We start from the raw sequence: 144,179 nt of genomic DNA on the forward strand, positions 1-144,179 counted from the left end.
GCTGGTTTGGAATCTTGCATTGTTGTTGTTTTTTTTTTTTTACTTTTAAGTTTTTTTGTTTTGTTGTTAACCATCAAAAAGAAGACACAAAGCATCAAAAACGGTTGATAATATAAGTGTAGGACATACATCTGAGGTATATCTGTTCATTTTGATTGCCAATATACAATATACAGCACAAAAATCTTCCTTTTTCATCACATTGGATTTGAAATGACACAATTAAAAAAAACTTTTAGGTTTAATTCAATGGATTGTGCAAAAAATTATATGAAATGTTTAGGAATTGCAGCTATTTTTCGACAGTGCTTCTTCAGAGGCTCAAAAGTAATTGGACAAATGATCTCAAAAGCTATTTGATGGGATCCACAGTCTATTCCTTCTTTAATCCATTATTAGTTAAACAAGTAAAAGGTGTGGCATTTGCATTTGGAAGCTGTTGCTGTGAACCCACAACATACAATCAAAGGAGCGCTCAATGGAAGTGAAACAGACCAGATCATTACGCTGAAAAAGAGAGGAAATCTATCAGAGAAATAACAGAGATGTTAGGAGTAGCCAAATCCACAGCTTGGTACATTCTGGTAAAAAACTCAGAAATGTGAACAGTGAGAACAGCAGTGTATGATCGCAGAATCCTTTTAATGGTGAAGAAAAAAGTAAAGAACACTCTACAGGAAGCAAGTGTATCAGTATCTAAGTCAAGGTGCGAATCATTAATAGAAAGTCCAGATTAGACTTTGCCAAAAACATCAGAAAATGAAACCAGTCCAGTTATGGAACAGCATTCTTTGGACAGATGAACCTAAGATCAACCTGTAGAGGAATGATGGAAGGAAAAAAGTACACCGCATCCTCTGTAAAACATGCTGGTGGTATGGGTGTGAATGGACTTTTTTTTTGTGTTTATTTATATTGTAACAGAAGCAGAAGGATGAATTCTGAAGTGTACAGGGATTTACTTTCTGCTCAGATTTAGCTCATTTGTCCATTCACTTTAAAATCCCTGAAATGAGGAGGCTTTGTAGAGAAATGGCTGCAATTCTTCAACACTTTATTGGGTATTTTTGTTCAACTCCTTGAATTAAACCCAAATATTTCTGTACCAAACTATAGGACCTAGCCAAGAACAGTTTAGTACAGGGGTGGGTAATTAATTTTCCCAAGGGGCCACATGATAACCAACAAACTTGTCTCCATTTGGCTTAATATTAATTTTAGTTCTTTAAAATGCAGTAACAATATGTTTTTATTAGCTGTTACTGGTAAGTGTAGATATTGTAATTAGGCAATAAAATATGAATGTGAATTATCTCATTATATTCTAATAAGATTATTATCATTATTTTTTCTGTAAATATGTTTATTGACAATCAATAATCTTCAGTAAAGGTTGACAATTGGAAAACATAACGGTACATTTTTGTTATTTTTAGAACAAACAGAAAGAACAAGAATACCAACCCCAACCCTCTCTCTGTATACAATATATACAGTTAAATTAAAGCTGACATTAACATTTACATAAATGGCCATTAAAAGTAAAATATAAAAGGTGCAAACATACCAATAAAAAATACCACAAATCAGACTTGCAAGTCCAATTGTGTTAGAATATCCAAAAAGAGAGACCATGTCAGGTTAAACTCCATTAATTACCCATGCACTGAATGAAAGCACAGTATGACAACAGTTTGAATTTGTCTGTGTTTGGTAGATACCAGCTCATGTGGAGTTTAGGTCTAATTACCATTTTATTTTAAAACATTTCTCATAGGCTGGCTATGAAGTTATCGCTAACAGATTTATAGACACAAGAAGTAAGATGTTTAGTAGACATGTTTGGGATCCAACAAACACTTTTTAAGTAAAGTTTCCTCTGGTTTTGTGTTTGGCTTCTGATCCAGTGCCTGATCTGTAAATATTTAGTAAAGTGATCATGTCTGTGTAAACCATAGAACTCTGATAGTTCACTGAATTTGGCGAATACAAAGGTCACCGATTCATCTAATGCCTTTCCTGACCCAAGTTTGTAATATATATTATCGCTATTTTTAATATATATTTATTTATTTATTTATTGAGAGTAATCTAGTTTATGTTGGGCTTGAACATGTGCAGTACAGTCTGGTTCAGTTTGTGAGGTGGCTGTGTGAAGGGAGAGTTATCGAAAGCCAAAGGGCCTAATGTGGCCCACGAGCCGTACAATGCCCATTTCTGGTTTTGGGAGAACCTTGTTTTTAAAAGTCTTAAACCTTTGTACTTTTGTCTTTATAATACATTACCCAAACACTATTATTGTTGATCTTTAATTTAAGGGCGAAAAATAATGGGTGTGGCTCTTAATTAAGTCAAGTAGTTTTATTAAGTAGTTTTATTGTCAATACTGCATATGTACAGGACATACAGTGAATTGAAATTATGTTACTCTCCTTCTCAATTTTACAGCAGGTACAGATAATAGATATAATAAAAGAAAGAATGGGAGACACTATGTGTACAATACAGCAGGGACACAAATAGACAAGGACACAATAGACATACAGGTGCTGGTCAACGAATTAGAATAATTTGAAATAGTGCAATCATGAAATTCTTTGAATGCATTTTTTGTACAGAAAGCAAATCAGGTGTTCACCGCACCTGTCCTACTCGTTAGACTAATCACAGAACTCGTTACCTGGAAAAAAATTTGCTCAGCTGAGCTTTCCAAAAGGCCCATTTAGGCCATTTAACTGTGACACTGTTGTTTTATTGAATTAGAATAATGGAGAAACCGTTTCATTGAATTAGAATAATTTTTATTATAATTACAATCATCACTTTCTCAGTATTTTGTGGCTGCCCCCTTGGCTTGTATGACTGCCTGAAGTCTCTGCGGCATCGATTTGACCAGCTTGTCGCAAGTTTCCGCACTCACAGCTTCCCAGGCAGTGGCGATGTTCTGCTTCAGTTGGTCCAGCGTAGTAGGCTTTCTGTCGCGAATTTTCCGCTTGACGATGGCCCAAAGGTTTTCAATGACATTGAGGTCAGGCGAGTTGGCCGGCCATGCCAAAACTTCAAGCTGTTTTTTAGTGAACCAATCTTTGGTCGACTTTGCCGCATGAGCCGGTGCAAGATCCTGTTGAAATATGAAGTCTTCTTCGCCGAACTGTTCCTCAACAGTCGGAATCAGGAACGTTTCCAGAACATCTTGATATACGGCAGCATTGACAGTCTTCTTGAGGAAGCAGAGTTTCCCTACACCTCGAGCGGACATGCATCCCCAGACCATAACGCTCTGGGGAAACTTGACGGATCTTTTCCCGCACTCGTGGTTGTAGGTTTCGCCACCACGACGCCAGACACGAGGACCTTGGTCACCGAAGGAGATGCAGAAGCGTGATTCGTCACTGAAGACCACTTTCTGCCAGTCTTCAGCAGTCCACTCGCCGTGTTCTTTGGCCCACTTCAGCCGTTTCTCCATTTGTTTCTTGTTCAGCATCGGTTTTACTGCTGGAACGCGAGATTTGAAGCCGAGTTCGCGCAGACGACGGTAAGTGGTTGATCTGGAGACGTCAGCGCCGGTCTGCTTGTTCCACAAGTCGGTGAGCTCGGAAGTGGACTTGAACCGGTTGCTGACTGCGATCTTTCTCAGCTGCTTGTTGTCGCGAGCAGAAGTTTTTCGGACGCCGGAACAGTTGGTGCGCTTGCTGCAGTTTTTCTTGAGAGCTTTGCAGACGGAAGACTGGCTGATGCCGAGCTGCTCAGCAATTTTAGTTTGGGTCAAGCCTTGTTGGCGAAGGGCTTGAATTTGAGCCACTATTCCGGTTGAGAGGTCGCGCTGCTTACCCATGATTGATTTTACAACTTAGAAATTCTACTCAACCCTGACTTTATACTGCACAGTGAACACTCTTCACAGAAAACAAAAATTCGAGCATTTATTCTAATTCAATGAAACGGTTTCTCCATTATTCTAATTCAATAAAACAACAGTGTCACAGTTAAATGGCCTAAATGGGCCTTTTGGAAAGCTCAGCTGATTCCAATTTTCCAGGTAACGAGTTCTGTGATTAGTCTAACGAGTAGGACAGGTGCGGTGAACACCTGATTTGCTTTCTGCACAAAAAATGCATTCAAAGAATTTCATGATTGCACTATTTCAAATTATTCTAATTCGTTGACCAGCACCTGTACATGAGACAGAAACAAGGTGCAGTAGTGGTGGGGGAGAAATAGATATATAAATATAAGTAAAAAAAAATAAGATATATAATCTAAAAGAGTGGGAGACACTACAATACAACAAGACACAATTAACATAAGTAAGACGAAAAACAATAGTGCAATATTGATGGTGATTGAGATGGAATGACAGTATAAATAGAACCCGTATAACAGTAGTGCAAATAAGGTATATAACTTAAGGCTATATACCTTATTTAATTAATCATTATACCTTATTTAATTAACCATTAAATAAGTGTAAAGCCATTAAATAGGGCTAGCAATAAACATATAAAAATAACAATACCATTAATAACCTCACTATACAAGGTTTATGGCTGCAGATATGACAAGCTGAAATTCAGTGATGACTCAAAGATGCTAGTATACAGCCAAGTGCTCTGTCAAAGAAGTCACCCTTTTCCAGAACTGAGGATGAGCAATGTTCTTGGTGCTGTCCCGCAGAAAAGGCAGCCGATGCTCAGTGACTGATGGGTTTCCGTGATGGTGGACTGTGCGCCGTGCACAGATAAAGCACGCATGCTGTGCCGGGCAGGTGTCAGGGAGAGTTTGCAAATGCAGCCACCTAGCGTGGGCTGAGCACACAGAGTCCATTGACTGCACATTTCCAGCAGCCATGCACTGTAGCTTACAGCACACAGTGTAGGAGTCAAAGGCCAGTATTTAGATGCAAATGCAGCAAGCCATTAATCTCCCCACAGACTGTGATTAGCCTGATTTTATCACAGGTATTGTAAAGATGGACGAGAGTTACATACAGGGCACTCCGAACTAACAAGGGAACGGAAACCAATGTGATAGGGAAATATAGGCAAAACGCTATATTAATATGGAAATAGCCTATGAATGGGGGAGGAATCCAATACAGGTAATAGTTACTGAATGTGTCATCAATATGTACTGAAGGCGTGTGATTTTGACAGGAGTCAAAAGTTCAGTAACACTAGAGACAGAACAGAATGTTTACAAGAATATACCTGTATTCTACATTTGTTTGGCAACTTTGAAAACAAATATAATACACTTGGTCACAAAAACACATTAATAAAAATAAAAATCTTCTAAAAATTTGTCACTATCTGACACTGTACAGTTTAAAACAGTAACATTTATTAATGTACCACCTTTTATTTTTATTAATCATATACAGTACCTAAAAAGAGGGGATTTATGTATAGCATCAGATTTAGCGATTTAAGTGCAAGGAAGTGATTTAAGAGATCATTACGATTTTTTTTTTTTCGGCTGTAATAAATTCTTTCTCTCTCCCTCATAGATGGATGTAGAAATGTGTGATATTATAGAGGAAGTCATTGCAGAACACTAGAACACATTCCTCTGCGCATTCTTCAACCACAGGAAATGTTCTCATCCCTCCAAATTCATCTCATATTCCAGCACTCTCTCCTATACCAAAACTACTTAAAGGATCAAAAAGACTTGGCAACATTAGTTTGGCTTATGAAGAGATCAAGTTAGAGAAGACGTTTATAAATGCTCAATGTGGTGAAATACTTTAAATATTTTTAAACTGGACTCTAACGTTACACTATGGTGCTGTCACATGGTTTGAATCCCAGATCATGCTGCTTGCCATCAGCAGCTAGAGTCCAAGAAATAACAATTTGCCTTTCTCTCTCCCCATATTACTCCTAGATTGGGCATGTATTACTGTTGAAAAAAATAAGAGACCACTAAAAAGAAGAAGTTTCTTTGATTTTACCAAATTGAAAACCTCTGGAATATAATCTAGAGGAAAATGGATGATCACAAGACATCAAACCAAACTCAACTGCTTGAGTTTTTGCACCAGGAGTGGCATAAAGTTATCCAAAAGCAGTGTGTAAGACCATGCCAAGATGCATGAAAACTATGAATATAAACCAGGATTATTTCACCAAAATTTCTGAAGATGTATCTGTTTATAACAGATTATACCAAAAGACAGGTGTTTCTTGTCTAAAATTACAAGAACATTTCATGTTGTTCTTGGTTAGCAGTGGTTTTCATCATGCTGTTCTGCACATATCCCTTTGTTGCCCATTGTTTTTCTGAGGGATTCTAATGGCGTTATAAATGCTGACCTTAGCTGAGGCCAGAGAGTCCTTAGTACTTTTTTGTTATTTTTGGGTACTTTCTCAGTTCCTAGAAGACTGAGAAAATATTTAAAAGCCCAGTGGTGTCTACACATGGAACAATTTGTTGGGCCCTAAAAAAATATATTTTTTTGTCAAAATTGCATAGTTTTTTTTTTTTGGTCACATTTTAGATTTCTATTTTTTTTAGCTGTTTGCTCCCTACAGATTTATTTTTTATCATACTTACATTTTCAGATTAACAATTTAAACGGCAGACAAATATAATCAGAGTACATATAAAAAGCAGTTTTTAAATGACAACTTCATTTATTAAAGGAAAAAAAATCTATTTAAACCCTTCCAGGTCCTATGTGGTTGTGCCACCCTCGGCAGGAACTGCAATCAAGCATTTGTGATTCTGGTTGTGGTTAGTGTAAATAAACACAGCTTTTAAAAAAAATGTGGTTAATCACAGTTCATTTATGGGCGCCAATTACTTTTTCACATAGGGCCAGGTTGATGTAGATTGCTTTTTTCCCTTAACAAATGAAATCATCATTTAAAACTGCGTTTTTATATTTACTCTGATACTAAAGTTTATTGATAATGATGATAATTAAAAAAATGGAAGTATGGCAAAAAAGAAAAAACAAAAGAATTTTTTAAGAAATTTGTAAAATATTTTTTTAACAGCACTGAATATGTTCAGTGCTGTATTGAATGACTGGGCTGAGATACATAGACCCTCACAGATACACAGTGCCTTTATTATCCGTTTTCAAGAAAAATCCTGCACTTATTTAGGGGTATTGGAGTAACTCATGTTAGTTTTCACTCTGTGTGTTCTATGTTTATATCTGAATTCCAACTTTATTTCTCAATTCCGTTATTCCGTACGTGTTTTATGCATTGCGTAAATCATAGTGACCAATGTCAGTTTATTCATTTGGCTTTGCTTATACTGATGTCAGGTTACCAGGAACAATAGACAATTACAATTTAGACTGATATGGACAATGTACTTTGCGCTACATATACAGAAGTAATGCGCTATACAGATATAGTGTCCCTCAGTGTGGGGTCGAGCCAGTTTCTTTTCTAATGCAGCATACCAAGCATTTCAGCATGGAATTGTAGAGGTTCCAAATGTCCTGCAAAAATTCTTACCATGCAGCTTAAATATTCTCACGCAGTTTCTGCAGATTTTGTGAGAGGGGTTTAGCGTTGACCATCTGGACATGTGATGTGTGTCCACGAACAATTGAACTTGGCGCTGACCATTGTGCTTCCTCACAGATTCATTGGTTTGGCCTGACCAAGACAAAAGTGGGATTTGTCACTGACAGTCCATAATATTTTGGCACAGCACTGTTGCAGTCTTTGGCGATGTTAACATGGTGTTAAGGGCAGTCATTGTAATGGTCCGCATGCATGCAGTCCTGCGTTTCGTGCAGCCATCTGCCAATGGTGCTGGCAGTAACAGGATGACTCATTGGGAGACATCGCTGCTTGCTTAATGCTCTCATTCGTGACTATTTTGTCACTTACTTACTTTCTGTAGTTTGTGGAGGGTAGGGGCTTCTTCTATCCACTGGTACACTACTAATACCATCTTGCTTATCGGAACCCCACTATGCAACTACTTTCATTGTCACCCAACAGCTTAAATTGCTTTTCTAAGGCATACTTCGCTTTTAAATGCTACAAAACATAGAACAGCACAATTCTGAACAAAAAAATGTGCAATGAATGAAATGAAGCAATATGTGTTTTTAAATGTCTTTTAAATATATTCATAATAAAACCTGTATGAATATGCGACCCAAAATCAGTCTAGCACATCAGTGTAACAGCGCATGGCTGCGTCTTGCTGAACGCTGGTGGTGGGGGAGCCGCCGTGAAGGCATTTGATCCTTCCTTCTCAGTAGCGTGTCTCAGTACCTTCCTTTCTTAAGAGCCTTATTTATCTTTAATTATGACCTCCTGTAGCCTCCCTGCTTGTCTCTGCACATTCAGCCCTGTTCTGCTCGCTGTACGCCGTCTAGCAGCCTAATCATCCCCCCATCCTCCCCCTCAGCGCGCCACAGCTCAGCCTTTTATAAATAGACTGCACCATACAACTGCTGGGATGCTGTCTTCACTGATGTGATGTGAGGTATGGGTAGCTTCCTGCAGCTCTGCAGCTCCACACATACAAGATTAACGTGCTGTGGGTCTTTTTCCTTCACTTTAGACCCTTCCTCTGAACACTGAGACAAAATGAACACTGAAAGAAGAGAAGAGATGCAGGCTAACAGTGAGAAATGTAACTTTTAAAGCTTTATGCCACCTGTGCTGTTGCATAATGTGTGAGACAGATGCTGAGAGGCCAAACGACAGCTCTAATATTCTGGCCAATATCTCCTGTGTGGCTTCCTAAAAGAGAACATCTCCACAGCTATTTAGAACCCCAGCCAGCTCATTGCATCTCCGTCCAAAAATGTTTTTTTTTCTTTTTTCTAAAAACAGCATGTGTCCAATTCAGCAGCAGAACATCATGGAGGATCGTTCCAAGAATAAGGACCAAACAGCACAAGAAAATATGATAGTCCCCAGTCAGTCCGGTTCGGGGGCAGCACCTCCAGCACCATCACACTGAACACGGGGGCCCCCCAGGGCAGTGTCCTGAGTCCTCTGCTGTTCACCCTGCTGACTCATGACTGTGCTGCAAAACACAGTTCTAACAGCTTTATCAAGTTCGCCGATGATACAACCGTGCTGGGTCTCATCACCAAAGGCGACGAGTCAGCATACAGAGAGGAGGTGCAGCGGCTGACAGACTGGTGTACAGTCAACAACCTTCACCTGAATGTGGACAAGACAAAGGAAATGGTTGTTGACCTCAGGAGAGCACAACACACCCACTCTCCACTCAACATCGACGGGTCCTCTGTGGAGATTGTTAAGAGCACCAAGTTCCTTGGTGTCCACTTAGCAGATAACCTCACCTGGACCCTGAACACCAGCTCTACAGCCAAGAAAGCCCAGCAGCGTCTCCCTCCACCCATCCTCACACTCTTCTATAGAGGGACCATTGAGAGCATCCTAAGCAGCTGCATCACTGCCTGGTTTGGGACCTGCACCGTCTCTGACCGCAAGACCCTCCAGCGTATTGTGAGGACAGCTGAGAGGATCATCGGCGTCTCTCTCCCCTCCATCACGGACATTTACACCACCCGCAGCATCCGCAAAGCAACCAGCATTGTGAATGACCCCACTCATCCCTCACACGAACTGTTCTCCCTCCTGCCTTCGGGAAGAAGGTACCGCAGCATCCGGTCCAGCACGACCAGATTCTGCAACAGCTTCTACCCCCAAGCCATCAGACTCCTTAACTGCAGAGACTGAACTTATGTTTTTTCTGTACATGCACACACACTCTTACCCCACTTACCCCAGAAAATGGAAAGCACTAAAAACCCTACTACCTCTCTGGACTCTATTGCACACTGTGTAATAGAGTAATTACTACCTCACCTGGTCTTTTTTGCACACTGCAAAATTTGCACACTGTCTTGTTATTTATTATTCTTTGTTTGTATTGTGTTGTATTGTCTGTCTGCACTTTTGTACTGTTGCACTATTGTTCTGTCTACACTGTGTTTATGGGCACCATGGTCCTTGGAGGAACGTTGTTTCGTTTCACTGTGTACTCTGTATATAGCTGAAATGACAATAAAAACCACTTTGACTTTGACTCTTTTCCCTCTTAATAAAATCTTCACTGTTTTAATTAATGAAATTTCTAATTGGCTGCTATAAAATGTACCTCATTAAAAAAAAACAACAACAAAAAAAAAAAACGAGGCACTCTTAATTGGATCTAAACATCTGTAGTCCTACCAGGTGTTCATATAAATTCATAATGAAAGTTAAATGAACTGTGTTTTAGGAAATTTTAAAAACAGTACATTCAAAATATGGGTTGTTCTTACAGCTTATTTTCCATAAATTGACCGTCTTAATTTATGTCCATGCTGACCAGCCAACAGTTATGGGATAGCAGTATGTAAATTGTAAATTGTAAAGTGTTGTTGCCTCAAGCTTACCCCTGTGTAAGCGGTGTCAGAGGCACACTGCTGCTGCTGCAGCTGAGCCAATCAGCTCTGAGGGTGGAGTCAGCAAAATTCAAGGGGTTTAGTGCTCCTGAGGTGACGAAACTCAGTGATGTGAGTCCGGATGGGACTACAATTACCGGAGGACCACGGAGTTCAGCAAAAAAACATTTTTGGGATAAACTACTTGGAATACTTTAGTACTTCCACTTAAGTGATTCCTGTCTCCTGTATAATTACGGCATACAGTCACCCGAAAAAGTTACATCCCTTTACCGTATTTAAGCTAATCAACGTTTAATCTTTATTTTAACAGTGTTTAGGGATGAAGGTATTATGTATAAACAAATGAAATAAAAAAATATTATAAAAATCATTTGCGAAACATCATTAAAAGTAGATAAATATAGGGCACTCCCACAGTTACTACCACTTAAAAGGTCTTAAAATAGAATCACCTGCAGATGACAAGAACATTATTAGAAGAGTGTTTTAAAGCAGTCTGTCTTATTTTAACCTCAGACATTTTGTTGAATTTGATCTTGATTGTGTTGAAGTGAGTGGATCACTGTGAACATATCCAAAGAGCTCTCTGAGACCATCAAAAAGAAGCATGTAAATGCAGAGGAGTCAGCAAATGGGTTTAAAAAGGACTTTTTGTTGTCCAACTGAAACAACTAACAACTTTCTTTATAACCATCTACTAGTCAATGTGAAATAATAGTAGATGGTTATAGATGCTTTTATATATATATATATATATATATATATATATATATATACACACATATATATATATATATATCGTTTAGTTAAGGTTATTTCAGCTAAAGGGGCAAATAACAGCTTTTAGGGTAGAGCCTAACTTGTCCTAACTTTTTTTTATTATTATTCATTACATTTTACAGCTTTTACTTGATTTTTCCAGTTTTATTTGTTTAGTTATACACACTCCATTAATCAGTATTTTTCAAATTAAGCCCAGATGTCCATATGAGTAAATATGTTTAAATGTCAAGTGTCTGAACACCTAGTGATGCCCAACACCAGGAGGGTGAAGACTTACACATGCCTCCTCTGATAAATGTTAATGAACTTTTTCACATGACTGTATGTGTTTGTTTCCTGTAAATGAATTACTTATTTTGATTACATGTCATTTTAGAGTGGTGTTCAATATTTAGCTTAATACAGTGTGTATATACACCAATAATCTATCACATTAAAACCACTGACAGGTTGAATAATAGCAATTATTGTTGCAGTGGTACATGTAAGTGTTGGGATATATTAAGTAAGAATCAGAACCGCTTCAGATCACCTCAAAAACAGCAGGTTTTGTATGCTGTTCCGAGTGTGCAGTACTCAGTACCTACCAAAAATCCTCCAAGGAAGGACATCCAGTAAATTGGTGATCCAGGATCATGGGTGCCCTAATGTCACTGATGTAGGGGGCAAAGGCTAGTCCCACAGAAGAGCTACGGTAGTGCAAATATCTAAAAATGTTGTCAGAAATGCTCATTAACATTTTACCAGATGATCTTCAACATTGCTTAGAAATGTGACAAAGACAAGTTCTGTAATTCCTTGTGCACCTTTATTGGTTCAGAAATTATAGGTATCTGTGACAAATTCGGAAGGCTTTTGATCCACCCAACCCCACAGCTGTTACCCAACTTCACCGTCACCCTGTCCAGTTTCTTTAATTCAAGTCGTCAGAACGTAACAGAAAAGTACTAAACAAAAGTGTAAAGAATAAAAATTGCAATAAAAATTACTTGAGAAAAACTAAAGTAAACAAAAAACTTTAAACATATTTCATATTATCACATTGTAATAAATATGGACCATAGATTTCTTACCTGTACAGACATAATTCCATATCTTTTTTTCTATATAAAAAATATGACTTCAGTGCAATTTGTCGCAAACCTCTCTAAATCTCTCCTTCAGCTCTGTCTTCAGTACAAACTGCTTTTTCTTTTACCCTGACGTAAGAAAAAACAAACAAACAAACAAACAAAATCAAACAAACAAATGATTACGCCTCCCAAATTTGCAAACACCAACTCCACCAAAACACAGAACAAATTATATATTAATAACATAATTCACAGCCTTTCATCTTTGTCTATACTTCAAGCGGTAAATTCTGACAGAAAAGGCACACGTAACTATATTTTGAGTAATACTGAACAAGGGACAAGATATTGGAATTACTCTTGGTTTAAGTATTCACCTTGGTCATTTATAAATTTATTCATAATCATAGTTAATTTTAAACATGTACATGTTGAAACAGATACCTTAAGATTGATTGTATGTCAGTAAAGATACAGGTGGGACAGAAGTGATAGATTTACAGAAACATTGTTTTGTTCAAACAAAAAAAGTGCATCTTATTACAATCTTGAATTTTGCAAAAACAAACATTTACCAAGTTACCAACAGTATTGAAAAGTTGTATAAAAAAACAAGAGCATTACAAAAACAAAAGGAACATTAGTAATAGTAGCAATCAAGAGCATTTTTTTTTAAACATTGAGCACAAAGGCTATTAAGTGCTGTCTGGTTTGCTATCCGGGCTCTGAGCCGGATAAGCAGATTTTTCTCCTGCAGTCTCCTCCGTTTTTGAGTCATGCCTTTTGGATGGGCCTTCTTTAGGAGCGTCCGGCTCTGAAAGCGGTTTAGTTCTGTGTGAACTGGCCTGAACTTCCTTCCCAGCAAAGCCGGGGCTCTTCTTGGTGCTTTTACCCTTATCTTGGCCGACTTCTTGAGATGTCTGATGGACAATGGCACGGGTCTTAGAGGGACGTGAGCTGCCGTGTAGCTTTCTGTCTTTTTCCCTCGACTCCCCGTGGCCGTGTTGTGGAGATGATTTGGCTAATGTGGAGCTGCTTGCAGGAACTTCCAGCCCTGCTGGCCTGGCTTCCCTCCCCAGGCTCTGCGTCTCACTAACTGCCAGAGTGCTTTGCTGGCTTGTTTCAGGGTGGGAGCTCCATGATGGGACCTGCCTGCTCAGGGAGAAAAGGAAATCCTCTTTGGGAGATGTGGGTGATGGGGTGGAGGATGAACTTCGCTCCAGTTTGGGACAAGTCCTGGGCCTAAGCCGCACCATTTGGATTCCTCCGATAGGGATCATATGGTAAGGCATGCGGGCTTGGTCCTGGGAGTGTAAGGGAAGGTGGCTGAACATGCGGTCCATAGTTCTTGGGGTGACTGGGAGGTGGGGAGCAGGATCAGTGTGAGAGAGACGGAGGGCTGGGGGTAACAGGCTGGGATGCGGTGAGCTCAGCCTCTGTGGAGCCTGTGAGGCACCTGGAGTAGCTGGAGTACCGGGTCTCTCCTGCAGGGGGAGACATGGTAATACAATCAGAATTCACCACAGATATGAGCACATCTGTCTTGTCTTTGAGTAGAGTGGACCTGATTTTTGTCCAAATTGCACCCAGTGCTGACACACATCTTGTATAATTGCTTTAGAAAAGCACAGCAAAGTGAAATGCCAGAAAACAGCTTAAATGGTAACCAAAAAGACAGAAAATGTTTAGAGAATAAGTTTTTTTCCATGTGACGCACAATAATTAAACACTAACAGTCAAACTTTTAGAACACTCCTATTGATTAGTAGTCCAATAGCAGTGTTGCATGGCCCAGACAAGCTGTTTTTTTATTTCATCTTTTTCTTAGCAATGACTTTATTACTGCATGTTTCCTGTAAGACCTCTAACTCTTCTATTCACTGCTGAAGCTTAGATTAATACTTTTAATAGTTACAGTTAACTGTGTTTCTGTCTTTTTTTGTAGTGTTTTGTAAAACCTGAAGTAGACAACGCAACAAAATAATCTGCACCAGCACTGCTTTACTTAAGACGAAGGCTATGGGAATTTTCATAAAAAAAAAAAAAAAAAAAATCAAAGCTTATTTTATTTCCATTGCTACGGACCAACTACAGCCCTTTTGTATACAACATACATTTTGGACTATTTCAGATTATTCACTAAACCTGAAGAGCTTTAGCGGAAATTTATAATAAAGCCAGAGTGCAGTCAGTACTGTTGAGAGTACTAGTACTTTTGACAGGTAGTGTATAATCATTTAATTTTACTTGAAAACACACACGCATACGCAGAGGAAGGTGTCCCATGAAAGCTTAAGGATAGTGTACTAACCTGCACAATATGCATGTGGATCCTCCTACCCAGATACCACAAGTCATAATCATTACCACTCACTGTGCTTTCCACCATAGATGGTAAAGCCTTCTATGACATAATCCTGGAAATATTAAATGCCTGCACAACCTCAGAAACTGTTGAGCTGGCATGTGTTTAACCTCACTCACAACTTACACAGGCATGGGTGTTCCCAAGCCATCACCTAAAGTAACTTACATTTTTTAGATTAACGAATATATTTTTATTTCAGTAAATATAAAAATAAATATTTAAATGGTAATATAATTTAATAATGAAAAAATCTATTCCAACCCAGCCCTATGTGAAAACGTATTTGCCCTCTAAATTCAATAACTTGTTTGTGTCACCCTTGGTGGCAACAACTGCAATCAAGCATTAGCAATAACTGAAAATGAGCCTTTCCCATCTCTGTGGAGGAATGTTGTCACTCTTCTGTATAGAATTGTTTTAATTTAGCCACATTAGAGGGTTTTCCAGCATGAACAGCCTGTTTAAGATCATGACGGGTTGGTGTGGATTCTTTACGATTTATGTACAAAACCTGACATGAAATGAGAAACAGGTAAAACTGGAACAGATCAGACCCACCTGTTGGCTCTCTCTGGCCTGAGTGCTGGAGTCCCAGTGGAACTGTGCAGGGGAGCTGTGGGGTCTGTGCTGGGGTCTGAGCGGCGTGGGTGAGAAGGGGGCTCTCGAGCTCCTGTAGCGGGCAGGAGAAAGTGGCCGGAGAGGAGAGAGAGGTCTGACGGGAGAGGCTTGGATAGGAGAAGGACCTCTTTCCGGGGAGGGAGAGAGATGTCGACTCGGTGAGGACAGTTCCAGCCTGGGAGACAGACTCCTGAGAGGTGAGCCTTCACTTGCAGGAGAGAAAGCTCTGGGAGAAAGCTCCCAGCCTTTGCGGGAAAACAGTGCCCTCTTGCTGCCTGGCGATGAGACACTTCCGCTGCTCCATGGACGGCACGGAGAAGGATGTTCTTCTCTATCTGGAGCGGCAGGTGTGGGCGGATCAGCTTGTGAGCCCTGACCACTGTCTGAGTGACGGGTGTCTGTAGAGCAGGACGATGGATCTTCTCGGGAAGAGACTTCATCATCATCTTCCTCCTCATTGTCATCCTCTTCATCATCATCTTCAGAGTCTTCAGCCTCAGAGAACTGGTGCTCGTCCTGATCTTCTGACTCACATACTTGCTCCTCACTGGTCCCTGGTGAACAGAAAACATTAAAACTGAAGATAAAATTCTTGAGACGGCATGTTCTGCTCCAGTGTACTGTACATTTTGTACAAACCATAAGGCGAGTTATATATAAGGTATAAGACATTTACATAAAATATATTTATTATTTACTTTATTACCACCAAGCCTGGGCAGTCAGTGTACATATTCAGATCTTAACTGAAAACTCAAGCAAATGTGCTCTCATAATTGAATCGAGCTTCATCCATTCACAAACTATATTTAAAGCCTGCTGAATGGAGTGTGCTTGAATGAAGTGTCCTTGGCACTCTTTGGTCTGGCAGAGAGAAAGCGACCGGCAGCTTTCATTCCCGGCTCTATATACAGACTACAATCTGAAACTGGAGGCCAGATCAGAATGTTTCTCGTTAAAGCAAAACCGTCCATTTCCACCGGCCCTCACAAACCTGAGAGCACAGAGCACAGGTGCCGGAAAAAAACAGCACTCAAACATTCATGAACGTCTGCAGCGCATTCATGATTTCCAAGGTAAAAAGGTTTGGACTAAAAGTACCAAACACTGAAGTTATGGTTATATAAATGTACCATTCAGCTACACTTCCTCTAAATCACAAAAAATGATATTTTTTCAAGGCTAATGCAAATGGAATAACTCCGTATGCATATTTAAACATTCTGATACAACCATAGACAATTTTTTCAATTACTTACTAAAATTATTATCTAAAAACTAATGTTATTAGTTATTCTAAAATGATTATGCATGTTTGCTTGATTAAAATAATTGAACCAAAATAACAAAACAAAATAAATTCTCCTCATACTTCAATATTTTCTTTAACCATCTACTTTTAAAAACATTTTATTCTGCAACACAAATAGCTTACTGGCAACAGGTAAAGTGGGAACCTCTGAAAATATGTGAAATATTTACCATATCAATAATCTTTAGTTTCAATATATTTGCCTAAACATTAGACTCAAAATTTAAAATAATTATAACTTGAAATTAAGTCATCACTAGGGTAATATGTCCTTTTTTTCCCTTCCCATTTTCTCCCCAATTTACACAAACATTTATCGAAATCATTTATTAGGACTCCCCCTATAACTAGTGATGCCCCAACACCAGGAGGGTGAAGACTTGCACACGCCTCCTCTGAGGATACATGTGAAGTCACTCACCGCCTATTTTCTAATCATTGCAGAGTAGATAGGGCACTCGAATACAGCGCAGCAACTCGCTTCCTATGCATCAGGTCACAGACGCCTTGTTTTGATCGACATCACCCTTTGGAGTCATGTGGGGAGTGAGCGCCATCTTCCCACCCAGAGAGAACAAGGCCAATTGTGCTCTCTCAGGGCTCCAGTGGCCGATGGTAAGCTGATCATAATGGCAGCGCTTAGCCCGCTGGACCACTCAGAGCCCCAGAGTAATATTGTACTTAAGGTAGTCTTAACTGGTTGTTTCCTGTATTTTAACAGACTATTTATATTATGGTAGTGTGCAGCTCTCAGCCATGTTATGCAAATTAACATACTGTATTTCTGTAATTGATGTCCTTTATATTGGCAGTGTATTATTGTGTCTCAGCATCTTACCTGCTTCCTCAGCCTCCAGCTCATCTATGGATGATTCGGACACTCCCATTTCCTGGCATTTCTTCCCATGTGCCTTCGACTTCATATGTTTGGTGAGGTTTCCTAACAGAAAGATATATAGTCACTGATGTATCCGTTACTACGGGTTCTTTATTCATATTAATTTTGCTCTGTTCTAATTTCACATAAGGGTTTGTGACTAGTGTGTGGTGTGCTGTGTACTAGTACAAGTCACTATAAGTTTAAAACTGACAAGACTTACCTTTGGTTTTGAAGGCAAAGTTGCAGTGCTTACAGACGTAGGGGCGGATATCTGTGTGAGTGCGGATGTGTTTCTTCAGCATGCTGGGCTTTTTGCAGCGGATCCCGCACTCACCACACACATACTTCCCCCGCCCCCTCCCCCTCACATAGACGTACTCCTCATTCGACTTGAACCTGGAGAGAAAGCATAATAATCGGATTTAATCAACATCATCACATCAGTGCTCATTGACAAGCACCACTTGAGCACCATTTAAATTTTTTCCACTAACAGAATAGGGCAGGGTGGCCCATCACTCCCCCCAATTTCCTGCATTCACCCTCCAGCTGCCAGCAAGGGGAAAATCCATGCTTTGTCCATGGTTTGGATGGCCATGCCAATAAAAACAGAAGTAAAGAGCAAAGCCTGGTCCTTTAATACACAAAAAAAGTATATGTTTGTTAAGAATATCCTCCCCCTATGAAAAATTAATTAATTTAAAAATTCAGAAATTTACAATGGCTTAAAACATAAGAATTTAAGCACATAAATATTGTGTATTATACTATTATTCCTTTTTTTTTTTTTTTTTTTTTTTACTTCTCACATTTTTGTAACAAGGCCCATGTCATAATACCAAACAACAGTACATAGAAAACAATACCCATGAGAACATTTTAACAATCAGTGTTACTATGTTACAATGTTATTCCACAAGCAAGGGCTTTCTTCAGGACACTTCGTTTTAAACTTAGAATGAAAACATTTATTTCATAATAAAAACAGTACTGTATTGATGGAAGGAGTACTGTTTGCATTATTGAATAAGGTCACAATAACAAAAGACGCTGGAAGAAGAGGTGCCAAGAGGAGTGTGCAATATTTACCTGAGCGCAGGAAAGACAGAAAAAGTGGTTGAGCAAGAGAAACACAAAATAAGAAAGGCAAAGTGTGACCACTTTTTCTTTGTGTTGTTAATTTTCTCTGCCAAAAAAAAGAGTGAGAGTAAGCAGGGAAAACAGTGCAGAGATGCTGAGATAAGCAGGCACTGATAGATGCGAGAAACTGTGGAGAGGAAATGGAGTGAAAGAGAGCACAAAGAGAGAGTGATGTGATTAGGGAATGTGTGGGTGTATGATTGAAGAATTGTGTACGCAAAATGGAGGCTGTAAGATAGACAAAAGAAAGCTGCAGACGAGTGCGTTTCTACCTCTGTGTTAGCACCTATAACAGTATTGAAAAGCTGCCATTAACAGACCAGTTTGAGAGATATACTTTACCATCAGCAAAGCATTTATTGCTTCATTTCAGACTGATAAGCTTGCAGATGGGTAAGACAAAAGACCATCCCAGTTTTTATCTTTCTATTAAATTGCTATATCTGTTTATCCATTAGTTTGCTCATCTATCCATCTTTCCATCCTTCTATCCAAGAAAAGACAATTATATTAACTATACCTGCCTTTAACCCATACGTGCAGTAAACACACAAAGCACACTAGTGAGCACACACACACACACAGTGATGCAGTGGCCACATGTTTGGGCAGGTTGGTGGGCAGCCATTGCTGCAGCACCCAGGACCCAAGAGTTGCAGCTTGCCAAACCCAGGTAACAAACACACAAACCTGTCATCAATAGCTGTTGAGCCACCACTGCCTCCCTTCATCTTGTCATCTACAGTACCTGATTTTTGGCTTTTGCCTAAGTGACTGATATGACTGTATATTTACACTGATCACTGAAGACAACTAAAGTGAAAAACCCTGATTATTTCTACAGTGACGTCTGTTGGTGTACACTGCCTGGCCAAAAAAAAATTCGCCATCTGGATTTAACTAAGCATCTGGTGCTATCTGGTGTTGCTAGAGTTGTTCAGGTCTGGGTTCAGCAACAGTATGTACTCAAAAAATGAGGTCAGCTGACTACATGAATATACAGCTTTTACCTCACTCCCTGAAAAAAAAAACAGCTTGAAGCTGTTTTTTTTTGTCTGTTTAATTTCTGCTGTCAAGCTAGAGCTGCTAAATGATATTTTATTGTTTCCTTTTAAGTAATGGAATTAAATTGATTCTGATTCTGATACTGAATGACCAGGTTAATCAATGGATTTTTTTCTTCACTTCCAAGATGACAATGACAGGATTTATGGGGCTGGAATTGTCAAAGAGTGGTTCAGGGAGCATGAGATCATTATTTTCACAGTCCAGACCCTAACCCAATTGAGAATCTTTGGCATGTGCTGGGGAAGGCTTTGTGCAGTGGTCAGACTCTACCATCATCAATGCAAGATCTTGGTAAAATTAATGAAACACTGAATTGAAATACATTTTTTGGTTGGTGTCAGTGTGTATTAGCCACCAAGTGAACAGTCAGTACTTAAGTTAATGTCTTGGAACCAGGACAAATTGGCAAGCATAAAGATCTGAAACACTTTTGCAAAAGCCAAACTGGTTTCTGGTATGCAGTGGTGAGTACCAATCAAGAACTGTTCAAGAAAGGACCACCTCACAATTTACAGGATTAAAATATCTGCTGTTAATGTCCTTGTTTCAGATACTATGGGACAATTTCATGTCGAGTTCATGTCCCAAATGGTCAGCTCTTTTGTAATGGCACAAGTGGGACCTGCTCAATATTAACATTATGGCTGACTGGTGTACAGTGCAATCATAAAGAATTTACTTTAAGGAATCCACTGAATAAAAAAGGCAACAGTAACAGACAAATTGATCACAGAGTGGATTTGTCTGCTCCGTAGTTTTTTTTTATCACCCTGAATGCTTCTGGCACTTATATATTATATATATAAACGTATGGGGACATCTGCTCAATCATTATTTCTGAAATAACATCAAAGGTAATACATTATTTGTCTTGCATTTGTTGGAGTAACTTACTCTAGGAAAGGTTTTCCGCAAGACAGTTTTGAAGCAGAAGTATTCAACTCATTCCAAAAGTGGAGCACCATCATTCTAGATAACACAGTTCCATTGCTTCACAGTGTAATGATAGGATCTTTAGAACCTTTTAGTCCACGCCTGACATTAGTCATGTTGCCATTAGGTTCAGGGATCAGACAAGTGTGTACGCTGATTTGCACATCTTTGTCGGCAATGGTTACAAATTAATTGAACAAATAACGTGCCCCGGATTATAGCAAAAAAGCTGTGATAAATAATTTGAGTACCTGGGATATATAAGAATAATTTTACAAAAATTCTGAAACATACCCTCCCTCAAAGATGCAAATTCGGGGTGGCTCACTCTGCTTGGAGGTGGTGGGAGCCTCCTCTGTACCTTTCTCCTCTTTTTCCGCTCTCTTAGTCACAGGCTCTTCTTTCGCTTTGTCAGTTGTGTTGGGTGGTTTGGCACATACCTACATTTAACACAGACACAGACAATAGCACACCATGACGTATCTATACACGAACACCTACATGTAGTAACAGTAAAATCACATTAATAAATTACTTATTATGGATGAAAGATGGTGTAGAACAGAGTTTGTCAGAATAAATTACAATGACATTTACCTCTGATACCATGGGCTTCTCGTCGCTAGCAGGGACCAGCTTCTCCGTTGTCAGAGGTGGAGCTGTGGCCATGGTATACATCTCGGAGCTATACGTTTGCTTAGAGCACAGCAGTGAAAGTACCGTTTTGGTGGACAGGCCAGGCAGATTGGGGTTATACATGCTGACACTCCAGGACGAATAAACTGATGTTTGTGGATTTCTGTGAGCAGATGGATTGGGCTTGGTGTAATTCAGGTAGCACCAGCTCACCGACGTGGTGGTGTGAAGGCTGGGGTACAAGGGGTCTCTAGATCTCTCTGTAATCTCAACTGCTGATGGACTTTTGTGGCCTTCTTCTTTCTTTTCCTCTTTTTTAAAAGGTCCAGCTGCCATTTGGACAAGCTCAAGTGTGTTGACCATAGATTCTTGCAACTCTTCTGTTTTCTGTCCTTCTTTCTCTTGTTCTTTTTTCCATTTTAGCCCTGCTGTTGTCGTTTCCTTTTCTGTTCCTTGACCCCTGTCCAGAGATTTCCCACCTCTTTTACCATCACCATCATCATCATCATCATCTTTCCTCTTTTCTTCTTGTTCATCTACCTCTTCGTCTTCTTCTTTGACTCGTTTCTGGTGACGCTGTGCCTCTAAGGTGAGTTCAAGACTACCTGCTGGAGAAAGCATCCGTTTACTTCCCCCAGCAACAAGTGGTCCAGAGCTTTCATCGGATGCGCTTTCTGATCCAAATTCCAGAGGCAGGGACATGGGTATAGAAGTCTTCAGATCAGGACTGGGGAGCCTAAGGTAGGATCGTTGAAGTTTGCTGCTCTCCAGCTTTCCCATAATGACCATTGCTGTGCAGCAGATTGGCTGCTGAGGCCGTGTTGTTTCTAAAATCTGGGAGATGGTTGTGTACATGGCACTAGCATATGTAGGAATATGAGTCTGTAAACGCACAGGCACCACAAGTGACACCACTGGTGTGAGCTGCTCAAGGCATGTCGCAATGATGGGGCGAGGTTTTTGGTGTGCGACAAGCTGGTGATATGAGGGACCATGTACAGTGGAAGGAGATGACCTAGACTCCCTGACAGGTGGACCTGAAGGGACCTGGATGGCTAGGCCACTGCTAGTTGGGTACTGCAAGGGAAGCAACGTAGGGTAGGGCTGAAGCGGAAGGACAAAGCGCTCTGCTAAATGGATCTGTCTTGGATGAAGTTGAGATGGTCCAGCATGTATAAGAGCCTGTTGAAACATATGACTGGAAATAACTTCAGATATGGTTGTTGTGACTGGCAGGAATCTTGTCAGATGCCGAGGAGTAAAAGTATCCGAGCCTGTCAGGGGGTAAACTGTCGTTGAAAAAGGAAGAGGGGGTTGGAAAAGCTGCAAAGTTTTGCCCAGAGTCTCTGGGTTAAGACTAGAAATGTTGCTCGTTCTGTGGTCACCAACTGAGAGGGCAGGATAGCCAGGATAGGACTGGCACACGACTGGAATATTTTGCAAACCAGAAGAAGTTTCCTCCTGCTCAGGCTTCCCAAGAGTTGCATGCTTCACCAAGAGACATTTTCGCCTCTCCTTCCAAGATGTAGAAGTAGGTTTTGGTGACAAGGATCCATAGTCAAATGACTTACTTCGAGTCTCCACTATTTGCTCAGGATATGGAGGACTTGCAGGAGCCTGTTCTGAAGCAGAGCGACGCATTTCCCTTTGAGATTGATGATGTTGATAAGAACCCGGTACAGTCAGCATGTGGGACCCTTGAGAACTCCACATACCAGTCTGCATCTCAGATTCAGGCTTCCCTGGTTCATCAAAAGAAGCAGATCGGCTAGAGGTGTGGGAAACATTACTCTCTTGGCTTGGGCTGCGTGGTAGAGAGGTCGATTCAAAGCTAGATTCACCTGATGACTGGGTAGCCTCTGCCAAACGCAGTCGTTTTTTCTTTGGTGGCAGTTTCTCGGCAGGAAGCTGTGCCAGAGTTTGACTACGCTGAGGCCACTGGAACTCTTCCTTCTCTAATTCTTTGGGGATGCATGTACTTGCTGGAGGTGAGACCATTTCAGTATCTGGTTCCTCTGTCACCAGGATCTCTGGCACTTGAATGTTGGGCTGTCGAACTAACCTGGATGTAGAAGTTTGTTTTGGCTCCTGCGATTGTTCATGTTCAAGTTCTGATTCCTGACTCTCCATGGACATGCTTTCCTGCTTTTCAAATGAGCTGGTATGCTGGATTACAGAGATTTCTTTATATGGCCCCATTTTCTCTGGCTCAGTTTTTGAAATAGGCCCTGAGAAGCCTTCAAAATCACTTTTAGTTGCCATCATTGATGCTGCCGGCTGGATGTTAAAGGACACAGCAGCTGGCCCTGGACTGGGAGGATCCTCTTCAAGACTTTCTTCTTTTCTTCGTTTTCGCACTGCCATTGCCATTGCCTTGAACTTATAGTGCATCATTTGTGGCCGATTTTCTCGTACAGGACTACCTTCCTTCTCACTTTGCTGCTCGTGTGAAGGCTTAATCATACAGAAAACTCTGTGAGCTGCATAACTATCCTGTTTCTTTAAGAAAGTTCCACAAATATCACACTTCCACCCTGTTTCAGTCAGAGATGAAGAAGAAGGACCAGCTTCTGCTACAAGGTCAGCTCCCATTGGCATCTCAATGGCTGGTTGGCGTCGTAACATTCGATGAGGATGGCCGACTCTCATTTCAGCTGCTGCAGCCTGCTGCTCGTCAAAAGAGTGGCTGAGGCGAAAGCCGTGTGAAGATGTGCTAGGTGGGGCATCTTGGCCACCACAGGACGGCACTGAATGACTTCTCAAAAAAACAGCGGTGGAACACTCACTGACATGTGTGTCTTCCACTAACTGAGGATGCTGCCTTTCAGCTGCAAGATTACTGAGAACAATTTGTCCAGTACTGCCACTAGGGCCTGGCACGTCTCCCTTTGGATCAAAAACGCAAGGATCTTTGGGTGAAGAAAACTTGGGGGACTCAATGCTACTTCTTCTGGAAAGAGAAGAACGCCTTGGTTTGACACTGTCAATTTCACTTGTGTCAACTACTGCTTCATTTATAGTGATCAATTTTGTAATGTGTTCAATTACTTGTGTCTTAGGCACATTGAAAGGAATGGATTTTTCCTCTTGACCCAAAGATGAAGAGGTTGATGATAACTGTATTTGTTGGTTTGAAATTCTCTGTTGTTGACCCAATCTTCCATACTTTCCCAAAATAATTTCAGCATAAGATTTAGCATTGGCATTAGGAGGACTCACTTGAGAGAGCTCAGCACTCCCATAGCTTGAGAAGTAGCCAGATTCAGTGCTGCCTTTACTGCCAGGACCCAGTGAGGATGATGGTGTCTCATCTGGTGAGGCCATGGGGCCTCTTTTTCTCTCACTGAGTCGCATGGCTAACCTCTGTTTAACTGCTTGTGAGTCTTCTGTTCTTGGTCCTTCTTCAGAGAATGACAGTTCAACCTTGGAGCTTTTCCTCAGAGCTGGCCTGTCTTGAGAGGTAGATGGCCGACGCCGACCAGTCTCATCCTCAGAATCTGTGCTTTCGGCTTCTGTTGCTTCCTCTTGCTCATCTCCAACTGTTCCACTCTCAACTCCACTAAAACTGTGCTCTTCGCGGCTAGATGCCAGGCCTGCTTTTATTCGATGGGCGTGTGATTTACGATGTTTGTACAGGTTACTTTTAGTTTTGAATGAGAAGCCACAGGGGACACATGGATACGGTCTCTCTCCTGTATGTGAGCGGATGTGTTTTTGGAGGACACTTGGCTTTGCACATGGCCGGCCACAGTATGGGCACACATACTTCCCTGGTTTTTGGGGCTTACGTTCCCGTCTAGATGCGGTACCACCTTCCTGTACTTCCTGACTGGTCTGAGATGGAGTCCTGTGAACACGAGACACCTGGGTAGTGGGGTCAAGAGAGGATGATGAGTAGCTGCCTCTAGAGGGACCTGGGACATCTGGAAGTTGCCAGGAGGATTCCCGTACCTGAGACTGCTGTTGCTGCTGTCTTTGGAGCATATCACTACGTTTTGGCTGTCTGTATTGTTGGCGGCCATGGGATCCATGGATCGGCTGTGAGGTAGCCTGTTCTTGTGGCTGAGGCAACCCAGCCCTACGTAAAGGTTCAGACAGAGGCTGCTGTTGTCCATCAGACCGCTCCCCATCGGCCGGCCGGCTATGCTCTGCCTCCATAGAATGTGGGGAGGAGGCCTTATGAGTGCACTGGGAATGCTTCTATGAGCACTAGTCCCCTTAACATCATTGCCTTAGCCACAAGGCCCCATGGATGTACCTGGGCACAGAAACATCTTGAATAAAAATGGCTGGGGACTCTTGTGAAATATGTACAAAAAACTCTAAAGGATTATTTCTGATTCATGCCAAAATCTATCCTCCTTTTCTCCCATCCAGAATTACTCTTGGCAGAGTTCAGCATTGTGTCACTCCTTTGGATCAAGTTCTGGCAATGAAGCTTGGCACAGGAAAGCACAAAATGTTTTTGAGTTACTTTCTGCACAGATATGAGTTTTCAAACCTTTCTTTTTCTGTTCCCTCAGGGTTTTACAAGCCAGCACTTTGATGATCCTGCAAAAAAAAAACAAGACTATTTAGGCATTGCTTTACCATAGCCTTTGCTGAATGAGGTTATATTCAAAATTTGTGTTGATTACTGTTTACGTCTCACATCTACGTACATCTACAGCATAATTTCAGTAGCCAGACTGTAAATGTAACCTAAATGAGAACTGTTTATTCAATATTGTTATGAAAAACCCGAATTTGGCCCAGCAATTGTACTGTCTAGACAGAAAAAGTGGCATGTATTACTTTAAAGGTATATATGTATGTATGAGGCACTGCCATCCATAGCACTGGCACTGGTTTTCCTCATTCTCAGTCTTTTATAAACAACAGCAGCCCATTTATGCAATGCACATTGTCTCTTTGTGTTATTGTGCCTTATAATGACTGTAAAATAAGATTTAATTCTTCTGCAAATATGGCAATGTTTAATCTGAGCTCGTTTCTGGAAATTGTCCCTGTAGCGAACTTGCACTCAATCTTCTTATTACTGTGTAGTATTTAGGTGCCTTAAGGTTCAATCTAAACTCATTCTCTAGTTCTTTATTTTTTTATTTGAATTTTGTTGTTGATTTTGTTTTCTGTAATAAGAGAGAGAACTGATTATTTTCTGTTCAGGCATGTGTCTAACCCCCTTTTGACCTATGATTTATTATTAGGGTACATCTTTATCTATCTGGTTACAAAGATAATCCACCCTAGGCCTGTCATGATAGATCATATATTGTCCCAGAGACAATAAAGATAAAAAATAGCCTATTTCTAAGACAGAAATGTAGTTTAAGTCACTGACATAGGTATTCAAATATATTAATATGAATATGTAAATAAATATATAAATATCTCAGCTAAAATACACTCAAGTAAACACAATAGACAGTATTAGGGTCGGCAAAATGTTTATATAATGATGATTAGTCGATAATGTAACAGATCTGGATTTTTTAAAACATGCATCACAGTTCTCTTAAATCATCCCTTAAACATCTCAATTAAGTCATTATTTCAGATATTAACAATTAATCTTTAACCTCAACATTGGCAGTTTCTAACTTTTGTTTATAGTGAGCAGTAGGAGTGATTGTGATCACATAGATAGATACATATTTAGACCATATACAGTGCCCTCCATAATTATTGGCACCCCTGGTTAAGATGTGTTCTTTAGCTTCTCATAAATTGAGTTTTGTTCAAAATAATATAGGACCACGATGGGAAAAAAAGTAAAGTCCAACCTTTAACTCAAGTAAATTTTAAGGGGGAAATAAAATCCCTGACTAAGAAATAATTATTCTTCATAAAATCACCTGTTCCACAATTATTGGCACCCCTAACAATTCTTAGGAAATAAATTTAATAAAAGTATTTCTGTCACTTCTACAGTAGTTTACGAAGTTGATCAGAGTATGTAGGAACATTTAATTAGTAATTCACAACTTCCTGTTTCCCTGGGGTATAAATATGATGTGACACAGAGGCCATTTATCTTCAACATGGGAAAGACAAAGGAACATACCATTCAAGTGAGGCAGATGTGTGTTGACCTTCACAAGTCAGGCAATGGCTAAAGAAAATCGCTACTCGCCTACACCTGTCCATATCTACTGTCAGAGGAATTATTAAGAAGTTTAAAACAACTGGAACAGTGGTAAACAAGCCTGGACGAGGACGCAAGTTTATTTTGCCACCACGCACAGTGAGGAGGATGATAAGAGAAATAAAAAGTTCTCCAAAGCTCACTGTTACAGAATTGCAACAAATGGTAGCTTCTTGGGGTCACAAAGTCTCCAAAACAACCATCAGGCGCTATCTACATGCCAACAAGCTGTTTGGGAGGCATGCACGGAAGAAACCATTTCTCACTCACAATCATAAACGCAAACGTTTGGAGTTTGCTAAGCGGTACTATGACTTCAACTGGGACCGTGTGCTTTGGTCAGATGAAACAAAGATAGAGCTTTTTGGCAACAAATGCTCTAAGTGGGTCTGGCGTAACACAAGAGCTGAGTATGCAGAAAAGCACCTCATGCCCACTGTGAAATACGGCGGGGGATCAGTGATGCTGTGGGCCTGTTTCTCTTCTAAAGGCCCTGGGAACCTTGTTAGGGTGCATGGCATCAAGAATGCTCTAAAATACCAGGACATTTTAAAACAAAATCTGGTGGCTTCTGCCCGAAAGCTGAAGATGGGTCGTCACTGGGTCTTTCAGCAAGATAATGACCCTAAACATGTGGCCAAATCTACACAGAAATGGTTCACCGCACACAGAATCAAGCTCCTCCCATGGCCATCTCAGTCCCCAGACCTCAACCCCATTGAAAACCTGTGGGGTGAGCTGAAGAGGAGAGTGCAGAGGAGAGGACCCAGGTCGTTGGATGATTTAGAGAGAATGTGCAAAGAGGAATGGTCAAAGATCCCTCTTTCTGTATTCTCCCATCTTGTGAAACATTACAGGAGAAGATTAGGTGCTGTTTTGTTGGCAAAAGGGGGTTGTACAAAGTATTAACATCAGGGGTGCTAATAATTGTGGCACACATGATTTGATGTTAAATAATTATTTCTTAATGTGGGATTTTTTTCCTACTGAATAAATTCACTTGAGTTAAAGGTTGTATTTTACTCTTTTTTTCCATCGTGGTCCTATATTATTTTGAACAAAACTCAATTTATGAGAAGCTAAAGAACACATCTTAACCAGGGGTGCCAATAATTATGGAGGGCACTGTAAGTAAGTAAGGCAAAATTGGAATCTGCCCATTGGAGTATTGTCCAATAGGTGGTGTTGTGGATCTGAGACAATGAGTCTTAATTTCTTTTAAGGTACGCTGGAAGTCATAAAGCTATTTCATATCCCATCTGAGTACCTACGACTGCTTATAATTGTGGATTACATCAGGGGTGTCCAATCTTATCAGCGAAAGGCCAGTGTGCCTGCTGGTTTTCATTCTGATCAACCAGCAGCACAACTGATTCTGCTTGTTTAATTAATTGGTAAACCTTCAAACAATATTGTAACATTGGTTACACCCCTGGGTGACACATTAGTAGCCTGCATGATATCACCAAAAGTTATATTACCATATATTTCTTCATTTTAATTTATACAATATTATTTTGAAAACTGCAAACAGGAAACTAAAGACCCACATTGGATGTCTGTACTGACAAAATTCTACTAAATGAATCTGCCAATGCATGTAATGCACCCTATAATAAACAACAGTCAGTGACAGAAGCTTGAAATATCAGAAATGTGCTTCAAATCCCATCACCATTACTGAAACACTTACCATTGTCATATATATTGATATTTGTTTATTGTCCAGCCCAACGTGGCTGTTAGGATGTTCATCATATTCCAGCACCCTCTTTTCAGTCAGATCCATTTAGGTTTGTGTTGAGCTGTACTAGAATAAGGCTGATAAGACTCATTTTCTTTGTGAATCCGGAAAATTATTCAATATTCAAATAACTTAAGTAAACAGGTCTGACACAGCTAGCTGCATCCGAGGCTGGTGCAAGAGCTCCACAGTGACGAGACTTTTTAATGAGGCATCGCTTTCATTTCCCATATGTCTGCAAACAACACTGCAAACTTCCTTCATAGATAGAGAAAGAAGAACTGCGGAGGCAAAAAAAATAAAAAAAGTAAATAACTTTGAATTGAGTGAGTATGCTCTCATTTGGCATATGTTAAGTGATGCACAACAATTTAATGAGCTTCTTCAGAGTATAAGTACACTCTTAAAAATACAAGGTGCTGCTAATGGTTCTGTAATCAATGAAATAGAAGAACCAATACCGGTAAAAGATCATTTTTAAGATTCGTTTCCAATTTAAAGGTTCTTTACACACAAACCTCTTCTACAAATGGTTTGGTTAGAAGAAAAAAGAAAATCCTTAAAAAAAATTTATTTGTTTCTATATTAGAAAACTAAAATATGCTTCATTAAGACTTACATTTCTCTATTCATGAACAATAAAATATGTAATAATTGTAAGGAAAAATAGATTTCTCCCAAATGGGAAAAGGGTTGGTATTTAGTTATTTGCCAATAGATACCAAATTATTTATTTGGAAACTACAAGAAAACTAAGTCACTAAAGCAGTTTTAAAGCAGATTGCTAGTCCTAATGTGCTGAAGAAATCATCTACACCTCAGTATGTATCAGTATACACTATACACTGACATGCCAGAAATCACGGGAGAGCAGTGTGCAAATTGATCATAAGGTGTTATCTCGGGATGGCTTGAGAGTGCTGGCCATATCTGTACAAGCTGTTAGTAGGGCTGCAGCGATTAGTCGATATAATCGACAATGTTGATTATTGAAACTAATCGAAAAAAATAATCACCAGATTAATTGACTACCAATAGAATCATTAGGGCAGTCCTAGTTATAAGTGTGCACGTGGCAAGGCAACATGAATTATAACGCCATGTGAGCGAGGTCTGATAGTGGGTGCCGAATGGAGGGGACATTGCATTTCTGAAGTTGTGCAGGCATTCAACATTCTTTGAGCCACAGTCTACTGGTGTACCGGGAAAATGGCGTAGAAGGCATTACCACCCACAGTGGCCAGATCAGTGGTTGGTAATGATTGTGGCATGTGGCATCTGCCTAGAATTGTCCTTGCGAGCAGACAAGCAACTCTAGCAGAAATCACATGCAGCCTTGCTTAGCTTCCGTAGGACATGGCAAAAGTCATAGGACTAGCTCCTAGTGGCAAGTCAGAGTATGTTTAAGAATATACATTTAAGAAATGCTTTAAATTCCTCCTTGTCAAACAATATTTCACATACTGTATTTAGCAAGCACTGTTCACTATCTGCTCTATAATGATCAGTCCTTAACAGTGTCTCTCCCCTTGGTGGTGTACTTTTATATCTTTTTCCCTGAGGCAACTTCATATAGAAGAACTGCATGCAGAGATATGAGTAAGTAGTCTCCCACACCTGCAGGGAACATTTTCAGTTTAGCAAGCTGCAAGTATTATATGACAGGATGGGTTGTGTTCACAAAAGGCCAGAAAATTGGTAATTATATGTGGCTGCAGAGACAGGAGAAAATGGCTGTGTGAGTGTTTGAGTGAGTGAGAGTGAGAGAGAGATAGATATTACTCTTGCTGCTGTAATGGATGTCTGTAAATGCACCCATGATCAGTGTAGGACTTAATGATCTCGGACACGGTATTGATGAAACCTTTAAACAGGGTGATTACGGGAGTTTAGGAAGGGGCAAAACAGCCTGTGAATTATTCAAAGCACTAGACTGACTGCACAGGGCAGGGAAACCCAGCATTCGGGCACTTCCACTGAGCAGGCTTCCCTATAGTTTACACACAGTCTAGCCAGAATTGTGTGAACACCCCCTTGTTTTTACACTCGTTGCTCATTTGTCAGCTTTTTGTAGCAGCACTCAAGCTCTGTAATTACTGACTATAGTCCTTCTGTTTATCTAATCAATTTATAATCCTCCTTTCTGTTAAAATACAGACAATACATCTGTGATTCCTGGTGATAGTGATAGGCTTCACAATACAATATTATCACGATATATTGCCCTTGATGCATTGCTGGTGATATTACAATACTGTGAATCCTTAATACTTCATGCTATCTGTGTGTTACTGAAGAGGATATGATACTCCTAAAAAAGCAAATACTTTATTTATTGGTGTACTGTTTTTGTATTGTTCTGTATTTACAGAATTTGTCTCTAGTAAGTCAAATCATTGTGTTTAAAAAAAATATATTGATATCTGACACCACATATCGATAATGTATTTCAGACAAAAATGATCCTGCATATCCTAAATATTAAGATATCAAAATTTTGTTCCACCCCTATTCAGTAACTAACATGCAAACAAAAGCAAACTGGCCGAGTTGTTCCAAAATGTATACCCAATAATTCAAGAAAGCGACCCTGAAGAAGAAAATCACAATGTTGGACATTTTGTTCTTTTGAACAACTGATCCTCCTGTGTGAAAAAGTGATTCCTTCCAAAGCCTAGTTACACCTCCCTTAGCAGCACTAATTGCCACCAAACACTCTCAGTAGTTGTTTATTAATATCTTACAATTCCTCTGAGGAATTCTGGCCCACTCCTACTTGCAGATCCGCTTCAGTGCAGTGACATTTGTAGACCTTTAAGCATTAAAGTGCTTCAGACACATTTTCAGACACAGCATTTTGAAAGGTTGTAGGCCATGACTTTGATTGACCATTCCAAAAGTTTAAGTGTCTTATTGTTTTAACTTTTTCATTAAGTAAACTTTGTTGGAGTGCTAAGAGTCGACTTTTTTGCACAGGCAGGTGACTTGACATTATCTTGGAGAATTCTTTAATACATATTCTCCAGAACGTGGCAAAGAACCACATTTCAGAGTCACATTCCATTACAAAGAGTGTAGCTAACGCAGTTTAATTGAATAAACATCACTAAACTCTGAATAGTGGGCAGTGTTTTTATTGTAGTTTTTAGGATTTTTCACTACTGACACATTTTGACTAAAATTATCTGTTTTGAGATAAATACTGTATCATTAAAATGTTCTTAAATATAGTGATTAAATATTTTTACAGGCTGAATATAAATGCTTGTCTCAAATATATTCCAGAACACAGAAGAATCATCTTAGCATTGCGTTTTAGACAGATACAACTCATAAATTAACGAGATACTTCTGGCCAACATGAATCCCATTATATCTGGGGAAAAAAAAAAAAAAAACTTACACCATTTTTCAAAATAGAAACTAAACCAACTGTGAATTATGGTGGTGGGATAATGAGATGGTTTTCAGTACTGCATTAGAACCTGGGCATCGTGCTACCACTGATAGAGTACTCTAAATTATTCTCTGTATTACATAATTATTAAATGATGTGTAAAGGTCATCTGGCTTTGATTTGAAGCTGCAGTTGAAGTGCAGTTGGGTCATACAACAAGACAATGATCCAAAGTACACTCGTAAATCAACATCACAGTGGTTGAAACAAATTTTATTTTTAAATAACCTAGTCAAACACCTATATTCTACTTAAATGCTACACAGGACCTGAAACCCAGGTCACAGGGAAACAGATCATCTAATATCTACAATATCAGTCAGCTGAAACACTTGTGCAAAGAGTGGGCCAAAACTCCTCTGTGATGTTATGGGACATTAATTAACTACTACAGAAAGTTGACGTTATTGTTGCTGGGGCGCAAAGCAACCACATATCATAAGGAAAAGGCAATCACGCTTACAGAGGGAAACTGGGTTTTAATATATTTTCTTAATAAATACATACATAAAATATCCAGCCCAATATTGTGTTTTTGCTCCCTCAGGGCCTCTCTTAAGCATTATTAGATTTCGATTTGGAATGTTTATAAGGTCTATGATGTTTCAGATGTAATGTAATTCAGTTTTTATACTACACTGTTTTAAAGTTTAAAATGAACCAACACTGCACAAAATAGAATTTAATGCACAATATGGACAAAAGTATTGGGACACCCTCTAATTTATTGTATTCTGAAATGAATAGTATATACAAAAAAAGAGTTGATACTACTTCTGAGATGGCGCAGATAGTTTTGAGTTTATCTGCTCCAGAGAATCCTATTCTATAGTGTATAGATAACACCTCCCTAAACAGAATATACCAGCTGTGTGTGTGTGTGTGCGTGTGTGTGTGTGAAATGGCTGCAACTTAAAACTGAATGCATTCCTTAAAACAGGTGTCCAAAAACATTTGGACTAACATAAAAAAAAAAAAAAAAACATGGACATGCTACTAGTTTCTTTATAACTATTTGCATGACCTATGGATGCTACAGAACACTGCACTTGCTAGGGCTGCAGAATATTGAAAAAAAATATTGCAAATGTTTTTCAACAATATATATTGCAATATAATACAATGCAAGGCCCATGATGTCAACAGCCCACCCCCAGCGTGCTCTCTCACGTTGGGACCGATCAAGAGCTGAATCAGTGCTGAGCAAAACCCAAGGAAAACAGCAAAACAACAGTAATAAGGGCGTTTTTTTTCCAGCTGGAAATATCTGTGCAAATCTGTGGTCTCACAGTGGACTCTGGACTGAGGTGCACTGCTTTCGAAACGTGCGTTTACCAGCATGTGCCCAACCATGTGGATGGAGGCCATGCGGTTCCCTCGTGTTCACTCCTGCCCCCTGTGTAGGAGGTGTTATCTATACACTGCGCACATTGCGATGATGATGCTTAAATGATATATCATGCAGCCCTAGCACTGACCTGTGGGATATGCATGTAGGATTTCACTTTTCACTGAAAGTGGATGTAATTTCTGTGTCACTTGTCTCTTTGCACGAACAATTCTAGCTAGATGTCACCAGTCACCAAGCAAGTACATTTTAGATACAGGAATGTTAAATGCCAACACAACTTCTATCTAGCACCCACTAACACGCCCCCTTAAACTCCCACAATTCATGTCACATTGCTATAAGCAAGTTGGTTAGTGTTCAAACTCAATCACAAAATATAATCTAAAACTTATAATCACTACATGATGAATAAGCACTGTAAAGAGGGTTCTTTTAAGAAAGAGGTATGTGATGCCTCTTTTAGTCTTATAGTGACTACAAGCATGTGATAACATACTGTATGTAGAACAAGTGCCAATTCGGTTGTCATTCCAAGCAGATATTCACAGATTTCTTTTTCAGTAGGAATGTAAGAAAATATTGACATTGTATCACAACAATAATATTGTATGGCAATACTGTATTTATTTCTAAAAAAATTTTTTTAAAGTGGGTCATTAGTTGCCAACTAGATAGCAGTGCTGTTGTGTCATTAAAATCCCACGTTCTGAGTGCATAAAAAGTCAACCTTTTTTTTACTTAGATTTTTAAAATATAACAGAAAAATGTTATGGTATAAAAAAACACTAACATTTGGTTTAAACTGAACTTTATTGTGATGTACTGAATCGTAACCCTTGAATTGTGATATGTATCGTATTGCCTAACATGATGCCTTCTAGTCTTTATGTGACTGCTAGTGTGTCAAATCAAATAAAAAGTAAATTTTATATCCAGCTGTTTATAACTGATGTCACAAAGCAGCTTTATAGAAGTATAACCGCAGGACAGAGAATCAGACAAAACATTGAACATACAACACAGAACCCCCAGTGAGCAACAGAGGCTCAGAGCTGGAGGAGGAAGAAACCTTGGGAGGAACCAAGGCTTACATTTACCTTGTACTATCACATGTACCAGTCTGATAACATATGCAGAACAAAGGGGTAATTCCTGTTTATTGCTATTCCAAGCAGATATAAAAACCTTTCCTATAGTTTGTTGCTGTTTGTTTCCAGGTGAGCTGATCTTGGGAGGCAGAGCCTTGAAGTATGAATGTCAGATCATCCATGTGAAATAAAGCAGCAAGCAATCATTTAAATTGGACAATAGGAAAAAAGTGAGTAATACAGTTCAAATGTTTATTTTGTCACATATTCTGACTAATATGTCCTTTTGACCATCTTTTATTTTTACTTTTCTGGAACAAAAGCCCGAGGACGATTTTATAAAATCAGTGTTACACAAAGAGGAACGAGAGATAAAGGGATGAAACTGGCGGTGTCTGCTGGAGGAAAAAAAATAAACTGTACTGTCTCTCTTCCCGTTTTCACTCCTGGCAACCTGGCGGCGGTTCCCATAGAGACGGGCCTACAGCTAGCCATGGCAGATGGAGGGTGAGCTGGAGGTCTAAATTTGTCCCCCAGCAAACTCAGAGAGTGCAGCAGCACGCTGGCAGCAGGAAGTAGGGGAACAGGCTGACCTCGGCACGCGAGTGCCACTGCCTCACGACCCTCGCGCCCCTCACTGAGTGTCCAACATGTTCGTCAAAAACAAACCGGAGGGAAGCTTGCTGCTGCCCCGCCGCACCGGCAGACCCCTCTGAATGCCACGCTGCAGGATCACAGGCACACCTCGCACCCCGTCTGTACTGGCAGCTACATAAACGTGATCACAAAAAAACATGCATGGAAAGACATCACAGCCCTGCAGGACTGAACTGAGAACGGCCAACGGCCGGAATGAGCAGCAAGGCTAAATCTTCCAGCAGGACATGAGCTTTGGGTTTTAGCCCAAATTTATCATGCTCACGTTATACACGCACACTCCTGCTATGTACAAAAGTTTGTGGACACACATACACACACATGCACCTCAAAGAAGGCTTTAGAATGCACAGTTCTCTCAGAATATTATAGATTTTTCTTTCTTTCTTTTGCTGACCACACTGACCATACAGGAGCACTTCGTAGTTCCAGAATTAGTTTGTAGTCCTTCTGTTCCTCTGGTTACTTTATTATCCTCCTTTCACCCTGTTCCTCAAATGGTCAGGACCCACAGGATAGGTAGGTGTGGATCAGACACAGCAGTCAAGAAGGTGGTCATAATGATCTGACTGGACTGTGTTGATGTTTAAACATTACAGAGAAGGTCTGATTGTTCTGAGAAGTTAATAAGAGTTAATATACTAATCTTAGATGACTTCTTCTGAATCATAATGACCACTCCAACTACCATTCCATTACAAAAGTAAAGGATGGAGCTCAGGCTTCTCCAATAAAGTTCAATGCTGTAAGCTGTTAGCAACAGGTGCACTTTAAAGAATCTAAATGAACTAATGAAAGTGGTGTACAAAAATATTTTAACATGTTGAGAATTTACACAGATCAGTTATTACATTAGCCCACCTTCCTAATTCTGTGATGCCACAACAGATCTGATCATTTAATGAATTGATCACATGAATAGCATCAATTGAGGCTTTTTCTTCAATGTGTTTTTGCTGCAAATCAGCACAACAGCAACATTTCAGGTGCATAGGATGATTTACTTTGGGTGGCTTGATTAATGAAAGTATAACAAATGTAAACACAATTGATATATTTTACTATACGTCTTCTCATTAATCATGGTAGGTCAACCATGTGACCTGTTTTCAGGTTGTACAGGCTTAATTGTACAATCTCTCTCACTTGCTAAATACAGGCTTAATTGACACCGATTGTCTGATTAAACATCATCTTCAGCACCCTCCCTGATCCACACTGATCATACGAAGTAACCCATATATCTCTCTAACACACTATCAAACAAAGGTATAGTATTACATCTCATAGCTGCTCTCAAAACAAGGACCTCACACTGATGTTCACAGAACACACCCTACTGTTGGCTGGTGTATACTATCTCTGTGAAGAATCTATGTATGAAGCTATAGATGGAACATAAACATTAGGAATAAACCACTTAACACATCCCGTGGAACTGATCCATTCACTGAAGCCAATGCCCACACTGTGCAGCTAAAAGCAGCTACATGCTGGTATTCTATGCTTTGTAATTAATGATTAGAGTGATCTACAGATATGATAAACACATCATGGCAAAGAGCAGGACTATCTGACTAATGTAACAGGGCCCTCAACTTGTCTTCAAATGATAAGTGGATTGATTACTCACTACTCACTAATTACTCACTAATTTCCAGAAATCATAAAGCACAGCTCATCAAAACATCCAAAAATCTGTTGTTTAATAGGTTTTTAAGCAACAGAGAAAGGCGGCAGTTGTGAACTGTTTGGTTAAAAGATTGTGCCTGTAATGGACGACAGCCAAAGTGAGAAATGGGGTACATGTCGTCTTACAAGTAGAATCAAAAAGGGACACTTCAAATTTCAGAATCGAAGTCCAACCGTAGTATTAGATAATATTAGGAACTTATAATAAGCATTGATATAAGTGTTATATAAGTATCGGAAATTTAAAAAGTTGAATCTGTATATCACTTTCAATCTAGGCAGATTTCAATGTGCAGATTCATGGTAGAAGAGTCTGCAAAATACATTATATCTCCACTGTGCCATTATAAAAATCTGGAAATGGTCAAAATGGCAAAAAAAGTGGTCATAAATAAAATCTAGGACAGGAAGTTCACCTTGAGTCAAAGCTATCCCGCATCTCTAAGACTGCTAGAGAAAAATGAGTGACTCTTCTCTTTCACCAGGTTGCGAGCGTTTCTTTATCTGAGTAGTTACTCCCACTATGAGCAATGGATCTCAACAGACCTCTCCTTATTCACTCTTATCTAAAATAGGTTTGGGATGCACTGTGCAAGTTCCAAAAGCAATACAGTAGAAAACACGGAAGATGAAACATACCTTGGTGTAACCCAGGTCTTAAATGGGTCACAAAGACAGATAAATTAGATAACTGCAGAAAGTAAATAATGAATATATATTTTTATTATTTCTTTAATTATTCTGAAACAGTATAAATTAATTAATAGAAAAAAAAGAAAACTCCCAAACAGTGTTTAAAATGAAAAGGAAATCGTTTTTATTTATTTTAGATAATAAATGAAATAAAACTTTTAGGCGCTAAACAGCAGCCAATCAGTTCTTCAGATGATCCAAGGTGCTAAACAGCAGCCAATCATAATAATCCTCTAAGAGACAGAGGCGGAGCCTGTTGGTTAGTGGACGTCAATCCCTGGCTGTTTTACCCAGAAAGTTCTGCGGGAGGAGAAGAGACAGGTCATGCAAGAAGTTCTCTGCTTAAAGTATTAAAAAAAAATACTAGAAAACGCTAGAATTCAGCGTTGTGGTTAGTGAGTAAATCACTACCAAGCTGACCGCTGTTAGAGTTGAGGCTGCAGAGTGGAGAAAGGGGGAAAGTCTCACTTATTGTGCCTCGTGAAACTTTGCCAGTTACACACTCCGGTAATCTCCAGGTGGAGGTAGAACCTGGTGTCCATGTGCCCTGGGGTGGTGTGTGAAAACCTTGGATAGGATTCGGTGAGTTTAGAGTATATTTAAACATGTTTTCTGACCAAATTGCCGAATAAATAGAGGAATAAAATAGCGCTAATTAGCCTAGCGGCTAACGCGTTTTGTTATGCTAAGCTAGCCCATTGAATCTAGCCTGTGATAAGCTAATGCTAAGCTAATTTAGCCTACGCTAAGCTAATGTGTTGAATTTAGCTTATTAAGCTTATGCTAAGCTAACCCTCGTGTATATATTTCAAGCCTGAGGCTATGCTAACGCTATTGGTTAAGGTGTGAGATGAGTTTATCCACTTATAAATGTAATTTTATGGAACGGTGGAGATTTATTAAGCTGTATTTTGGATGTTTAAGACCTGTTTTGAATGTGATACTGTTAAAAGTAATGTTTTTTACTGAGTTCGGTTATGTAAGTGTATTTAAAAAAAAAGTTAAGAGTTATGTGAAACTCAGACACTGTTTTATGTAAACAGGCCAGTTTTTTTGTTGGGTGAAATGGATTGGAAATGGATCTTCCCGAACACTCCTCGTGTCGTTCAGCTGCACACGGCCGGTGCAGTGCGCGGTGCTAGGATGGCGAGCCAAGCCCGAGGACCCAAGTGACTTCATTACACTTCATTCACATTTTCAAACACTTGATAGTGAACATTAAAGAAAATTTGTGGACTTTAAGATTATTTGAGTAAAAAGGACACTTTTATTTTATTTTATTTTTTTTTGAAAGAAAGGACACTCTACAAAGATACTGAAAAGGGTTAAATTTTAATTGGTTGGATTACTGTTATTTGATTTTGATAATTTCTAAGTGGTTTTGATATTCATTTATTGTTTTTGCTACAGAGAATTGTTATTTTTTTATTTCTGGTTGTTTGTTAAAGGGTATACTATTGGTGTAAAATAACCTAGAGGTTTAATTGGGTAACAGTAATTATAATAATACTTACCTTTAATCAATAATCCATTAGACCTAGAAGAAAGAAATAATTAATTAGTTATAAAATACCTATAAATAGATTAAAATAATAAAATAATACTTACCTTAAACTGCATAAATACCTCTAAAATAGAGAACACAGGTGATTAGAGAAATAATAGTAATTAATATAATATTAAATATACAATACTGAAATACAAAGGGTATACTTACCATTTTCATTGTTGACCAAGGTTATTGAAGGGTGAATTCTTTTGGAAACTGAGTAACTGAATTGTTTTTTATTTATTTATTTACAGAATTTATTTTGTTACATTGTTTTATTTACCTACTGGCATTGATATTTTAATACACTTTATTGCTGCACAAATTCTGGTCTCATTTCTTCCATGTGTATTGCTCCTAGAGCGAACCTAACTGGTCCTAGAACTATCCTAATTATTTTATCAAGTAACACTCATTGTAGTGGTTGTGTAATTGGGTCTATATATCTGTGGTGCTACATTGTGGAACAGTGCTGGCCAAGTGCTGTGCAATATAAGCCCTATGTGGACACAGATCTCCTACTTTAGAATTCAGGCAGGGAGAATAAGTCTTCTAAATTACGGGCAGTGTGAGTTTCATTCATTTATTCTGAGAAACAAGTGGAGCTGCTTTCACTGCCAGGCCGCCCACAGCAACTTTCAGCACGGCCCCGTCAATCACCTGCTCCCTGGCTCTCGGAGAGCGACACCAGAGAGGAAGAATCCGCCCACACCAGGAAGTGAATGAAACGGAGCCGCCGCCAGTGAGAGTGTGTGTGAATCAGACACCCCGCTGCACCCTAACAAACGCACAGACCCGCCCCCTCAGCCGCCGCCGAGAGCTTTGATAAGATTAGTCATCCTCCAGCAGTGTTTCGGAGACTCTTTAATTTCTCATTACAGTCACCTCTCTGCTTTCTCCTTGTTTAACCTTTCAGAAACAAAACGGCGTTAATGAGGACCTCTCTCTCTTTCTGCCCCTCTCACTCGCACCACCCCTGCCCAGGTGGACTGTGATTCACACAGAACGACGGGGACATTAAGGTCACTAAAATTCACAACAGGTTTATAGAGTCTTAGGAAGTTAACTGAAGACATATGTATGTAATAATGAAGACAAGGACATATGTATGTAATACCTTCTGTATGTATATGTATTCACTTTATCTTTTCTCCAAAACATTAGTTAATTGTAATTTTATTTGTACTGAATTCTAAAATAATCATCTAACTTCTATTATTTACAAAAACTTTACTAAGCAAAGCAAACACTGTTTATATAAATGATATACTACTTTACTTTTTTTGCGTGAAAACCCTACATTTTTCCTAATCTAAAAGTTGAAGGTAAATATATGTGCACAAAACATTCTTAATATTTGAATCACCTACAAATGACAAACGATAATCTCATTTTTATGATTGGCTACTTTGGCCAGCTATCATTTTTTAACCAAAACGGTAAAATGTCTATATTCCACAAACTGTCAACTAGAGCTGTAATTATTTTGCTATGACACACAAAGTAAGCATCTATTTGTCATGTAACACAAGTTCACGAGTTCACCTGTGTAATACACACTGACTCACACACTGCATACAAACACTGTCACCTCCCCATCCACCCCAACCCAACGTAAACACAATTACTAAGGCAAAACAGCTAAACAGAAACCTTAGTGTCTCCTCCTTTTAAACACATACAGTAAAGTACTCACAGTAAAAGCGTCCTATAATCCTACAGTCTGTGGTGGCTGTCCAAACAGAAGAGCACAGAGAACAGGAGAGATAGCGGCAGCGAGGTCGCTCCTCCAGCCAAGCCCGCCTGCTCCTCACAGCTACAGCATGAATGAGAGCCACCACGAGAAAGAGCGGATATGAATGTTTGTGTTTGAGTGGGTGTACTTCTGTGAAGTACGAGAGTGGGGAAGGAGGAGAGTGAGAGAGCGAGAGAGAGAGAGAAAGAGAAATGAAACACAGAAGATGAGTGAATGGGAGATGAACACTGTGAAAGGTGAAAGTGGAAGGGAGAATAATCAAAAATGATTCTTCCCATCTACACCTACAATTTACAATTCCCCTTACAAACTGCCAGCAAAGAAATACAATCATCATCATCAACGATAATGATTATGATCATAATGATGATCAAATCACTGTATAAGGGAACATTCAGTTCAAATTCTACAATAATATTAGAGCAGTATGATTCTAACACCCTTCTCCTCTAAAGCTGCTAAGGAAGAGGACATGTGTTTTGCTTTAGCAGAGGGTGATTCGCAGACTCGCATTCTAGACGTAACTTTCTGGTCAGCTCACTGCCGTTGTCTTAACTCCTGCTGCTCCAAACAAAAGACCAGGCTTATATATTTGGACGATGACATCATGACAAGCTGTGCTTGGCCAGACCGCTAAGGGTCGGGCTCTACAATGTGGGCCAACTCCTAAATGTGTGTCTGTCTGTGTGTTTGTACGGGTGAAGAATTTTCCATTTGTTCACATTATCAAAGGAAATGAGACAATCTTTAAAGCGATCGCCAAACATAAAAGTATACAAAGACCCGTTTACACCTGTTCACTGCATGTGTACATTGTACATGGATTGATTCCTGATCATATTTAAAGAACATGCAGTATATTTAGTACACAGATGTGTCTCCAGTTAGTCAGACTGAATTATGACTGTTTTATATGATTCGCTTATTGCGTGATTATATTTACTGGTGTTGTTGGGTGTCAAGTGTGTCTTGGAGGGACAGATGTGATTACACTGCTTTAAATGTTCTTTGAACTATGTTTATACTGTGGACTGGCAAGAACTAGACAAACAGATACATATCACGATACAGGGGTTCCGATTCAGTGTATCCCAATATATTGCGATTAGTGAAAGCAAACATTACAAAAAAAAGTCTGATAGTAATAATAATAATAAAAAAAAAAACATTTATAAAATCTAAAAAAAAAACAACTGAATATAACACTACTAATAGTTCATACTTGTTTTAAGTGTGTCCTGAGGGCATTTACCCTTGCGTTTTCTTTTATCTTGGCCATATACAACACACATTAACTGACCAGGTTAAAAAATCTGTTTAAAATCTCCAGTACTGCACCCAGCCAAGAGTCTTTTTCCTCCAGATTCAACAGTAATCTCCGGGTCATCAAGAGTGCGTTAGTGTACATCAGGCAATGTTCTCACTGTGTTTTGGTTCTTTTTTTCCGTACACTGTTTTACAGTAGTACTAGTCAACAAGATCTGTCTCAACACTTGATGATGTTCCTCCTTCACTCCTTCCCTCTATCCTGTCTACACTCTGTTCTTTCCCTCTATGACTGACTTCTGTCTTTCCCGCTCTTTCTCCACACTGGCCACTTCTCAGTCTCTACCGATCATGCTCAACAAGTGTGTAGTTGGTGATAACCTTCAGCCCCGTGTAGAGCTGGTCACTGTGTTCTAAGCATTGTCTGTGATTGCTCTTCCTACACAGTTCTCAAAATCTGTTCAACAAATGTGCATGCTTGGTGGTTCACTGGTACCGGGAGGATCCAAAACTTAGCTATTGGAACTGGTATTGGTACTGAACAACACAATTTTGAGGGTAAGCAGTTTTGTATTGCTCTAAAACCCTAGATCTTTTTTTCACACATGTTCAAAAAAATGTAGAACATGGTTGATGACTATGTTCTTTCTCCTCTGACTTATCCTGTGTAGTGCAGATAAAGATGGCATTCTACTATCAAACAGGCCAGGGAGACCTCCAACGATTCATCGTTTCATATTTAGAGGAGTGTGGCTATATTTTATCCCATGACTTTTGGCATGTCCCATGTAAATTGAATATGATTTGTGGCAGAATGTGAAGCCAGCTGCTGCTGGTCACAATCAATCATTTCCACCGACTGAGCTGTTCACTGGGAGTGGTAACACTTTCTATGAAATATTACTACTATACACAAGACACTTCGGCGATAGAATGTTCCATCCCTCTGGCCCCTTACTATCAGAACTCACTCAATCACTAATAACTTGTGTCGTCTTGCCATTAGCGCCCAGGCCAGTGTTCAGCAAAACATCTGTCTAGTCATTGGTTCAGCCTCACTCACAAAATAACACAATAAAACTTATATAGGTATAGATATTCCTACTCTGTCCTCTAAAGTAACACCTAATAATCTAATTACAAACTGCTATTTTCTCTGTGTATCAGATTCATCGTACACATTCTCAATTCAGAAATATAGAATTACATAAATACTAACAATGTTCATCAATTATATGCACATATTTAAACATAGAGACTGCTACAGGAAATTCTAGGCCATACTTTGCAAAGCAGTGGGTTGCTAGCTGTAGCAGCATGCTTCAAATGGGGCTTTCCCAGTGAATAGAAAATAACTGCAGGAAAGCTCCTTCAGTCTTTATATTTCCTCATTGTTTACAACCAACAAAAGCACTGGAAACATGCTCTAAATGTTTTCCACGAGACCTGACGTAAGGTGGAATGTATTCGTCCCTGTTTTATCTATTTCTTAACACTGCCACTCCAGCACGACACAGATTAGATCTTATCAGGCCTGTTTACTCTGGACTTGACTCAAGACTATCCGTTTTTTCTTCACACAGAGCGTACCAGTTAAAGCACAAACACAAAGTGACAGGGGACATATATAAGCTACGTCAACTGCTGCCACAATGTTAAAATGTGTCTGCGCTAAGTTAAATTCAGTTCTTTTGATTTTAAAATGTATTAAGAAACGTGAACCTGCAACTCTGACCATGTTGCACATGTTATCCCACAGGTTAAACTATTTCCTAACTGTTTCTGTCCATTTTTTTATTCCCTCTATGCTTTCTTTTTTTCTTTTACCATCTTAGACTGCATAGATTATGATACTATACATGCTGCTAATCAGTTTTTATATTTACCACCATCTTGGTAAACATCAACAGGGCTCACCTCAACACTAGACCTGTTTTTTCTCACAGTCTTTTGTGAAAAAACAGCTTTTGCACCATCCTCACTCGTGATCGTCCCTCTATACCATAAAACTTCTTATCCACAGGCTTTGTTCTCTCTCTGTGATGAAGTTCTCTCTTTCCGTGCTCTCCCTCCTTGCTCCCCACTTCTCTGTCTCTATCAATCATGCTCAACGAGTGTGTTGTTGGTGATAACCTTCAGCTCTGCGTAGAGCTGCACATTGTGTAGGCCATTGTGCTTGCCCTGTGGCTGTGTCCGTATTGTGTCCGGCTGAATGTGATCTTTGTGGCGATCAGCAGCCTGGCCGGGCCCCCCAGGGGCAACACACCACGCATCGGCCATACTGTACTCCTCTGGGAGGGGAATTCGCACTTCCGTCACCTCTTTGTCTTCTGTTTTTCCAACAAGGGAAGAGGTTTGCTAAAGGACAACAGAGGCTGTGTTTGATCTGAGTGACAAGGAGGCTGCTTGCACACACAGTCATGAAAGATCGTCTCACTAGGACAAAAGATCCAGCTTTACAGTATTTAAGCAGAGCACTGTACTGTATGGTAGGTGCAACATCCTAATATAGAAGTGTACTGTGACAGAAGGGTGTTTTTACACCCAGAAATCTGGAGCAATGTTAAATCCAAGATCACTATATTTTTACATTGTATACATTTAATCCGGTTAGCTTTGGTTTTACACTGCAGTTCAGCGAGTAAAATAAAGAACTTTGATACATTGTGTCATCCTCAACTAAGTGAGCTGCATCTCTCTGTATTTGTTATTGACTGGTTTGAAGAAAAGTGTGTGTCAGACAGTGGCATTTTCTCTATATTGAAGCACAATGTGGACGTAACAGATTAGTCTAGGATTTATTTTATTTTGCTTTATGAATAAGGGTTAATCTACAGTCACAGTAGATATATACTTCATGTCTGGCCTGGACAGGAAAGGGAGTCAGAATTCAGAATTTTTTTTTTCTCCTATTGTTTAAAGGGTGACTACAGTCTGCCTAAACTTACTGTAATTGGTTCCTTTAAAATTTAATTAGAGGTGCAAGATATAGACAAAAAATGTGATGTGCAAGAATGCTCATGGATATACTGATATTGGGTTGGAATGTAATAAATTAAGATTCTAAATTAGTTTAAGTGCATTGAAGTTTCTTTTGGCACTTGGGTGCACACGTTTTTATTGTGGAGTCCACTGTGGTCCTCTAGCTCGCCATGTTGCTGCACATGAATGCAAGACAGAAACAAACCTGCAGAAGAACAATGTGTACTCTATCTACCTTAAGAACATCAACTGAGCCCATCAATAAATACACTGGATCACCTCCCAGAAAAACTCCTAAGGCGGCTGCCTGAAGCTTCTTACCATTAAGAAATCTGTGAATACTGGACTTATAGGATGAATAGAACAGCAGGCAGCCTGCTGCAGGCAGCAACAGATCCCATCATTGCTGGTGAGTTTTCACTTAATGGATACAACAAGTTCTACTGTGCCAAGTATATCTGGCAACCGGTGCATTGCAATAAATGCTCTTATAGATCTGGCCAGTAGGCCTGATGGGTAGCATGTTTGGATAACAACCAGTTTACTAAAATTTTGGCCGACCTTTGTAATACTTCTGCGATATAAATAAAGTGAGCCTGTGAAGTACACAAGAACCACCACGTGTTTCATATTAATGTTTTTTTTACATTTAAACACAAGGAGACACAGGGGTAAAGAGCAAATAAATAAAGCAAATAAACAATATTAAACACTGTCATTTTCTGTAATATATATTGTGATTTGATAAAAAAATACAGGAATTCTTACCATAATTTGAGGGCGTTCAGAGGTTCAACACCATTGTCCGATATAAACTGGGCCTTTGTACAGAATGCTACACTGACTGAAACTGATTAACTGTACATACGCTCCTCTCTGTGCCCTTCTTCAGGCCTGGACCTACAGCACGAGCAGCTGCTAGGGCTGATGGAGGAAGCAGATGCTGGGGCAGCACTTAAGGCCGGTCAGATGGCACTTTCTCCAGATGCAGTAGCAGCAGAGCGCTCACCCGTCACACGTTAGAGAGCCTGGGTGACATTCAACACCGCCTGTCTCACCTCCAAACGACTTCTCTTCATTAGGCATTCTATGAACGCTTCTTACGTAATCGCTGAGCGTGGAGTTCTCTGCTTTTATTCAAAGCAACAGAGGCAGCGGCTGCCTTGAGTCTGAGTCCACCATCAGCCAGAGCCGAAAAATGATCATATGCTGGAGTCCACTGTAAAGTGTAGATAATCACTAAGCTGAAAGGCAGTTATTATTCTGCATTAGGAATCACTCATATATGAGATAATGCACCAAGTCTCTGAGGATCAGTACACTATGCAGTTCAATTGGTTATTACTTCTACTGCAGTCAACATGCTGTTAACATGTTAATGCACACAAGCAAACACATATTAATCATTTTACAAAGTTTGGCTCCATCTTCCTTTCATAATTCACTTATGGAATGGTGAACACATTAGCGGTTTCATTTAACAATGTAAACGCAGCATTGCTACTGTAGAGTACCCACATACTTACCTGCCTCCTACATGTGTAATCTCCTATTAATATGTTAAAACTGTTTAACAGTAGGAGTTTCCCAGCTTTGTTGTGTTCAATACTAATTAATAAATCAACAGTACACCAAGATATTCTAATAAAATGTTACTTCAGTAAAGAGTAAACAAGTGCAATGTTTACCCCACTACACAATTAGTTACCACTAAAATAAATTGGTCTGTCTCAGTACCTGGTTGAATGTAAAGGAGGAGTAAGCTAAATGTATTATTATTTACAACAGAGAGAATAAGGTTCAGTATTCAATTGGTACATATTATTTAAACAAACATATTTGATCATAATTAAAATGCCACTGTGTTCATCTTACATTGACTATTTATTTTAACATATAAACATCTACAGGAACAGATATAGCTCATTGTTTGTTGTTTGGATTAAACCTTATTTAAAGTCATGAAGGCATGTTTAATAGATGTGCTAGTTACAGAAACAAGCAGCGCTGCAATCCTCTCAGTCTCCTTACAATAGCTTACTCACGCCGCTGTTTACGTTCCCTGACAGAGGGTGTGATGGGCTTGTTTTCAGAGCCTACAAGATACAGGAGGCCTTTGTCTTTTCTTGCACATCGCCACCCAGTCTCTCTCTCTCTGTGTCCACGGCCTGAGGGTGGGGGTGACTGAGGCAAAAATAGTCCCCAACCTTCCCCAACGATAAACCAAGCCCACCAGAAGAAGTGGTAACTTTCAGCCACCACAGACACTCACTCACTCTCAACACACATCCAAACTGCCACTCACTGTGGGTGAGAGAGTCACAGTATATGACCCGCAACACCCAACCTCCAGTGGGCAATCCCACAGAGCACAGCATAACAACACAACACTTTCCCTGACTACCTCTACAGTCCCCCACACAGGGACACTGGGGCTCCCCTCTAATTTGACTGGTCACTTTGCGGCAACTTGAGTTCTATGTAACTTGTCATTAGATGGTTGATAGGAAGCTTGGGATAGCATGTAACTTCAACATGTGGTTATCCATGCTGTGAATAAGGCAGATAGACGCGGCTTGCCAAATGTTCGTATCAAATTTTATGAGGGGAGTTTATGTTGTTTTTCGAGGATTGCTGGACTGTAATTTAGACTAAATTAGTGGTCTTGGACTTTGCAGACAGGAACACAGATGGAATGTATTTTTGTGCTGGCTTCCCGGAAAACGCGAGGACGTGCGCTGTAAAAAGTGTAAAAAGGTAAAAATGGAGCTGGCTTGAAAAAATATTTGCATGGGGAGATCATGTGTACGAGTACGGAGACGGCAAGAAAAGGCATCTGTATAGAGGATTCTCCGAATAGCAACAAGGCTCTAATTTAAGGGCCTTAAAATTAAGCCATGTTCCTTAATTCTGTGCTATATCGTTACACATACAATAGAGTATCTTCATATTTTATACATAATAATGAACAATAAAAAATACTATTATGATAATATAATATTGCAGTGTATATGCTGTGTATTTTATTTGTTTTGCTAATGATTGTGAAGATTTTTTCAGGATATTTATTGTATAATTGTATTTAAATATTCTGGACTTTGGTATTGTAGTTGATTCTTTGGGTATATTACATTTTTTTATACAAAATTAGAATCTTGGCAAGTTACTGTCATTTACAAAAAAATCTGAAAATGTGCCAATGTTAACAGTTTTGTAGAAAACAAAACCCATTTTTATGCTAGTAGTGTCAATATAATGGGTATTTCTGAATAAATTAGCCAGTGTTAGATTGGCAAAATGACACTATATTTATATATTAGTGTGTTAATCGCTTAAAAATGTATGATACTAATCGCAATAATATTCTGTTAACATCATAATTTAAATCAGGATTTTTTTTAATGCTGGTACTGTATTTTTAAGAGGGAAACAAAAATAATAGTGTAGTGTGGTTTAGGCCATTGCAGACTGGAGCTGGTTTTATTTCATTATAATATCTTAGGATAGTTTTGGTGCTTTTAAATGAGAATATTGTAATGTGCTAAGTTACTGAGTTTAATTAAAAGCTTTAATTAAGAAAGTAGACCCTAGTGTAGCTCCATATTCCACTTTCAACAGGTTGGAAAGAGGAAAGTGCCATCAGCTGTGTGTGTATGAGAGACAGAGGTAAAGAAAGAGAAAGATAGAAAAAGAGAGAGAGAGAAACTTCAGCATAAATAAAAGGTAATCAAGCTTCTAAATTTGACATCACCAGGCTCCGTAAACTTTGTCTTAAACTTGTGATTAATTATTGTTATCTGATAAGTAAGGAGAAGCTTTTGCTCTATTTCACACTTGTAAAACTCATCATACACTAACTTAGCTGTAAGCTGTGGAGATATAGAGAAAGAACAAAACGTTCAGGGCATGAGTAGCACACAGCCTTGTACAGATACGCCCACTCACACAGCCAGTCTCACCGAGCTGCCTTCTAATGGACTTCTCAATGCGAGTCCTTTATTTTATAGGAGATCAATACATTTCTTCTCGGGACCTGACATATGATCTCACAATGCTCTGACACATCTCCCCTGACTCTGTGATCTCCTTGTATTGCATTAAATCCAACTCTTATCTTCATACTTTCTCCAGGGCAGGGCTGGAGTATGCTGAGCAAAAACACATTAAGCAATAATAAGTTCAGTTATGCCTAATAATAATTTCAATTTCAGAATTTAGAGCATTTTACAGTTAAGACTGTTAGACTGTGAAATATCACGGTGACTCACTCCTCCAAACTTCAATCTTTGGGGAATTCAGGAGACAGTAAAATAAGTAGTGAGAACTTGCCTTCTGAATGCCAGTGCTGTATAGAACAATTTTAGAACAAAATTGTATAATTATTTGCAGCCCCAAACTAAGCGAGAGGTTGTCTGAGTTCACGTTTGTGCTGTCTTTTGTTGAAAGCCTTATTCGCCGAACGGAAAAAAAGAAACCCTCCTCTGGTGCGCTATTGATTATGAGGGCCAAGAAAAGCTCTGACTGTGAAAATAATGAGGCTAACATGAAGAGACAGATGGAGGGAAAATATGAGAGCAGGGAACTAGAGTGGAGAGCCCTGTGAAGAAGACTGTAGAGAATGTAAGCGAGGTGCTGAGATGAGGGGCAAAAATGAGGCTAACTGTGTTTGAAAAAGTCAGGCAGAAACTCTCGACGGTCATGGCAAGAATTAAAGGAATGTAAATACACAATAAGGAAAAAGTACGAGGCAGAGAACAAGGAAGAAAAAAAAAAGGTGACGTGTCACAGGGGAAGAAAAAGACGAGCTATAAATAGAAAGAGGAAGTTCCACATTTAGAAACTACCCACTCATCGCCAGGCCCACGCATTTTGTTGTCACTGTGTGGGAGATGAGACTCAAAGCACAAAGAAACCACAACACATACTGTCAGCTATTCTGTCAGTCGAGGAAGACGTAACCTACAAAGTGTAGGAAGTGGTCACAGAGACAGGAAGCCTGATGTGACGCAACAGAGGGCACAATGCAAAGGGTGACAGTGACTTTGGTCTCACAGGCTGTGGCTTTAACTTTCAAATGAATTGTTGTCTTAAATGTTACATTTCAAGAATCAGAAGAAGATTTTTTAAGAAATGCTCCCTCTTTAGTTTTTGCAAAACAGCAGTTCTAGCAGCATTATGTGAGAACTGATATTTTTGCTCCTGGTCTCCCCCAACAGTTGGGAAGTGTAACTTGCACTTTACGTCTGTTTACACTTAATGCTAACGTGTGTTCTTGGTGATTGGATCATGTTCGGATTTCAAGCTTCAAGCCTGGTGTAAACACCCTCAAAATGTGCTATTATCTGATAAGGATCAGATCACTCAAACAACATCGAGATGTGGTCAGAGAGATATTTTGCCCACATTTAATAAACAATAGCTTTTCTCTCTTATTCTTGCTTTACCTCTGTCGCTCACTGTTTTTGTGTGTGTGTGTCCACTATAAGTATTAAAGAGTGAGATTTAGGTTTAACTCCCATTTGAAAAGATATTTTCTAAACTGTTACTGCAATACAAAAAAGAAGCATATATTGTTTCCCTGTGTTGTAGAACAAAAACTGTTACACTAAACTTTTTACAGACTCCCAGTTGAGCATATTTTTTTTATGAGACTTCCTTTAATACAAAATGCATATTAATGCCAGGGCTAATCATTTCCCTATGAGCCAACATTAAAGGACACATTTTACACATGCATTTTTGGACAAGCTGAGAGATTCAGAACCATGACTGAAAGATACATTTTTAGACTGTTAAAGTATTATTACAGAATTTTACACAAATGTGACAAATACAACAACATTAAAAGTGGAGGCTCAGCGATCAGAGAACTGGGCTATTGACGAATCTATAACCATATTGAAAAGATTGTGGGTTCGCTACCCGGGCTTAGCATGCTGTCACTTTTGGGCACCTTGAACAAAGACCTTAATCCTGACTGCTTCTCTGAAGCCGTAGCAGTGGCTGCCCACTAGTGTGTATGTGGTCTTCTATACACAGGTGGGTTAAGGGCGGCAGCACAGCAAAACAACAGACATGACGTCTGTATGTGCATCAATGCATGACTGCATGGTGCTTTTTTGCATAGATCTGATTTGTCTAATGAGGCCTGTAATGTGAATGTAGTGAAAGTGTCTTACTGTACGAATCAACCTGACAATTGGCAAGTATGTATTCTGGGATCAACCCTTCAGCTAATTCCCAAGGCCTTTGTGAGCTGAATTTAAAGTGGTAATACAGGAAAAATGCTCATATCTGCAGAACCGTAACCTGCCAGCAGTTTGACATGCACAGATTATGTGGTGACACTGTATATTTTACAGTTATTAGCCTACACTTGTAGTTCTGAACAAGCATAAAACTTTCATTATGACTTAAAGAATATGAAAACACTGTTGTGGACTGTGCTTCCCAAATCAAACATTAGGCCCAGTCTGGACGAGTAGAGGCTCCAGACTGGCTCCAGTGCTGAGTGACAAGTGAAGGGCAGGCCAGTCGTTGTGGCTTATCCGATGACGGAGTTGATTCAAAGTGTGCCGTAAACAGGTCTCCACCTCAGCCTCCAATCTGCCTCAAAACACAAGGGGTGCCAGTGGGGAGCAGGCACCGGCACTGCTGAAGGGTGTACAAATATCATGGACAGGCTGCAGGATGTCAGCCAGCTTCCAGCCACAAACACCCCACCCTGCCTGGCACTCAGTGCCCCGCTGAGTGGGGAGTACACATACACACCACGGCCAATTTATCCACACTGCCACCTCCGCTATGTCTACAAACCCTCCATTCATACCCACGCCACTGTACCGCCACTCTACTCGCTGCTGCTTGTCATTTTGCAGCAGAGCTTGACATGTAGCAGTACCGTGCTGAACTGAAGCATGCTTTGAATATCGCTCACATCTTTCGCTCAAACATATTTTGAGAGGCCTGGTTTTAGTAATTTGTCAAAATATGAAATGACTATACACATAAACAGCATTTAAAAACCTGTGGCTGTGAATAATGTAATATTAAAAGAAGCAGTAAATGCTGTGAGGGGTGGTTACAGCACATATAGACCTAAACAAAGGCACGTTTAAAGCACATTTATGCTCAACTACAAATATGGATACACATACAAACAATACCATACATTACACATTACTTTTTTCGGCATGTCTGTTGTTGTCAGAACTTTTGATTCTAAGCTAGGGCTGTCAAATGAATGTGTTAATTTCGCTTAATTTATCACAATGTAATGTACCTTTAAAAAAAAAAAAAAAAAACTGGATAAAAAAAAAAAATGAATACTAATTAATAGCCTTTCTTGGTGCCCTTTGTCCAGGTACTACAGTCCCAGTCACTATAACATGATGGAGGGAAAAAAACTGCTCTGTCCTCTTGGCTCATGCTGATATTCTGGCCTTCATAACTGAAGAACAGAGAAACAAACAAACACAATGTCCATATCACATCAAACAACATAACTTACTCTAACTAACAATCACAGTAGCCTCATTCTGATATCAAAAATTAGTGATAAATTTAGCTCAGAAACAGCATCAGGGCTAAAACACCCCAAGCCTACTGCTGAGTTCTGCATTTAACTAGCACTGAGCAGACAGCTGCATTCTTGTGTTCTGAAATTAATAATCTTAAGTGAACTATAGCCATAATCCACATATTATATCTAATTACAAACCTACCCAATCTAATCAGCACAGTGCCGTCCATCATTCTTTAAAAAATAGCACGTAAATCAGCTTGGAAACCTTTGTGGCTAATCCTCCACTTTGCAGGGAGCTATGAGGGTTAAGGGCCTTGCATAAGGGAAGCTTGTTGTATGTGGGTATCAAACCCACAACCGTGTCATCAATAACTCAGGGCTCCAACCAGTGTCGTACATAGGATATCCTGTTTGCGAGGGCACACAGAAATATGTGGGCAGTGACCTTTTCTTCATTTACGTACGTAAAAGGAGCATAAATAAGCCTTTACTGTTTTAAGTCCTTAAGTGTGTGTATATGCGTATATGTGTATATGTGTATATATATATATATATATATATATATACACATATATATTTATGAAAAAACATTCTTTGTTATTGCAAAGTCATTTTCTGTTTTAATATGCAAGTGAACATTCTGCACATTGTCTTTGCAGGAGTTTATAAATGCATGACATTGACATTGTAAATACCATATGGTAAGTGTTGCAGACGGCACAGCGGGGAAACCATTCAATTAATGTTGGCAGCCTTCTGTGCAATGCAGCAACTACAAGACAAAGTGCATTATGCTACTTCATCTCAACAGATCAATATAGGTATCTACACTGAAGTGAACCAAGCACATTACCAGGATGTACAGTGACTAGCTTCATGTAAGAGGGGTGGGGCTACAGCACTGTTATGGGGGAGTAGCAACTTCCAGTTGCAACCTTTGAAGCTCTAGTGAACTCCAAGCCCAAGGCTAGGAAAATAATGGTGTCCACAAATATAATTACACTTTGGGTACAATTTTGCCATTTTTACTTTTACATTGGCTGTTATTGGCTGTGAGTGGAGTTATTTTGGGGGCACAGCAAATTTACACTGTTATAGAAGCTGTACACTGACTACTTTACATTGTATCAAAGTATCATATCAGCATTGTCCCATGAAAAGTAAAATTAAATATTTACAAAAATGTGGGGGGTGTAATTACTTTTTGTGAGATACTGTATGTGGACTGTTATTTTTAAATATATTAAGACTAACACTTTTGGTTAATTTGATGACTATATTAGATCATATGCAAAGTTCCCGACCCTAAAAAGGTAAGGACCATCACATGCCTCCTCCAACACATGTGAAGTCACCCACCGCCTCTTTTTAACATGCTGCCAATGCAGCTTTACTAAACAGTTAACACTCTCAGAGGAAAGTACCAGATCCCCAGCTCTGATACCTCAGCCAACAGACACCTTTGCAGGCATGCACCACAGTTAGAGTGATGAGGGGAAAGATAGAGAATAGCTAATTGTGTTTTCTCTGTCTTCAGCTTCTGCTGGGGGACTACGATTTAAATTATGTTCAGCTGATTTAACAATCATGCTACTGACTTTTATTAGATAAAGATCTGCTTATATTTCAGGTGAAGTGTATGCACAGATGCAGACATTCTAAAGGGTTCACAGACTTTTTAGCAGCACTGTAAAATACTGCATTATATATAGCCTAACACATGAACTAACTTTATAGAACTGTACAGCCTTCTGCAGAAGTGGAAACTTCATGAGAAAGAGAGAGTCAGTAGCTAATCAGTCATTTTCACTGCACAGCATGGAAAAAAATCTCCTTAAACTCACAAACGGCCTTAACTCAATAGCATATTAAGGCATAAGGGTGACTCAGCTTTATATGCAAGAATGTAAGTCAATTCGGTGCTCCTGAAGCCAGGTCTCCTCTGACAGGAGCAGTTATTTCTGTTCTCTCTCCTGCGGGTCTCCTGGCTCACTATTACAGCATGCTGGCAGAGAGAGTGAGGGCAGTGCACAGGGACTACACACTATTCCTGTTCTCCACTATGCTGCTCTGTAGGGAGCACAATCACACACACAAACACACACATACATACATACACAAAGATCACTCTTCTAGTGTTGCAGAACTGTGAAGAAGCACTCTGGGATACTGGTCCTTATGGATGCTAATAACAGAACCTAAACTGTCAGTTTAAGAATTAAAGGCAGTAAACAGCATGGTTACACATTAGGTCTCAACATATTCAACAACGTTAACTATAAAAAATGGTAGACTTAGCTGAACTGTGCAGTCTGCCAAGAACATTTACAACATTATTCACTGAATATCAGCTCATTTCACATTTAAACATCTTCGAGTAATAAAAAAAACAGATAAGTTGACTACAGAAATAATCAGATGCCACTTTAAAATAAGGTTCCTTATTAACCCCTAAAAGCCTGAACCACTTCTGAATATTGGTACCAAATTTATTATACACAAATTTATACATACCAAATAAATGTATAAATGTATAATGTATAAATGTATTTTAACACTTTGCTCTAGAAATCAGGTCAGAACTAGTTATATAGATCGTGAAACATTGAATTAAAGCATCTGAATTGTTCAAATGGTTGGAACAGGACTGTAAAAGCCAACAGTACACTTTCACAAGGAGCAGGCACTAACCAAACTCCCTTTTATTCTGTAAATAAGGTCAGATGAATGAAGACGGATTCACCAACTGTCCTGTGATGTTCTCAGGATGTTCAGTCACTGATTATACTTCGCCTTTTCCATCAGTCAGCATCAACATATCTAATACAATAATATAGAGAGTTCATATACACCACATTATGTTTACTGCATAAATAATGAACCTGGTGGTTAAATTAAATATTATTATATATGAGATAAATTAGTTATTAACTGGTATGTTAATGCTCACCACAAAAAGGTATATCCATATCCAGGAAGATATTTTGAAAGAGGTTTGCCTGTTTAAATGAATGTGATTATTGGGCAAATGACTGATCACTGTTGCCCTTTTTCTTTATATGTTGTAACAGCTTATTCCAGTTAATAAACTCTTTTATAAACCAGGTGTAAACTCTTAATAAAGCAGCCTTATTTAAAAGTGGGACCAATAATCATTAGTTACCCTGTTTTACACATTTACACAGTCGTTTTGTGTTCTACTTTCTTCTGGAGAGGAATCTCCGCCCAGCCCCGTGTGTGACATTTAATATGACAGTAATAACCCACCGGAGGCACGGCCAGGGAGTGTGATGGCCTCTCGGTTACAAACGCAGCTGGCCCACTTTCCTCCGCTGCATGGACAGAAGTGTGTCATAGGAGCAGGCGCTCACACATTGCTGATCTGGAATCAGGTCAGAATGGACACTGGGGACCCAGGCACACACGATGAGGGTGGTACCCACAGTTAGAGGCCCACACACACACACACACACACACACACACAAACACAGACTGCACGGGTAAGACCAGAGGGAGACAGCCAACACTCAACGTGCACTTATTGCACCTCACACGCGGCAGAAACTGGACCTTCTGCAGGACGCTTGAGGCACGGGCCAATAATGAGGTCAACCCATGCAACCCAAGAGCAGGGAATTAAAGTGATTTTTTCAACGCATACTGACGACGAAACTGTATATCTCAACACGTTGCCATACACGTCACTTGGAAATTACAATGGTTCGAAATAAGTGAAGCCGGGGTCACATGACCCTTGTCAGGTGGATAGGCACCATGCTCTGGCAGCTGTCATCAGCTCATAAAAATCTGTTCTGGGGAAATCTGACCCTGCCTCGAGCGCCGACTACCCATCCCAGCAGTTCTCAAGCAAGCAAGCCCCCTCGTCTCCTCCAGCATCCTTCAGCCCAGGCCCATCCTTCACACAGAAAGCTCGCTGGAGCAGCCCTGGAGGGCCCGTCTTTGATGAAAGTGCTAGAGCGAAGTTTTCTTTTTTTTCCCTCCCTCTTCCCTATGACCCCCCTCTAGCCATTTGGTAACACAATAACCTCACAAACTGAAAGAAGAGACTCCTCTATAATGAAACAACAAAAAGTTTCAAAAGGTACCTTACTTCTCAGGAGGCAAGCAGAGATTGAAGCCAAAATCACAGGTGATACTGATATATATCACAAACCAAGGGCAGTAGAACTCAAGCTGGACCACCTGCACAGGTACATGGCCAGCTGCTTGCTAATTCTATGCATAATTAGATATTTAATACCTTTACTTTGGCACATTGGGTTGTAGCACTGTTAAAACGCCTTTCTATGGAACTCAGTGGCAGGGAAAATGATTCAACCTTTATTGCTTTTTTTTTTTTTTTTAACAAAACAACCAATCAAGAACCGTTTTAACAGGTTATCACAACTAATACAACTACTGTTTACAACAATATGCCAATTTAATGAAGACTACAGTCTCAAAATTATTCACGCCTGCCCCCCCAAAATAGAATCCCTCATAGAAGCAAACATTTGCAAATCAGGTGACGAATCAAAGGCTTCATTAGTTACATCATGTGTGCTTGAGGTCAAACACATCAAACACATGGACTGACTTAAAATAGAGTAAAATAGAGTGGTAATAGAGTTGTCCAAACATTTAGGATATAAGAGATCATTGCCTTGCACCAACAAGGAAAATGACACAAGCTTTTAGGCCTTTCAGGATTAGTGGTATGTCTGGAGAAGAATGAATAAAGCATACAGTGAAAAGAACGCTTTGTCTTGAGTAAAGAATGGCAGTAGCTCTGTGATGCTCCGCTTTCCTTCTTCTAGCGCTGGAAACCATGCATGTGGCATGTGAAGGGCAAGTTGGAAAAGGTCATATCATCTGTAAGGAACCTGAAGCTTGGGCACCAAAGTACCATTATTTCAAAGCCTGGTTTCAGAAGAAGTCCTAGAAGATTCTGGAGTGGCTGTAACAGCTGCCTTATTTCAACCCCTTAGAAAGTCTTTGAAGCTGGCAAATCTGGCTATGCATCATGTATACAGCAGGTCATAAAAGCAAATGTGTGCTCTAGAAAGTACTCAAGACACTTCCCATAAATGAGTTGAAAAACTGTTAGACTGCAGCAGTCATTAAAAGTTCAATTTTGAAAAACTTGTGTTGATGTATTTCAGTTTAAACAGACAGACAAGTTTTGTGTGCCTCAAAGCTGCTGCAGATTTTTTTAAAAAAGTTTTTTTATAAGTGATTCATTCCAGAACCTCGCTCTTCACACTCATCTCTCCTCTCAACTATCTCAACAACCTCTGAACTCTGTGAGACGATGTGTAGGAGTGTCTGTGTATGTGCATGTAATCCTGACCATGCTCACAGAGCACATAGTAACACAGCTGCACTCATGACCCTGCAGAGACCAGCCCAAGGTGATGTCAGAGAGGAAGTATCGATTAGGAGCGGTGCACAGCCAATGAGCACACAGCCTCTCTGGATTACCACATGACACACTATAACATAAAACAGCATGCCTGAAGATTACACTGAGAATTATTATAAATGCTATTTTGATTATGTCTCAGAACAGACAATATGCAGTATTCAGGCTGTGTCATGATTTAAGGCATTTTTAAAAGAATAGATTAATAGATGACTGTCAAATCTAGGGGTGTAATTGTTGTCAAAGTGTAGTTAATTTTTTGTTGTGTTCAAAACTAAGCCACTTGAGAGCAGTCCTATACTAATCCCAAGACTGTGATTGGATACAAAGTGTTAATACAGCAATTATTTGACTTTTAAAGTCTTTAATAGCTAGAGGGTTTGTTGTGCTGGATATCTGAATAAGTACAGAAGATTATATATTCTGTGTAGTTACATTTGAACAGAGATTCCTGGTCTTGGTTGCACAGCTAACCAAATTTACATACCAGTTAAATAGTGTGGTCCTTTGACTGTATGAGTTTCAAAATTATAGCTGTTAAGTAATAAAAGTCTATGGAAATGAAAGCCAGTAATGTTAGTATAAATCTGTACTGCAGTAGAAGTGTATTATTTCATTTGTCTTACTTTATCTTTTTAGGTCTGTTGCTTTAAAAGATTTTAATGTAGAAAATGTGAAACTTAAAGGCTATTGTTTTAATAAAGATTAACAATAAATACTCTCAAAACCATAAAAATATGTAAAAGATGCTTTTTTATTCTACTTTTTTTTACTAAACTGGACTAAAATGTTGTTTGTTTTTAGTGATTAAAACTAGATTGAAACAAATAACTCAACTGTGAGCAAAACTATTGTATATATATGCATTTTAGTCAAAAGACTAAGACTAAAACTAAATCAAAATCAAGATTTTATCCATTATGATTCTGTACTTATCCTATACTATCCCATCCTATCTATCTATACTTTCCTAAACTCTGATATAAAACAAAAACCACCTCAATATATTAGCTCAATTACAATTGTCTTAAATCTTAAGCCCTGTATCATGATATGTATCATATCACCAGATCACTGGCCTAGTCAAAACAGTATGTAGTTGTTAAAAAAACTTCAAAAAAGGGTCAAAAGAAGGACAACCAGTGACTCGGCAGTGAATCAGCTCATGGATACGATCTATGGATGCCTGACCTCACAACGAACAAGACTCAAAGAATCTAATGCCAATGACTTGGTGCCAGATACCACAGGACACTGGACACTCTCAGAGGTCTTGTAGAGTCCATGTCTCGACAGGGCAGAGCAGTTGCGGTAGCACAAGAGGGATGTACATGATACTAGGCAGGTGGGGTTTTAATGTTATGGGTGATTGGTGTATATAACCAAGCCAACGACTGTAATTACATTCTTTACAAGCAAATAATCCAGCAAGTGCTTTAAGAGCACATATTTTTTTTTAAAGTAAAGTAAAGAGAGACAGGTGGGGTGCAGGGGTGTGGAGAAGGAGCAGAAGCAGAAGAGGGCAGAAAGAAAGAAAGAATGAGATTGAGAATTCAGCCAATCCCAGCCCACAATATTAGATATCCTTGGGCCTCTAACGTTGGCTCATATTCAATAATCTCAGAGGCTCTGTGCACTGAAACTAGGAGAGGAGCTATTATTTTTCTCCTTCTCTCCCATAGTTTTCAAACTCTTTTAGTTTCCCTGCAGTGCTGCAGCACCGGTGAGGGCCAGGGCCTTTTCCTTCCTCCCATCTCTCTCCTTCACTCACTCCCCTGCTCCTTTTCCCCCTCTCTATGCATAGAAATCAATATTCAGTATGTACAGAGTTTAAAAAAGACAGCAGGACTGTTTTGTGCTGTATCTCAGTTGGTCTTCCAGGAATCTGTCAGATCTTTCTGCACTGGATGAGCTGTTTGGAGCGGAAAAAACTGCTCAATCTGCTCAATCATCATAAACTTCTCACACTGATCGACTGCTGTCCAAGTTGACGTAACTTGTTCAGTTTGAATAAATCAAACATGCTGAGCTTTAATGTGAGAGCCAGCTGGTTAGAGTCAGAATTTGATAATGTTTCTCTTCACCTGTACTGACTGAAGTCAAATCAATCCACATCATGTCATAAAGTCAGTATTACAGCAATGCAATTAATCATTCTTTTAGATGCCAGACAAAAGTCTCAGAAAGAGCTGGAGAGAAGATCACTTAATGGGAAGCTCATGAAGTTAGAACGAGAAAAACAAAGCCAGGTTCACTGTAATAAAAGTTTAAGACCCAGTAATCGAAAATGTAAACAGCAATAGACAGAACAGTCTCCTAATAAGGGATGAACAATTTACATGATTTCGGCATGCTCCCTTTCAAGAGTGCCATTGTATATCTGGATTTAAATATGTGGTCATTTCATTATCAGTATCATTTCAATATCTGGTCATTTCATTTCAGTATCATAGCTATGCTCAACCAACATTACAATAGTTATTTAACATTATTTAGTAGGGGTGAGACAAAATATTGATATCTCAAATCTAGCGTATAATTTTCGTTTTTGATGTCAAATATTAATATTTGTACTGAAACATAGGTGTTTTAAACTCTCTAAGACTTGCACCTTAAAGTTACTACTTTACTAAGTTAATACTTCGTTAATCAAATGAACAGGGTAAACTTGAGGTGAAGAATATTGGTTGTGAATATATTGTGAAACTGACAACCCAAAATAACATAATTCCTGGTATTTGTTAATTTAGGAGTATTTTATCCTCTTTAGTAACACAGATGCCTGAAGTATCGTAAAGAATTGTCCTGCGATACATTGAGTATCAAAGAATTACAATACCGTGATATTTGACATTGTTAAAATGGGCAGTGTATTGTGATTTCCACCCCTATTATTTAGAGCCATTTAGGGCAAAGTTCCCGACATGTCCGATTCACTGGCTTATTAACCAAGCCATTTCTCTTGGTAAGGATGTTCTCGAGTTGTTTTCCCTTCCACAAAATGGCGAGAGCAGACATATAGATGATTTTGTTGATGTTAAATGTTACCCTATGCAGACAGGGTTACATTTACATGGTATCCTAGGGGAGTTCTCCTTTTTTTAAATAGGCTCTTCTGTCATTTTCTCTGAGCACACATACCAGAGCTTCTACAGTGGATATTAAACACTTTTTAAATCGCCCAAAAAAATTCTGAATATGGTCATATGAATATCGTCAAAGTCCAGAAAAAAACACAAGTCAATATTTGCCAATTTTTAGTTTAATACATACTTCGAACAGACAAACTGTCCCTTACACTGTGCCAAAATTTCTTGATAAAAGGACCAATAGAAAATCTATAAAATCACCTGAAATAAATTCTTTTTTACATTGACTTTCATTAAAAGTTTAGAAGTTTTTTTCTCTCTCCTGTAAAGCTGCTGTTTTGGAGATACTTGTTTTTCACTGGACAGTAATGATCTGAACATCCTCTGCTGATTTTATTGCCATGAGTTTTATTATTAAGGAGATTTGTCTTTTTATACTCCACTGACATACCATTGCAAACCATTTTCAACTACTCATTCTGTATGTTATGTATGTACTATGACTGTGTTTGTAATCTGGATCAACTGATTCACTGCTATATCAAAATTCTAACACAGATGCAAAGCAACAACTACACAAAATAAAGCTGTAATGTGATCGTTTTTGTTCATTATATTGTGCAGTCCTACTCCTAACCAAAATCTTGACCCGTGTGCTGATGGAAGCAAAGCACAACAGATCCTCAGCCAAAGAGTCTCTACAGCTCCCCCGCTGAGAGCGAGAGACACATTCAGCCTGGTCCAACGGGACTGCAACCTTGCCTCTGGCTCTCATCCTACACACACACACACACACACACACACACACACACACTTTCATATATTCATTAGGAGCTGATGTGTATGATGGAGAGGTGGAGAGCGTTGCTGTGTCAGCGTTGGCAGGCTCAGAGCTCAGACCATGACAGATTGACCAGCACATACCTGGCATGGCAGAAGTCAGGATCGGCATCCAGGTCAGCCCAGCCCATCCCATACATCCACAGCAGTGTCTCCACAGGATGGAGCAAATAATTTTACTCATATTCACTGTGTTCACACTGTGAGCAACTCTCTCAGAGCTTCCAAGGTTCAAAATTTTGCAGTCACCCCTTTTAATGAATGATTTCAGCTACTTTAAGTGGCACCTACTGCTGATACAGATGTACAAATATATATACACACACACATGATTTGTGTACTCCCTGTAAAGAAAGTTTGCCAATAAAACAGGTCGCTCTAAAAAAAAAAAAATAATCATATTGGATACATACTTAATGCCAGGTGTGGGCTAGAGAGGCATAAGCCCACTAATACTGAGTTACTCCTACAAAAACAGAATATTTATTTTTAATTCCATTGATTTCCGAGAAAAAAACAAAACAATGCATTACGAGTTCCCAATACTTTCGTCCATAGAGTGTACATCTACAGGTAGTAAGCATTTACTCCATTTATCTTCATATTAGGAAATATAAGCTCTATATCCTTTTTATTAGTCGTTTCCAATCCTAATTTTCCCTCATTTAATACACCTAATTTTCATATTGTTCAGGTAGGTCTAAAGGACAGCAGTGCTACCAGTCAGCCAGATGTTCATCAAAAAAAATATAAATAAAGATAATGTAAACGACAAGGAACCACCACAGAACCACTGCTGTTGCATATTAGCATACACTATACATTAGCACTACTATAGCAGGCATAGCAGAGTAGTCCTTTAACCAAAAACATCCAGCTAGCAGCCCCGAATGCACTAGTCCTATTGACTGGCTGCCTCTTTTCCCTGACAGACGGTGCTGAGAGTAGCTGACCAGATGTGCAGTAAAATATGGGTTACAGTCAGTAATTGTATATCTACAAACTACACCTATTCATAACCATATCTAAACCTATCCCTATTCCCATTCTAATAACTGAGCTCAGCTCAGAGTTCAGCTACTTTACATTAACGCACTGCAGACAGTAGTAGGATAAATAATATATATATAAAAAAAAATAAGAGACCACCTAAAAATGATAAATTGAAATTAAAAATGATACCAAATTGAAAACATCTGGAATATAATCAAAAGGAAGAAAAGATGGATGATCACAAGCCATCAACTGCTTGAATTTTTGCACCAGGAGTGGCATAAAGTTATCCAAAAGTAGTGTGTAAGACTGGTGGAGGAGAACATGCCAAGGTTCATGAAAACTGTGATTAAAAACCAGGGTTATTCAAACAAATATTGATTTCTGAACTTTATGAATATGAACTTGTTTTCTTTGCGTTATTTTATGTCTGAAAGCTCTGCATCTTTTTTGTTATTTCAGCCATTTCTCATTTTCTGCAAATAAATGCTCTAAATGACAATATTCCTTTTTGGAATTTGGGAGAAATGTTGTTCGTAGTTTATAGAATAAAACAACAATGTTCACAATGTACGTAAACATATACGTATAAATAGAAAAATCAGAGAAACTGATTCAGAAACTGAAGTGATCACTTATTTTTCTCCAGAGCTGTATATATACATATATATGCATATCCATACTTCGTGTAAAATGACCTTTATGTTGGGATGATCAGTGATCTGTAAACCTAGTATCAGTAACTGACATCACTAGGGATTCTATAGCTACTGTAAAGTCTTGAGCCCAAAGTAAAAGAAAAAAATGCCACCTTAGTACAGACAGAAAGACAGACAGAGAGAAAGACAGAAAAACACAGAAAAGAGCAGAGCTGACCACATACACTATTCTTGGGTCACATGGGCCTACCCCAGTGTCCCACTGGACCAGCAGTGTCATGGTGAAATATGGTGTCAGCCTTTAGCACTGCCAAGAACAGTGGACCCAGCAGCCTCGCATCTCTGGCAGGCCGCCCCACTCCCCTCAAATGGCCCCATCACTCTCTATCCCACCTGTCAATCAGACCTAGGCGAAGGTGAGTCCCAGCCAGAGTGAAGTGCAGTGCTATTAACCATATTAAAAAAAAGCACAAGCAAAGATGCAAAATATCAAACAAGTGCCATGAGTAAGCACTGTAGTCCTGATGCTCTCGTCCCCAGAGTGCTGACGCAGCACAGCTGTTCTGACTGGAGATACAGAGTAAAAAAAGGGGGGGGGGGGTGTATGAAGCAAATAATGAGTGTACCAAAACACCCCACACTCATCTGCCTGTCAGGAGCTGTCACACACAACCCACATTATGTAACTGCTGAGAAAAGAAAGCTTAACACCGCACAATGTGTTTGCTCAAGGTAAGCCTCCACATCCCACAGTAAACATACAGACAAAGAAAGCCTTCATCAGGCTCACGCTGAAAAGGACATTGCTCATAAACCAAGATTATACACTGATTTCATACAACTTCCTTATGCTCACTGTTTCAGAATACAGTGAAGCAATGTCAGAATAACTACACAGTGCTGCTCCTGCAGAAGCTACGAGTGTGACTGCAGCTCAGCAGAGGTGTGCTAGGTGGTTGTTAAGGAGTAACTATGTCATAGCTGTTTCTGAGGTGTTGCTGGGTATTTAGTATGGGGTAACTCTTATATAGGAGGTGGTTGTTAGGCTAAGGTGTTGCTCTGGTATAGGTGTTGATGGCTAAAGTGGTGTTAAGCGGTTGCTGAGGTGTAATATGGTATGCAGTTGTTAGGCTAAGGTGTTGCTCTGGTATAGGTGTTGATGGCTAAAGTGGTGTTAAGCGGTTGCTGAGGTGTAATATGGTATGCAGTCTGGTATGTCTGTTGATTGCTAAGGTGTTGCAAGGTGGCTACTGAGGTGTTTGCTATGTTGTAGGTTTCATTTGTACGTGTTGAAAGGTGGTGGCTAAGATGTTGATTGTGAAGGTGTTGCAGAGGTGTGCTAGGTAGTTGTTAAGGTGTTACTATGTCATAGTTGTTGGTTTCTAAGGTGTGGCTGGGTAGTTGGTACTATGTTACTATTATATGGGAGTTGATTGCTAGGTGGTGGCGATGGTGTTGCCATGGTAGTTCCTAATGTGGCGTTAAGTGATTGCTAAGGTGTAATATGATATGCAGTCTGGTATAGGTGTGGATTGCCAATATGTTGCAGAGTGGTTACTAAGGTGTTGGTAGTTATTGAGGTTGTTTTGTAGGTGTTGCTAGGTGGTGGCTAAGGTGTTGGGTGTAAAGGTGTTGTTGGGTGATTGTTAATGTGTTGCTTGCTAGTATTTTGGTAGGCGGTTTCTAATGTGTTTTTATGATACAGGAGCCAGTTGCTTAGGTATTACCAGGTTATCGCTAAGATGTTTCTAGCACAGGTGGAAAAGCACAGGTGTTTGTTGAAAAAGTGTTGTGAGGCATTTACTATGCTAAGTAGTTGGTTGCTAATATGTTACTAGGTGGTTGCTGAGGTATTGCTATACTTTCCTGAAACGGTGTCAATAGTCTGAAAATTGTTGGATTGAGAAGCAGATCCAAAAAACAGATAAAAAATAAAATTTGCTTACCGCAATCACACTAATCATCTATAATACGATACTAAAAAGATTTTCTGTTCCATGATGAAACTGATAAGTCCATGGTTGTTTGTAGGACAATCTGTTTAAGAATGTAAACTGCAGCTCAGTATCCTGAAGGCCATGCAGGAGAATGCAAATAAAATTGACCAATCCATCTCTGTGTGACAGAAACCTTCATAACACATGACTCCACGCGCAGCACCGAGTTGAAGAGCATAGATGCATTTTTCACAAGCCTGACTACGCTCTGGTGATTATATTATGATTATTACAGCAAAGCATCAGCAGCTGCTCCACCACTAGAGCCAGCGTAGAAGGAGGCAAGTCAGATTACAGGCAAGCTTTAATAAAGCTGTCTCTCAAACAGAGGAAGATAAATATTAATAAAAGCGATTCTTCTGGAGAACTACAACCAACAGTCCTTACACCACTAGAACATCTCTAACACCGCCAGCCTGGACAGTTCACAATAGGGAGCATGAATTCATTGAAATTCTGACCCCATCATCTGTATGTCTCAGCAGAAATCCATTCAGAGGTTTATTAGGCAAAGCTTAGTTTTTCAAATTTTTCAAAACTGTTCAGTTTTGGTCCACTGCAGCCTCAGATTTCTGCCCTATCTTTGTTGTATCTTCTTCTAGGATATACATGTGCATTTTCAAATAACATTTTTTTTTTCATGGTTAAATTGATTTATTTTCACCCTAGATGCGATTTGTTTTGGCAAGTATGAATGCAGAAACCCGTCCTATTTTGTTGCATGTCTAGAGTTGGGTTTTATTGGGTAGTATAGGAGTAGTATAGATAGCATAGAAGTAGTACAGAGGTATAGGGTAATACAGAAAATATAAGAGGCATAGGGAGTATTGGGTTGTTTAGGGTAGATATAGGATGTATTGTGTCACATAGGCTAGTATAGGGAGTACTGGGTCTTATAGGGAGATATAGGGTAGTATAAGCAGTACAGGCATAGTATGCAGTATTACAGGGTAGTGCAGGAAATATAGGACCGTGTAAGGAGCAACGGGTAGTATAGGGAGTATTGGGTAGTATAGGAAGCATTGGGTTGTATGGAAAGTATAGGGAGTGTTGAGTCATATAGGTTAATTTAAAGAACACAGGAATGTATAGGTTGTATAGGGTGTATAGGGCTGAAGAGGGAGAACTGGCAGTATTGGGTAGCAGAGGGGAGTATAGAAAGCATAGTATATAGTGTAGTGAGTATTGTGTCATATAGGGAGTATTGGGTGGTATAGAGTAGTTTGAGTTTTATAGGGTAAGTATAGGGAGTACCAGATAATGGGGAGCATTGGAAGTATTTGGTAGCACAGGGTAGGTAGCATAGGTAGTACTGTGTCCTATGGGTTATATAGAGCTGTTTAGGGAGGTATAATGTAGTAAAGGGTGAAAAGGGTAGTATAAGGAAATAATGGAATAGAGGGTAGGAAATAAACAAATAATGCCATCACTACTCCTGAAAGAAGAAGGCAGAATAAGAACACTTATAAACTGTAAGCGTCTCTTTAAACAATAATATGTGCATCTTCATGATCACGAGTAGATATGTGGATTTAACTCACTCTGTTCTGTGCACAGTCCGGCTGACTCTTTAAAGCAGAAGGAAACAAGCTGTGGCACTGGTGTTGAACTCAGTCAGGTTCCATCAGGTACCCAGAGGAGCCAGACTTGATGCCGAAAGGCTCCTCTTTATGCTGAGCCAGTCTGTTTTTAATGAGAGGGGAAAAGTTGGGTCCTGAACATCCGCCCTTTGCTTATTAGAGTTACTGCATACTTTTACTGTGTTTCCATGGTTACTGGTTTGTCTGCAAGTCTAGATTTCTGGCTTTTTGCTTCATTTTTGAGTGCTCACTTTTAATCTTTGCACAAAGAAATAAAGACAGGGACAGGTTTAAGTGTGTCTGTGAACCTGCAGTGACATTTGCTTTCATACCCTTCTCTGTGACTTCATTAACATAGTGCCTCAGACACATTATTATTCTCTAAGCTGAAGTGGTCTATTTTAGGACCATTTAGCTTCTTTTTTTCCACATTTTTCCTCCCACAAAAACAATGGTTCTGTCAGTCATTACACCACACTAATACCTGTATAGGGCATAGACATGTGAGATAGAAAAGTATGAGTACACTAAAATGACACTAACTGGATCCTCAATATATTTTTAAGCTTTGAAGTGGCTTACGAGAAGGGCATACATAAATGCGATGTGTGCAAAAGGGTTGAGCGATATGGCTCTAAAATAATATCACGATATTTCATGGTATTTTCACAATAACGATACTCTTGGCGATATGACAAAACACTTAAAAAATATAAAATACATTATACACTGCAAGAAAATACAAAATATATTTTATTATTAAATACAATATAATACCGCACACCCCTAAGTAAGATATTAAAAAATAAAAGTATTTTATCAGATTTGTAACAAAGGTCAATTATCCAGAATGTAAAGTAAAATAAATGATACTGGACAGATATAATCTGTCTCTAGCAGCTATACAATGGGAAATGGGATGGGCGATTTGGCACGATATTTTAGAGTATAATGTCGTTATATTTAATATAATATTTTAAAATGTTGACGATATTATCGTGTACGATGCGATATGGCACACCCCTAGTGTGCAATGTAATTTAGTTGCACCAAAAAAGAAGTTTCTAATGGCCATAGTTTTCAAAAGCAAGATAAAGGTTACCTGGAAGAATAAATGTTTATTTTTTTACACTGACATGAACAATAGCATAGTATCTGTGTCTTCAAGGCAAGATTTTGACACAACAGCAGTATGTGGACGAGCATGGTCCTGCTGAAATACACCAGTAGCGGGTGTGTTCATAAAAATTGGGGGTCCACTTTTTGCAGGACCTTATTAATGAAAGATAACAGTGTAAAAGTTGATCTTGGCTTCTTCACATGAATTACACTGGACATCTCCATCAAGACAAAAGTGTGACTCATCAGTGAGCACGGCACACTGCTATTTTCAGTCACTCCGTTACAGTCTGGCAAGTCCTCCCACAAAGTTTTATTTCTGTCGATTGATTCCCACTGAGTGTAACCTTTTTTCTGATACATTTATTTTTTTACTGTATATTTTGGCTTCTAATGAGAAGCTAAGTTCAGCTAACAGGAATGCATAGACTCGGGCCATCAGTGGACATGTGTTTCTAACATGGGTTTACTTAACCCAGACAGACAGCTCGCTCATATCCAGCAGCACAGTTTACATATTATCACACTGCATTAAGCTATTGCTTATTTCCTCCATTACAGCTGCCTCACTTGCATCACAAGGCTGCACAAGGTGGGTAAAGGTCTCCTCTGGGATCTAGGGGGCTACAGCAGAAAGGCTTCACCACCACAGAGAACAGCTTGTATGTGGGGCACCGCATCTGAGAGCTTGATCAGCCTGTATGGTATGAATGCATGTGGATGTATGTTTATAGAGGGAGGGGTCGTGGTAGGTCTAAAACATCATTACCAGCTGTATGCATAAAGAACACAGTGGTAATTTAAGGTCCCATGAGCTCCATAAAAACATATTACTTCTACCGGATCAGCTCATATAATTTCTAAACACGGCAGCTCCAACAATAGATGCAGTTGTACGCTGCAAACCAGCAATAGCAATGGCGAGATGAACTGCGAGGAAGCAGAGCAGTGACAGGAGTGGGCGTTTGTTTGTCAGATAATTTCCCTCTGCAGAAATACCACTCAGACATAGTCTAGTGTAAAGCCATTACTGCATCCTGGAGAACCTGAGAACTTGATAATGAGGCAGCTATTTCAAAATAAGGGCACATTTGAAAAAATATACCATGGGCATCTGATTTTGTTGGAAAGTCGGAGAGTCAAGGATTATGACTATATGTCCAAAGAAGTCAATAGTGTTATTTAGTAGGGCTAAATAGATAATTACTTATCTTAACTATAACTTGTAGTGCAAAGGATCTTACAGAGGTGATGTTAGTAATTCTATATTTAGATAGTTGCTTACTCATACACAGCCATTAAAGAAAGCAGCCAAATATAAAACAACTTACAGGCTGAGATGTTAGTTTTTCTATATATTGATGCTCTCTTATTCATAAACGGTCATTAAAGAAAGCAGCCAAATATAGTTAGATGATGTAAGAAGCGATTTTACTTTACCATAACATCAGTGGTTAAAGATGATTATGGAAAATGAGCAATGAACCATTTCTAATGATGGTGAATAATTATTTTATACACTATTATTTAACACACTGTTTTAGCTCCTGTTTTCTTTGCATGTCTATCTTTGTGAAGCATCAACGCATGTTATGAAAATTGTCATTCCCGTAATCACAGACATTGACTGTCAATCGAGTCACCCTGACCAGTTACCAACACAGGTGAATAAAGTACATATCTGCACTTTTATATCTTGTGGCAAAGGACTAATTTTCCTGAATCATACATCATTTCCTGAATCAACAGCATCACACAGAGAACAAAATCATTTCAATCAACAACTCAACAAAAAGCTTTCTTTCAATGAATAATGTGTGAATGACGGTCAGGGCAGGCAGAGCGGGACTCACAATAAACCCTCTCTCTACCAGTGAAGATGATCTATAAAGCTTTTATGGAACTGGGAACATGATAAATATGCTTTGTTACTCAAAAGAAACAAATAATATTTATGCAGACAGCACAGTAATTAACTGGTAGAATATAGGGGAAGTAAACTTGTATGCCCTCTTTTAATGGCTATACTCTATACAGCATATGGCAACCTTTAACCACATTAGTTTCTTTTAGTATTGTTAGTCTAGCACATTTCTATGACATGAGCAGATGAGAAATGTTAAACTGCAGGACATGGGCAGGAGTCCTGCCCATATAAAGATTTCATTTACTTAAGTAAATAAACACAAACTATCAGGCATCTGTCAAAAACAAATGTAACTATTTTTATTTCATTTGCTCGGGGTCTTTGTAGTGATGTAATAACTCTTGCTCCACCCACAGAAGATCATTTATTAGTGTAGTATATAAAAGTATAGAAGTATAGAGGTTTGGGATGCCGGCACAGGGTACATGCAACATGAACAAACGATCAAGCATGCTGTGTTTTAATATATGCTTTGTGTTTACTGGGGGAAAGCTAATGGCACAAGTCATTTCATGGTAACATGAAATACACATTCTCTGCTTCTCATTCATCTATAAAGGAAAAGTTACAAATCAGCAGCTAGTTTTAAAATCTACAGCAGGAACCCCCAGAGCCTTCCATTTTAAGGTGAAAGTTTTAATGTAAATAATACTAAGACCCCTACATGCAGTTAATTCCAGCAGAAATATTTGTATTAAGGTCCTATGACAACACAGCTACAGCTGCTTCATGCTAAAGAATAAAGCAGTGCAGTTGTAAAATGTTTAGAAAACCCTTGGGAAGAAGACTGCTGGGTTAGGAAACCTAGCAGACCTGGCCCTCTGCCCACCCTTTGTTTGGCAGGACGGTATACTCTGGACAGAATCCAGGCAGTTCACTCTAAAGGCGAGGAAGTGTGGATGTGTGAAAGGGGTACACGACTCCTCTAACATGCAGATATACACACACACAAAGAGAGACAAATCACAGAAATGGACAACTCACACTGTGTATGGAACCCAAAATTCATGAGAAAGAGACACTTAAGCAGATTTACCATTGCTGTCACACAAAACCCTATTTTACACTTGACTGTCATATAAACAGTCAGAATATTATGACCACCTGCTTGTTTCTACACTCACAGTCAATTCTTTCAGCTCCACTTTTCTCCTCCTTTCACTCTGTTCCTCAGTGGTCAGGACCCCCCAAGACCACCAGAGATCGGCTATTAAATCAGTGGTGGGTCATTCTCAGCACTGCAGTAACACTGATTGACACAGTGGTGTATTAGCACGTGTTGTGCTCGTACAAATAAATCAAACACAGCAGAGCTGCTGGAGTTTTTAAACACCACAGTATCACTGCTGGACTGAATATAGACCACCAACCAGAAATATTCAGACAAAAGTGTCCTGTGACCGCTGACAAAGGACTTATCCAAACAATACAACCACAGCGACCATAATTGTGCTGGAAGGACAGATAAAAACTAGCCTCCGTTTTAAACCCATCTGTGCAGTAAACATACACCACATAAACTAGTGAACATACACACTTAGTGACAAACAGTGAGCACACTGTTTCTGGAGCAGTGTTTCTCAGTCCTGGTCCTCACATCACCCCCTTCAGATCAGTTGCAGGGCAGTGTTAAAACAGGAAAATCTCTAAAATGTGCAGGATAGTGTGGCAAAAGTCCCAGAATTAAGAAACACTGGAGTACAGGTCAGGATGGCCCTGACCATCGCAAAAACAGAAAAAAACGAGGCTAAAAGCATAATTTAATAAATATGCCTTTATTTTTAAAGGTGTGAACTACGACTTTCATAGACGGATGATGGACAGTATGGCAAGAATGTTACTTCTAATAATAAAAACAATATTGCTTGCATTTTTTATGTTTTCTTACATACATTTGATTTTGTCGCCTATATTTGTTAAACTACAGAACTAATCCTTCTTTTTCAGTTGGACAAATGCTTAGACTTAAACAACACTGGCCTCTTCTCTTGAACAACTCCTTTATTCATAATTAAACACTTCTAAAATTATCTGCTCTTTAGATGACCTTACCTGGCAGCAGCAGACACAAAAAATGCTTTAGGCACCAAGAAGTCCAGACTAGACAATGACTAGATAATAGGGTAAGTATGGCTACAGCTCAGTTCCAGTCACTTCTATGTTCGATGCATTGGCTGGAAAGCTGCCAGATAACAAAAGCCTTTATGTTCAGAGACTTTTTATAGGCAGGGATGTGGTTGGCCAGGGAAGGCAAAGTATAGGCCTGTAAACACTAAACACATTCTACAGGGGTGATTAGAAACCTTACACAGCTGCTGTACTCTATGGAGATATCTCTGGGGTACTCCTCCAGAATGATTCATTCTTAAACCTTCTCTTGATTTATTCCTAAAAGACAAACATCTGCCTGTAAAAAAATGACCCCATGCTCTCATATAGTAATTGGTCTGCAGGGGTCTATAACACAGTGTGATCTTAAAATGTTCAATTTGTTTAATTTTTTTGAGTAATCATGTTTTCTTATTTATTTATTTTTTAGTCCACTTAACATAGGTTGAGATAGATTAACTGAATTCACCAATGATTGTTGCGTGGGCAGAGGAACATCTCTTCAAAGTGAAGAAACCACAGATATAGTGCCTCTATTGGCTGAATACATTGTGGTGTGTAGCTCTTATATTTTCTCCTGTCCAATTCCAATACTGTTACAAATACTATTATTTACTGCACATAAAATATGAATGGGAAAACACACACATTTCACAAAAATATTGTTAGGCTAGAATGACATGAGAATGTCTGAAGCCTAGGGCAACATTTTTTTAATAAATGAAAAATGTATAAATTATAGATTATATATCAAGCCATAATACGATGTACAGTTTAATTAATTTAATTCCTATTGCTTGACATACAGCAACCACACTGCACACCTGGCCCTAAGGAAAGTCTGACAAGGACACTCAGCTTATCAAAAGTTTTTAAATTGTAAAATGCTGAATCCAAAACTGAATGAAATTGCTCTGCACTGTTTTTTTTTTTTTTTTTTCAGAACTGTCTGGTGCATTTGCACTCCCAGACATGTAATGGATATTGTCAGTAAGATGTCAATCATTGGTCCCCTGGTCGAGCCTTTCTAAACCACAAACAGCCATTAGAATAGACTGCGAAGAGCTTCAATACCTTTTTTTCTTTCTAACAAAACTTTATTTATTTAATTTTTTTTAAGCATATGAATAGAAAACCACATATTAATTATACATTTTATTTGCATAGAAAATACAATGGTGGTGTTTTCCCTTTCATATGAATTTAAATTGTGACGGAGGTATTTACTGAGTCTTATCCCTGATGAAGGCTTCAATCCTGAAATGCTTTGGTATCATGTTGTACTGGTTTTCTTGTGGACAGTGAAGTTGCGCTAGACTCATTGACTTTCAGTGTGACAGTGACTCAAGCAGAACAATTTGTTTTTGGACCAAAAAAATCGAGAGAGAGGGAGAAACAAAGAGAGCGAGAGAGAGAGAGTGAGCATGATTATATGTGTGCATTTTTGTCTGCGGAACATTGAGAATTCAGTTTAACAATACCCTTGTTGTAAATTCAGCTATGCTTAAATAAGTGAACCAGCGTTGTAAGTAAATTCATTGATAATTTATTTGCTTTAAAGCAAAGGGGCTCTCAGTAAGTCAGATAAAAAGAGCTCTCCATTAAGTGCTCTCTCCTGTAGACACTTGACTTTGGGTTCTTATCTGGTTAACTGGAAAAGTCAATCTCAGGGACAAACAAACAAGCTGAAAATAGTGAAGGTGACATATCTAAACCAGCCATGCGGACCAGGTTTAAGGTTTATTGTTCTACACAGGTTGAGTGCAGGTACTGAGGGGTGTGTGGTGACAGCCGGCTCCTGTTGGACAGCGTGGATGTGTGATCTCCCTCTCTCTCTGTGTTTGGCAGCACTCTTGTTGCTGGCAGCCAGGCAGACAGCTGCAGAGAGCAGCAACTCGAAGAGTGCACGGTTATGTAACCACTGAGACGGGGCTGAGGGAAGCAGCTCTGATACAGCCGCTTGGCTTCCACCACTAGAACAGTGGCACAGGAGCACAAATAGAAGCCTGTACAGACACACATTTGCACATATGACTGGCACATATATGGCATTCATAGACTGGGCATGTTTACAAAAATCTAAATCAGCTGGCTTTAAAATATACATCCTGAGAGTGCACCAGACTGTATTCCTACAAAACTGGTTTAATTGAAGGGTCTTTAGAAAATACAATAGTCATTACAGAACCATGACAACTTAAAAAAAAAATAGTTAAATACCTAAGCAATTCCTTCCCTGGTTCAAATATGGAATGTACTGAATATTTGGCAACTGAAACTGTCTGGCCAAAAAAAAAAAAATTCTTTGTTAGGCTGAATAAGTGAAAGCAAATAAAATACTCTAAACAATAAGTCAAACTGCAGCGTTCGGCGGCTGCTAAAAACTGCACTGCAGAGGTCAATTGAGTAACACTGCTGAACTAAATTCATGATTAGAATAGTGGAATTGCCGTAGTAAATGTATTGTGCCTAGTTGGTATGTCTGCTGGGTAGGGGTGGGCGATATGGCCCTAAAATAATATCACGATATTTTATGGTATTTTCACGAGAGCGATACTCTTGGCGATATGATAAAACACTAAATTACAAAAAATGATTTAAAAAATACACTACTGCAACAAAATGAAAATTATTTTTATACTGCATACGATATGATACACCCCTAACTGATATATTAAAAAATAAAAGAATTTTATCAGATTTGTAACAGAAGTCAATGTCCAGAATGTCATGACACTAATAATAATGCACTCCAAAAATCTCCATATATCCAGGATTAAAGTAAAATAAATTATACTGGACAGATATAATCTGTCTTTAGTATATATATAATGGGAAATGAGAACAGTGTGATTTTTTCTTTAGCTAAAAACATAAAAAAAAAAAAAAAAGTGATAATTAGGGGTGGGTGATATGGCACGATATTTCAGGGTATAATATCGTTCACGATATTCAAAAATGTTGGCGATATTATCGCATACGAAACGATAAGGCACACCCCTACTGCTGGGACATAATATATATATATATAGAACTATCCATGCAAATAGACAAGCGACTCTCAGGCAGGTGCAGCAGTGATTCACTGCTACTTTATTTTGCTATCACATTTAAATTGTAGACCTACACTAATGTTATTAGAGCTGCACCAATCAGTTGCAATGTCAATTATGGAAAAAATGTTGATGTTAATGTAAAATAAAAGAAATCTCTTATGTATTATAAACGTGGACACCAACCTGCTCCTGAGGTCTTGCAGGCCTCAGCTTTAACCCTAATTGAGTGTCTTCTGATACGATCTCTTGCCCTCTGACGTCCTGAAGTAAATTCCACTTACCCAACCTGTTCCCTACACAAGGTATTCAAGCATGCTAATGAAAATTTCAAACCACAGGGAGACAAATGTTCTGCTGTTGAAAGCAATCTTTAAACTGTGTAGGTGGTAGTTATAAATATTATGTTTATGAGTTTGTAGGATGTTTACGTAAGAAACTTCACACGTCAGTAATGCATGTCTCTAGAAGAGCTAATATTGCTTTGTGTTTGATGACTTTGCACCATAGTCCAAGTGTTTTACACACTAATCCCAGGCTTTTGATTAGCTGTGCTAGATTTCTGTTGGAGGTGAAACCTACAGGAAGGTAGATCCCAGGTAGAAGCTAGAACCTTCATTGTTTCTCCAGGTAGAAGGTAAAAACTCTGTTTCTGTACACAGCATCTGTGTAGTTAATTTCAATTAAAAATATAAAAATGTTTTGTCATTTTTTTGTGTATATAGTAGGGGTGTCTTGATTCTCTAAATCCTCGATTCGATTTTATTTCCGATTTTAGGGTCATGATTCGATTCGATTCTCGATTTTCCTTTTTTCTTTTTTTTACAGCAGAGAGGCCTATGCCAGTTTTAGATTAGTCTATGGTCAGTCATTGGTTTGATTCATCAAATTTACAATATCTTATTTCAAAAGGTGGGCTTGATATAAGTGATGCAAAGTGATACAAGTGTTCTGTAACAAAACATTAGAGGCACTAATGGTCAAATTTAAATAATTTAATTAAGATATATTTGTAATGCCACCTAGTGGCTTTTTTTTGGTAGCAGCAGCGTGCACATAAAATAAATAATAAAGAAAATATTGGAACAGTCATGTAAAAAATAATAGAACAATTAGAGCCTTAACAAACTGAACTCTATCCTACTATAACAGTTAAACATGAAAAATAAGACTTTTAGACTTTTTCGGTCCCTGAGAATGACAAGTTTTTTTCTTTAACAAAGATATATTAACTTTATCTGAGAGAAAGATCCTCCTTAAAGTACCAAGACTATTAACATATTTGAGGCTAGACAAAACAACTGTTATTTTTATATTTTCAAGTTTTTCTTTAAGAAGATGAGAATGTCCACATTCTCTGGAGAAAGGGCTGCTCTTTGAGCTACAGTGTGCTGCGCCATTTGCGGGAGGGATCGTCGATCCTCTTTTTGACTTCGATGCTCGAGACCATGACATAATTTCGATAGATTTCGATGAAATATTGAAATCGTGACACCCCTAGTATATACCATTTTGATCAGCATCTACACATCGCTTTAAACAGCGTGTATACTGCGTTCTGATCAGACAAACGGTTTCCACCTAGCAACAGATTTTTTCCCAATAGCAACGAATAGAATACAAAACTTTTGCTGCTCTTCAAATGTTACAAATGATACAAATGCACTATAGTAAACACCTAAGCAATCACCCAAAACACCATAGCAACTACCTAAGATTCCACAGCCACCATCTAGTAGAAAGCACTTAGCAACACCATAGTAACCATTCAGCTACAACACAGGCACCACCTGAAAAAATCACAGCAACCACATAGCAAATCCCTACCAGCCACTAAGCAACATCATGCCAACTTTCTATAATACCATAGTGATCCACCTCCCCACACTAAAGTAATAATCTTGCGTCAGCCACACTGTAGCAACCACCATAGCATTCACCTAAAAACACAATAGAAACCATCTAGCAACCACTTATTAACACCAAAGCAATCACCTGGAATACCATAGCTTCCATTTATAAACCACTTAGCAATCTATAAACAACCACACAAGACAACATAGCAACCACCAAGTAACCCCTTAGCAACGCCATAGCAGCACAATTCCAAGCACCTGGTGTACCATAGCAACCATCTGGAACCATTTAGCAACACAATTGTAACCACCTTTGAGACATTGCAACTACTTAGCAACATATCAATACTAGGGATGGGACAAAATATAAATATCACAATATATCATATCGTAATCATTTGCAATACTGTATTGATACATGGCAACGTATCATAACAATATTGTATTGTGAGATGCCCTGTGATTATCACCCCTTATTATCAACATCATTATTGCAACCATCTACCAACCACTTACTAACACAACATTAACCACCTCACAACACCTTAACAACCATTTAGCTGCACAGCAACCACCTAGGTTTTAAAAAAAACTGTGCACAATACACTCAGCCAGACATTCCTGCTCTGCCTGGAGTCCCACCTCACTTCAATAAAGAGACAGGATAACAGCACATCTGCAGAGCACCGGGGAGTCGCCGGAGCCTGTTCCCACTAATGAGACAGCGGAGGTGACAGATTCTTTTCACAAGTGGGATGTTCTGCTTGGGCTGGTGCTTCCAACTCTCAATGTGGCTGGAGGAATTTCCAGCTAAAGCCTCGCTAAAGCGCTGCCTCCCATCGGGTTCACTCTGAGCACACATCACTTCAGATAAACAGACTGAAGACTCGAGAATATCCCACCAACTCAATCAAAGTGGAGACCCAAAATCAGAAAGAGAGAAATGGAGTTTTGAGAAAATGTGAGAGCAGACTGAGAAGAATCGAGTGGAACAATGAAACACACAGTGCAGAAAGACCACGACTAGGCCAGACAGGTACCAATATAATTGTATAAAACAGATGGACACAAAGAGCGGTGTGTGTGAGAGAGACATAAAGATGGAGAGTGAAACAGACGGAGTGTGTCTGCTGCTGCTGACTGCTGAGCTAAGCCTTCCTTGTCTGCCTTGTTCTTTCATATGCACACACACCCAAATCTGATACACTCTGATCTCGCTACTAAATAAGGCAGGAGTGGAGTCGGCCAAGCAAAAAACACACATGCAGATACACAAGTTCTTCAAAGGGATGCTGAAGAAAGCAAAAGAGGGAGAGAAAGAAAAGTATGTAGTAGAGAGATTCTGTCTTATCCAGTGACTGTACATAAGCATGGACAGTGCAGCGTCTCTCAAACCTAAAGCCACCACAGGTCTAGCGTCTCTGCTGGCTGCTTGCAGTATGATGTGTAGCTACGCCCATCCCTATAGGTTTCACTTTCACATATTATTTCTAGTGTCTAATTCCAACCGATCACAGTTCCTGTGATAATATTAGCGCATGTTTTATTTCTCCCTCTACAAATCAGTTTCTAAAACGTAAAACTGTTGTATAAAGTATAAAGTGGGTTTACATTTAGGAAGTAAATGAGTGACACAGTCTGCATTGCATGGAGTAGCTGAATTGTTATCCAGCTAGATGCTGTCGATTGCATTAGCACACACTGAACAAATTTGTTTGCAGCCTTTCTGGTAAATCTGATAATGTTAAGAGTAAAATAGCCAGTGTCATTTATATGTATGTATATTTCAGTCTTAACCACATTAATACACTATTTTTTGTCCTTTAATAGTTATTGATGTGTAAACAGACCTGGGCTTTTCACCTGTAATTTGATAGAAATGTAAATAGTTTCAGAATAAAATACATGAACTGCGCTTTCACTTACTCTACAAACTGGGCATCCTTCTGATCCTTTAGGCTGCACTGTAAACTCAATGAAAGCAGTCTGAGACACATGATATGAGAGAAGGGGTTGGTCCATCAAATTAACAGGAGAGTCTGGCCCCACCGCTGCAATTTCTACAACATGGTGCACATTTCTGGCTTCATTTTTATAAAGCAGAAGTGTATTAAGCCACAGCAATCATGGTTACATACGGTCATTGGTGTAATCAATCAAGACAATAAGATTTTATTGGAAAAGACAGGCCTATGTGCTTATCCACATTATTATACACATTTATTGCTGTGATTAAAAAAAGCCTCAAGATCATCATAGCTCCTTCTCCAGCAAAATGTTTTTTTGTTTGTTTTTTTTTTTACAACCACTGGTCATTGAGGACAGCACCACGCCACGGGCCTGTCAATGAGACAACTTTCCAAAGACATACTTGTGGTAAGCTTTGGGGCGACGCTCTGCCTTGTTGCGCAAGTGGGAGGCACATACAGTAAACACGGTCATCCAAGCAGTCATACCAACTAAGAACACGGGAGTTGAGGGAGTTCTTTTCCCACCCACTTCATTATTCCAGAGCAAAGTCAACGTCAACGTGCGGAAACACGGCCACAAATCATCCCGTTCCAGCTAACCACACACAATACCAGTGTGAACAAATATAGAAATGACCAAACACTAAATCACTGCCAGTTTCTCCACTGTCTACCTCCTTAACTTCACTACCATGCAAATGTTTACCATCTGCGTTAGCATACTGCGGCACTGTGCTATGTGTGCTAACGCCAAAGTAACTCACATCTCTGCAGCAGCAGTCAAAGGCCAATCAGTAGTCTACTACTAGGGACAAGGAAATGCTATCCTCATCTGCAGAGGTAGCCAACACTCCCCTGGGTCCAGGCCAAATAATGTTCGACAGGACCGCACAGCATTCGCCCAGACTCCTGACCTAAATTACAGGAGGAACATGCAAGCTGCTGCTGCCGGCCAATGTTTAGATAACAAAAGATAGTTTAGATAAATTAAAGCACAGGCGAGGAGCTGTGTTCACTGACAGTAATAATGACAACAAGAGCTAAATGATGATATATGAAGAAGATCAGATTTCCCCTTGGCAATACCCTTTCCTGGGAAGCTCTGTTTAGATACAATTATGCCATTATACAGCTTGGTCCTGATGTCTGCAGTTGAGCAAGTTATTGATCAAGAGACAGAGTCATTATAAAGGCCTTGGTTCACACAATCAGACAAGCAAAACAGAGACTTCTTTAAGCTAAAAAACAGTGCAAACTGGGGACACTCCTCCCTTAACAATATGGTTTCTTCTAGCTGTTACGATAAAATCTTGCATCAAAAAAGTAGTAACCTCATACTGTAACTACAAATTGCACATCCTTGCAGAATCTGCGTGTGTGCAACAGTCGGCCCAAATCTTCTGGAAATTAGTCAATAAAACTTTGGGACTTTGATTGGGCCTAGTTTCCTGGAGAGAATGTTCAGTGTGATGCTCATACAACCATTCAAGAAACACCTACGTGCTAAGATGATTTAAGAGACTTAGCCTTGTTTTGTGGGTGTTCGGGAGGAGTCCAAAAAAACTGGCTAAATGATGGATCGAAAATCTTTAGCTTTTGGCTAATCTATTGTATGTACAGTGTGGCAAGAATGTGGGTGCAAATGGCCCATGTCATTATGAGAATTTATACTTGTGCAATGGTGTGTCTGCATTGCTTTGGAGTGAAACCACAAAGGAAGAAATAAAATACTAACAGACCAATCACAGTTGCTGCAATCTGTATCGCCACAATATGTAGGTACATTTTAGATTTTAATGTTTAGATTCTCAGCCCAAGTCCGACCCAACGCCCAACCCTGGAATGAATTTGGATTCCCCACACCTCGTCTCCAGCCCTGTTAGGTTGGACTCAAGAAAACGGTCTGTGATATAGGCCAACGTTTTTTTATGGCATATTTTAAATTTCATAAAAATAAGGTTATGGTGTAATAATCTAAATATAGTAATAAATAATAATTTGATATTAAAAAAAATCTACATGTTAGAATGCTATAAATCATAGCATTGGTCTGCTCACTGGGCACACACAAGCTTCTCCACAAGCTCCATCTTAATTACCATTCTTAATAAACAGTGTTCTTAAATAATAGGTCAATGCTTCTTCCATGTTGCACTGCTCATTAACATTATTCTGAATAGATTTCGCTCATTAAAACAACTCAAAATTGTAGTTAAAAAGGTCAGTTTTTAAGGTAAAAAAATAATGGGGTTTCAATCGGGCTTGGGCTCATGTTGACAGTTTATGGGCCAACCGTGTCCAGCTTGGACAGAACGTGCATGGGCTCGGGTAGGGTCTAGCTGATTTTATTTTTTTAATTTAATTTATTTTATTTTTTATTTATCTGGCCCGATCTAAGCTCTATATTTCTAATGAGAAATATAAAGAGTGTCAGGATGCATTGTAGACAGAGGGTACACCCATAGGCTATGACGGACACTTGATGCAGAAGCTTAAATTAACCTTGGTTGCTCAGCCATTGCTAGATGTTATATGCTCTATTATATGTGGTTGCTGCGGTGTTGCTAAGTGATGGGTCACATCAGATTACACATTTTCATTTTTAAATGTTTTTTTTATTCATTTCTATAATTATCACTTACTTTTTAACAGTTAGCTGATAAGCTTTAGCACTGCACCTGCCTAACATTTTTCCTGAGCTGAGCTCCCATGCCCTGTGTGGTGTTTTTGTATTCCAGTGGATTTGTTATGTTTTCTCATCCAAATTAATTACACTTTTTGGATAACGTGACTGTCTTGATGCACCTTAACATTCATGGATTGTCAGAATGCTCACATATAACATTTATGAGAAAGTATAAATAAATTAAACTTGATATTTTGTGTATCCCATACCTAGCAGAGACTGACAGAGGTCAAAGTGACCAATGCATCAAAAATGGCAAAAATAAAGACAAAGGTTTTTTCCCCACTTTATTTAAGGTATATATTAATTTATATTATGTTTACATCAGTTATTAAAGATTCAAGACTTAAGCAAGTAAGTAATTAAAACAGAAGGCTCGATAGTATGTGTTTAGATTGGGTGGGTCCCTACATGACTCCTTTTGGTTCTTTCCTCAGGGGTGCAGTTGCTTTTTATTATGCCCCTGTGTTTTACAAGAGAGGATTAATAGCCAGGGGACATAAAAAGGTTGTGTCTGCCTTTGCTTACTCCTGTCTATGAGCACTGCACAAGGATTGCATGGCCTGTGTGTATACAGGCCGCACTACAAACAGTTGCTGTATGGGGTGGGGAGGGGGGGAGACTTGAGTGTGTGTGTGTGTGTGTGTGTGTGTGTGTGTGTGTACGCAGGCGCACAAATGCATGTGCACTACGAGGACAAAACAAGGACAATTACCAGCAACAGAGTGAGTGTGTGTGGGGGGGGATGCATGTTAAATCATTCATGTTTTTCTCACAAACTCTGTTCACACTGGCTAAATGATGACAGCAGGAAGAACAGCTTCACACTTGACCAACATCTGTACAGGCACACGGTCAATTATTGATATCACTGCCAAGCCTGTGAATAGACAGAGGTCACAGCCGTGCCCCTTCCACATGTTTCATATTGTGTAAACATGTAGCATGGGTCTAACAGCACCAGAACACTTATTACCAGCTGTTAAACAGTGCCAGTCAGGTTAACGTCAGGTTAAAAGGTGATCTAAGGCAAAAGATTTAACCTGCCAGGCTTAAGCCCCACTATAGCAACAAGCTTGTCTGCTCTGGTACATAGTTGACATGAGCCTGTTTAGATCTTGCATTTAGCACACAATTAACTGAGCGAGGATTAGCCTAATCCAGCCATGGAGCTACTTCACCTGTGGTGAGACAAGTATATCCTTGACAGTGCATGGCTGCAATGTGGGCAGTGCTGTGTGTGACTATGTGGTGGAGCTGAGCTTGGTATGTGGAGCTGCTGTGGTATGGCTAATGATTAACTGATAGCATGATTGCTGGCATGCAGCTTACTATGAGACACTCAGCAGTTCTGAATCTTTAAGGGTGTAGACTGAATTCTAAAGCACCAAACTGTGTCTTTTAAACATGACAAAGTAGAAAACTCAGGTTGAAAACCAAATAAACAAACATGCAAACACACACAAACCCTATTTAGACACCCCATAGCCTATCACTTAAGATTTTTTATTTAATGAGAATTGGTCATGAATTTTACACGTCCTGTAGTTTAAAACAACATTATTTCACCTTCTTACATAAAACTAATCCCGTCCAAATAAATCTATAGTTATAAAAACATTTCTCTACTGCCAGTAGCAGGAATACACTCAACAGACAGGATGCCAGGAGTAGGAAGGTGACAGACTAGAGATGAGAGACGATAAGCAGCCGGACGCCTGCTGTTCTTTCCTTAAGCATTGGATGATATGACTACAAACAATATTCAAACACAACTGACCACAATTCTTTTAGAATTACACAAAGGCGAGACACTGCACAAACAAGACGACATAATATAATTGCACAGACATGTCAAAAGTCAAGGGATAGCAGAATGCAAATGGATCAGGAAGTGTTACCTTAGGGGAGAGCCTGGGACTACCCACACCTGTATACACTGCAAGTTATTATCTTGTCAGCGAGGCTGAACAAAGACAAAAGTGATCAGGGCAAGGTGATGCGAATTTAACAGAGTCAGTAAGAGTCATGGATGAGACATTTAATTTCCAAAGTTGTGCAGATATTTAATATTCCTCAAGCCACAGAGTCATGTGCGTACCAGGAATAAGTCATAGACGGCATTACCACCTTTGTAGTTGGTGGTAATGATTGTGACTAGCAGCTTCTGGCTAAAATTGTCTATGCAAATAGACAAGTGACTTTTATAGAACTGAAGCCAAAATCATCCACCAATGTTGTCCAATTTGCAACAGCATCTAGAAGCCACAGCCGAGGCCAGAGACAGAACCTCTGGTATTTGGATTTTTGGACATGGGTGCCAAAATCAGATTTACCAAAAAACAAAAAACAATCCTACAAAAAAAAAAATTAAAAACTTTATACAGTGTGCTTGTTATTAGCACATGGAAAGCTAACTGTTGAAATAAGACACTGGAGATGGAAAAAAAAATTAAAGAAAAAAAATAAGACGGAAACAAGCTATTTTTGCATGAAACATATAGTGATTGGTGTAGTTACACATCGTACCAGTCATCAGAAGACCTGGAGTAGCTTTACTTTTGAGAACATCAGGAATCTTTGATACAATGTGAAGAAGAACAGCCAGATTCAAATTATGTCAAAATGTGAAAAAAAAGCAAAAAAAAAAAATTAGATGCAAGTTCATATTATACGTATAATATTCTGCAATGTTGGACACGAGAAAACGAGTTTTCTATGCTTTTTACCACTATATGTATAAAAATGTGCTGCCTTTAGTGCTAAATCATTATTTGTTAAAAGCTCAATTTTTATTGCAGCCTTCTGTGGCAACAGGATTGCAAAGGCCAATATTGTAGAAATCATTTAGAAGAGATATTTTGCGAATCGCGACAAGTCTTCTGTAGAGCTCCGTTCAAAGCCGGTTTTAGAAAACCCTGCAGATGTGTTAAGCTCTGCTTTACACCAATCGTAAACATGCATTAAAGTCAACAGCAAAGCTTTGGCAGAGTGACAGTGGGCAGTAAGCGGCGGGCTTAATGGGAGCATAGTGAGCGATGGCTCTTCCACAGCATGGTGAGACAGCCGCCAGTAAATCAGAGCGGGAGTTTGCATCCATGTATCATCTTTACGCATGGCAGGTCAGGATGAGAAAGCGCAGGTGAGCGGCTGACTGACTGCTGCTGAGGGAGGTCAGCCTCATTCAGCATGACATTATAGCACAGATTACCTAATGCTCAGTGCTGACCTTACACATCCATCCACCTCCTCCTACTAACAGTCTATACTGGACTCTCCCTGTAGCATAACTGCTGACAAGCACTTTATGGACAAAGGTATTCGGACACATGTTCATTCCTTGTCTCTTCTAAACATCAAGGGTATTTAAAATAATAAATAAATAAATAAATAAATAAATAAATAAATAACTGTCTCTACTGTCCAGGGAAGGCTTTCTAATAGATTTCTAATAGGGCACTGCTGTGAGGATTTGATTGCATTCAGCTACAAGAGCTCCCTAACCCACCCCAAAAGTATTTGATGGTGCATTATCATAATTTCAGAGAACACAGTTCCACTGCTTCACAGCTCAATACTAAAGGCTTTATACCTCTCTAGCCCACGCCTGGCATTAGGTACGGTGCCAATAGGCTCATATTTATCTGCTCAAGAGAGTCTAATTCTATTGAACTTAAATCTCTACAGGAACTGGGCAGGTTGTGTCAGCAGAGGATGCAGCATAAAGTAGCTGAATACATTACATACATACATAAGAATTAGAAAGCATGTTCACACAAATATTTGAACATATATATATAAGAATAAACAAGCAATTAATCAGTGAGAAGTGAAAAGTAAGCACACTTCTGCCCGTTGTCTCTAAGCAATCACCTGCCTGCGCAAACTATCTCTGTGGTTAGAGGTGCATTGTGTTCTCATGTACAGTATTTCATACAATCATTCTTGCCCAAGGCTGGGGGAGGGCAGAGGGGGAGTACTAGGTGGTGGAGGCTGTGTATTCACAGGGTGGTGAATATAAAGAGAGAAGTAAGATGAGAAGAGAGAGATTAAAGACGTGGCAGTGTCATATTGTTTCTCTGACTGTGGGACTCAGGTACTGAGTGAACACATTATGCATTTGTTAAATATAATATTTAAAATATAATACATTCTGGTGCTGAACTAAACATAATAAAGTCAGGAGTGCTTGGCTTACTGCAGCATAACAGGCTCATAAACTTCAAAGACCACATCAACAGTTAATGTCCCCTTCTGAAACAACTTTATACAGTTTAATGGTGATAATTCTTCACTGAAATACTCCATGTTTCATGCCCAGAGTGCTCATATGGGAATTTTCTCCTTTCAGCCAGAGAGACAGGGAGTACAGTGTTTAGTCTGGAACTTGTAAGCGTGATGAGTAAAGAGTAAAGAGCTCTGCAGGTGCCTTAGTTAATATGGCAAGCAGGAATCATTAAAAATTCCTAGACAATTACTGGCACCACATTGCTGCTGACCTGAGTGACCTGAGTGGATATCTAGCATTAAGGTGGTGAATGTTCTGGAGCTTTTGGCCAAGATTTATTTTGGCATTGAGCATACAGGAGTAAACACACACACAATAGTAGTGCTATTCCCTTTTTATATTAGGACTGGGCAATACAAGAATCCTATACAATAGTTAACTAAACATTATCACTGTAAATGTGTGCAGGAATTTCCACAATACTCACAAACACCACACTGAAATTCAATGTAATGTTGTGCCAGCTACCCAAAATTCTATTCTATTTTTACTATACATGCATCTAGTGCAGGTGAAAAACACTACTATAGTTTTAAAGACAATGAGGTGTGAAATATGGAAAGTTTCACACTGAGAAAAAGAAACTTTTTAGTCATCAAATTCTAAGCCAAGCAGCAAGCACATCAGCGTCTGAAAAAAAAACAGCAAACCAAGCAAAGAACTAATCAAACAATTAATTGATTCTTGGCTTGCAATATTAGCACAGGGAAACCTTATTCTGCTATATTATAAGAAGATGGCGATACTTTTAGGGATTACATAATTGACGGGTATGGAACGGAACAGATTGCTGTTTATTACTTGGAGTAGCTGAGTTGTAGTCAGTCAGCTAGCAAATGTTGTGCTGTTGATTGCATCAACAGATACACTGTACAAAGATTATTGTAGGTTTCGTTTTTTGTTTTGTATTGTATGTATTGAATGTGGGTGTAACTTCTGAAGTCCCATCTGCTCTCACAGACGTTTTGCCAGAATTTTTGCCAGATGCCACCATGACCATTATCACACAATGCACTGTCCACTGCGGATAGTAACATCTTCATTAATGTATTCCCAGTACACACGTGACATAGTAGATTAAGGAATTTTAATGTCTGCCTGCGCAACTGCATGCTGGGCAGTGACTACCTCACTCATATGATAAAACCTCAAATCTTATACAGGTGAGGGCATTCCCAAGCAGTCCCCTGACTAAACACTTCATGGTCAATTTACATACTGATATCCCATGATTTTTGTAATTATAGTGTAGTTGTCCAGTTTTTATATAGAACCACTGCCTTTATGTAAAATGTGTATGCATAAATATGTACTGAATGTATATTTAACAAAACAAACTCAGTATAAAAATGCTGTTTGTAAGGATATGAAACATTTTTTGGCATTGTGGACTTAAAACAATCCCCTACTTGGGCTCACGCCACAAGTAGCTTTATGAGTCTAGTAGTAATGGCTAGGGAGACGTGAGCTTGAGCGTTCCATTTTGAAAATGAAAAATAATTGCACTCTAGTATCTTCACTTCCCTCTACTACTGGCCTCTTACAGGCATGAAGACACTCACAGCAGCTCACAGCAACTCAGCAGGAGACACGGTGGGCGAGCTGTGTAAAAGGTCAGGCAAACTCAAATGCATCTGGCTGAGTTTCAGCGGAAGGTGCTCTGACTGTAGTGAAAATAATCAAGTGACTAACTTCTTTAAGGTATTTTATTTACTTCTGATCTTTAGTGGTGATATTTTGAAGTACTTTTAAATAGCTCTGACGTAATAAATGTGGTTTAAAAACAAGACATAAACCCTCATTATCTTTGGCATAAACTAATCACTTGTTTAGCACTACAAGAGATGTGTCTAATAAAACAAAGTGGCCTTGCAAAGATCATTACTCAGGTCCTCTACAGCAAGCCTGTTAAATATACTAAAAGTCCTCAAACATAAAGCAGGGGGTGCAGCTTTTGTCACTTACGCCCCCCAGCGAATTCAGTGTTATTTTACTTAGTTCTTTCTAAATTAAGCTTTTAACTGGATGGTTATTTTTTTGTCTGTTCTTTCCAAACAGAAATAATGCCATAACTACCCACCTGCCTGACCTGACATTGATGGAAGTTCGACCCTCGGGCTCTCCTGTCACTCTGTCCTCTGCCACAGACCTGCTGACCTGTGTGTTCAAACTTCGATGGAGATTTGACTGTCAGGCTCACCTATTACCTGTCATGGACCAGCTGATCACTGTCCAGCTTCTGCCACCTGCTTTGGACTAGGTGCCCACCTAACACTAGCAACCATATATTAGTTATAAAAGCTTACATGGACTCTAACAAGTGCTAACTAATAACTATTAACTAACTGCTGCCATTTGTGTTTATATGATGTTCCTATAATTAGTATTAGTACCATACTACTACTAAAAACATCAATACTTACAATATGATATAATATTAATATGATATATATAATATAATATAATAATATCACCCCTACCACCTGTGCTATGATTACATCAATGTCTCTGAACATGAAAAAAAAGAGATGTTTTATGCTGGTATGGTGACTTTTTTTTTTTTTTTTTTTTTTTTTTACAGATGATTTATAATTGGTAACTGACCAGAAGATAAATGATCCGATCCCCCTGTGAGTCTTGGTTCCTGGCAAGGCTTTTTTCCTCCTGCTTTGATTTTTTTTTTTGACACTGTTGCTTTCAGCTTGTTCACTGGGGCTTTCATTTTTTGTTGTTGTGTAAATCACTTTGATATATGAAAGGTGTAAAGTTTGCCACTGTTGTTGTTGTGACTTGTAGTTGTCCTAACATAATCATGCCCCACAATTTCCTCAAATGCATCTTGAATTTTGCTGAAAAGTATACACAATGGGTATTTTTACTTCTAATGAGCATTAATCCCTACTTCTGTTAGATAACCATGTCCTATCAGAAATATTCTTATTTATGTTGTATTAAACCCACTCATTTTATTTTTAACAGAATGAGCACTAGCCCCAGCCTTCGTGTAGCTTTTTCTGGGCTGCTGCAGTGTTTAGCTAGAATGAGTTTTTGGTCCTGTTGTCCAATGAAAGTAGACGCCAGCTACCTTCCTTCACTCCTACTCCATTTTTCCTCAACGACAGGTCTTATTTTAGGAATTGCAGGCAAACGGTTCAATGCCAGCACAGCGCTGCAACAGAGCTAGCGAACACTGTTACAGGAAGTCATATATCCTCACAGTAGCTTTAGCCTGAGGAAAGAAAGTAACGCAACTGCTTTAAAAAGCTGTGTAATGAGTAACGCTGCTCTAACGTTGCTGCTGGAGGAGCTGGAGGAGGTGCTGCTGATAAATTAATGTGTTAGTGTAATGTTTAGTGTTTGAGCTGTGAAACCTCCTCCTCTTAGGCTTCCTCCTCTCCTGTGAAGCGTCCCCAGCAGCCTGTCTGAGCGTCTGCACCCCCGGGACTCACTCCGAGAGCCCACCGCGCGAACAGAAACTGAAACAGAGCGCGTATCGCCGCTGTGTCGTTACCTGACCCAGCTGCCCTCCTCGCCGCTCCGCCGCTGCTCGTGTATCTACTCGCTGAAGTAGCCGGAGTCCAGCTGTCCGCATCCCGCAGCGCTGTCCGCCGCCGGGGCCGCTTCTGCCTCCTCTGCTCCTCTCGGCGTCCTCCTGCTCCTTCTCCTCCCAGAGCTCGGGCTTCCCCTGCGTCCGCTCACACTGGAGGAGCTGCAGTCCCACATTCAGCTGTCCAGCACTAACAACAACACTAACAGCAGCAGCGGCCGCGCGCGGTCTCGAGCACGCAAACGCAAACAAGTTCGCGCCGCACCGCCCTGCACGAGACGCCCCGAGGGCCCCGCCCCCTCCTCGCACCCGCCACTGGGAAGCTCTCACAGGTTTCATCCTCATTAATATTCATGAGGCGGCGGCTCTCCCTGCGCTCCCATTGGCTTTAGAAGTCCCGTCGCTTTTTTCCCTCATTTTCTTCACTTTCGCTGGAGGGCTGCTGTCAGATGACGTAATGGAACATTCCCAGAATTCCGAAATTTGTGGAATTCCGAAAGACCGGAATCCCGCCGGCCCGCTCCGCTCTGAAACGGTTACTGATTGGCTGTAGTAGTTTCAGTGCTCTACAGACAGGTGTGTTCTAGCTATGTGGGATACTGTTTTTAAACACCTCAAGAAATACTCAAGAAAGGTTAAACCCCTTAAAATGCATTGTTCCGTATACGGGCTACAGGTGTAGGTGATACAAAACTCTTTTTTTCTGCAGTAAAATAATTATTTACCTATAATTCCAGATCAGTAACAGGAATCACCCAACTTCTGCAGGTTTGAAAATAGTATAAAAGCTAGACAAACATAACGAAACAAAAGGTTTGGAGGACATGAACTGTTTGATTTGTATTCAGGAAAAAATATGATTTTATTATTATAATTATATTTTTGCATATTTTCTATAACAGTTACAATTATGCTTTTCAGCAATGTTCCGTATCAAACATGAAAGCTTTTTATGTAATGCTTGAATAGAAATTCTCAAGATTTAGTGGTTTAATGTCAGGCAGACTATTGAAAAAATCCTTGCCTGTTAAGAGGTTAAAGTTTCCAACTGTGTTCTTGCTCCGCCCACTAAAACCGAGTCACGGAGGAAAACTGTAAAAATTGAACTATTCAGCACTAATTAGATAAACTATACCTGTATATATGCCTGGCCACCAAAAAAAAGGTCACACATTCTAATATTTCAGTGAACACCTTCTTTAGCTTTGATTGCAGCACACATTCACTGTGGCATTGTTTTGATAAGCTTCTGCAATGTCATAAGATTTATTTCAATCCAGTGTTGCATTAATTTTTTCCAAGGTCTTGCATTGATGATGGTAGAGTCTGACCACTGCACAAAGTCTTCTCCAGCACATCCCAAAGATTCTCAATGAGGTTAAGTTCTGGACTCTTTGGTGGCCAATCCACGTGTGAAAAATGATGGAATAACCTGGTCTATATTCAGTATATTCCGGTAGTCAGCTGACCTCATTCTTTCAGCACATACTGTTGCTGAACCTAGACCTGGCCAACTGCAGCAACCCCAGATCATTTGCTTAGTAGATCCAGGTGTTTTTTGTTTTTTTTGGCCAGGCAGTGTATATAGTGTATATAGACTATATTTTTAAAATATTTCTTGTATTTGAAAAAAAGGCACATCTGGTGAGGCGAGACATTGTCAAGTTTGCAAATCTTATTTCATTTGATACAAACAACAACTGTTTTACTATTATGCCATAAAGCTTGTTTACACTTATGTATGTGGTAACCTTAGCTGGTTAACTTTGGATAACAGTCATTAACTCTATTTTTAAAAAAAGTGTATTTTTTTGGTTCTAGTCTGCAGTAGTATCATTTAATATAGCAAATAAGTAGCTAACCAGCTAACAAAGAGAGTTATAAGAATGTTCTAGGAATGTTCCAAAATGGGTGAAATAATAATGGTTTGCAAAAGTAAATATATTAAATCATCTCACATATAACATTTTAAACTAGATGAATACAAACTTTATGAAAACTTTAAAAGTAACATTCCCAAAACTAAAAAAAAACATATAACTTAATTAACGTAGCACCAACAGCATTAAAGAACATCCAGAACACTTAACAGATTGAACATTCTGAGAACCTGAACTGTAACGCTCAGAAAATGTCATCCAAAAATTGTGAGCTGGGCACGCACAGTACACAGCATCTCAATAGGTCCTCCAATCTTGATTTTTTTGGGTTTGTTATTACAAGGAAGATTCACTTCAAAAACATTCTTCACAAAAATGTAGGTCATTTTTCATATTAGAGAAGGAGTGGGCCAGTCCTGGACAGCCTGATTCTGGCATAGTTTTAGATTTATTCTCCTCAAGCACATCTGATTGGGTCTGGCTCATGTTGCCCACTCCTGACTTATATAGTTACCCAATATCAGTTTATGATGCAGTGTTAATTATAATATGAGATGTGCGATAATGCTGCAGGACATTCCAATATCAATGCGAAGGTTGTTCAGCACTAGGCTTGGCTGCAGCTCATACATGTAGCTTTGTGTGTCATTGTCACAGTTAGGCTTATGTCACATGAGCACAGTCTGCAGCGTGAGGAGCTCCCTCTGTTGCTGCACACAGTCTTCACAGCGTTATCATGTAATTCTATATGTTTATTTTGAAAACTCGCATCACAATAACAGTAAAAATATGGTTAACTCTACAGCCCTACATCATACTGTTCACACGAAATGAGCTCTCAAGGGAAGGAAATCTCATAAGCATTATCTCTTCTGTGTGAGTAATTCCATTCTGTTTTTCTAGTGACAGCGTCATGTATCTGGGGAAGCCGGCAAGACTGCTGATCTTAGCACTTTTTTTCCCCAGATATACACTTACTCACTCTTACTCCTCAGCTTGGTTTAGCCTCCTCTGTTTGAGCTAAAGCCACTTAGTGCAGCATTAAGTGATAAATCACCCACATGGGAGATTATTAGAGGGGTTAACCACCAAAATGGACTGTGTTTCAGTTTACTGTTTCCACCGAGCATTAATGAGCGGGTAATTTGTGTGAGGACACAGAGTGCCAAACTTCTCCCCTATATATTTAATACTGCAAAAGGGTTCTTTTGTGTTTTGGTGCAACTGTATATAGAATTGTATTTGAAATGTTCCTTTTGCCTCTTTATTTTATCTCTATACTCTGCGAAGAACCATGTAAACACTCATTGGAGTCCTGGCCAGTGATACTTTTACCCATCAGCTTTTATGTTGCACGCCTGAGTACTAACGAATTAAGTAAGTGACATGACAACATGTAGAGTAATACACTGACATGCAAAAAGGCATTTAACAGTAACTTATACGATATTCCATGATGACTGCGGTCTCCACTCTGGGTGGTAATGCATTTAATGACCTATTTCTCGTAGTACACAGGTGATGCTGTAATTCGAGGAATGTTAAATGCCTACACAACATCGGAAATGGAATGTTCCATTCATCTGGCAACCACTATTATGCCTCACTTGAACTCTGATAATCACATCACCTTCCCATGAACACGCTAATCAGTGTTCAACCTCACCCACAAGATAACATCTTACAACTTATAAAGATACGGGTGTTTTCAAGATTTCCCTTGAAGTGGGACTTCATGATCAATGCACAAACTAATATCCCATGACTTTTGAATACCTGTACATGTTTCTTATTCAGCTCCAGAAAAAAATAAGAGGCCACTTCAGTTTCGGATTCAGTTTCTCTGATTTTGCTTTTATTTTTTGATTTATAGGTATATGTTTGAGTAAAATTAACAATGTTGTTTTATTCTATAAACTACAGACAACATTTCTCCAAAATTCCAAATACAAATATTGTCATTTAGAGCATTTATTTTCAGAAAATGAGAAAGAGCTGAAATAACAAAAAGACTTTCAGAACTCAAATAATGCAGAGAAAACAAGTTCATTTTCATAAAGTTTTAAGAATTCAGAAATCAATATTTGGTGGAATAACCCTGGTTTTTGATCACAGTTTTCATGCATCTTGGCATGTTCTCCTCCACCAGTCTTACACACTGCTTTTGGATAACTTTGTGCCATGCCAGGTGCAAACATTTAATGACTTGTGATAATCTATCTTCCCCTTAATTATATTCTAGAGGTTTTCAATTTGGCTTATTATTTTCCAAACCTGTTCTTTAAAACATCTTTATTGCTTTATTCTTTATTGGATGGATGGATGGATGGATGGATGGATGGATGGATGGATGGATGGATGGATACTTTATTTATCCTGAAGGAAATTTAGGCATCCAGCAGAAACAACACAATACAATAAGAAACATATTCAAACATAAATTAAAACACAGAAGAATAGAAAATATATAAGGCTATAAAAAACGTACTATACAAGGTAAAGATATATCTGTAAACGGAGCAGTGCAGTAGATGTTGCTCATGATCATTAAATAATTAACTAATTAACAGAGCAAAGTGCAATGTTATTCTCAATCAGAAGTGTGTAATTCTAAAATGACAGGAACACTGCATGAAAGCCTCAGGCTCAGGCCCACTGTAGCACAATGACGCCAAGATTAATTACACTTCATCTACAACCTAAAACCCAGCCAGTTCTGCTGGGCCAACTGGTTAGGTGTCTACTCATTTTTACAGATCAGATTTTCCTCCTCTCCTCTCAAATTACACAGCACAGAGGCTGACAGTTTACTTTGGCAGCATTGTACAGACACGGGTCTGCCCCCACCCTCTCGCTCTCCCGCTCTGTTTAGGATGGAGTTACTCTGTTCCTGGTCTGACTCCAACAGTCTCTAGAGACCTCTTTCCGGGTCATATACAACCTACAGTGAGACACCAGGCTGTTTAAGCTATTACGAGTGATAAAGTAAATTACTGATGTGCTATTGCTTCTAATATGGGGGTTTGTTTATGATTTGTGTGGATTATTCACCAGCAAGGTATCTTAAAAGACGCATTTCAGCAATATTTATGACCCCAGCAATACACTGCCAATGCCAATGGCATTCCTTCCTTGATTTATTTTGGACAGTGCAGCAACTTTGTAAACAACTACTAGCAATGGCCACTGAGGGCTAGTGGATAAGCCTAACCCAATAAGAGATTATCCTTCTGATTCCTCAATTCCTCAATCTCCATATCTCTATTAGGAAATACTAGAAATGTTTGCTATAAAGTGCATCCATGCAATGTGCTGCAATGTCCTAAGTGTGGAAATTGAAGTGCATTGATTTTGGAATGGCGTAATAAAAACTCATAATAATTGTTTTAAAAAATCCAATATCCAGTAACTTGTGTAATCAGATTGTAGCTGAAATTACAGTTTGTATGGTGAGAACAACATTCTAGAACTGACTAGAGCAAAATATTAAGAAAAAGAAGACACATTTTTTTTGAAGAACAACATAAACAAGGTTTCAGCTGTCATGATTTACTAAAACACATTGAGCAACCCAATTTTGGGGTATAAAACAGAATTAATATAAATAAATATAAATAAACATTTAATTATTCTAAAACAGTGTGTGAGCAGTCAAGTTTATTGTGTTTAATAGTATAAGCAGAGGAAAACCTTATGTGTGAATAGGTTAGAATATTCACTTAGGATATTCTAAAACAGTGTGAATACATTCTCTTCGGACATTCTAGAACAGTCAGAATGGAGAAGAACATTCAATAAGGACATTCTAGAACAGTCAGAACGGAGAAAAACATTCTCTTCGGATATTCTAGAACAGTCAGAATGGAGAAAAACATCCATTGAGGAAATTCTAGAACAGTCAGAATGGAGAAGAACATTCACTGAGGACATTCTAGAACAGTCAGAATGGAGAAGAACATTCACTGAGGAAATTCTAGAACAGTCAGAATGAAGAATAACATTCACTGAGGACATTCTAGAACAGTCAGAATGGAGAAGAACATTCACTGAGGACATTCTAGAACAGTCAGAATGGAGAAAAACATTCACTGAGGACATTCTAGAACAGTCAGAATGGAGAAGAACATTCACTGAGGACATTCTAGAACAGTCAGAATGGAGAAGAACATTCACTGAGGAAATTCTAGAACAGTCAGAATGAAAAATAACATTCACTGAGGAAATTATAGAACAGTCAGAATGGAGAAGAACATTCACTGAGGACATTCTAGAACAGTCAGAATGGAGAAAAACATTCACTGAGGAAATTCTAGAACAGTCAGAATGAAGAATAACATTCACTGAGGACATTCTAGAACAGTCAGAATGGAGAAGAACATTCACTGAGGACATTCTAGAACAGTCAGAATGGAGAAGAACATTCACTGAGGACATTCTAGAACAGTCAGAATGGAGAAAAACATTCACTGAGGACATTCTAGAACAGTCAGAATGGAGAAGAACATTCACTGAGGACATTCTAGAACAGTCAGAATGGAGAAGAACATTCACTGAGGAAATTCTAGAACAGTCAGAATGAAAAATAACATTCACTGAGGAAATTATAGAACAGTCAGAATGAAGAATAACATTCACTGAGGACATTCTAGAACAGTCAGAATGAAGAATAACATTCACTGAGGACATTTTAGAACAGTCAGAATGGAGAAGAACATTCATTGAGGAGATTCTATAACAGTCAGAATGGAGAAGAACATTCAATGAGGACATTCTAGAACAGTCAGAATGAAGAATAACATTCACTGAGGAAATTCTAGAACAGTCAGAATGGAGAAGAACATTCACTGAGGAAATTCTAGAACAGTCAGAATGAAAAATAACATTCACTGAGGAAATTCTAGAACAGTCAGAATGAAGAAAAACATTCACTGAGGACATTCTAGAACAGTCAGAATGGAGAAGAACATTCATTGAGGACATTCAAGAATAGTCAGAATGGAGAAGAACATTCACTGAGGACATTCTAGAACAATCTAAATGAAAAAGAACATTTTCTGAGGATACTAATTCTAGATCTGAGATAGGAACAGTCTAAAATTCTAAAAGTATTTAATGTTCTATAAGGGCATTCCAGAACAGTCTAAAATTGAGGAGAACATGCAAAAATTCTAGAACAGTGTGAAATTAGGAGTTCCTAGAACCGACTGAAATGGGAATAGCATTCATTGAAGACATCCACCAAGGACATTAGGACAGTCTGAACGGAGAAGACTTTTTACTAAGGACATTCTAGAACAGTCTGAGTGGGGTAGACTTTTTACTAAGGACATTGTAAAACAATCTGAACAGAGAAGACTTCCTACTAAGGACATTCTAGAACAGTCATTAAGGAGAACATTAAGGAGTCATTTAGTGAGAACATTCAGAAAAAGTTAAGGGAGGAGAACACTTTTACAATGTTTTCTAGTACTATGTGTGAGGTGTTCAGTACATTGGGCGTGGACATTGTAGGAGGGTGTGAGTGAAAGTGAGCATTCTTAAACAGTGAGAGTTTAGGACAGCACATTCTAGAAGACTAGATTGAGTTCTAGAAGAGTATGTATAGTGGAGGAATGTAGTGTTTGAGTTGATGGGTGTGTGTGTGTGTCGGTGTGTGTTGGGTTGGTGTTCTTTTGGCTTAAAGAATTTTGGTGTGATGTAATGGATACGAGGTCAGAGATCTACACCCCTGTTTTTGCAGATGTTCAGACTTAAAGGAAAGTGTGGATGTCACAGAGAAGCAGAGGATAAAGCGATGGAATGTACGTCTGCGGTTCCGTCATCCGTTGCTCTGAGGAGGATGAAGATGAGGAGGAGGAGGAGGAGGTGACGGGCTCACAGCGATCCTGCAGCGTACAGTAAAGTTCACCTGGCACTCAGGTGATGAGTCATGGCTCTCGGGGCTCTGGGCTTGTCATCAGATGCCACCACTGCTCAGACTCCCCGCAGAGAGTGAGGGGGCGGCAGGTCTATCGGCATGGCAGCCGCAGTGCCGAGGCTGACTCACACAGGATGCCGTGTGGAGGGGGGCTGGAGCTGCTGGAGCTGAGGAGGGAGAAAGGGACATTGTCTAAAGGAGCTGCTCAGATGGGTTCATGCTTGTCCCCACTTCTTCCCGGACGGTGCGCGTGCAGCTTCATCCGCAGACACAGAGTGTCTTTGTACGCAAAGCTAGACAGAGTGTGCTCTCTCTGGAAGGCAGCGGTGCTGCTCTTCTGCATTCACATCTGCCGTGATACGCTTTGTTCCCTCAGGGAGAGCGTCTTGGCACAGAGACTGAGAGATACAGAGAGAGAGAGAGAGAGAGAGAGAGAGTTAAAGAGAGGGAGAAAGTGAGAGTGAGAGAGAGACAGAGACAGACAGAGCAGCAGCAGGAACACTACAGTGTGAGAGCTCCACGCAGTGACAATATGATCCTAGCATGCTTATGTAACAGGCCTGCCTGCATGCCTCTCCTCTAGCAGACGACCGGCACAGTGAGTGTTATATAACTACATTAGTCTCCCCTCAGAGGCCTGCCGCGCATGCGCACTGACACAGCTAGAGAGAAAGAAGAAACAGAGCGAGAGAGAGAGAGAGACTGAGAGAGAGAGAGAGAGAGAGAGAGAGAGAGAGGGAGAGAGAGAGAGCACTGCAGGCTGCTAGAACATACGTAATGATGGTGCAGAACAAAGAATAAAGGAATGAGTTGCGCACCTGAGAAAAGAATCATAGTCATAATCATAGTCTAATCATATTTTTTTGTGGAATATCTATGTTTATATACAAATAAACGTAGAGTTTTATGGGTTCTGAAATCAATATTTGGTGAAATAACCCTGATTTTTAATTACAGTTTTCATGCATCTTGGCATCTTGGCATGTTCGCCGTTCTCCTCCACTAGGCTTACACACTGCTTTTGGATAACTTTATGCCACTCCTGGTGCAAAAATTCAAGCAGCTCACTTTGGTTTGATGGCTTGTGACCATCCATCTTCCTCTTGATTATATTTCAGAGATTTTCAATTTTCAATTGAAAAGAAACATGAAGTCATTACCATAGTCATATTTTACAATGGAATATCTATACATATAAACGTAGAGTTTTAAGGGTTCCGAAATCAATATTTGGTGGAATAACCCTGGTTTTTAATTACAGTTTACATGCATCTTGGCTTGTTCTCCTCCACCAGTCTTACACACTGCTTTTGGATAACTTGATCCACTCCTGCTGCAACAATTCAAGCAGCTCATCTTGGTTTGATTGCCTGTGATCATCCATCTTTCTCTTGATTATTTTCCAGAGTTTTTCAATTTGGTAAAATCAAAGAAACTCATAATTTTTTAAAATGGTCCCTTATATGTATTTGTGTAGCACATGTGTTGTATTCCATTCAATTTGAAATGTACTCAGATATACAATTATAGATGAAGCTCTATGAAAAAACAACTAAAAAAACAAATAAATGTATAATGTACTGTATGTATACAGTTATTTTAAGTTGCACCCTTTGCTGAGACAAATGAACACACAGCTTGTCTATTTGCTGGGACTATTTTCTGGAGCAGATGAATGAGCCTGAACATGACTTTTGACACCATGTCTAATTCCAGATATGGGACAGAGGTGTATAAATTCTCCAGCACTGAGCTGTGGAGCAGAGGATCTGTGCTCTCTGGAATGAAGAGGCTCCATCAAATACTTCTGCGATAAATTTGGGAGTTGTGTATGAGGTTGGGTGTTCATCATTCAATGTATTTACCTCACTAAGGCTTTTGTTGCTGAATGCAATCATATCCTCACAGCAATGCTCAAAAATCAAATAAAAAGTTACTTAAATACAAGCAAAATCAACTCTTGATTTGTGGTATAAAAAAAGATAATCTGGACAGTGATTACTGGGTTGTTGACGACAGGGTTGTGTGTTCACTGTTGACCCCCTGAGGCCCAAGGCCCATAACCCTCACTATTCCCAATTATTCCAAGGCACCGCAGCGATGACTGCCTACCAGTCGGGGCATGTGTGCTCACTATTGTGTATGAGTGTGTTCACTGCATGGATGTGTTAAAGTAAGAGGCCACATTCTATTTGCATGTCCAGCACAAGTATGGTGAATATGTTTTTTTTGTTTTGTCTCGATTTCAGAAGATACAATGACTGAGCAGGTGTCCCAATACTTTTGTCTATATAGTGTAACTAAAACACCAGATTTTATTTAGTTTCTGAATGAATGCATGAATTGGGTGGTGGACATTAAGAGGACCTAGGGAGGTTGAGTGTACTTTTATTTTAGACACTGCTGACCTCCTAGTCCTGCATTCTTTTTTAATAATGCTCTTCGTACTCACAGATGTCTTTTGCAAAATATGGATCTTCTGTGGCATCACTCTAAGGACCCTTGGTAGCTCCATTTCAAATACATATTTAAGATTGCAGCTCTGAGTGTGAGTATAAATCAGGCAATTGTAAACCCACAGACCCATAATGGCAGGCATCAGCCAATCAAGCTCCATGACGCCAGGCTCCAGGTCCCGGGGAGTCTAATAGGGTGCTAGTGTTGGGTAAATGTTCTCAGCGCACATGTGCCAGCAGTGCCCAAACACAATTAGTTGCGCTCCATACTGCAGTGTAATCCAATGTGCCTGGGTCTTACACTTAGAATGCAATTACATCTCTGACAGGCGCGTTCAGTCATTTCACAATTAGAGCAGGGTTTGTGCATCGGCCACAGCTCTTCTTCAAATGAACGTTTGCTATGAGAACTTGCCGTGGCAGGTTCAGCAAGTTTGTTTGCCAACTTTGGATTAAGAACAGCCCGTATTACCGACTGCAAAGGAGTCTATACAAAGAACATTAATCTTTAAGTTTTATGGCTTGATCTCCGGCTCCACTCTCTTATCCCTCTTTGATAAAAGAGAAACCCGTAATGATGACAAATTTCTGTTTTCTGTTTCTCCCACTGGCTGTTTTTGCAACATAAGAATTTGCCTCTCCTGCTAAAAGATCCAGTGCATCAGCCATTAATAATATGTTAAAAATGCCTTAATGATTTTTTTTTCTTGCTCCCAAAAGAAACTTGATCTAGCGCTGGCAAGAAAAAAAAAACATAAGAATGCATGCATTATGTAATGTATCATGCTGGCCTATGACTCAAGTCACCTCAAGTGAAGTGGTTTTCATTGTCATTCCTCAAAATAACTTGAATATTTTCAGGTCCATGAAGAAACACACAGCAGCAGGAGATTAGATTACACAAGACTAGACTGCAGAAGCATACATAGGATTATAGGTACAATAAATATTCACAATAGTAATTAATTAGGACTCCGAAACAACAATAAACAGATGCATTCATACGGTATCAAAATGAGTATCAAAGTAGCACATGAGGAGGAGGCACTATCTCAAGCAACCAATACTAGCATTTAAATAATGTACAAAAAAAATCAAGTGCATCTGTGCAGAGGTGGTTGAGGAGAATGGGATGTTTGTGCATGTAAACTGTGCATGTTAATTCTCAGAAGTCGTTAAAATTAAAATTAAACCTAAAATCTAGTAGATACACCTAAACTTAAGCTACACCTCAATCTAAACCAAAACTTAACCTACTACACCTAAATCTGAACCTTACCCTAATATAAACCATAACAGGATGTGAAATTCTTACAGTTCTGCATGATTTTTATTTCCAATTATATCAAATTATAATACTATTTATCATATAAAGCTACATAACAGAGAAAGGAGCATTAACATAGATGTTTTATGTGGCAGAGTTTGTTGCATGTATCTGGAAAAACCGTGGTAGCAGGCTAAAAATGTGAGGGGGAAAGTAACAGAACTCCATTAAAGTAAGTTATGTGTTTAACCTTGTGCATCATTAATTGATCACTTTTTTAATGTCTACTTTGTTATTTTTCCATTCTCAGTAAAAGCGAGCACGCTATTTTAGAAGGCAAGACTAGATAAACCTTTGTAGTTTTTTTCTATAGCAATATGAAATTGTTTCATTTTACTTTATTTATTGTTTTATTTACTCTTTATTTTAAGTGTAACAAACACTAGCAAGATCACACATACACACAGTGATATATAGTGAACACACACATGTCTAAAGGGCTGGGCAACCGTTGCTGCGCTACCTGCGAAGCAGCTTTCCAAATCCAGGTTTAGAACCACCACTCTGTCATCAACAAACCAGTGCTCTAACCAATAAACCACTGTATATGCCCGGTGTATATAAATAAAGAAGATACATAATTTCATTACCAAACATTGAAAAGAACAACACAGTAATAGTTAGCATTCAAAAATACTTTGTCTAACTCAATATATTTAGACAAACAAACAAATGTATCAAAGAATTAAGAAGGTTTTAAGAAGCTTTTCTGTTTTAGGATGATTTGAGTAAGTTATAATGACTTGAACACTCATTTTGTCTACCTTCGCTAAGGGCATGCACTTTTTTTGGCCAGCCAGCACCAAAAAACTAAGCTGAAGAGTCAAGTTACCCAAGGAAGGCCCTGGCATAGTCATTATCCTCTGCCTGCAGCTTTGTTTTCTTGTGGTCATGAGTTTATACTTCTGGGAATTTCTGACCTGTGTTAGGATCGTCCCAAGAAGCCAAAACTCAGACAAAGCAGAGAAACCAAAGGTTTTTGGCAATACTAACAAAACTGACTCGATAAAAAAAGGAGGCCAAAGACTATTCCAAACGTTGCTCTCCAACAGTCTTGCCAAAACCAACACTGTACTGTCTGGCTGCAAGGCTGGGAGAAAGTAGCTGACTGCCTAATGCGTGTTTAGTCCCATACAAACTGTAGCCACCAGACTATAAACAACAATGCAATAGGCTACTGCTACAGCTGTGTGTGGAATATTATCATCCTCATCAATACAGTAATGGCTCATTAACATTCTACAGAAACTGCCCTCATAGCAGTTATGAGAGGCTCAATGCTGCTGAACCGTCACCAGGCCTTATTCTTCTCAACCTCTCCGCAGCCTTTGAAACAGTCGACCACAAGATCCTCCTGCTGTCCTGGAATCAAGCCCGGCTCTGCATGCTGGTGCAAAACACCATTTTAACTCTAACCAGGTAACATGGAGGTCAGGTCTGCTTCATGATGACTTTTCACTGCGTGTTTCTCTTCTGAACTCAGGGGGGTTACATCATTTGGTTTTTGCCAGATGTGACTTTGATTTACTACCAAAATTCAATCTCTCTGATGCCAGAGCTTGATGTCAGCTTGATATGATTTTGTGATTTTCAAACTCAATTTAAGTTTAAAGTTTGGTGTCAATCCCATATTATTTCTAATGGATATGTTACTGTGTTCCAACCAAATCTGTCCAACATTGAAGCTGATTATCAACCAAAATTCAACATCTCGTCAACACTGGAGCTTGATGTTAACCTAGATTAGGTTTTAGACTGATTTGTCTCTCTGATATTCAACCAAATGCAATGCCTTTCTACATTTTAACCCAAAGTTGATTTCTGATTAGCTACTATGATTTCCAAATAAAAGTACACATTTGGTAATCTGGTAATACCTTTTTTTATATTTAAATAACTGAACCATGTTAATCACAGAAATGTATGTTGAATTTTTATAAAAGTAAAGAACTTATGTTTTCACACCCATCAATCACAAACTCAGTGGTTTGTCTTATATGGCATTGCTCAAAGAATAATTTATTTTTATTTTTTGGGGATGGAGGCCAAGCATATTGATGCCCTGTAATTCAAGGTTTGACAAATGCAGCTCTATTCTCTTCTTAGACTATTAGATCCGAGCTAATGTGGCTGCCCACCTCAGATAAAAAAACTGAACCAAAATGCAGTAAAGACAAAGTGTTGGAACAAACATACCCTGGGTGAGTCACTTGCTGTTTTCAAGTGTCTACTGAAGACCAATCTCTTTCAAGAGCACTTAATAAAGGCTTGCGATTGCACTCACATGTCTTATTTGTTTGATATGTTTGAAGAGCATTGATATTGATATTTTGTTATCTTGGGCATCATGCATAGTGAAGAGTTTGTATCTAGCTGTTGGGGCAGTAGTGGCTCAAAGGTTTAAGCACTAGGGCCAATGGTCCATGCAATATTTACACTGGGAGTATGGTCACCTAACAAGTGAACTAAACTATCATGCAGAGTAAATAAATTACAACAGGGTGCCAGACGTTGACGTTGCCCATGAATCACATAGAGGTTTTATTTCTATGTTCAGTCTGGTTTAACCAGCTGCACTAATGAAGAGCTGGGGGTTTGGCTTATATTGTTTAACACATGCAGTAGAACAAAATAAAAACATCATATCATGTTACTGGCCCCAAAACAATGCAACAAACTATATTAACCCATTATACCCATCCTAAACTTTAAACACACTGGGCTGGAAATGCTCTATTAACTGAGGTAAAAAGTACACACTGTGGTAGCCTCCCTGTGATTCAGCCTATAAAGTTTACACTGAACAGTGTGAATGATGAGGAGGACATTCCAAAAGTGTGTGAATGCTGGAGAGAACATTCTAGAATAAAAATGCTGGAAAAAAACATTCTAGAACTATGTGAGTACTGGAGACAGTATCCTGGAACAGTGTGAATAATAAGGAGAACATTATAGAGCTGTGTGAACAGTAGGGACAATATCCTGGAACAATGTGAATGCTGGGGAGAACATTCTAGAACTGGGAAGTGTGTTCTAGAACTGTGTGAAAGCTGTAGAAAACAATCTAGAACTGTGAGTGCTGAGGAGAACATTGTCGAACAGTGGGAATGCTGGGAAGAGAATTCTAGAACTGTGAATGCTGCAGAGAATATTGCAAAACAGTGTGAATGATGGGGAGGACATTCTAGAACAGTGAAAATGCTGCAATGGACACTGTAGAACAGTGTGAATGATGGAGAGAACATTTTTTAGAAAAGTGTGAATGCTGTGGAAACCATTCTAGAACTGTGTGAAAGTTGTAAATACAATCTACAACTGTGTGCTGGGGAGCATATTCTAGAACAGTGTAAACGATGGGGAGAAAATTCTAAAACAATGTGAATGATGGGGAGAACATTCTAGAACAGTGTGAATGCTGGTAGGGACATTCTAGAACTGCAAGCACACTGGTAAGGACATTTTAGAATTACATAAATGCTGGGAAAGACATTCTAGAACTGCATAAATGCTGGGAAAAACATTCTCAAACTGCATTAATACCGGAAAAGACATTCTAGAACTGCATGAATACTGGGAAAGACTGACATTGTAGAACATTTTTAATGATTGTGAAACAGAACAGTAAGAAGATTATTCTAGAATAATTCATTCATTGTGCCAAAAGGGGACAATGTTCTACAGCAGTGTGCATGAAGGGGATAACATCCTCAATTGCACCCTCTGGTTGAGTTCAATATTTTCAGGTTAAAATATTTTTAGGTGTCTAATAACTGAGAAATTCATGGGATATAACTCCTAAGAGGTGAAAAAAAAACTTCTTTACATTGTTTTTAAATACATTTGGCATACATAATTTACAGATTTCTTTTATCTCACAGACAGCACCCCCATCTTAATTTATCATCAGATACGATCAGTTACACATCAGTTCCACCTAGTGGACAAATGACAAACAAATCTAGTCTCCATGAAAAAAAAACATTCAGGGTTTTCTCTTAAATTAAGTATAACTGGGCATTTTCTCCTTTTACTGCACAAACAGCCTCTGCTTTTTTGGAAATGCTTCACACTGGATGCTGCACCATCATATACAGTACCCTTAAAAAGTAAAGGTGCCACAATAGTTAGATGGGTCATGCCACTTTTGTAATAGAATGGTATGAAGAACATCTAAACTGATAGATATTTACATGTGAACAGGTTTTATTAAAAGGTTATTCACACCCATACATCTCTACATTACAAGCTGATTTATGGAACCAAATGTTGTTCTTCTATGGTCCCGGTCTTCAGACCTTGAATGCAGTCTTGCATTTTATTCTGGCTGGAAGTTTACAACTACCAAAGATTACAAAGTCCAGGGCTGGATCCAAGGTCCAGATATGAAGACATCTCTTGTGTGACATCATGCACATTTAAACATTTAAAGCACCTTTAATGTTTTTTAAAAGAGTGTAAGTGTATCTGAGAGAACAGACAGAAACACAGATCAGTTGCAGAACAGTTTATTGAAATAAAACCGATTGGCAGATGCACATCAAACAGATGAAACAACTGATATGTCTGGGTGCAGAAAATTTGTGCAACATCAGTATTGTTAATTACAGATGGTATAAAAAATGAAGAAGGCACTTCTATATTCAGGTCAGGGTCCTGGCTTGGAAGTTGTTGGTAAGCCAGGTTATTAAAAAAGGCACTTTTAGTGCATCAACAATTAAACGACTTAAAACCTTGCAAGTTGTTGCTAATAAATTAAAATGTACCATCATGCTTGTATGAATTACTATGAATTACAACACCAGCGGCATCTACATGCTGAGTTACTGAGATCACAATCAGAGTCTTCCATTTACAGCAGGAGAACCAAAGTTCTGAATACAGGCATTTTTGACTATTTACGATACTCGCGGCATAAAACACCCAGAATACTTCGAGCTACAGAGTTAAATCGACTTCATATGATACCTTATTCTTATTCATAATACAGCTTCATCACAAGACAATAACAGGACAAGTAATCAAAGGCTACAATATATAAAGCTTACTTTCATCAATATGATATGTGCTTACATGAAATATTATCAATGTACAAATAATGTCAAGAAATGTAAAAATATGAAACTAATGAAACATTGAACACAAAAAACACAAATATATGAAAGTATATGAAAATGCAAATTAAATTTCAAAAGCAAAAGCAATACAAAGCTCCTAACTTCTACAGTTCACTACAGTCACTTTCTGTCCAGCACTGAAATGTCGAGTCATTGTACAGCTATTTATATACACTAGAGTATGGGTTTACACATTTGATTATCATAGATCTATTAACAACACACCCACACAAACACCTTTTACAGGTTGAAAGAGCACCACCATCTATATATTAATATTAAACAACCTATATTCCAAAAAGGTTGGTGTAAAATGTAGATAAATATAATTCATCTCATAGAAAACATCAGATATTGAAAGTGAGACAACATTTACTCAGAACTTCACGGGAACTGCACATCTCAAAAAAGTTGGTTACAGGGAAACAAAAAAAATAAGTGGTACTAATACAAAACTGGAGCTGGAACTAACTCACATGACTGGGTAAAAAAATATTTTAGAAAGGCAGAGTCTCTCAAACAAAGGCTAGTGAAGGACTGCAACAGTTGTCTAACAATTTAAGAAAAAAAAAAAAAAGTTCCTTAATGTAAATTTTCAAAGACATCTCTCTATTTACATACATACATACATACATTACATATGTATTGTTGATGATTATGACTTACAGCCAATGAAACCCAAAAAATCATTAGAAAAAAAATAGAATAAATCTAATAGAACAGGAAATTTGAAAATTATATAATGGTATCTTTGGCAGTGTGCCAAAGTCATGCTGGAAAATGAAATTTGCATCTCCTCTAAAAGTTGTCAGCAGAAGGAAGCATGAAGTGCTGTAACATATTCCGGGAAAACACTGCACTGACTTTTGACTTGGTCTAGTGTGAAGTTTCCACAATCAATGATGGTTTGGAGAGCACTGCACTAAAAACAGGCATGATTCTGCACTTAAAATCCAGAAATCATAGTCTGTCAGTTAGTTCCCAGTGCATTCCACCGCTGCAATTTAAACAGGTATCATACAAAGAACAATACATGTCAACATGATCCAGAAAAGCTGCCCTCTTCTCTGGTCTAAAGCTTATTTAAAGCTAACTGAGACAAAATGGAAAACAGTTGTGATGAGATTTGAAATGCATTTTGGAAACCATGGATGCAGGTGTCCTGTGGCTATGAATATATTTCAGCAATCCTATGATAAACCACACACTGCACCCTCCAAAGCAGCCTGGCTGCACAAGAGAACAGTCCAGACCTTTTTCAAACATGATTTGGTGAATCATGAAGTGAAAAATACACTGTTGAGCAGACAAGAATGGGGCAATATTCCAGTGCAAAAACTTTAACAACTAATAATATTTTTCAGAAAATTATAACATCTCACTTTCAACATTTGAAATGTGTTTTATGTTCTACTTTGAACAAAACAAGAGTTCAATGTATTCTATTTTTATCTACATTTACTTACATTTTACACATCATTACAACTGTGGCAAACTTTTTGGAAGTAGATTGCAGTGTTTAGTAATACAGCTCAGACTGCTCAAAAAAAGCAGCAAGAGCTTTTGCTGAAATGTATGGCAGTGAGTAAGGTAGGGCGTGTCACACTAGGCTTATCTTTCAGACACACAGCCGCTAACGGGGCTCCAGTGAAGGTCTAGAGAGAAAAACATCCCCCTCTGTGAACCCCAAAGCCTGACACTTTTTTTTTTTTTTAAGAGACCATCAATCTATCATGAAATTGCTTTAGGAAAAAAGTGCTTGATTAACTAAAACTTCAACCCTGTTACTGAAATAAATGTCTTGTAAAAAGTGTATTTATTTCAGGTAGAGACGGCTAGTAGCAGCAGCAGTAACATGCATATTCGTGCCTGTGTGTATTCGTGGCGAGACCACTGAAGACATGGCCTGTTGTGCATCTTTAACTATTGTCTTGAATGTGTACAGTATCAGGTTTGACTAGTTAGCGTTCTTCTTTCAAGCATAGACATACTGATTTGAAAAGAATCCTGTAGATAAGGTTAAAATTGCACCAGTAAAGAAGCCACTTACAGTTGTACCAAGGCATTAAAGAAGAAGATAAAAGAGCAAGAGCAGATTTGTCAGGGCACAAATATATATGAACATCACAGAGGAAGCTACATGCTTCATTCATTTATCCTACTTCATAATTGCTTACCTTTATATTAGCAGGTACAGCTCCTACTTTATTCATTCAATCTCACACTCACACCTGAATACACATACATGTATAGGGCTCAGCTGAAATCCCGGTTGGGGAGGATGACTGGGCCTATGAGGGTCCAGAGATAGAGTGCCAGACTCAGCCAGCTAGAGCAGATTTTCACCCACACTGCAGGCATGCTGCTCGCCATGGCCTGGGTGGTAGTGTCAGGCCTGGAAAAAGAGAAATAAGGAACATTGCATGTAAGTATATGGATATACTTGGTTTTAAGGTTCATACATATTTTAACCAATAATTTTCCATGCCTTCAAGGCAAATTTTCATGACCATCTGATTTTTAAAACATGGAAAAGGACAATGAAACAAAAAAAACCATAACTAAAACTATAATTAAAATGTATTACAGTAGGCCTAAAATGAATCTAATATAAATGTTGACAAACTATCTTTAATAATAAAATGTTAAAAAGGCTTAAAGGCTAATAAAATGCTAAATTACTGAATTAACTTTGAGCTGACGCAATTGTTAGCTCAAAATAGATTTAAACTGAAACACAAAGATTTGTAGACCAAATTTCCATGACTTCTAAACACTTTCTGGGTGTTTTTATTTTTCCAAAACGTATCCAAGACTGGAAATTGCTATTTTCAAATTCCATGACTTTTCCAGGTTTTTCATGAACGTATGAACCCTGTGGTTTGCTTCACAAATCAGGAATGGAACTGTATGAATGGGGTTGGGAGTTGAAACCTGCAGAAAGGTAGCTCTCCAGGAGAAAAATAGGAGAGCATTGTTCTAAAACAGAGGTCATCAAATTTGGACTTTCCAATTCCAGTCCCAATTTCTGAAAGGTGCAACACTATGAGCTCAATCAGTTACATTTAATGCTCTGTTTTCCCTTTCTGCAGGAACAAAGTCCTGGACTTGAAACTGGATTCAAGGTTGAGATTTGAGGAGATGTATTTCTAATAGATAAAATTGTGAAATTACAACAAATCATGTCCAAAAGTTTGTAAACACCTGTTCATTTATTATTTCTAATTTAAGGGCATCCATAGGGAACATGTCCCTTTTTTACTCTTCTGTAAAGACTTCATACCACATTGGAACATTGCTTGAAAATTTAAATGCATTCAGGACCAAAAGAATTTGTGAAGCCAGGTTCTGATGCTGGATAGATAGTTTTGGATCACAAAGACCATTCCATCCATTCCTGTCTCAAACTCCAGATGACAGAACTCTACTGTCCCAGTCCTGTGGATCTTTGAGCATCGTAGTCTAATCAATGTTTGGCACTGGGCCCAGGTATGGTCACTCTAACCCATTCTAAACTGTTTTCTGTAAATATTATAAAAGATGTGTCTACAACAGTTTTGAATATATAGTGCATCATAATTTTGGCAGCAAAAATGACCAAACTTTTTTTTTGAGTTGCAATAAAATAAGACAACATTTTCGCAGTTTGTATGGCACATCAGTCACAGCAAATTATAGAACAATTAAAGATAAATGGCCTGAATGTTTTTATTATTTTATTTCTATTTTTGCACAGCCAATTATCCAACCCACTCATTAGGACTCCCCCTATCACTAGTGATGCCCCAACACACCAGGAGGGTGAAGACTAACACATGCTTCCTCCGATACATGTGAAGTCAGCCACCTCTTCTTTTCGAGCTGCTGTTAATGCAGCATTGCCGAGCAGCCAGCGTGCTTAGAGGAAAGCGCAGCGGCTCGGTTCCGATACATCAGCTCACAGACGCCCTGTGCTGTACACATTACCCTTTAGTGATGTGGGGAGAGAGCGCCATCTACCCACCCAGAGGGAGCGAGGCCAATTGGTCTTACTCTGAGCGCTGGCAGCTTGATGGCAAAGCTGCATGGGAGGGGGTTCGAACCTGCGACCTCCCGCTCATAGTGGCAGCGCTTTAGACCGCTGGACCAATCGGCGCCTGTATATTTTAAATCATAGAAAATATAAAAAAAAAAACTAATGGCAGACTTACTTGTACCAGTTGGTGAGGGTCATCATGATGTAAAGTGAAGCCAGAAAGAGGTGGAAGTGAAAGAAAGAATAGCTATAGGTGACCCCCTCCTCCTCATTATCCACCACCCTCTGCATGCTGCCCTCCTCCACTTTGCTTTCCACTTCCGAGCCCTTCCCTTCCTCCGTCTGCATCAGCCTGTTCACCTGAGTGTTACTGGATGAGCGGATGCTGCGCAGGGAGAGAACAGGCCACACGGTCAGGGAAATGTGGAGAGCAGCACACTAAACTGTCTTTATGTGTTATAAATACAATACAGAGTGTCAGATGCTAAAAAAGCTGGGAGCTGAGATCAATAATTTACTGGCCCTCAGCAACCTCAGCATGAAAGTCTGATGATGATATAAATTTGTTTTCAAGACACTGAAAATACCAAATAGGTCTGAAATGTTCTGTTTTTAAACTTTCTTTCCATATTGTCGCAGTCACAGAATGTAGTTTTAACACAATTCAAAGAATGACAGCCAGAATCAGAATACAAGATTTTGACATGAAAGCAACAATATATTCTGGTGCAACACATTGATTCTACCTAATCAGCCTAAACACCAAAACCATTGCTGTGCTGAAAATTAGCATTTTTAACTATTTTTTTTTAACTATTTTTAACAAGACACTGAAGTCTGCACAATCTGAACACACCTTAAGAACAGCATTGACCTTTAGACACAGACAGACACACACACACACACATACACACACACAGACAGAAAGACACAGACAGACACTCAGACCCCCTAACAACTCTATCCTTACACCACAGGAATGCAGGCAGCTGTATTCTATTCTGCTGTTTCTTGGCTTTGGACAGTTTAAAAAAGTTTTCTTTTTTCTTTTTTTAAACAGTACACTGTTCAGAAGACCCATTTTTATATTATCCACCTTTCAATGAAGTGAATCCAGATTAAAATATCAAAACTTAAGATTTCTTTTATCAGATTTTGCATGTTCTACCTGGCGTATAGAGTGCAAAAAAGAAAAATGATCAATCCCACGATGCCTTGGGCGTCCCACCACTGCACCGTTCCTGGGGCGGTGGTAGGTGTAGGGTGTGTGCTGCTGACGTTGGACACCAGGCTGAGTAGGCTGGGGTTACAGTCCCGGTCTGAAGGAGAACCATGCAGACACATTAGTTAGCCTCACACATAATGAACATGGAAGAGATGTGATGTTCACATGGAATATACAGTAATCCTGCTACATTCTCAAATCATCTTGCTTCTACATACACAGAAATCTCTTTAATCCTCAGGGGTCAAACAAACAAACACTCTGTCCCATCAAAAAATCAATATTCTCGATATTTCTATTACTAGATTTGTGATAACACAGCAAAGATAGGAAAATCAAATTTAACTGGTGGACTTGTGCGTTCTGCCTCTTATCTGTGAAACTGACCAGCTAACATGGGAAAAACAAACTTAATAAAAGAATCAACAAGCATTACATTTGATTTGCTGGCATGTATACTGACCCCAGGGGTTCAAAGTGTTTCTACAGGACCTCTTAACATATTCATAAGCATATAGTAAAATAGTATAGTGGGGTACAACAGCAAAATCAAGCACTGTGCACTAAAGAGCAGAACCCTGTTCTTAGCATAAAATAGGATGAACACAGTAAATGTGGGACAGGTTTTGTTGACTGTATCAGGTTACTTGCATTAAAAACACTTGGTGTAGCATGGCGTGCTTGCCTGGCCACTGAACCCTAGTCTGTGAAAAGGCACTGTTACCCAATGTTGTTTTAAACTATTTTTGGTAGATTTTTTTTTCTAGGTAAAGTAGTAAAACATGAAGCATGACCCTGTACCAAACATGTACCAATACACGCCTAAAATAAAGCCATAACAATCATACTGACATGTTGAGCATTACAGGTTAAGGATGATAATAAACGATCACAATGGCTTTAAAAGGTATACCCCTTAATCTAAAGTCTGTAGTTTTACTATAAAATTTAGTTTTAGAACAAATTATATATACAGCTCTGGAAAGCAAATATTGATTTCTGAACTCCAAAACTTCATGAACATGAACTTAAGCTTTCTTTGCATTATTTGAGGCCATTTTGCATTTTCTGCAAATAAATGCTCTAAATTACAATCTTTTTTTGAAATTTGGGAGAAATGTTGTAAGTAGAATAAAACAACAATGTTCATTTTACTTAAACATATACCTATACATAGCAAAAGCAGAGAAGCTGATTTAGAAACTGAAGTGGTCTCTTTTTTTTCCCCAAGAGCTGTATATACTACCAGGTCAATGATAAATGCTGAGCAATAATGACCATGGTAAAAAAAGAAAATGAAGTATTATTTTATTTTTCAAGGCTTCTGTTACTTAAACGGCAATATTTAACTGTCCCACTTTGCCTGGTGTCCAGCTGAACACAGCCTATCAAACCTAAACAACTACTTAAATAGCCTCTAATTAATCTATTCTAGGACACAAAACTTACCACCAAACGTACAAGCCTAAAAAAGAATTTAAAACAACAATATAAACAAACAACAACAAAAAACTCAAGACTAAAACTGTGAACTGTCTTCTAACTACTGACATACTGTTAATAACTTACTGGGATTGTTGGTCATGGCAGACCATGTGACATACATGGTGTACAAAGTGATGAGAGAAGACTGCAGCAGACCAGACTGAGGAGAGGCGTCCTGCGAGAGGCACAAACACACACATACGTATAAACATAACAGAACATTAGTGCTGTAGTAATACCCATTTTCATAATGCATGTTTTAGAAAACACTGCCCTTACTAATACAGACAGTTCATCAAACCCTTTTGAAGGTTCCATCAGATGGCTCTGTGCCCTTGTATTTTTTTTAACTGCACTGTCTTTACACTAAGCTGAAAAACTAGCTAAAATCTAAAATAGCTGACGTCTGGTGTACTAGTGGTAGAAGATGCCCAAAAATAGCTTAAAACCGCTTAACTGAAAAAAAATGCCAAATGCTAAATGCCACAATCAGCAAAGGAGCGCTGCAGGAGCGAAAGCCCACAGGAAGGTTATGATGTCTGTCCATTAATTCAGAGCACAAACCACAGATCAATGAACTGTAAGCCAGAAGCCACTAAGCATCTCTAGGAAGCAGAAAAATGCTGGGGAAAAAATTTGCTGAGCACCCGAGATGAACACAACATATATAGTTTAGTTGTTTACCAAAACAAACTTCTTCTTAATATACTAAAATATAATCAAACACCAAATCTAAGATTCATATCTTTAGCTTCAGTTAAGACTGCACTTTGCAAACAATAGCCCTATCTTGACAGGACTTCTCAGGGGGACATCTGCGAAAAATAAATCAAACTTCTACTCAGTGATGAAACTCTTGCATCTGGACTGCAATTAAAAAAAAAAAACAAAAAAAAAAAAAACAGGAGGACCAGTGAGTTTTTTGCTTTCTCGGTCACATAACATCACGTTCAGCAGCTCCTCCATTTCCACCCGCTGTTGTGTTTACGTGGATCTCCGTGGAATCATGTGCCCAAAGTGTAATTACGGTGTGTGGCAGTGGACAAATATTTTATGAAAGCAAGTTCACGAAACTCAGATGTGCATCCAGACGGGAATAAATTTACCAGAGGACCACTAAGTTCAGCAAAAAACAGTAGGTAAAAATAACGGCCTGTAATTTTCTCAAAGGACGTCTAAGAAAAACATGTACATGGTCGTTCCTGATGGGAATAAAATCACAGAGGACCCCCCATAAAAGTGAAAACTACCCCAGGGCCCTCTGAGAAAATAATCCCGTCCGGTTAGGGCTAATGGCCCATATTTATCAAACTTCTATGGGTAAGAATGCTGATCCAGGATCAGTTAAAAGTTTACTGAATTCTACTAGACAGCTGATGAGAGGTGATCTTAGCTCATTACTTATACTCTAAGACACTTGAGTAAAGAACTACAGCTTAAGCTACAAATCACATTTTCTCTCTTTCTCTACAGCTAATCAGAGAAAGGCTTTTTACAAAACAGAGACTTTATTTAGCACAAAATTTGAATGATGCACTTATTCAGAGTGATTTACATGTGCATCATGTTACACAGGTAGGGGAAAAGAAGCAGTTTTGCTGGCCAGGGAAACAAACCCTAGTCTACCAGCTATCATTAGTGAAAGTCTAACAGCCTCTACACTGTTTTAACACAGTCATTAAATGATGTCTGGTTGTTAAGAAGTCAATTGGCCCTTACAGAGACTGTTCAACATTCCAGACTACAGGGTTTAGACACGGATAAATAAACAAAAAATTCACCGAAAACTTTAATCAAAATTATATAATATGATTATAGTAGGCCTAAAATTAATCTGATAAAAATGTTACACACGATCTTTAATAATAAAATGTGTGTCAGATGCTGAGAGATCTATTGTGTAGGGCTACATTACGGTACCAACCCTGTGCTGATGTATTTGTTAGCTTAAAATAGATTTCTTAGTTGATAAAGAAAAATCACAAAGATTTATAGATCAGATTTTCATGACTTTTCCAAAACTTTTTGGGTATTTTTATGTTTCCAAAACTTATCCAGGCCTGGAAATTGCTATTTTCAAGTTCCATGACTTTTCCAGGTTTTTCGTGACCGTACGAGACTAGTGTTTTGCAATGGAACACATACTCAGTCAAAGTACATTTACTTGTGCATAGTGATTAGTAATCAAGTAATTAAGTCACACTGCCTGAAGCAAAATCTTCACTAGAACATCCTACTATGGCATTTTATGTTTGTTTTTCTTTGATGTCTGCAGTTTACCAAAATATGAATTCCAGTCATTTTTATCCATGCAGCCTTTCTCAACTATCTGCATGTTTTGGATTTTAATGAACCGATAAAAACTGCATACCTGAACTTTAGGTAGAATGGACACCACAGAGATGATGACACAGAAGATGAGGTTCAGGCTGATGAAGACCTTGTGTTCGGTGCAGTCATCAGGCTTAGTGTAGTACAGGTAGAACAGCACCACAGCAGTAAACGCCAGGGCATAGTGCAGGATGGTAAAGAACAAGAGACCTGCACACCCACAAACACACACGCGCACACACACCAAGCACAGTTTCAAGTTACTGCTTCTCAGGTGTGATGCACCCTGGTAAAGTCTTTGTACTGTCATGCAGTTTCACAGCTTTCCTGATAGAGGTCACCTTACCGAAGAACCAGCCCTTGCTGTTGCCCTCCTCAGCATTTCTGACCCACACCTCATTCCAGGAATGGGCAAAGTCAATCAGCAGGATCAGCTGGATCAGGATGAACATGAAGGAGCCCACAATGCCAAAGTAGAACCACACTGTAGATGCAAAGGGGAAAAAAAAAACAATATTTTATTAGTGATTAATCATCTCAACAGTCCTCAATCCCACACATTGTTCTTGTATTTGTTTTCACTGCTCCATCACTCCTGACTCCATCTCATGCAGTGCTTGTTTATTACTCAGTGAATAAACTAAATAAGGTTGGATATTACATGATCATGTTTATATATGAGTAGTGACCGCACAGATTTGTGGTTTGAAAAAGCACAAGGCCTACAAAAAGCAACTTATATTAGCCCAGTGATAATGACACAATGTATGAACGATTCTGGATAAACATCATAGAAATACTATTTGGTTTCACAGACTCCAAGCATACAAATAACTTGAAAATGTGTTCCTGTACTTTTCTCATTCCCCTCAGGGTGAGTAATTTTGATGAGTCAGAGAAATAGCATGTTCCTGCCAATACAATACAAGCCACAACAATAACAACTACGCCCTATTTTCAGTACCCCGTCCATGCATTATACATCGCCCGAAAAAGCTCATTAAAAAATAATGGCCTCATCCTCAACTGGAAACGGGATTACATGATTACTCAGAATTCAGTTCTATTCTTTCTACACTGGTTCCCAGAATTCCATTATCAAGACAGCCACAGCTCCACTGACTATTATTATGGTCTGCTGTAACATTTGTGGCTATTTTCTTATTTTGCTTAAGTAGACAGAAAACTTAATAGTTTTTCTTAGTTCTTAATCTTAGTTGAGTTGACACATTTCAGGACACTTTGGCATCTCTTTACTCTACCACCATACAGTGTTGCACAAAGGTGAGAATTATATAAATGTTTATGGTGAAGATGTTCTTTTCTAATGTATTCCGATTCATCTGATGTCTAAAATGCTATTTGTGCTGGAGAAACATGTTTTTCACACATAGTCTATAACACATTAAATACTCAATTCTATGTGTACCATCATTAAATGTTCCATCAGGGATGAAGAAGGCTCCAACAGTAATACCAACCAGGATCAGAAACTTAAAGAACCAAAATCTGTGGATATAAAAGAGAACAGCAGAGAAAGCATGTCAATAGCCTGCAAAAAGACAGGATAAATAAAAATTTAGTCATTAGTCAAAAAACTAATTTCTCCAAAGTCTTCACTTTATGACATAATATGAATCTTATAGTTGTTCTTTACAATGTGTCAAAATGTCATGATGGATGAACCAACAGAAATGATGCAAAATAACCTAAATCTCTTTACACTGATTTTCACTGAAAGTTAGAAAATGTTTTTTGCTTCTGCTGAAGAAGAAATATTTTTTTTATATATATAGAAACAAGATTTTTGTAAGACAGAGACAATGTTCTTTTTTATGATGTCACAACAATATCTAAACAGCCATTTGTCGAAATGCATAGTGCTAAGGACAACAATCAAAACATGCCATTTATGATTGAGAGTGTTTATATGCAGAAATCTGTTTTATTCACTAATCTGATTAATGTGTTTACATGCACTAGGGCAATACAATAACAGAAAAATGTCAAAGAACAATGTGATGTATACTTTAAACTTCCCGCTGCAGCTTTATAGGAAAATGTTTGTTATTGATGGCTTTTGTTAATACACAACTTTGCCTTTCTTACAGCTTAGTTGAAAAGAAAATAAGATAATGTTTTTTTTATTTAAAGAGTGTTTGTCATATCTGATTACATGTGTTTTTTATGCACAGAATGAGGAAAAAAAAAGTTATGATAAGGGTATTGTGTGCTGAGAATTCCAATTACTGAGCTACGATACAGCTCTTTTTGTTGAATTTCTAACTTGGATTAATTCCAATGTAATATATCAGAGTATGCAGTTTACATGATTGAAATTTAAGAAAGTCTGCATTTTTGAGTGCATGTAAACCAGTTCACTAATTGTAAGAAACAGAGCAATTTGGCATCAATTTTAGAATTTCAATAACACACCCGTTTTGAATAGGAGCACGAGGGTCTTTGCTGGTCTTGACACGAATCATGATGGCAGCAAAGAGGAAGAAGAAACAAGCCATGGCGAAGCACATGCGATACACAGATTTGTAGCCCACAATCACATCACAGTTGACATGGTTCTCTACACCCGGTATGGTGGTTCCACCTTGACAGAAACCAGGAATCTGGAAGAATAACACAAAAAAGTGAGTCTATTAGTGTTCTAATCTTAGTTACCACAACACACCCAGAGCACAGATGGAGAGCTTGTGAACCCACCTTGCGAAGCTGAGTCTCCATGCCAGGCAGGATCATAATAATAGACACTACTGTTCCCAGCAACAGGAAGAAGGAGAAGACCAGCCGAGTGACTGTAGAGTTGCTGGATGACGGACAGCACCCACACAGCAGACATGGAGCGGAGCCACATAAACATGAGGCCTAAAGGAAGGAGGGGTAAGCAAATGAAGAGAGAGGGTGCATGGGGAAGAATCTGGTTTAGCGTCAATAACAAACATTAAGCCAAGGCTTATAAACAAACAATCTCCAAGAGTCCTTTTATTTCCTTTTAGACAAGACACACTAACAGAAAACACCCAGGCTTCCTCTTAACAGATAGATAACGGTTTAATAATTAGCCCGAGTTAATGCGGACAACAGTGTGTTTTTCTGAACCTGTTCCCACAGTGACTATGTGGATTTAGAATAAACGAGCACCATTGTATAACTTATTGACACATATAATTTCTTCAACTAACTATGTTATAAGAGGAGTATCTCATTGCTGTGGTGAGTGAGACCTAGCTAGCTACTTGAATTACATTATAACTCACAAGTTCAGTGACTCATCCACAGTGCCTTCACGAAGTCTAAAGCACAAGCATGACAACACCTTTTTAACACTGAGTAATAATTAAGCTGCTGACTTTTGGATACACACACACAAAAAATAAACTAAATAGATTTAACAAATAGCATACCATAGCACATATGGTATATGAAATAAATGTACATAACAGCAGGGTAACATACAATTTACAGCTCTGGAAAAAATTAAGACACCACATCAGTTTCTACATCAGTTTCTCTGATTTTGCTATTTATAGTTACATGTTTGAGTAAAATGAACATTAAACAAAATGAACAATGATAACAAATAAAAATATTGTCATTTAGAGAATTTATTTGGAGAAAATGCAAAATGGCTGAAATAACAAACGATGCAGAGCTTTCAGACCTTAAAAAATTAAAAGAAAACAAGGTCATATTCAATATTTGGTGGAATAACTCTGTTTTTTTTAATCACAGTTTCCATGCATCTTGGCATGCTCTCCTCCACCAGTCTTACACACTGCTTTTGGATAACTATGGCACTCCTGATGCAAAAATTCAAGCAGTTCAGCTTGGTTTCATGGTGATGATCATCCATATTCCTCTTAATTATTAAGAAACCCAATTTTAAGTTGTGATACTTTTTTCCAGAGCTGTATATCGCTATCAAATAAACAACTATTTTTTACATTTAATTTGTAGTAGCTACAACAGTTCTCCAGTTATGACAAACAGAAAATGACAGTCAACACATTACAAAAAAAACTGCGCATTTGAGCTGTCTTCAAGTCAAATAAACGACCTGTCAGAATCTTCTAGAGGCCAAACAGACTGTAAACAGTGAACACACACAAACACACTGGGCTTTTTGTAACACTATCGGGATTATCTTGCTCTGTTTATGTAAATGACGAGCATTTCCTTGTCTAAATATCAAAAAAACATGACTAGTGCTCACCAGCTAAGATAAGTTAGCTAGTTAGCTAACTAGCGTTAGGTTACCTGTCTGGAATGAAAATAAGAAACTCTGCGTTATTAATGTAGCTTTAGCTAGGTTAGCTGTCTTGCTACCTAAATAAACTTAGCTAGCTGCACATAATTATATAAAATACCGTCGTTTTACATCACACACCCATCAAACACGATTAACAGTGTTAATGTAAGGCGTATCTCTAGTGCTCTGAGTAGGAGCTATCTGAGCTGAGCTAGTTAACAAGATATTTAGTGTGAATAAGTGAGATCACACCCAGCGTTAGCTGAGAATCTGTGGACCAGTTTCACAGATTAACGGAGAGCTAACAGTTAGCTTAGCACAGTGGTCTGATCTGAAGAGAAAAATAAAAACTTACACAGCTCGCGAGAGAGCACAGCGCCATACAAGCCCCCATTTTCGATCAGATGTTCAGCCAGCGAACAGGAATCGGTTAGTGATCCTGTCAAACCACAGACAGCTAGCTAGCGTTTCCCTGTATGGGGGCGTTGGAGAAGCTGATAAAGGACTACAGCAGAGAATCTCCCACAATAAAAGTCCTCCTGGAGCAGCTTTAACTATAATAATTTAAAATGACAAAAAGGTATTAATGATATTTAGTCTCCGTCTTTATTTGCTCTTTTTTAATATATAATTTTAAAAAGTGTCTAATGAATAATTATTAATAAGGAGTACTCTGAAAAAAAAAAAAATAGACAATGGTAAAGATAACTGTTTTCTATTCTTGTTATTTTTATTTATTGAATACGATTATAAAAAAATATACATTTTAATAAACACAAAGAAAATATTACCACTTTATCTGTGGCATGCAATATTTAATATTAAGGTATTATAGTTTTAGAAAAAAAAATCTAACCTAATTGTTTAAAAATATATAAATAGAATTATTTTGATTCCAGTGCGACTTAGAAGGTCACTGGTGTTATAGACATAGAATAAAGTCATTTTAAAAGTTTGAAAATATTGAATATTAGATTTGACTGTGAAATACTCGTATGGTAATAAAAATTAAATGGCAAAAAGCCTTTTAATTAAAATTTTATTTTTGTAACATATGAACGGTGCTCAACTGAAAAAATTAATTGCAAATTAGGTGATTAATTCATTTTAATTTTGTCATAATATTTTCACACATGTTTGGAAAAAGAAAGTGCAAAGCGGTATTTGCTTTTTTATTTTAGTGTTTTTATTTCTGTTTTATTTTTTGGCAGGAATTTCCTTCCATAGGTTTATGAAATGGTTTACATTAAGGTTTGATAAACAAGAGTCCTCTATTAACAAAATAAATAATTGATTTTCCTGTAGATTTAGTGGGCTACAAAGTTTAGCTCTTTCTAAATGTCAGTAGAACCAGATATGCTAACTGACCTACTTCCGTAGATTTATTGTGGTACAAAGTTTAACTCATAAAAAGTGCTTGATGGCCTGGTCAGTTTTCCGGAGCTTCGACACACACCTTCCTTTTTGCACTCTGGTCTCACACTGTTTAATAAACACAGAAGACAAGCTGATTGAAAAAAAAACACATTTGGGGTTTATTACCAAACAAAACAGTGACTTTTTAAAATGTCATAAACTACATTGTTAGTGTTATTTTGTGTAAACTAAATATGTATGCTTAATTACTTACATACAAACACTGACATGCCACAAGTCATGGCATAGTAGTATGTAAATAAATTATGGACAACTTGGAAACACCCACACCTGAATATGTTGTAATGGGTGGTCAGCATGCTCATCAGAGTTGTTCGGGCATTTCACATCCACAATGTAATGTGTATACTGGGAATATGTTACATAAGGCATTACCACCCACAGTGGACAGCATGTGCAGTGTGTGGAAATTTAGACAAGCGGCAAAAGACATTGGATACAATATTAATCCCATATCACATAATGTTTTGCATAATTAATGTCAGAATAATTTCCAGAATAAGTGTATGGAATAATAAATGCAGCTGTAAATGATTATAAAGGGAAAGTGCAACGAACTGTTACTTTTTATCATTTTATTTCAATTTCTTTCCCCATTTTCACCCAAATTTACACAGGCAATTACCCAACCCACACATTAAGCCTCCCCCTATCAGTAGTGATGCCCCAACACCAGGAGGGTGAAGACTAGCATATGCCACCTTCGATACATGTGAAGCCAGTCACGGCCTCTTTTCGAACTGCTGCTGATATAGCATTGCTGAGAAGATTGGAGCAAAGCGCAGCGACTCGGGTCCAATACATCAGCTCACAGGCGGCCAGTGCTGAGCGACATCACCCTTTGGCGTGATGTGGGAAGAGAGCGCCATCTACCCACCCAGAGAGAGCAAGGCCAATTGTGCAAGCGCCTTAGTCCGCTGGACCACTCGGAGCCCCTGGTAAGCATACCTTGCAATAATAAAAAAATAAACAGAAATATAGAAAAAACATAATAGGCAACATCGTGGTCTGCTACATCTTTCATATTTTGTATAATGATTAAAGACAGGCCTATTCTAAACAGCACAGTGTTTATCATAATTTATTTGATTGTTGGTAATATTATGCAAACTGACATAGCATGAGATATTTATGAATACAAACGAAATGCTAAAAAATTGAATTTGGTTCTAAAATTATTAATAATGTTAATTTAAAATTATTTAAGAGATCAGAGATTTATAACTGGTATAATGTTATTGTGGTGTATGTCTGTATTTGTTCCTTACTGTGGTATTTGATGAAGTTACACTACATCAGATAGAGTTTGATGACAGGGCAGCTCTGATGTGATGTAGCTGTGGCTCGCCTCCTCTACAGGCTGAGGAATGGTATCGCCCTGCTGATTCTCCGCTGTTCTCTACATCCACCCCCCCCCCCCCACACCTCTCTCTCTCTCTCTTTCTCTCTTCGGCTGGAGAGGCGACATGCTGACAGACATTAAGGCTGGTGCCAGGTGGTCCAACATCAGCCGTCTATCATGAAGGGGTCTGTGCTGCTGCTGCTGTGAGAGCATCACCGGTAAGTTGACCTATAGCTGATTTTCCTCTGTATTTTTAACACGACACTGAAACCGGTTTATAATGAAACCTATTTATTATCGACGTGAAACGCGGAACACCCCCAGCCTAGTGATGCTCCCCATCCTGACACAGGTAGTTATCTAGCAGAGGATTCTCATCCAGCGCATCTGATTTGTTTTCTAAACAACGGTACGAAACGCAGCTTTAAGCAGATAATAGCAGTGGCCTGCTGAAGCTAAAAGCTGGAGTCAGTGTTATTACTCAGCAAAGAGGGACACTGTACACCGAGACATGTGGCTACCTGGCAACAGAGACTCACAGCCTCACATATACACTGATAGACCACTGAACCCTGCCTGTGTTTAGCCCACTCACTGTGAAAGCTGTCTAGCTGTATAGAAGCTGTATAGAACATGGGCTTTTATTATCCATTACAGAATATAATATTATATATTATTCCTGGAGACATGCATCTCTAGATCACTGATCTACAGATTTACTTTACATTATTTGCTTTCCTGTGATTACTGAGACTAATATCATTTAACATAAAGTAACTCCTGAACATTTTTAACCCTTTCAGACCTGAATTATGTGTTAGTGTTGAAAATATATTATAAATAATAATATTAATGCTGTTTTCTGTCTGCAGTGCACACAAAGGGAGACTCTAATATTATAATATAAAATCTATATTAACAATAAATTCAAACTAAAAAAAAAAGTACTATTTCTGTGCCTATTTGATTGGAAGCCTGTGCTTAAATTTTTTTTCGATGTGGTACTTACCTTTTTGTTCACAAGCCATCTCTAAACACTAAAATAACATGAAAATAGTTTTTTAATTGCATACAATAAATAAAGTTAGTTTTTTAGTTTTTAGTTTTTAGCCTCTTTGTCTTTGGTGCTGTTTTTTCCAGTGCAGTGGGCAGGGCTAAGCTATTGTTTTATTGGCTTATAAACTTTCTTTAGGGTTGTTTATACTCTTTTATAATTAAAACAGGTGATAATTAGTGTTATGTGCAACAAAACTTTTGAAAAAAATTGAAAATACATGATGTATGTCTGAAAGTCTGAAAGGGCTAATAGGCCCATACTTGCATCCCATCTGTGTAATTGTGTACCTGATTACTAATATTAGCTAGTTAACGTATGAAGTATAGTAAATATAAAAGTGAGTGTACACAATTATTCAATATGCATACTCACAATGGTCGTTTTTTGATTATAGCTGCATCCCAAAGTCTATAGTATCATCTAGCACCAGTTGGCTCTAGGGCTGGGTGATACTGTAAAAAAAAAAAGAAAAAAAAAAGAGCGATTCTCAATAAAGATTTTTAGTTCTTTCATAACTTTTTTATTTGCATACAGCTCAGGAAAAAGCAATGCACACATTATTGTTTCCTTTACATTTCATTTGTACTATTTTTTTACGATAAGTAAGCACCCCCTTTAACCTTACATGCAGCTTTTATATTAAATATTTTAAATTTAATTTCTATTTTTATCCCATTTTGTCCCCAAATTACAAGATCAATTACCCAACCCACTCATTAGGACTCCCTCTATCACTATCAGTAATGCCCTAACACCAGAAGGGTTAAGACTAGCACATGCCTCCTCCGATACATGTGAAGCAAGTCTCCGCCTCTTTTTGAACTGCTGAGTAGCCAGTGCGCTTGGAGGAATGACATCACCTTTTGGGGTGATGTGAGGAAGGAACGCTATCTACCCACTATCTACCCTAGAGAGAGCAAGGCCGATTGTACTCTCTCATGGCTTTGGCAGTTGATGCCACGCTGCATGAATGGGATCCTAGTGGCAGAGCCCCAGTCCACTGGACCACTCTGACGCCCACTTTTATATTAAACATTGTGCAAACATAACATCCTTGTATTTCAGCTAATAAAAAAGTGTAAAATATGAAAATCACTGCCATAAAAATGCTGCTATACTGCTATAAAAGCAATATATTATTTTTTTATGTTATATATTAATTTTGGTTGATACAATACAATTCCGATATCTATTTGAACAGCATAAAAGCCTTTACCATTCTTGGTGTATGTAATCACGCACTGATCTGGGTGATATGGTAAAAATATTATTTCATAATAATTTAAGACATTTTCACGATACACAGTATTTATCAGCAGTGGCAGATTCTGATACTCAACTGCTCTTTCATGGATATTGCAGTGATTCTTACTTATTCTTTGCTGCACATCATCAAATTAAAAATTATTTTTTACATTCTCTGTATTTAAAATGTACAGTTGGGTCCTAATGATATGCTTGATATGCTTATTGTCAATAAAATTTGAAAATTTATCTCAGTACAATAAAATTTTGATACATTGTCCAGTTTTACCATTGAGCCAACATTGGGACAACATATACTTTTTAACTGACATATCCTTTGCAGCCCTTGGTTACCCACAATTCTCCATGCCACATAAATTGGAAAAAAACCCAGAAAACAAAGCCTCTGGAGAAGAGTTAGTGTAGAAATGTTTGTTATTACAATTAAAATGCATTTATAAATGAGAAAGCATACAAACCTTGTGATGCTGTTCCATATGTGTGACCTACAAGCTACTTGGACACTATTATCCCACAATGCAACGCAAAACAGTAAGGGAGAATCTATTCATGGATCGAATGATAATGCGATTGAGTCTTAGTGTTGCATACCAAATGGTTGAATAGTAAATACAATTTCACTTGTCTGGTGCTTGTTGAAAGTTCTGCCAACAAAGCATAAAGATGTGTATAATAACTGAAAACAATCAGCTTAAGTTGTCCAAAAAAGTTTTTAAAAGCATATTAAATGATTATTATTAGTTAGCTAAGCACTGCAATGTATTTAACACATCTTGTAATATTATTTATCAATAAAAAGAAAAGTTATAACTGGGTATTTAAGATGAATTTACATGTGAATCACATTTTTTCCCAGTTTCTGATCAGTAGCATGAAATTAACATTTATACAATATCAATATTTTTGTTTATAGCAATTACAAACATCGTTCTATATAAGAACCAGAAATGCTCCTTCCAATCATTTAAGTAACCCTTTGCTCTTAAGTTTATAAGAGTGTATCAGTCAGGATATGTTGATTACTGAAGCTGCTGTGGTGAATCCTGCTTTGGATTGTCCAGTGAACATAATCCCACCGTGAAACTGCAGTGGTCCAGTTAGATCAGTTGGAGAATCCATCCCCTGAGGCTGCTGTGCTCTGTGTTTACTTCCACTGTCACCCAGAGTCTGTCACAGCCCTGCTTCTTACACAACGCTTCTGCTGAGCTTTTGTGGCCACTCCTGACAGTGATGGCCATCAGTATTGCTGTTTCTGCTCCACAGTGCTCTTCTCCAAATAAATATAATTTACCCTCTATTAAGGACAAATGCTCTCAGGGTTTTATATGTTTAGTGGGTCTCTGATTAAATTAAAATAGTAGGTCATTTATTTTAGTGCTCTGTAGCGCTGAACTGGGTTATGAATTTTGGATTTACTGTTTTTAGAGTACTGATTTGTTGATGTTGCGTTTGATATTAGTTTTACTTTTGTTAAAATTAAATTATAATAGTGGTTTATTCACCCAAAGAAATTACATAAAACACAAGACAAAAGAGAATAATGACTTTTGTGTTGCAGCATTTTGTGATTAAACATTTCTCAGAGCAGATGGACAGAGTGTTTTATATGGTGTAGGTTCATGGTGGTAATGTTGGTGAGCTGTTGTGTCAGAAGTCACAATTACTTCCATTGAAAATTAAGATTTTATTTCCTTCTCCTTTACATCTGCTATTTCAGAGCTTTATTGCATGACAGCAATGACATATTAATTTGTGTTGGTTTTAATATCAGTGGCTTATCAGAAGTCCTCAATGTTAGCAGGATGCTGCTGTAGGAAATAACAGATTGTGATGGAATGAATTGTAGGAAATTCTAGGCAACATCACTATAGTAACTGAAAGAGCATCTGTGTTATCATCAGTGTTAAAATGATGTTGCAGGTATTTAAACAGTATAATCATGTTTTCTTTTAAATTAAATTGTAGGGTCTAGTCTTACGTCCAAAAAGCGCAATTTTGGTCTTATCAGACTAAAAAGCTTTGTCTAGTTGACCTTGGTGTCTCACACATGTCTTTGGGTGAACCAGTAGTCAGGATATGGTTCTTTTTGCTGCTCTCCCATTAAGAATAAAAACTCACTGATGAATTATATCTTAGTACAGAGCAGGTGTACAGAACAGTGCTCCGAAGCAACCCCTTCACACCTCTGGGGAAAAACTCACAGTGACATGTTTAATTATTACTAAGCTCTTCACAGATGCTGTTAAACTAGCTGCTAAAAACTTTGGCAGCATTAGAATAACCAAAAGCAGCCATGGCTTCTGATGCAGGGAGGGAATTACCTAGACCTCTAGGCTTTTAGGACTTCACTAAGCTTCTAGTCACTGATTACAATCAATCAATACTCACAGCAATCTATTATAAATCTATTAGAAAGCCAATGACCCTGGACAGTAGAGACAGTTGCTTTAACTCTTTTTAATACCCTTGATTATCCCAATACTTTTGTTTAGATTTTATGGGCTTTTCTTCAAAATCCTGTTAGTTTTGCTTTATTACAATTTCATTTTTATTTAAAGTGTAACGTACATTAACAAAAAAACATATTATGCATAAAGCATTTTGTGACAAAATATTTACTGATTTCTGATTTCTCTTAAAGAAAATTGGTGCACCTGGTCAAATATTTGATCACTTTAAATAGCTATGTAAAAAATAAAAAGGACCTGGTTTTCTTTTAGATATTTTAAGCAAAAATACATTTTATAATATTTTACATATTTCCACCTTTTACATTTTTAAAAAGACAAAAAGTAAAAAAGCTAGCTCTCTCTGCATGGTCAGAATTCACTATCATCTGAGTCTTGTTACTTTTAAAAAGTCTTTGTTGTGGTGAGAATGCAGGAATTCTTTTCTTGTGATGTCTCTTTCATGAAGGTCATATTTGTGTAGGCATTTCTGCTGCAAAATGGAATATTGCACCAACACTGGTCTTCCAAATCTTTGGCCTTTTGCACTCAAAGTGAAGTTATACATTAATTCTTCTAACAATCCTATGAGCAGTCTTCTCTAAACATTTTCGTAATCTCCAGATCTCAACCTCTCTGCTACAATTTCTCCTCAATTTGCGGCTTCTTGAAATGCTTTGCTGTATTTTTAAATGTTCAGAGGGCTCAGCAACTTAGAGAAGCCCATAGCTGCTGATTGTTGGGACAGAGTTTATAATATATAATAAAAAAGCTTAGAAACAAGAAACAGACATCCCACCTCTCATGCAACTGTCAAGCGAGACAGATGGAATGAGTTACAGATGTATGAAGAGTGGGACAGAGAATGTCCTTATTGGTCCCTCCTCACCTTCAGTAGACCTATCAGTGTTTTCTGTGGGCAGGATATACACTCTACCTGTCTCTTCATGGTGCATCAGTTCTGTTATGTTTTGAAGCTCCATGGCAGAGAGTTCTAAAATATCAGTTCACCTTTAACATACTTAATTATTTACAGTAACAGAAATTTTACCCAAACCCTGCACATCACAGATGCCCCAGTAATATACATTACATTAGTTTAATTTAGCAGTTTTAGCGATGTAGATCAGTGCCTGTTTTCAGCCATAGTTTATATTCTCCCTATATTTCTAAGATATACTGCAATGTTGCTGTTGATTATTACGATTAGAATGGCTGCTCAGTATTCAGGTTAAGGCTTTTGGTATATAAGAGGGGAAAGAAAAAACTGTGTAAAGTGCAAACAGAGATGGGTGTACCAATCTGTTCTTCAGGGCAGGGGATCCACTCTACCGCATCCTCTCATCCATAATCCTCTAGCTTCATTCAAAATGGTTTATAAAGCTTCCCGAGTCCTACACAGGGAGCCTTCCCAGCAGGAGAAAGATAGGACTACAGAAAAATAGAGAATAGAGACAGATGAGGGAAAAGGTAAAGCTAGTGGAATCAGGTGCTGTGATCAGTACATTTCTAAAAAATATATATAGGCTACACACCATTAAAAATTTCTGATTCTTAACTGCAAAGAAATCCTTTTTTGCCCCGAGTGATTGTAAGTAGACTCAAAACAATATGATAAGTTTCTATAGAGGCACAGAATAAGGTAAAAAAAAATACATTATTTTGAAGTTATTTCACTGCTTCTGGTTATAAAGTGCACCCTTATTCTGCCTTAGATATTTGACTTTATTCTACCCTAGAAATGTTACTGTGGCATTTACATTTTTATTGTCAATTTCATTGTGAGCAGGTCATGTGAGCTTGTAGAAGAATGTTGCTTTAAAACTAACTTTAATTATGGGTTTTAATTAATGCTTTTAAAAGATCAGCATAATCACAGCTAGGCCTGTCACAATAATTACAATATCGATTTATCGAACAATAAATGAACATGACCTCAAACATTTTTGATAATCGTGATATCGTCTATTGTGTTTATTTGTATGTTTGTTCACATATATTACAGTAAACAGTATTTTAGCCAGTCATGCTTCGATAACTGTGACACCATACACACAGAGTGGACTAAAGAAGGTGTAGAAATAAGTATATAATTCCCAAACTAATTATAATAACTGATTATTTACATTTTTGCTATCATTAAAAAATGTATAATTCCTTTTTTTTGTGCAATTCTGTTATCGTTATGTCAGTGGCATTTAATAGTCTTAAAATGACAAAAATATCAGGTATCGCAATAGTTTCTGGGACAATATATCGTCCACAAAAAATTATTATCGTGACAGGCCTAATCACAGCAATTATTTAAAATTTAAACAAAATAAACAGATTAAATTATTACAAGAGACCTAATGAAGTCACGTGTAGTACATTATTGTTGGTTTTCCACATTTCATTGTGAAACATGACGAGGGGCGTGAAACATGGCATATGAGTTGTGCTCTTCATATGTGTCACGGTGCGGTGCAGCAAGGCAAGGAGAGGACGCAGAGAGCAGAGTAGTTTATAAAAAACTATCAGAAAGCCAAAACAGAAATAAAACGAGATAAACAAACCATAGAAACGAGACTAGAAACTAAGGAAACTAAGGAAAACTAAGGAAAACCACCAATGGACGTAGAAACGTATAAGAACAATATAAGGACAAACTAACACTAAAAAAGGGGCTATATATACATAAGGGGACAGGAAACACAAGGTATTCAGGGGGTTTAGCTATACATGACTACAGGTGAAAACTCTTAAGGCGAAAACATGGAGGAACACAGACCATGTGCAGGGGAGAATAAATAAACAGGAAGGCAGATAAAACACTGAGGTGACAATGTGAATCATCAGATAATAAATTAGGTGTTGTACTTGCCCATTAAATGCCCATTATAAATGTTTTATACATGTTTTATACATTTTATACATGTTTTTGGATATTAAAAAAACAACAGCATCACGAAATTGAGTGAATTACTGGTGTAACATTGTCTACTGAGAAACCACACTCTGTATGCCCGCGTGTTTGTAGACATCCCTTCTAATGAATTAATTTAACTGATGTGCAGATACACACACATCATGTAGACAGCATTCTCTGGGCAGTAGAGACAATCACTTCAATAAAAGCAGGATAAAACCTTTAAGGGAAGAAGCTATGAATGTGCAGGTGTCCCAATACATTTTAAACAAATGACACAATTTTATTGAAATGAGTTTTCTTTTTTTATTTATCAATACAAGTAAAAGAAAACACACACACATAGACACACACACATTTCAATAAAATGTTGGTAATTTGTTGGGTCCCTCGGTTTGTTCTCTAAGAACATTTCAAAATATATCCAATATTAATAAACAGTAAGTTTTCCTCCTGGAAATGTGGTTTCTGTCTGGTTAATTGCGTTTGGTTCCCTTTGGGGCAATTAAAGGATGGAAAGCAAACAAAACAATTAAATCTATTTAAGCAGCACTCAGGAAGCATGAGTCTATTACCGCTATATTAAACTCTGTGGTACCCTGACAGATTTGGAAAATATTGCAACTGTGAATCTAAAAAATTAATTAAGCCATATAAAAAAATACACACACATATATATATATATATATATATATATATATATATATATATATATATATATATATATATATATATATATATATATATATATATATATCTTCCATACTAGTTAAAGTTCATGCCACTAATAAGCTACTAAAAGTAAACCTGTTAGAACTCATTTCTTCTTCCTTGACATACGAATAAAAACATGTTCATTTGAAATGCCCCTATGTTCTGATGCATCCTTTATGTTGGCATGGAAGTTTAGCAATACACTGGTATAGTGTACAAGGTTCTTAAAACTAACATCAAATGTTTTTACATTGTGTAAGACAGGATAGAACTTCTGTCATGTCTGGGTCAGTTCAGCACAACTTCTCGTGACTCAGATCCCTCTAAGTTCTGGCACTTTATTTGGAGTTGAGTGTGTGTAAGTGTGTGTGTCTGTGTTAAACAGCAGCAGGTAGCTGTGGTTGATGACTAAACTGTTGGAGTGGTGCTTGTGATGAAGAGCTGCAGCTGAAGGCAGACAGAGACAGCGGTTCAAAGACATTTTCATGTACTTGCATTCCCAGAACCGATTATACAGAACACACAGAGCGGACAAAAAACGGAAGAGGTATTTGTCAGAAGAGATTACCTGTTGCCATGCAGTAGCCTGTAGGTGATCCCTTGTTGTTGCCATGGTGACTGCAGGCAGGCAGAGGCAGACAGCAGTGAGCATTTTGGGAGACTCACAGATTTATACACTGGCCTGTTGTGGTATTGTGATGCTGTGGTATTGTGATGTGGTAATGTGATATTGTGATGCTGTGGTATTGTGATGCTGTGGTATTGTGATGCTGTGGTATTGTGATGTTGTGGTAATGTGAGGTTGTGAGGCTGTGATATTGTTATGCTGTAGTATTGTGATGTTGTGGTAGTTTGGTGTTGTGGTATTGTGATACTGTGGTACTATGATGCTGTGGTAGTGTGATGTTGTGGTATTGTGATGTTGTGGTATTGTGATGTTGTGGTATTGTGATGTTGTGGTATTGTGATACTGTGGTACTATGATGCTGTGGTAGTTTGCTGTTGTAGTATTGTGATGTTGTGGTATTGTGATACTGTGGTACTATGATGCTGTGGTAGTTTGATGCTGTGGTATTGTGATGCTGTGGTAGTGTGATGCTGTGGTATTGTGATGTTGTGGTAATGTGAGGTTGTGAGGCTGTGATATTGTTATGCTGTGGTATTGTGATGCTGTGGTAGTTTGATGTTGTGGTATTGTGATACTGTGGTACTATGATGCTGTGGTATTGTGATGCTGTGGTAGTTTGATGCTGTGGTATTGTGATGCTGTGGTAGTGTGATGCTGTGGTATTGTGATGTTGTGGTATTGTGATGTTGTGGTATTGTGATTCTGTGGTACTATGATGCTGTGGTAGTTTGATGCTGTGGTATTGTGATGCTGTGGTAGTGTGATGCTGTGGTATTGTGATGTGGTAATGTGAGGTTGTGAGGCTGTGATATTGTTATGCTGTGGTATTGTGATGCTGTGGTAGTTTGATGTTGTGGTATTGTGATACTGTGGTACTATGATGCTGTGGTATTGTGATGCTGTGGTAGTTTGATGCTGTGGTATTGTGATGCTGTGGTATTGTGTTTTGGTAATGTGAGGTTGTGAGGCTGTGATATTGTTATGCTGTGGTATTGTGATGCTGTGGTAGTGTGATGCTGTGGTATTGTGATGTTGTGGTATTGTGATGTTGTGGTATTGTGATACTGTGGTACTATGATGCTGTGGTAGTTTGATGCTGTGGTATTATGATGTGGTAATGTGGTATTGTGATGCTGTGGTATTGTGATGCTGTGGTAGTGTGATGCTGTGGTATTGTGATGTTGTGGTATTGTGATGTTGTGGTATTGTGATACTGTGGTACTATGATGCTGTGGTAGTTTGATGCTGTGGTATTGTGATGCTGTGGTAGTGTGATGCTGTGGTATTGTGATGTTGTGGTAATGTGAGGTTGTGAGGCTGTGATATTGTTATGCTGTGGTATTGTGATGCTGTGGTAGTTTGATGTTGTGGTATTGTGATACTGTGGTACTATGATGCTGTGGTATTGTGATGCTGTGGTAGTTTGATGTTGTGGTATTGTGATGCTGTGGTATTGTGTTTTGGTAATGTGAGGTTGTGAGGCTGTGATATTGTTATGCTGTGGTATTGTGATGCTGTGGTAGTGTGATGCTGTGGTATTGTGATGTTGTGGTATTGTGATGTTGTGGTATTGTGATACTGTGGTACTATGATGCTGTGGTAGTTTGATGCTGTGGTATTATGATGTGGTAATGTGGTATTGTGATGCTGTGGTAGTGTGATGCTGTGGTAGTGTGATGCTGTGGTACTATGATGCTGTGGTAGTTTGATGCTGTGGTATTGTGATGTGGTAATGTGGTATTGTGATGCTGTGGTATTGTGATGTGGTAATGTGGTATTGTGATGCTGTGGTAGTGTGATGCTGTGGTAGTGTGATGCTGTGGTATTGTGATGTTGTGGTAATGTGAGGTTGTGATGCTGTGATATTGTTATGCTGTAGTATTGTGATGCTGTGGTAGTTTGATGTTGTGGTATTGTGATACTGTGGTACTATGATGCTGTGGTAGTTTGATGTTGTGGTATTGTGATACTGTGGTACTATGATGCTGTGGTAGTTTGATGCTGTGGTAGTTTGATGCTGTGGTAGTGTGATGCAGTGGTATTGTGAGGTGGTAATGTGAGGTTGTGAGGCTGTGATATTGTTATGCTGTGGTATTGTGATGCTGTGGTAGTTTGATGTTGTGGTATTGTGATACTGTGGTACTATGATGCTGTGGTATAGTGATGCTGTGGTAGTTTGATGTGGTATTGTGATACTGTGGTACTATGATGCTGTGGTATTGTGATGCTGTGGTATTGTGATGCTGTGGTAGTGTGATGCTGTGGTATTGTGATGCTGTGGTATTGTGATGCTGTGGTACTATGGTGCTGTGGTTGTGGGGTATTGTGATGCTGTGAGGATGTGATGCTCTATTACTGTGATGCTGTGGTATTGTGGTGCTGTGATACTGTGTTGCTCAGGTACTGTAATGCTTTAATGCTGTGGTAATGTAATGCTGTGATGCTGTGGTACTGTAATGGTGTGGTATGATGATGCTGTGGTATTGTGGTGCTGTGATACTGTGATGCTGTGGAAATGTGATGCTGTGGAAATGTAATGCTGTGATGCTGTAGCACTGTAATGCTGCGGTATTATGATGGTGTGGTACTGTGGTGCTCTGGTACTGTATTGCTGTGGTACTGTAAGGCTGTGATGCTGTGGTACTGTAATGCTGTGGTACTGTGGTGCTCTGGTACTGTATTGCTGTGGTAAGGCTGTGATGCTGTGGTACTGTTATGCTGTGATGCTGTGGTACTGTAATGCTGTGGTATGATTATGCTGTGGTACTGTGGTGCTCTGGTACTGTATTGCTGTGGTAAGGCTGTGATGCTGTGGTACTGTTATGCTGTGATGCTGTGGTACTGTAATGCTGTGGTATGATTATGCTGTGGTACTGTGGTGCTCTGGTACTGTATTGCTGTGGTAAGGCTGTGATGCTGTGGTACTGTTATGCTGTGATGCTGTGGTACTGTAATGCTGTGGTATGATCATGCTGTGGTACTGTGGTGCTCTGGTACTGTAATTCTGTGATGCTGTGAAATGATGATGCTGTGGTATTTTAGTGCTCTGGTACTGTATTGCTGTGGTACTGTAAGGCTGTGATGCTGTGGTACTATAATGCTGTGGTATGATTATGTTGTGGTACTTTAGTGCTCTGGTATTGTAATGCTGTGATGCTGTGGAATGATGACGCTGTGGTACTGTGGTGCTCTGGTACTGTAATGCTGTGATGCTGTGGTACTATAATGCTGTGGTATGATAATTATGTGGTACTGTGGTACTATGGTGCTCTAGCAGTTAAATGCTGTGATGCTGTGGTACAGTAATGCTGTGGTATGGTGAAGCTGTGGTACTGCGATGCTGTGGCATGATGATGCTTTGGTACTGTGGTGCTGTGGTTCTGTGGTGCTCTGGCAGTTAAATGCTGTGATGCTGTGGTACAGTAATGCTGTGGTATGGTGAAGCTGTGGTACTGCGATGCTGTGGCATGATGATGCTTTGGTTCTGTGGTGCTCTGGCAGTTAAATGCTGTAATGCTGTGGTACAGTAATGCTGTGGGATGGTGATGCTGTGGTACTGAGATGCTGTGGTGCTGTGGTTCTGTGTTGGGCAGAGTAGAGCCTTTAGCCTGAAGAGAGAGTGAGATGGGTCAAGCATAAAAATATATGCTTATATAATAAAGACAGTCCTCGGGTGTGACGGGATGTAATGTTCAAGCCCACCCTCTCTCTCCCTCTAGTGGCTGAAAAAGGCCACTCTCTAGGTCTATCTGTCTGGAATTTACAGTAAGGTTTGTTTTGATAATATTTATTCAATTCAGCAGATTTTTGTCTAGAGAAAACCTCATAATGTTTTTATTACATTATTATTACTTTATTACAGGCCCAAAGCACTCATTAACAGCTAAGGGGTTCTTTTCATTATATTCTGGATCTTTTTTTCTCCAAACATGCTTTAGCTTATTATGGCCAAAATATTTTAACTTCATCGGTCTACAGGACATGTTTCCAAAGGTATGTTTGTTTGAAATCTGATGCTGAATTGTGTGGTAAGGATGCAGGAAAGCTATTCTTATGATGACTCTTCAAAAGAACAGAACTGCAGCAGAACTACAGTCAGCTAAATCTTCTTCTGCAAGCCCTTTTGCAGTAAAACAGGAATTTTACCTTTCTAGCAGTAATCCTGCAGAAAAGGTAGTTCATCCATTTAACCTAAACTATTATCTATTGTGGTAACAAACAATATAACTGGGTATATTAAACTCAAATAAACAATTTAAATCAAATATTAGGAGTATTAGGGGTGTACCATATTGTTGTCTGTTTACAGTTTATATGCATTCACTAAATATGCTGCACCTGTTACATTGTTTTTGTTACATTTTTTACTATCTTTTATTATTTTATACAAAATCAGGGTCTTAGTAAGTTACTCTTTATAAAACATTTATATATATTTAGTTTCTACTGAATGTATAAAACTGGTCTATTTAAAATATTCATATTGATTGTGTTGCAGTAGTCTTGTATATTCTTGAAATTATTTTTAAAAAATCTGTTTTGTCATATCACTAAGATTATTATTATTGCAAAAATACTCAGAATTATTGTGATATTAGTGTCATATTGCCCACTTCAAATGGCCATCAAATATTTTAATTAGTGTTAGGCAGCTGCTTAGAAAAGTCAATAGTTGCCAATTCTTAGGTCAAGGTTTGAAGAGTCAAGATTGTTTATTATTGCTTATTATTATTTGATTCTTACTTTTTTTACTTTAGAATTGTACAGAACAAACATATTATCTTGGTTTAAATGTTGAAATAATGTTTATGTCTTTTTTGGAGACCAATTCATCTTCTATTCACAGTGACAGACCTTTTCACTGTGGACAGGATTTTGCATGCCACTGCATAGTCATTAGCGTAGTTTTACAAAAATAAATGACTTACATATATATTTTTTTTTAGCTTGGATTTGATAAATATATTGGAAATGATCAGAGACACTGCTTTTTCTATTTGTACTTGGCCTGTTACTGATATTAATAACATGCTTATCAGCCGGATCGTGTATTTACGTTTAAGAACATGCATGCCTAATTCTTCACTGACTGCTTATTAACTAATTATCTCAGGAACATGATAAACACAGTAGATGTGCTTTGCTTTAGTTTCTTATGTTGTAATTTTTTTCTCTCTTTCTGTTTTTCATGGCTGTGTATCTTTATGTGTCTTACAGAGATGACGGAACTGGAGCCAGTGTTGGATTTTGCCTCCTCGGGCCGATCTGGTCGTCGTAATGCGCTGCCAGATATCCTGGGCTCGCCTGCCGGGGTCGCCCCTGACCTTTCTCTCAAACTGGCTGAATTGTCCCTTACAGGTAACTGCTTAAATTCCTTTTTACACAAAATGCAACCTTTTATTTAAATATTAGGCTACAACAATTTTATAGGAGAAACACGTTGACTCTTTAGAGAACTGTTTTTAAAGGAGGTATAAAGGAGCTCTAAGTAAAATGATTAAAAAATGTTCTGTACTTATTAGAGTCCATTCAAGTAGAAAAACCCCTATTTTGTAGTTCAAAAAAAAAATGCACCAGCAGTTAAGCCATCTTTCTCTCTCTCTCTCTCTCTTCATTTCTCCCTCAGATGGGCCAGGGGCTCAGTCTCCAAGCTCAGAGGAGCCCCCCACCCCCACAGAGAGCCCTGAAGGCAAGGAGGGCTCGTAGCCTGGAGCGCAGAGATGGGGGGGCACAGTGCCCTTTCCCCTCCTGGAATACAGCCTAATGTCCACTGTTCCAGATAGTCTTCAGACTCTGGTGGCATAGAAAGCAGTGGAGAGTAGACCGGACATGAAGAGAAAACAAGGTCTAAAAAGGGACAGTGCAATGACGAGAACTGAAACGTCCAAAGACACAAACTGAAGCAAAGCTATGAGAGAAGACGAGCTCTGAGGAGCAAATCTTTCTTTTTTTTAAACAATAAAACAAGCCAAACGCGGGAGGAAACCACTGAAGAGTGCTTTAAAGAGTTTTACCTGTTGGTTTGACTAGATGCTGTTCTTTTTATGAGCTTTGTATTTTATGACATCTGTGGTGAACTGTGGATTTGTACTCTGTCGTGATCTTAGTACAGTGTTTCCGAAATCATTTTGGAAAAAAGAAGCAAAAAATGTCCAGTGATATAAGGGGATCTTTAAAGCGGGAAGGCTATGGTAAAATGCCTTTGTTATATGGTGTGTGTGTTTGTGAGAGAAACTGAATGTGTGTGTGTGTGTGTGTGTTGGCAGTGTTGGCACCCAAATATTGGTGCATTATGTAGCAGTATTTTATATTCATTGCTCTAAAGCCATGAATCAATGGATTTGAGAGAATAACACAAATCCAGCTCCACATTTAATTCATAATGTTCCACAAAGAACACCTAGACATCAATTAGCAAATGAGATCAGGTAATATAGAGCACTTTGATGGTGTAAGTCATTTACAATAGCAAAGGTGCTTAACAGGTGGAGAGGCCAGCGCATTGAAGCTTTTGAAGCTGTTGGTTGTCTGATCATATCTTTTTGATAATCACAAACAACACTCCTCACTCTCCTTCAAGTCTGTAGTTGTTTAACTGTTTAATGACTCTTGCTAATGACACATGAACATTTAATATCCCAGAAAAAGCACTGCTTAAAGAAAACATGCTAAAAATGGCCTTCTGACCTCACATATTAATGACAAAATTTAGGGTTTGTCTGTTAGTGTTCAGATAATGGCAGTGTTTGTATTGTCTGTCAGAATATGTGCATGAATTTTTCAACAGGTTGTTTGAGAGAGTATATGAGAACAATTGTGCCATTGCTTTATTTATTTGGGGTTGTACTTTTTAAAAGCCATAGTCTCTTTGTGGTATGGTGGCAATGCCATATTTGAACCATGCAAGGGGTTTATATTACTGTGAAATTAATTTTATTTATTCTTTTTTAAAATGGAATATCAATGTTCAGTGTATAAAACTTGAGGCCATGCTGGTAAGACTGGTCATGCTAATCAGGATGTATTATGGTTATTGTTCTTAAACTATTGACCTTATAAATGACTTTTGGCAATATAATTGTATTTTGTTATATTTTATAGTTCTCTTGTGTTTATAGTGCCATATAGTGCCATAAATGTTTCAAATCATTAGTAAACAACATAATAAACGACTTGTAGTTGAAATGATTGTCTTTGTGTTAATAATACTGTAAAGAGTCACACTGTAAAAAAAAAATCTGTTAAGAATTGGTTGAAATGTAAAGTTTTTACAACGTTAAAAATGTGTGCATTTCAAAAGTATTTGATTGTGTTTTATTGTATTCTGTCACTTTAAATCTGTTACTGTGAAAGTTGTTGTGACTGGAAGTTAGTGACTAGCTACAACCAAAGGAAGCACAAAACATATGTTAAGAAAAGGCTGAAGGTGAAGTTATATAACAAGCCGGTGTGTTTTTATCCTATTTTATACCTTATTCTTGTTTCTGAAAGCCAACATCGAACAAACAGCCAGTATCACTCATTTCTTACAGACATACATTTTTGAAAAAAATCTCTCGTTTGTCTTAATCATAAGACATCTTCTTAGAGACCAGAGACACTGGTTGCATGTTTCTCCTGGTGAAAGCTCCACTTTTTCTTTATAATTTGTGACCTTTTTTCACTATTCTGTGATGTAGTGTGAAAACCACAGTGAATGAAATATTCCTAATTGCAAGACAAGTTGTGTTATGTGAAGGGTACCATGAGCTGGTGATGAAAGTTGCGTAGTGTGAACCTGCCATTATTGTTTTACTTTTTACCAACACGTCTATTTTATTTTGGTAAATATCTGTTAATTAGGTGGTTAATTAGGAACCTGTGAATAATCTAGTCTGTCTATTTCTGTCACATTTATCACGAAAAGAGTAATGAAATCCAGCACACAGAAACACAATGTATATGAATAAATGTCTGCAATAGATTAGGTCAAACTAAAGAGCTCAGGGTTTTTAAACCGAGCACTGCCTTTAGATGCCTCTGTTTCTAATAATCATGTCCCTACTCAGCACTGAACTGAGGTCTGCAGCACCTACTCGTGGCTTAAGAAGGAAGAAACAAGGCGTTTACTGTGAGTTCTGTTATACAACAGTTACATCTGAGCTACGCCACTAGCAAACTAGCCTGCTAATATTAAAATCTGCTCTGTAGAAAAGATGAGTTAAAGCCTCCTTAATAAGATATATTAACAGGCGAACCTAGAAATCAAAATGTATAATGTTAATGTAACAAAGTTTCATTGCCACACACATACAATGGCTATAGTGTGTTTATATACAGTCTGGGGTTTGATCTAGGTTCATAAAATAATGGTGATACTGTAAAAGAATGATTCACTTTTTGTAATGAAAATGCATGAGTGTGAAGAGAAGTTTTATAGTAGAAAATAACCCTTAAACCAAGGAAAGCCCTTCTCATCATTAAATATTAAAGAATATGAAATATTCATAAACATTTACAGGACACATCATGGTATTATGTAGTAAACAAAAAAGAGTGCTTTGGGATGAGCTGGAGCTTCAGAGCGTGGAGGAAAAGCAGACAACTATCGTTCAGCAGCACCTCCAGGAACTTTAAGATGCTGAGAAAACTATTCCAGGTGACTCTCCCTCATGAAGACACTGACATTGAAATAGCAAAACTAATCATGGCTACTTAAAATAATCTAAAGTATAAAACATATTCTGGTTTGTTGAACACATTTTGTTCAAAAACATTGAATGAAAAGAGCTGTATCCTAACTTTTGACTATTTACTGTACACTGTATACCAGAACATAAAAAGTTGAGTAATGAATTAATAATTGAGTTGAATTTTCACTATCTATTGTTCTTCACAGTTAATAAAGCAAGGATTTCTGGTTAGTAGTGAGTAAGACAAATAAATGAATATAGTGTTGCCAGGTTTATTAGTTGAGAATACAAAAACTCCTAGTTCTATTAATAGAAACTGGATGATTTTGTTCTGACAGACATAATGGTTCTTCAGTTACTGAAATTCATAATGCTGACAGACTGCACTGTTACTACTTAGAGTTGTGAGTTGTGGTACTCTGAGGACTATAGAAACTGTTAGTTTCTGTTCATTTACTTCCCAGCTTCAGCACCAGGTGGTGCTGGTAGCTCCAATATGCTTCATCAATCAAACATGGGGCTTAAAATAGAACATAAAAAAAAGAAGATTATAAATTCAGATAAAACGAGTCTGTGTGTATAGCACTGTGGTAATATGTATTAATCAATAGAAATAATGACAGTATTGTTATTATGTTGGCTTGTATAAATAATTCACCAATGCAATGAGACCATTGATCAGTAAAAACAGTTTACTGGTGTACACGTGTGACAAACAGTACATGAGCTGCTCCAGTCCCTGTGCTCTTTCTCTCTTTTAGATGGGTGCATTGGTTGTTAGAGGAGACATGCCTATTTCTGTAGTCCTGAAATATTAACACTGTCTGGAGATAGCAGGGCAATATGAGGACTGTGGAAGTGGAGGGTAAAAAAAGCAAAAACAGTGTTTGTTTTGATAATGAAAACATTTATAGCAACTATGTTTGTTTGAACATCTTATATGAATTAAAAGATTAATATCACTTGGGGTTTTCAAGATTTTGTTCCTCCAGAAAACCAAACCAGTGTTTTTCCTACTGTTTACTGTACTGTGTAAAGAGTGACTTTCCTTTCTTGAGGAATGGATGAGCAATTTACTAAGACAATCAATCATCTTATTAAAATGTTGAATTTAATTTTGATTTTTATTTTTCCTCATATTTAATTGTGCTTTGTAAAATCTAAGTTTTTCAACTTAAAAAAAAAAAAGCTAAAAGCTGTTCAATCAAATACTGACACATTTGAGATTATTCTTTTGTATAATCTGGAAACTTTAAAACATAATAGAGACTTACAAAAATCCTAGAATTCATCAGAGTAGAGTTGCTTATAATTACAAGCACATTGGTTAGGCATTTGTGTATTACTGAGTGTTTATAAAACAAACAAGATATAAAAGATAAAAGTGTCAATGTTGATGATGCGCAAATATCTATAATGCATTCAACCACAGGATGGTTGTTAGCTGTGTTAAAAACGACCCTATTCACTACTATTTACTGCCTTTTTAGTGCACTAAAAATTACATGTATAATGTACAAACAATGTTGCTTATCAGATGTTTTAATATAATGTCGAACTGTGCTGGGAGTTTTTTTGGGATCTGGCCCGGAAATTCTAGCTGCACTTTAAGAGATTGTGTTAAGCATGCTTTGGTAGGGGTAATTTATAGTTCTGTGGCAAATTATACGTATAGAATATTCTTATGTTTGGTAAATGTGCACATTATGCACATTATGACCATTTTACAGGTTTGATTATTGTGCCACCTGAGGTCTAAACAGGTCAGACAGGTGCACCTATTTATTTCACACTGTGTGAAAAGGCACCCTCTACCATAAAAAAACATAAAGAGTGGGTGGATCCAGAGTAGAGGAGTGGAGTTTTTATATATATATAAAAAATGGCTAAATGGCTTACCTAAAGTGTCAGGGTGCGTGAAGGAGGGACGAGGAGAGCGGATGCAAATGCGAGAGATTTTATTGAACAATAAACAAAAGACAAAAATAAACAAATAAACTGAAACTACACTGAAAACAAGAAACACCGGACACAGAGACGCAACCATAACAGGCTAACAAAGCACAGGAACCGACACGAGGGAAAGGGAGCACGGACTATAAATAGTGTAACACACACACGGGAAACAGAAAACACCTGGGGCTAAGGGGCGGAGTAACAAATGAACACAGGTGAGAACAAGAAACACTGAGGAACACGGATCACGTGGGAGACACACTCACAGTCACAAGCAGAGACAGGCACAGAAAAGGTAAATAAACACAGAAACACGAGAACAGACAGGGACCACGTGACATAAAGCTTGTTTTCTTTATTGGCCAAAGCTAAAAAGACACCTTTTTGATTCCAGAATATCCAAAACCATTCTTAGTTCACAGCAAAAATACATCATAACAGCACACCAAAACCTTTGGCCTCAATCTCAACCGATTTATCTAGATGAAATAAAAAAATATATAATGTATTAAGTAGCTTGTAGATGTATAAATCAGTGGCACTGTCAAACAGAAGTTTCCTGAACTCTCATTGTTTCTCACTGTTATCTGAATCTACATCAGCTCCCAGAACTGTGTCCACTTCCCTGCGTCCTTACAGTCAGGAACCGCCCCATTCAATCCACCTCTGCAGCATCTCGATGGAAGCAGAACTCCCACATCAGCTGGACTGCTCAACATCTGATCCCAAACTATGAGCTTCTACTTCATTATGAGCAGAACTGAATTGAATCTGTATGTCTGTGCTGTAAAAAACATTATGCACAGATTTTAAAAATTTTCAGATCTAAAAGGCAGTAAAGGTTTATCTTATGGTTATGATTTCACCTCCAGTTACTGAATTCATCCTCTATGGTGATTTCTGCTATACCCTCCCTGGTCTATCATCATTGGTTAGACTTTGTGGACTGAGAACAGAGTGGTGGTTTTATCTGACTGCTGTTTCAATCAAAGCCTGATCCTCTGTAAACAGCATATGTCGCTCTCAGACAGATTCTGACCCAATTGAATGTTGCCAAAAACATGGATCCCAGACAAGAGTAGCAGGCATTGTGACCAGACAGCTAAAGCCAGTGGTATACCAATATAAAATCATCTTAAAAAAAATGAGTGATGGAATAGAAAATCACTTTTGATTACATAATAATAAAATTAAGGTATTTATACAGTCTTACAAAGGTTATTTCGCATCACTCAGAAGAACCATTGGAAGCAACTTCAGCAGTTTTGGTATTTTGACTGATTTTAAAGTACAAGTGGATGGTTGTAAAAGTGACTCTTTATTAGGGTTGTAAGAAAATATGGATGTATTTAATGACTTCTGTATTGTATTTTGCAATACTGTATCAGTTCTCAAAAAGACAGAACTGGGATTTAATTAACCATTTGCATGTAAATATAAGTGTCACATAGAAGTTCATGTTGTGTAGTGTTTCAACCA

The 144,179-nt window shown here is 38.5% G+C and overlaps 3 protein-coding genes and 2 long non-coding RNA genes across 10 annotated transcripts in view; 2 read left to right on the forward strand and 3 right to left on the reverse strand.

Annotated features, from left to right (window-relative positions):
- Window positions 1-11,977: 11,977 nt before the first annotated feature.
- On the reverse strand, window positions 11,978-90,510 carry LOC103041574 (HIVEP zinc finger 3). 5 transcript variants are annotated; one of them, XM_015606465.3, is made up of 8 exons: window positions 90,224-90,510; window positions 25,721-25,770; window positions 21,181-25,477; window positions 20,878-21,023; window positions 17,663-17,838; window positions 17,401-17,502; window positions 15,191-15,804; window positions 11,978-13,748 (listed from the first exon to the last, which is right to left on the reverse strand). In XM_015606465.3, the coding sequence occupies exons 3-8, from the start codon at window positions 25,375-25,377 to the stop codon at window positions 12,960-12,962; spliced, it is 6,024 nt and encodes a 2,007-aa protein (XP_015461951.3). In that variant the 5' UTR covers window positions 25,378-25,477; window positions 25,721-25,770; window positions 90,224-90,510; the 3' UTR covers window positions 11,978-12,959. The 5 variants fall into 5 exon arrangements, with proteins under 5 accessions (XP_015461951.3, XP_022529398.2, XP_007251820.3 ...); XM_022673677.2 differs by lacking the exon at window positions 90,224-90,510 and adding an exon at window positions 41,292-41,440; XM_007251758.4 differs by having other exon boundaries at window positions 21,181-25,770.
- LOC125802349 (uncharacterized) lies at window positions 38,042-39,288 on the forward strand. The gene is made up of 2 exons (XR_007439391.1): window positions 38,042-38,628; window positions 39,090-39,288. It is a non-coding gene; the product is annotated as an uncharacterized LOC125802349 (long non-coding RNA).
- A 15,818-nt stretch (window positions 90,511-106,328) lies between the features above and the next one.
- Window positions 106,329-120,779, reverse strand: serinc2l (serine incorporator 2, like). The gene is made up of 10 exons (XM_007251757.4): window positions 120,629-120,779; window positions 118,728-118,889; window positions 118,446-118,633; window positions 117,439-117,518; window positions 116,356-116,493; window positions 116,050-116,219; window positions 113,763-113,853; window positions 112,137-112,287; window positions 111,144-111,353; window positions 106,329-109,348 (listed from the first exon to the last, which is right to left on the reverse strand). Exons 1-10 carry the CDS (start codon window positions 120,665-120,667, stop codon window positions 109,210-109,212), a joined length of 1,368 nt encoding a protein of 455 aa, XP_007251819.2. The 5' UTR covers window positions 120,668-120,779; the 3' UTR covers window positions 106,329-109,209.
- Window positions 109,590-144,179, reverse strand: part of ptprub (protein tyrosine phosphatase receptor type Ub) — a 595,528-nt gene continuing 560,938 nt past the window's right edge. The window contains exon 31 of the transcript XR_007439597.1: window positions 109,590-110,800. The gene's annotated coding sequence lies outside the window, so the exon portion shown is untranslated. The remainder of the gene's footprint in view (window positions 110,801-144,179) is intronic.
- LOC125802468 (uncharacterized) lies at window positions 131,836-135,620 on the forward strand. Of its 2 annotated transcripts, none has more exons than XR_007439598.1 (2): window positions 131,836-133,907; window positions 134,121-135,620. It is a non-coding gene; the product is annotated as an uncharacterized LOC125802468 (long non-coding RNA). The 2 variants fall into 2 exon arrangements; XR_007439599.1 differs by having other exon boundaries at window positions 131,836-133,620.

This window comes from Astyanax mexicanus, chromosome 6 (assembly GCF_023375975.1).
Source record: "Astyanax mexicanus isolate ESR-SI-001 chromosome 6, AstMex3_surface, whole genome shotgun sequence".
Lineage (NCBI taxonomy): Eukaryota > Metazoa > Chordata > Actinopteri > Characiformes > Acestrorhamphidae > Astyanax > Astyanax mexicanus.

Bases quoted from the DNA above. Each gene is read 5' to 3' on its own strand.
- LOC103041574 (XM_015606465.3), bottom strand. From the start codon at position 25,377: ATGGAGGCAGAGCATAGCCGGCCGGCCGATGGGGAGCGGTCTGATGGA. The intron at 21,024-21,180 runs GTAAATGTCATT...TGTTAAATGTAG, and splicing joins AGAAGCCCATGGTATCAGAG to GTATGTGCCAAACCACCCAA. The intron at 17,503-17,662 runs GTAAGTCTTGTC...TCTTTCTGTTAG, and splicing joins CTTTGCCTTCAAAACCAAAG to GAAACCTCACCAAACATATG.
- serinc2l (XM_007251757.4), bottom strand. From the start codon at position 120,667: ATGGGGGCTTGTATGGCGCTGTGCTCTCTCGCGAGCTGT. The intron at 117,519-118,445 runs GTGTGTTATTGA...TTATATCCACAG, and splicing joins CGTGCTCCTATTCAAAACGG to ATTTTGGTTCTTTAAGTTTC. The intron at 112,288-113,762 runs GTAAGTTATTAA...GTTCTCCTTCAG, and splicing joins TGCCATGACCAACAATCCCA to ACCGGGACTGTAACCCCAGC.